At 46.4% G+C, this 144,179-nt stretch overlaps 2 protein-coding genes across 12 annotated transcripts in view; one reads left to right on the top strand and one right to left on the bottom strand.

Moving 5' to 3' along the window:
- Window positions 1-48,841, top strand: part of EFHC1 (EF-hand domain containing 1) — a 76,417-nt gene extending 27,576 nt beyond the window's left edge. For 8 of the 11 annotated variants that reach the window (XM_014834673.3, XM_014834671.3, XM_070514766.1 and 5 more), the window contains 6 exons: window positions 4,037-4,257; window positions 9,279-9,419; window positions 23,559-23,772; window positions 24,164-24,311; window positions 46,413-46,623; window positions 48,066-48,841. In XM_014834673.3, the coding sequence (XP_014690159.2) occupies window positions 4,037-4,257; window positions 9,279-9,419; window positions 23,559-23,772; window positions 24,164-24,311; window positions 46,413-46,623; window positions 48,066-48,137 (1,007 nt within the window). In that variant the 3' untranslated portion in view covers window positions 48,138-48,841. Of the gene's footprint in view, window positions 1-4,036; window positions 4,258-9,278; window positions 9,420-23,558; window positions 23,773-24,163; window positions 24,312-43,611; window positions 43,746-46,412; window positions 46,624-48,065 lie in introns of those variants that run through there. The other 3 variants (XM_070514772.1, XM_014834672.3, XM_044776849.2) reach the window with 2 other exon arrangements.
- A 3,602-nt stretch (window positions 48,842-52,443) lies between these two features.
- TRAM2 (translocation associated membrane protein 2) lies at window positions 52,444-128,811 on the bottom strand. The gene is made up of 11 exons (XM_014834657.3): window positions 128,514-128,811; window positions 89,193-89,256; window positions 71,661-71,770; window positions 71,066-71,182; window positions 64,927-64,985; window positions 63,739-63,823; window positions 63,090-63,160; window positions 60,388-60,492; window positions 59,976-60,119; window positions 58,935-59,098; window positions 52,444-57,759 (listed from the first exon to the last, which is right to left on the bottom strand). The coding sequence occupies exons 1-11, from the start codon at window positions 128,631-128,633 to the stop codon at window positions 57,686-57,688; spliced, it is 1,113 nt and encodes a 370-aa protein (XP_014690143.1). The 5' UTR covers window positions 128,634-128,811; the 3' UTR covers window positions 52,444-57,685.
- Window positions 128,812-144,179: the final 15,368 nt, after the last annotated feature.

Here is a 144,179-nt window from a genome sequence, read left to right as displayed (position 1 = left end):
TCTTGCCTTTTTCTGGGTAAATATATATGTCAGCATCAAAATTGTACACTCTAAATATGTGCAACTTATTATAGTTAATTATACATCAATAAAGTTGTAAAAATATAAATTCATACCTAGATATATCATAGTCAAACTTAAGAACACCAAATTCAAAAAGATCATAAAAGCAGCCCCAAAGAACAAGTTTACCCATATGGAATGTCCAGTAGAATGACAGCTGACTTCTCAGTTGCAATAGTGGTTACCAGAAGATAGCCTAATAATGTCTTTGAAGTGCTGAGAAAAAGTAAAATTTAATACCTAGAGAAACTGCCTTTCAAGAAGAAGGTAAAATACATTTCCAGGCAAACAAAACAAATTTTACTAACAATAGACCCTTACTAGGAAAATTCTAGAGTATACTTCTAGTAGAAAGAAAAATGATTCCAGAAGTAAGATCTGCAATATAAGAAGTGATAAATAAAGGAAATAGCAAAGTGTGGGAAAGGAACAATGTTGAATTTCTGGGGGTTAAAAAATATCAAGGTAGAGGAGCCAGCCCGGTGGCACAGTGGTTAGGTTCACACGTTCTGCTTCAGTGACCTGGGCTTTGCCGGTTTGGATCCTGGGTGCGAACCTGTGCATCACTTGTCAAGCCATGCTGTGGTGGGCATCCCACATATAAAGTAGAGGAAGATGGGCATGGATGTTAGCTCAGGGCCAGGCTTCCTCAGCAAAAAGAGGAAGATTGGTGGCAGATGTTAGCTCAGGGCTAATCTTCCAAAAATAAAAAAAGAAACCAACAAAAAAACATTAAAAAAAATCAAGGTAGAATTAAAATATATTTACAATAACGGCATAGGGGAGGGGATGATAGGATTAAAAAAACAACAAAGTTTGAATAAATGCTATTTTTAAGAACATACTTAAGATATAGGGACATAGAAAGGTTAAAAAAGATGTACAAGCAATTGAAAGAAACTGAGGAAGCTATATTAGTATAATTAGTCCAGAAAGTATTGCTAGAGATAAAGAAGATCATTACATATTGCAAGAATTGTATTTACTAGGAAAAGGTAATAATTCTAAACTTGAATGCACTTAATTACATGGCTTCAAAACGTAAAAAAAGTTTTTAGCAATATTATGCAAAGAGAATGGACAAATCCATCAAAATAGAGGGAATCATTAAAACATTTCTTTTAATAGTTGTTATATCAAAAAGACAAATCAATAAGCATATGTGTATATATGTAAGATTTGAACAACTTAATTACCAGTATTGATTTAATGAATATGTATTTGCATCAACACCTGAAGAATTCCCTTTTTTTTAAGCACAACTATAGAACACTTATAAAAACTGTTCAGTCTTAAATTTTAAAGACTGGACATCTTATACCATATTTTCTGATGTCAACACAATTAAGTTAGAATGCAGTTTTGGAAATGTTACTCAAAAATCATATATTTGGAAATTGAAAAACACATTTCTAAATAATCCATGAGTAAAAAACTAGTATCAGAAAATACTTAAAACTGAATGATAGTAAAAATTCCCTCAAAACTTTTAGATACGTATAAAGTGGTACTTGGAGGAAGATTTATAGCCTGAAATGCTTATTTAAGAAAGACTGAAAAAATAGACTAGGCATTCTTCTTAAAAAGTTAGAAAAGGAATGACAGAGTACGTCTAAAGAAATTAAAAGGAAGGAAATAATAAAATAAGAGCCTGAAAATAATGAAATTGAAAACAAAAGTAACAGAGAAGTTTTGTCAAATCAGAAGTTATTTCTGGGGCCAGCCCCTTGGCCAAGTGGTTAAGTTCGCGCGCTCCGCTTCAGTGGCCCAGGGTTTTGCCAGTTCAGATCCTGGGTGTGGACCTAGCACTGCTCATCAAGCCACGCTGAGGTGGCTTCCCACATAACAACAGAACTAGAAGGACCTACCACTAGAATATACAACTATGTACTGGGGGGCTTTGGGGAGAAGAAGGAAAAAGAAAAAAAGATTGGCAATAGATGTTAGCTCAGGTGCCAATTTAAAAAAAAAGTTATTTCTTTGAAAGGACTGATAAATGACAAATCATTGACAGGATTTATCAAGATAGTAAAAAAGAAGGCACATATACACCGTATTAAAAGTGAAAGAGGCATACTTAAAAATACAATAGGGATTAAACAGAAAATGATACCAACAACTTTATGCCAGTAAATTTGAAAACTTTGGTGAAATGAGCAAATTTTTAGAAATAGAAACCAAATGCTTTAATAAAAATAAAATCAGTTTAAAAATTCTCCACAAAGAAAACACCAGGTCCAGATAATTTTCAGTTTTGCCAAACATTTAAGGAATAGATAATTCCAAACTTAATACAAACTCTTTCATGGGAAAGAAAAAGAATATAATTCATTTATTTTAAAAAACCCAATAAAACCAAAGACACCATGAGAAAGAAGTATAGTCTCGCTCATGAGCATACATGCAAAAAACCTAAGTAAAATATCAGTAAATGAAATCCAGCAGTATATAAAAAACACAATTGCTGAGCAAACAAAGTTGAATGGCTGGACAGCATATACACACACAGACGCGCACACACACACACAGATGTCCTGGAACACTTTCCTGAGGGAAACCCGTGGAGTCCCAAGCTGTGTCGCCCGTTGCCCATCACTGCCTGGGGTAACTCAAAGGGATCTAGCAGGTTAGCACTAGACGCTGGGAGAAGGAACCCTTGGTCTGTAGGGCTTTTCAGATGCCTGATTGGGAAGGTTCCAGCCCTTTGGCACGATCAAGGACTGGAGTTCAAGCCTTTCTGTCTGATGTAGCAGAACCTTCACCTCCCTGCCTATTTTTCCATCTGGGCAATTGTCACTTGGGAGAATACCGGCCTACCTCTCCTGCCTCTGTGATCAGAGTTCTGGGGCCGAGTTTTTGGTTACAGCTATACAATGTGGCTCTTCACCGGAATCGACTGACTACCTTATGGTTTCCATGGAGGTCAGGCTGCAGGGAAGCGATCCTAAACCAGTCAACCCTTGGTTCTCATAAAACAGTGTGACACAATTGGATTTATTCCAAAATGCGAGGTTCAGTCTATATTTGGAAATCTGCTGATTCCCCAGATGAACGGATTACTGTAATCATCTCACTGACTGTCCCCACCTCCTGCCACAGAACTAGGTCCAACTGTCCTAAGAGCAGTGATCACAATTGAAAGGAAACCATTATTTGTCTAATTGTTTACTGTCTCTCACCCCAGACGGTATGTTTTCTCCATTGAGGCAGGAGTTTTATCTATGTTGTTAATTGTAATCTAAGTATTTAGCAGTGCACCTAGTACATGATACATGTATGTGGTCATCAATGATTTTTTGTCTGTTTGTTTTGTTTTTGAGGAAGATTAGCCCTGAGCTAACATCTGCCGCCAATCCTCCTCTTTTTGCTGAGGAAGACTGGCCCTGAGCTAACATCTATACCCATCTTCCTCCACTTTTTATATATGGAATGCCTGCCACAGCATAGCTTGCCAAGTGGTGCCGTGTCCGCACCCGGGATCCGAACCGGTGAAGCCCAGGCCGCTGAAATAGAATGTGAGAACTTAACTGCTGCACCACCAGACTGGCCCCTGGTCACCAATGATTTGTTGAATGAATGAATAAATGGGTGGGAGGTTGAACTAAACGATGTGGATCCCTCCTAGATCTAACACGCTTATCTTTGTAGAAGGACATTTATCCTTTCCTCCTGTAATGATTTCTTCTAGGCATTCATTCTGCTGAGAGTAGTGACCTGTAGTGATAGTTTGAGCTGAATATGGGAAGCTTTACAAGCACCGTCTAGGATATTACTTGATAGGACTTCTGTCCTGTCAAGAGATGGAAATACACAGCCTTATGTTCTGCTGGGAATGTGGAGGAGTCCCTGACCCTCGACCGGAGCTAAAGACCGTCCCCTCTCAGGGTCTCAAGAATGCCCGGCTGTTGTGGGTCAGTCTTTCTTCCCATCCTCATTCCTTTTTCTTTCCTCTCTCCTTGCTGTCTTATGTCAGAGAACTTCCCTCAGTGTGTGCTGGAAATCTCTGATCAGGAGGTGTTGGAATGGTACACCGCCAAAGACTTCCTCGTGGGGAAATCACTCACTATCCTCGGGAGAACGTTCTTCATTTACGATTGTGATCCGTTTACTCGGCAGTATTACAAAGAAAAGTTTGGCATCTCCGATTTACCACGTATTGATGTGAGCAAGAAGGAACCAGCTCCTGTAAAACAGGTAATGGAACACCAGTTCTGAGTGTGGTGAGAGAATGAATCTTTTCATGTAGAGGTTTGAGAAAAAGAAAAACAAAAGACTCTTATGCGAATGCCCAATAAAAAATGGACAGTGCAGATGAGCAGTTCACAAAAGAAGAAGTGCAAATGGCTAATGAACATATGAAAAGACCCTCAACTTAACTGATAAAGAAATAGAAATGAAAATAATGAGGTTTTGGATCTGTTTGATTTAAAAGACTCACAATATCCAATGTTTGCCCTGATATGGAGAAACAGGCATTTTCATAGCTATTAATAGGAGAGCCAATGAGAAATACCTTTCTGAAGGACAGTTTGTCATTATTTTAATTTTTTCAAAATAAAATATTACATATCTCTTGACCCAGAAGATCTGGTTGGGAGACTATAAAAAGGTATGTGTAGGGATGTGTATTGTAGCATTATTTATAATAAAGTATACGGAGATTGGCAGAATAAATTATAGTATATCCATCCATACAGTTAGAGGACAGAGGAAGTAAGTCTATGCATTTGACATGGAAAAATGTCCATGACATTTTTAAGTGAATGTGTATACGTGATATGTGGCGTCTTTGTCAGTGACTGTATACAACATCTGCTTATCTGCACTGAGGAAGAGACCTGGAGGAATATCCACCCGATCTGTGAGCAGTGGTTAGTTCAACATGTGGGAGTGGGGAGTAGGGAGGGAGGTGGGAGATGACAAGGGACCTTTCTTTTTATACTCTCTGTGGTTTTAATTTCCCTTTTTATTCCAAGTCTTATATTACTTTTATATTTTTTTTGTTTTTATTAACAAAAAAGACATCTTTTAAAATTTCAGACCCTTAGGGCATTTCATTGTTCCTTGCCTATTTATCAAACAAAACAAAAGCTGATTAATTGAAGATGTTGGAAGATGGCTCCCTTTCATTGCAGCACAGCTTTCCTTACGATCACACTGAACCACAAAATTCACTTCTGTGCACCACAAAAGTCCACTGATCTGAGCGTAAGTTCATGGTGCTTTTAATGCACCGAAATAGTAATCTGATAAACTTGAGCCTTCAGAGTGGCTCAGCCACATATTTTAGAGATTTAAGTGAGAATTGCATGTTTTAAAAAGTTACATATTACACAGCAAATTCAAGTATCTGAAGTATAAAGGCAGCATAGTTTCATGGATGACAGTAATGATGCCTGTTATATGTGTTTGCGTCAGGAGCAATTCATACAACCTCTTTGTTGCCCATGTATAAAATAGGGTGTTAATACCTGCGGCCCATCTTTATGTTGCCACTGTATGGGTAAACTAATGTCACTGGGCTTTTCCTTTTCAAAAGAAAGATGTAGCTAGAGGGATGGAATTATTGAATTCCTCCAGCCCAGGCCCCTGTCTTCCCCACATCTGCTGCTCATACCACTTGCACTGGTCCTCCAATTGTACGGAATCAATGTGGTTCAGCTGGTACAGCATCCTGTTTTACTTCCTGGACCTTTGCTGATGCTCTTCCACCTGTTGAACCACTTTTCCATCATTTCTTTACAGAACTCTTTCTTATCCTTCAAGACTCATTGTAGGCTGCCTCTCTTCCAAGAAGACTTCTCTAATGCTCCAGGCAGACTAACCACCTCTGCTCTCTGTCCTGGTGTACTCTGTGCCTCCCTGCACTGGCGTTTATCTATTATATTAAAATACCTGTTTATAAATTTTTTCAATTAGACTGTAAGCTACTTGAGGGCAGGGACTGTGTCCTGTTTATCTTTGTACTTCTTGCACCTAATACAGTGCCTAGCAAATAGGAAGTATGTGGTATTTTCCGTGAACTAGACTGAAGAGATTGCTTATGAAGTATATATTTATTGCTGAAAAAGGCAAGTGGTGTTTTAGGCAAGGGTCTTAGAACCAGCATTTCATAAAAACAATTACAAAGGATTTGGATTTTGGTATGCTGTGAGTTCCCAGGGGCAATAAAACTTCTGGAAGGAAATGTAGGTGATAATACCTCTCCCTGTCAATTTTTTCTCTGATAGAACTCCTTACCAATGAGTGCACTCATTGATTAAGAATTATAATAAAACTCCCAATTTTCGGGCAGCATTTGATGAGTATACAGGAAAAAATACAATGGGAATGGCTTTAGGTTTTGATCAAGCAAACTATTCCACCACTTTAGTTTATAAATAAGTATAGTGTGAGCTAGCATTCCAAGGGTCCTGCCCAAGATCACATTGCAAACTACAAGGTGATTCTATAAATGTCAAACATTCTTACAAGGAGTCTCAGCTACCCAGGAGGTGGGATGGGGAGGAGTTGCAACACAGTGGTGCACTTTTCTTAGTCAAAGAGCATCCATCCATCTTTGGAGCTGATAAAAGCTTTTGCGTCCTAGAATACCTCTGCTCCCCATCCTCGGGCCTTTCATCTTTTTTCTCCTTACCTCTCTTCTAAAGAAAGAAAAGGGAGGGAAGGCTTGAATAGAGAGCAGAGAGAACTGAAGAACCACTGTAGATTTTGGTTTGTTTGTTTGTTTTGCCCTATTTCGGTCACTCTGGATAATAAAACTAATTCTACATTTACACATAGAGCATATTAATCATGGTGTTTGGTCAGTTTATTTTCAGTGAATTCTCTATCATAAACAATTCTGTTACAAATAAATGCTCTCTGCCTGTCCGTGAAAGTCTTTGTGGGCAGTGAGTAGAAGAGCTCCACTTACTGAATAGCAAATACCGTTTAGCACTCCTTAGTCATTACACTTCAGTCATTTAAACCCTGAACAACGCAGTTGGAAAGCAGGGATGGGAAGCTGTAGCAGGGTCTAAAGGGATAAAGGCTGAGTCATGCTGATGGTCAGGGACAGAAGTGGATATGAAGTAGATGTACTCAGTTGGAGAATCACAACACTTGTAGGGCAGGCTGGTCTGCTAAATCAGGAATAAGTAAACATGGAGCCCATGGCCAGATGTGCTCTGTCTCAGGCTAGCTTCATCTGGAGACATGCTAGGAGGGAGGAGGGAGAATCCAGGACTAGGAGAGCTCATCTGCTATGGAACTGCCCCCTAAAAGCAGTATGTGAGGGGTTATGGGACTCTCAGGCTCCGCAGGTACTTGCTTTGTTAAGAAGGCCTGGGCAGATTGGTGGGTCATATGAGCAAGTGCATCTAGGAGTGATAAATCTATAGTCAGAGGAATGGCTCATCTAGTTTAGAACAGGACCCAGGCAGTAGCTTGGAGCACAAGAAGCATGGTGCCAGCACCCCCAAGCATATGGACTGATATTTAGGGAAAGTCTTCATTCCAAGCAGGAGAAATGACGTGCGGTTAAGGAAAAACAAGTAGAAGCCTACTGAAACACAAAGGGAATTTGAGAGGAAGACTAGAGGCTTACGGTTACCTCCCTAATTCAAAATCCGTCAACCTCCACCCCGATCCCCCAACCAGGCTGCTCTCATTGTGTGTGGATGAGGATGCAAAGCAAGTTTAGCTTCCATCACCGTGCATTTCTGCCTAGCCCCCAGAGTAACTCAGATGCTTCTTAGTGTTTGGTGTCTCACCCAAGGTCCCTCTGTCCATGGCAACTTGTATATTCATTGAGTAGTAGTTTTGCACTGGGAGCCAATTAGTCGTGTTCCATAGTGACTGGATTCACTAGTCATGTTCCAGCCTTGATGATCACGTTAACTGCAGCCCTGGGAGATGGGTAAAGGTTGGTGTTCCAAGCACTACACCTTGGATGAACGAGGCAGAGTCATGAGTGTTTGAGGGAGTACTCTCTTAGAGGTGGACCAGGGATTGTGTAGACTAATTTATTAAAGTACCTGGATACAATACATAAAAAGATTTGAGGGGGGCAGTTCCATGGTTGAGTGGTTAAAGCTCCCTCAACTCTGCTTTGGTGGCCCAGGTTCACGGGTTCGGATCCTGGGTGCAGACCTACTCCACTCATCAGCCATGCTGTGGAGGCATTCCACATACAAAATGGTGGAAATTTGGCACAAATGTTAGCCCAGGGCTCATCTTCCTCAAGCAAAAAAAGAGGAGGATTGGCAACAGATGTTAGCTCAGGTCAAATCTTCCTCACCAAAAAAATAAAATAAAAAAAGTTTTAGGGAAGGTATTTACAAGTGAAAAGCATGGTCTGAGCTGAGTTTGCTGAGAAAGCATAGTGAAAAGAAGTCAGAAAAAGTACTCTGCTTCAGTCTGCTGAACATTGATGAGAATGGGGAAATGGCCTCTGAACTAAAGTTTTTAAACAAACAAACCCTAGTATCCTAGAGTGATGCCTTCAGCTCTTCATGGAACCTGAATGGAAAATATAAGCTCATCCTATACTTACATAACTAACTCACCAAAAACCTTCGCATCTGAAATTTATTTTCTTGAGTTTACTCCTTCACTAGGAAGGGAAAGTCCTGGGTGGACAAGGGGTATGAGTTCTCAGTAAAGTATGGCTCTCATTCCTCTTCTGTGAGACAAAAATCAAGAAATAATAATATTAGAAATATGGAGGTAACTGGGAAAAAAAGTAGCATGAACCGAGTCCTGACTCTCCCCCTGCCCCAACTCCTATACATGTACACACTTGGAGTGAACTCAGAAAATGGTTTCCAGATCTGCCAGGCTGAGGCCCACACCCTTGAACAAAGAAGTCACAGACCCATGGGCTTCACCATGCTAGGATGACCACAAGGGCCAAGATTGGGACTTGGAGTAGGGCCAGGCCCTGCTTTGGCAGTAAGAGGTCAGTGGACATCAGCAAAAGTTTCACTCTAGCCCTGAGGGTTACTTTGTAGAATCATCAGTCACTTCTATGAGCAGTGGTCATGGGGTAAAATATATAAATAAAGAGGAATGGAACATGCAGTATGTTATTTTTCCTGACTATATTTGTATATGTAGAAATTACTTTTGAATAAATGTTGTCTAGATTTTTTTAAAAGGAAACTAGTTACCCTTAATGTAATGTTTAACACAAAGAGCATCTGCTTTATTTCTTGTTTCCCGTATTTCTTCAGGAATTACCTCCCTATAATGGTTATGGACTAGTGGAAGACTCTGCTCAGAATTGCTTTGCTCTCATTCCAAAAGCTCCAAGAAAAGATGTTATTAAAATGCTGCTGAATGATAATAAGGTGCTTCGTTATTTGGCTGCACTGGTGAGGTTAATTTTTATATACCAAGACTCTATCCTGTCTCAGTACTGTGCACAGTGGTCCATTTTGTCTGTAAGCTGTAGAGTGATAGCTGTCAGAGTTATATGTTTACTTAACCATTGGGTCTAGTACCCAGCCTTTGGGCAGGTTGGATAGTATTAAGTGCCCTCAAACCAAGACCTAGCTCAAATCCTATCTATTCCCCAAATCTTTCTTAGATCATTAATCTCTCTACTCTACCTGTCAAGTTTGACAGATCTTTTTGCCCTTTTTGTTAATCAATTGTAAAAGCCTGACTTACATTCAAATTATTTGTGTATCTGTATGCCTTCCCAGTGTCCTGTGATTTCCTTGAGGGTAGAGACCATGTCCTATTAATTTCTAGCATTACCTGTGATATTTGCTTGACGCATTTTATATTCATTAAATGTATTAAATGGAATCATACCAGTTTAATAGATGTTGCCTTTGAGAGGTCATATGGATAGTGGTTAAGAGCATGGATGTAGAAGCAGACATAATTGCAAATCCTGAATATTCTACTCACTGGCTGAATTACCTGAGCAAATTACTGATAGGAGTTCAAAGGATAACGTCTTTATAAATGGGAAAAATATAGAAATAGGAACATAAACATTTTATTTAGAAATATGGACTTAAATACCAGAAATTGAAATAAGTTACTTCTGAGAATAGGAATTGGGAGTGGGTAGGGGTGGGTCAGATGATTTTTCAAACTATATACTTGTATTTAAAAAAGTAAAACTTAAATGAAAGCACAATCAACTTGTGTATTTTAGGAAAATGTTGAAAAAAGCTTAAAATAAAAAGGGAGTTCTAGCAAGCTCTAGGGCAACCAGAACACTCCATACCATAAGAACTCTGATGAATGAAGGTTTGCATTATTACTAAGTTCTTGAGTTATGGTTCAAATTGCAGGGGCTTGCTGAATTACGAGGTAGTAACTGTAAACTCCTTGAGGGCAGGGATCATGTCTTTCTAGATTTTGTGCGTACTCAGTAACTGTTGGTTGAATGGGTAAATGAATTTATTTGCACATTTAACATCTATGAGTTAGGCAATAGAATATTATACTCATTTTATGTTTCAAAACATAAGAATCAGAGAGGCTAATTGGCTTGTCCCAGTCTCAGTGCTTCTTAGGCAGAGGCAGGAGTAAAACTGAACCTTCTGACTTTCAACCCAGCATTCTTTTTAAATTAAAGAGTATAAAACATCAGCATCATGGTGGAGTGAACTGTTCCCTTAGGTTCTCCCCACCAAGTTAGAATAAAACAAACATTCATTAACCAACAGAAGATTCCCTTCAAAGCACAATAGGACATCTGAGAGATCCATGCAGCCATATATCTGAAGGTAGGGGTCCTGGATGGCCAAGAAACAGTGGAGGGAGATGAGCGGATCCCCTCTCCTCCCCAGCAGCAGTGATCTAGGTCACAGGTCCTCATGCAGCAACTGGCGTGCAACTGTAAAAGGAGGTGGGGGAGCAGTCAGGCTTGTGCACAAATGCTTTTGCTTTCAGAGTGGCAGCCAGACCCGCAGTAATGCTCCACACTGAGTGGCACAGCTCAGCCACTGTGTGGGCGCCCTGACCAAGCGCAGCAGCCCAGGTGAACTGCCCATGAGTGCAGAGTGGGCTCACATGCACGCATAAGTGCCCCTCCCCTCCCCCAGCCTACCGCACCAGCATGGCCTAGTCCCCAGCCAAGGCAGCAGATCCACACCAGAGTGCCTGTGCATGCGTGTGTGACCCTCCAAGCTGCTGTAGCCAGCAGGCAAATACAGATGAGCCCTATTGGGACGAATTCCAGCAGATGCAGTGGGTTCAGAAAATACAGCTCCTGCCCTCCCAGTGGTGGCAGGTGGAATCTGTGACCTGATATTACCACTATGCACCAGCAAAGGATCAAGTCATCAAACACCATTAAGAACCTCATTAACACCCAGATCAGAAGGAAAAATACAAGTCTCTGGAAACCAATCCTGAAGTCACAGAAATTTACAGTCTAAATGAGAGAGAATTCAAAATAATTGTCATAAAGAAACTAAATGAGTTACAAGAAAACTCAGAAAGACAGTTCAATGAACTCAGGAATAAAATTAATGAGCAGAAGGAATTCTTCACAAAAGAGATTGAAACTCTAAAAAAATCCACAAATGCTGGAGATGAAAACACAATGAATGGGATAAAAAAGAATCTAGAAACCTTAAAAAACAGAGCTGATGTTATGGAGGACAGAATTAGTAATTTAGAGGACAGAAATATAGAAATGGTTCAGGTGGAGGAGAGAGAACTAAGACTTAAAAAAAAATGAAGAAATTATTTGGGATATATCCAACTCAATTAGGAAATGCAACTTAAGGATTATAGATATTCAAGAGGGATAAGAGAGGGAGAAAGGAGCAGAGAGCTTGTTCAAAGAAATGATAGCTGAGAAGTTCCCAAACCTGGGTAAGAAACTGGACTTACAAGTACATGAAGCCAGTAGAACTCCTAATCACATCAATGTAAAAAGACCTTCTCCAAGGCATATAATAGTAAAACTGGCAAAAGTCAATGACAAAGAAAAAATATTAAGGGCAGCAAGGCAGAAGAGAATAATCTACAAAGGAACCCTTATCAGGCCTTCAGCCAGTTTCTCAGCAGAAATGTTACAGTCTAGGAGAGATTGGAATGATAAAGTCAGAATACTGAAAGACAAAAACTTCCAGCCAAGAATACTTCATCCAGCAAAACTGTCCTTCAGATATGATGGAAAAATAAAAACTTTCCCAGATAAACAAAAGCTGAGGGAGTTCATTGCCACTACGAGAAATGATCAAGGATGCCCTCGTACCTGAAGCAAAATGGCAAAGGTTTCCAAAGTCTTGAGCAAGGAGATAACTAGACAAAATCAGAAAATTGCAGCTTTCTATCAGAACACGTTAGCAAACACTTAATTTTAACATAAAAGATAAAGACAAGGAAAACATCAAAAATAAATATAAATGCTTCATTTTAATCACAAACACATTGCAAAACAATAATTTGTGGCAACAATAATGTAGATGGGGAAGAGAAAGGGATGGAACCTGCTTAGATTAATGAAGATAAGAGGCTATCAGAAAATGGACTATCTCATCTACGAGATCTTTTATATAAACCTCATGGTAACCACAAAACAAAAAATCAGAGCAGAGACAAAAATCATACATAAAGAGAAAACTGAGAAAACCATCACAGAAAACCACCAAACTGAAATGGCAGTCAGAAATACAAGAGAAGAGAAACAAGGCAAATAAAGAACAACTGGAAAACAAGATAAAATGGCAGGATGAAGCCATCGTCTATCAATAATCACTCTAAATGTAAATGGACTGAATTCTTCAATTAAAGACACAGAGTGGCTGGATGGATTGAAAAACAAGACCCAATAGTATGCTGCCTCCAGGAAACACATCTCAACTCTAAAGACAAACACAGGCTCAGAGTGAAGTGTTGGAAGACGATACTCCAAGCAAATGGCAAGCAAAAGAAAGCAGGTGTTGCCATACTTATATCAGACAAAGCAGACTTCAAGATAAAAAAGGCAGTGAGAGACAAAGAAGGGCAGTGTATAATGATAAAAGGGACATTCCACCCAGAGGACTTAATACTTATGAATCTAACACAGGAACACCAAAGTATATAAAGCAACTATTAAAAGACCTAAAGGGAGAAATTAACAGCAACACAATTAGTAGTAGGGGACCTCAACACCCCACTTACATCAATGGATGGATCATCCAGACAGAAAGCCAACAAAGAAATAGTGAATTTAAATGAAACACTTGATCAGATGGATTTAATATATATATATATATATATATATATATCTATATATATATATATATATAGAACATTCCATCCAAAAACAACAGAGTACACATTCTTCTCAAGTGCACATGGAACATTCTCAAAGATAGACCATATGTTGGGAAAGAAGGCAAGCCTCAGTAAGTTTAGGAAGATTGAAATCATATCAAGCATCTTTTCTGACCACAATGCTATGAAACTAGAAACCAACTACAAGAAAAAAGCTAGGAAAGGGGCCAGCTCCATGGCTGATTGGTTAAGTTCATGCACTCCACTTCACTGGCCCAGGGTTTCACCAATTTGGATGCTGGGCATGTACATGGTGCTGCTCATCAGCCATGCTGAGGTGGCATCCCACATAGCACAACCAGAGGCACTCACAACTAGAATATACAACTATGTACCAGGGGGCCTTGGAGAGAAGACGAAGAAAAAAAAAATTGGCAACAGATATTAGCTCAGGTGCCAATCTTAGGAAAAAAAAAAGCTGGAAAGTGAAAAATAGATGGAGACTAAACAACATACTACTGAATAACCATTGGATCGGTGAAGACATCAAAGGAGAAATTAAAAAATACCTGGAGACAATGCCACAACTAGAAGAACCCACAACGAAGAATACACAACTATGTACCGGGGGGCTTTGGGGAGAAAAAGGAAAAAATAAAATCTTAAAAAAAAAAATACCTGGAGACAAATGAAAATGAAAATACATCAACTCTTATGAGGTGCAGCAAAAGTTGTTCTAAGAGGGAAATTCATAGCAATACAGGCCTGTTTCAACAAACAAGAAAAATCTCAATAAATAATCTTAAACTACATCTCACAGAACTAGAAAAAGAAGAACAAAGGCCAAAGTCAGCAGAAGGAGAGAAATAATAAAAATTAGAGCAGAAATAAATTAAATAGAGACCAAAAAAATACTAGAAAGGATTAATGAAAGTAAAAGCTGGTTCTTTGAGAAGATAAACAAAATTGACAAGCCCTTAGCCAGACTCACTAAGAAAAAAAAGAGAGAAGGCTCAAATACATAAAATTAGAAGTGAAAAAGGAGAAAACACAGCAGATACCACAGAAATACAAAGGATTATAAGACAATACTATGAAAAACTGTATGCCAACAAATTGGATAACCTAGAAGAAAGGGATAAATTCTTAGACTCATAGAACCTCCCAAAACTGAATCAAGAAGAAATAGAGAATCTGAACAGAACAATCTCAAGTAAAGAAATTGAAACGGTAATCAAAAACCTCCCAAAAAACAAAAGTCCGGGACCAGATGGCTTCTTTGGAGAATTCTACCAAACATTCAAAGAAGATTTAATACCTGTCCTTCTCTAACTGTTCCAAAAAATTGGAGAAGATGGAAGACTTCCTAACTGATTCTGTGAGGCCAATATAACCCTGATCCCAAAACCAGACAAGGACAACACAAATAAGGAAAATTACAGGCCAATATCATGGACACATATAGATGCAAAATCCTCAACAAAATATTGGCAAACTGAATAGAACAATACATTAAAAAGATCATACACCATGATCAAGTGGAATTTATACCAGGGATGCAGGGATGGTGCAACATCTGCAAATCAATCAGTGTGATACACCACATTAACAAAATGAGGAATAAAAATCACACGATTGTCTCAATAGATGTAGAGAAAGCATTTGACAAGATACATCATCCATTTATGATAAAAAAAAAACTCTTAATAAAATTGGTATATAAGGAAGTACCTCAACATAATAAAGGCCAGATATGACAAACTTACAGCCAACATCATACTTAGTGGTGAAAAACTGAAAGCCATTCCTCTGAGAAGAGGAACAAGACAAGGGTGCCCACTCTTGCCACTCCTATTCAACATGGTACTAGAGGTTTTGGGCAGAGCGATTAGGCAAGAAAAAGAAATAAAAGGTATCCAAATTGGAAAGGAAGAAGTGAAACTCTCACTGTTTGTGGATGACATGATCCTGTATATAGAAAACACTGAAGAATCCACCATATATTAGAAATAATCAACAGCTACAGAAAAGTTGCAAGGTACAAAAACAACTTAGAAAAATCAGTTGCATTTCTATACATTAATAACAAACCAGCGGAAAGAGAACTCAAGAATATAATCCTATTCACGATTGCACAAAAAGAATAAAATACTAGGAATAAATTTAACCAAGGAAGTGAAAGGCCTATACACTGAAAACTATAAGACATTATTGCAAGAAATCAAAGATGACATAAAGAAATGGAAAGATATTCCATGCACATGGATTAAAAGAATACACATAGTTAAAATGTCCATATTACCTAAAGCAGTCTACAGATTCAGTGCAATCCCAATCAGAATCCCAATGACATTCTTCATGGAAATAGAACAAAGAATCCTAAAATGTATATAGAACAACCAACGACCCCAAATAGGTAGAGCAATCCTGAGAAAAAAGAACAAAGATGGAGGCATCACAATCCCTGACTTCACAATATACTACAAGGCTATAGTAATCAAAACAGCATGCTACTGGTACAAAAACAGACACTTAGGTCAAAATTGATTGAAATTGAAAACCCAGAAATAAAACCACACATCTACAGTCTGCTAATCTTTCAACAAAGGAGCCAAGAACACACAATGGAGAAAGGCAAGTCTCTTCAATAAATGGTGTCGGGAAGACTGGACAGCCACATGCAAAAGAATGAAAGTAGTTATCTTACATCATACACAAAAATTGACTCAAATGGATTAAAGACTTGAGTGTAAGACCTGAAACCATAAAACTCCTAGAAGAGACTATAGGCAGTACATTGTTTGACATCGGTCTTAGCAGCATCTTTCCAAATACCATGTCTACTCAGGTATGGGAAACAAAAGAAAAAACAAACAAATGGGACTACATCAATAAAGAGCTTCTGCAAGGCAAAAGAAAGCAGGAACAAAATGAAAAGATAACCCACCAACTGGGAGAGAATATTTGGAAATCATATATCTGACAAGGGGTTAATCTCCAAAATATGTGAAGAACTCTTACACCTCAACAACAACAAAACGAACAACTCGATCAAAAAATGGGAGGAGGATGTGAACAGACATTTCTCCAAAGAAGATACAGAAGGCCAACAGGCACATGAAAAGATGTTCAACATCACTGATTATTAGCAAAGCGCAAATCAAAACTACGATGAGATATTACCTTACATCTGTTAGAATGGCTATAATTACCAAGGCAAAAAATAACAAATGTTGGAGAGGGTGTGGAGAAAAGGGAACCCTTGTCCACTGCTGGTGGGAATGCAAACTGGTGCAGCCACTATGGAAAACAGTATGGAGATTTCTTAAAAAATTAAAAATGGAAATACCATACAATCCAGCTATTCCACTATTGGGTATTTATCCAAAGAATTTGAAATCAACAATTCAAAGAGACTCATGCACCCCTATGTTCATTGCAGCATTATTCACAATAGCCAAGACATGGAAGCAACCCACATGTTCATCAATGGATGAATGGATAAAGAAGATGTGGTGTATATATATACACAATGGAATTTTACTCAGCCATAACAAAAGACAAAATCGTCCCATTTGCAACAACATGGATGGACTTTGAGGGTATTATTTTAAGTAAAATAAGCCAGACAGAGAAACACAAACACTACATGATTTCACTCATATGTGGAGATAAACCCATGGTCAAAGAGGACAGATAAGTGGTTACCAGGGAGAAGGGGTAGGGTGGTGGGTGAAAGTGGTACAGGGGCACCAATATATATGACGACAGGTAAAAATTAGCCTATTGGTAATAAGCACAATGCAGTCTATACAGGAACTGATAAATAATAATGTACACCTGAAATTACACAATGTTATAAACCATTATGACTTCAATAAAGTAATTGAAAAAAATAGTGTATTTTTATTTTGCAATGTATATTATTTTGGAAATATGACAGTATGTTCATGTAAGCAGCTTTAATACTGCCGTCTTATATATGAGAGAAGCAGTAGTGAAAAGATGATCACAATTGTTTTTACTAGTGAGAAGTAGTTACCACAGCCCTCAAGAGGGTGACATGAAGAGTCACTATGAGGAAGGAAGTTGGAAAAAAATCCTATTCCTGCAGCTCTGAGAATCCTCAACCAGCATTCTTTTGATGAAGAACCAGTATAGTGCTTAGGCTATGAAAAGGGATAAGGACTCACATGAGTTTGTAAACTACATAGTTCTAAGCTTACTTTTCCTACCTAAAAATCCTGGGAAAATTGTTACATGATTGATTATAAAAATTTCTATGAATAACATTAGATATTGCTATATGAGGAGAAAGAATATGTATATATTGACTGTAGTTTTCTATACTGACAAATCTGGGCAAATGTGATGTGTCACAAAATGTAGAAAAGTAGGTAGAGGACTTCTGTTTCTAGCCATGATAGACTAGGTAATTTGGATCAGCCCTCTTGCTGAGGACAACTAGAAAAACTCGTTTGTGTGTGTGTGTGTGTGTGTGTATTTACTACTGCTTGAGGGTGCTGAACAACTAGAAAGATGTGAAGAATCAGTGAGCAAGAACCAGGAGAATATTGTCAACCAGAGAGGTGAACCTGGAAAAGGGGGCCATTCTCCCCTGGGAATGTTTGCTGATTCTAGAAGGCAAACGTTGGATTTAGGGCATTCTCTGAGGGCAAACATTGGAATCTAGGGCCCATCAAAGGCAGAAGCACTTGGTAAACCCTCTGTGCTTTAGTCCTTAGTGGCTCATCCTTGAAGGGACTATTGCCTGCTTTTGAATTATCTCAGTCCCTGAATTACCTAAATTCCGGAAATCAGATTAAGATAATCCTGGATTACTAATGCCCCCAGGTATCTGGCAGAAGCAAATGTAAATTCTCTGAAGATTGCATTGTCCTAGGTTTCAAATTATTTCTGCAAACAATTTAAGTAATACAATGTATGGCACTCATTCAAAAAAACAATATTAACAATACAATGGCCAGACGAAAGGCAAGATGATATGAAGGAAAATGAGCAGAAACAGACAATAGAAATAGATCCATAGGGGCTTCAAATACTGATGTTATCAAAGTCAAACTTAAAAAAGCTATGTTTACTATGTTTAAGGAGTTAAAGGATAAAATTGAGAATTTCAGCAGAAAGCAAAGTGTTTGTATTTTGGAAAATTATCACAGTAACAATAAAAGAAAAAATTAGATGCAGAAAAGTATTCGATAAAATTCATCTATTATGGTTTTAAAACAAAACTCTTAGTAAATAGGGGATAAAAGGAAAGTTCTGTGGTCTGATAAAGGGTATTTACCAAAAATCTACTGCAAACAGCATGCTTAGTGATGACATGCTGAAAGTGTACCCTCTGAGATTAGGATCAAGGCAAGACTTCTCCCTGTCACGCCTTTTATTCAACACTGTGCCAGAGGTCCTAGCTGGAGCAGTGAGACAGTAAGGAAAATAAAAGGTGTAAGGATTGGAAAGGAAGAAATGACACTGTTATCGTCTAAAATGAATGATTATATATGCAGAGAATCAAAGAGAAGCTATATAATATGTTACTGGAGTCAATGTATAGACAGCAACAGACAAAAAATAAAGTTAGAAAAATGCCATTTACCTTAGCACAAAAATATTAAATTCCTAGGAATAAATCAAACAAAAGGTGTGTAATACCTAAGACATAGAGAGAAAATTAAAGCACACCTAAATAAATGAAGGGACATACCATGTTCACTGGTTAGAAAATTCAGTCTTATAAAGATATTTGCCCCAAATTGATGTGTGGTTTCAAAGCAATTACAGTCAAAATCCCAAAGGGTTTTTATTTTTGCAGAGCTTAACTAACTGATTGTATAATTTGTGTGGGATGTAAAGTATCGAGGATAGCCAGGACATTCTTGAAACAAGATCAGTGGATTTGCTCAACCAAATGTCACAATATGTTAAAAAGTCATATAAAGTAATTAAGACAACCTCATATTGGTGCAAAGATCGATGACTAGGCCAATGGGATAGAAAAGATAGCCCAGAAACAGACCCACACACACTTAAGATATATGGCAAACATGGCAATGCAGAAGGTTGGGAAAGGAAGGTCTTTTCAGGAAATGATGTTGGAACAATTAGATATCCATATGGGAAAAAAGAGGAAAATTTGACCCCCACCTCACACCAAAAATAGAAGTCAATTCCAGGTGGATTGAAGATTTACGTGTGAAAGGCAAAGCAACAAAACTTCTTAATGATAATATAATCTTAACCTTGTAGTAGGGAAGGCTTTCTTTAGAGGACACAAAAAGCAGTAATTCTTTTAAAAATAGATAAATTTGACCGTATTAAAATGGAAAGTTTCTGTTCCTCAAAAAACTCTATTAAGAGAGTAAAAAAGGCAAGGTCAGAGTGGGAGAAGATGTTACTACAGAAACCAACCAAGAACTCATATCAAGCTGTAAAGAACACTCTGAAATCATTTTTAAAAATAAGCAAGAAACTTGAACAGGCATTTGACAGAAGAGGATATCCAAAAGGCTAGTAGACATGTGAACGGGTGCCCGGGCTCTAGTGATCAGGGAACTACAAATTATAACCACAGCAAATTGCCTGTACTCACTGACCAGGATCGCTAATGCATTGGTGAGAATATGGAACAACTGGAAATCTCATACTCTCAGTGACACACTCACTTAGGAAAACAGTTTGGCATAGTCAGGTACACTAAATTGTGCCAAAATGGTACCGTGTGTGTGCACCAAGAGATGAAAATCTTCATAGCAGCATAATTCATGATAGCCAAAAATAGGCCGAAGTGTCCATCAATAGAAGACTGGATAAATAAATTATGGCAAATATAGAATGATTTGAATTCTGTTTAGCAGTGAAAATTAAGGAACTATAGCTACAAATAACAAAGATATATCACGTAAGCATAATTTTGAATGTAAGAATCCAGATACAAAAGAATACTTGGATATTATGTAATTTCATTTATATGAAGATTAAAAAACAGGCAAAACAAAACTGTTTGGGGACCCCCACTTTGTAGTAAAACTAAAGAGAACCATAAAACTCAGGATACTGGCTTTTTGGTGAGGGAGGGATGGAGTGGTGATGGGCAGGCTGCTTTCTGGGTTCCATCAGTGTTCTGTTCCTTGACCTGGGTCCTGGTTCCATGAGTTTTCACTCTGTGAAAATTCTTTGAACTATACATTTTGATTTTTTGCAGTTTTTTCTGTTATGGGACACAGTAAAAAAATATATCTATATATATTTAGAAGAACACCAACAGAACTATTAGTAAGGAAGTAGCGGATATCTTCCTACAGACAAGAAAGAAGATGTGGTATTCTGATAGTGTAATTTTCAAAGGTTTTTCCTGACCTGTTTGGTGAAATAGAGGGTGTATTCATTCAGCTCATCATAAAACCTCTGGGATGAAAGAAAGGGTATCTGACAATAAGGGGAAAGGGCTTAGGAATAAGGTGAGGACTTCAGAAGAAAATGTGGAAATTCAAAAGACGGGAATATGCTAGAGAAATGATCAGAGACAAATATAGATTAAGTTCAGATGGCACTGGACATGTTGTGAGGAAATAAAGTATATAAACCCAGGTAGGCAATTGGTGCCTAAGTAAAAATATCTGGGGCTCAGAGTTGGGTGCTTGCTGAGAAACTTGAGGAAGCTTTGGAAGAGCATAAGAAACTTGACTTGAGCGGTGATCTCTGAAGCAGCGTGCACACCCTTCCAGGGAGTGTGCAAGACAATGTAATCTGATGGAGGTTGTTAAGAAAAGATGACAGCCTCTGTTTTTATTTTATTAGGAATGCATTTATTTTATAGCCCCTGATATTTATATATATATATATATATATGTATATTGTAATGCACAAAACATAGTTATATAGAAGAACGTATGTTTAATTATTCATTTGTTCAACAAATATTAAAGAACTACTTGGAGCTCGGCATAGTTCTAGGCATTGAGGGTACAGTGGAAGACAGACAAATCTCTGCCTTCACGGAGGACTTTTAGTCCATAAGGAAAGATATCATACCAGGATAGGTAATAGCACATTCTGGAGAAAGCAGGAGACAGTGATGGGGAGGGGGCTCGTTTACATTGGAAGATCAGGGAAAGCGTCTTCGAGGAGGGCACAACTGAGCAGAGACCAGAAGGAATAACCAAGCGAGCACGCCAGGGCACTATCTGAGGCAACTGTGTTTCAGGCAGGGGCGGTACACAGGGAATGGAGGGTAGAGGGGCAGAAATGAAGAGGGGCTCGGGGGCCAGCTTGGGGCTTTGCAGCCAGTGGCATAAGGCCTGATGGGTGGGTGGTGGGAGCAGTCACCCAGGGTGCAGGTAACAAGCCTGTGGAGAATTGAAAAGTAAAACCAAGTAAAAGCTGATCTGCTTCTTATTGTCATCATGTGCCTGTTATTCTAAACAGCATCAGTGATAAAACAGTCATCCCCAAAGAGGCAGCTCCTCCATATAGTAGAATTTCAACTCTTAAATGTAGGAGAGAAGAGGACAATAGAAACTACCATTAAGCACACACGGCAGCAGTAATTGTTGCAGATAAGATCCGTCAGTGGATGCTAAGATTAGTGGGAAAACCTGTGAAGAGAAACAAGACTTTCATAGTTTCAGAGCATTTCTCTTAAGATATGAACTGCACAGGGAAAGATGGTAAGTTTATAGGGGAGAAAGCCAGCAGATGTCCTCTTAATCAAGTGGTCAAGCTCAACATGCCAACAACAAGATATACTGATATTGTGAACTCTGATGTGCACTGAGCAGGACACACTGTTTTTTCCTGTGGTATTTTTGCCATAGATGCAGAAATGAGATGCATGAGGGACGTTCAACAAAATAATTGACCAGTGCCTTTCAGAAGTGTCAAGGTCATGAAAGATAAGGGCAAACTGAGGAACTGTCACATGGAGGAGATTACAGAGAAATAACTCAGTGCAGTATGGGATCCCATATAGGCTCCTGAAACAGAAAAAGAACATAAGTGAAAAATGGGTGAAATTTGAACAAGGGCAGTAGTTTACTTAATAGGATTGTACTACTGTTATTTTCCTGGGTTTGATAGTTGTACTGTGGTTATGTAAGATGTTAATGTTAGGGGAAGCTTGGTGAAGGGCATATGAGAATTCTCTGTTATTTATGCAACTTTTCTGTAAGTCTAAACTTAGTTAAAAATAAAAAGGTAAAAAAAAATTTTGTAAGTTTTAAAATCCTCCTTCCTGCCAGGGTGAGCTGTTGCTGCCATCTCCCCAACCCCCTTGGGGCACCACTGCCTGTGGCCCTGCTCAGAACTATTTTATTCTAAGTGTGATGGGGGAATCCTCTGGAAGTTTGAGAGCAGAGGAGTGATGTGGTTTGATTTTTATTAACTATATTGTGGATGTTTGTTAATTTTTTTTTATTATAGGGGTGTCCAATCAAAAAAGTCTTGAAGACTATTAGATTAGGGAATGGTATGAGGAAATTATTTTGCTAAGAGGAAGCCCCATGACTTTCTCTGATAACCAAGAAATGATTACACAAATAATTCCATGGTCTGAATGAAAAGATAACATGCTGAAGTTGTGATATGAGAGGATTTGAGTCAAGAACAAGCATGTCTGTATTTAGGCTTCTTCAATCTGGAATTTGTTTCTTAAGGGTTATGTGATCACTCTTCAGTGATTTGATTTAGGAAGTGTCTTGTCTACAAGTCAGTTTCTCAGAATCACTTTCAACTCTATGATGTTATATTACTCATTCCTCCCTTCATAAATTTTCTTTTTAAAATTATATATACAAATGGACTTGTTTAAAGAACGAAACTTTGCATAATCATCTTAGTGTCCACGAAGTTGAACATAATGTCAGGCAAGAGGTCTCAAACTGGCAGCCTGTGGGCAGAATGTAGCCCACTTAAGTGTTTTATTTGGCCTGCATGGTGCTTTAAAAGAGTTGGAGTCAACATTTTAAAATCAGGGGTTTTATAGTAAACCAGATGTTTATCTCCTCATGAAAAATTGGAAGATCTTGCAACATTGGGCCTAAGTTCCCACAAAGCAACAATCACCTGGAGTTGAGTTGGGGCAGCCTCTTTTAGATGGGCATGTCCTTTCCAAGCCACCAGAGTCCCCCCATACCGTTCATTTATATGGTACTTTATAGATTAGGTTTATATCATATACCTAGTCTCTGTAGGTATGTAAGTTTGGAGCATCTGTATAGATCATGTACCTTCATAATATCCTCTTTTCTTCACCTTTCTAGGAATCCCCCATCCCAGAAGACAAAGACCGCCGATTCGTCTTCTCTTATTTTCTAGCCACCGACATGATCAGTATCTTTGAACCTCCTGTTCGCAATTCTGGTATCATTGGGGGCAAGTACCTTGGCAGAACTAAAGTTATTAAACCATACTCATCGGTGGAAAACCCGGTCTACTACAGCCCTAGTGACTTCTTCATTGGTGCTGTGATTGAGGGTAGGTCTAAACACAGTGTAGGCTTTCCTACTAGCCAAGTGACTGGGTTCTTAGTTGGAATTTAATTCAATTAACCCTTGTAAGAGGCAGCTGGGCTGCATTCCAGCTGAGATAAAGCTAATATACTTGTATATGCGATGCAGTGTCTTAATCTCCTTCCTTATCAATTAAGCTGTAAATTGGTTGCACTGGTTGGCTACAGATGTAGACCCTGAGCTTCCTAAACACTGAGCAAACTGCTGCATATTAGTTTAGAGAGCTTTTGAAAGTTCCTTAGTCTAGGTCACAAATGCTTACCTGTGAATTTGTCATTGGAGGGTCACTATTATTTTACTCCTGATTGCATGATAAAAACATAACCAAGCTAAGTATATTTCTACCTTCTCCTCAGTGTTTGGCCACCGGTTCGTCATCCTTGATACAGATGACTATGTTTTGAAGTACATGGAAAGCAATGCTGCCCAGTATTCACCAGAAGCACTCTTGTCAGTTCAGAACCATGTTCGAAAGCGAGAAGGTCCTGCACCAGAATTGGAAAAGTACGTTTGACTGTCTAGGGTCCATTCTGGCTTTGGCACATATGAAATATTCAGGAAATAGTTCTTGATCAAATGAATGGATAATCACATTTTAGATTTTCAGATTTCCCTCACCAGGTGGGAGTTATTAGTTATACACAGAAGGTTCCCTGGGTCCAATATAATAACTAGTAACTTAAACTTTTTCAACTTCACTTATTTGGCAAATAATAATTGAACGCCTACTCTGTGTCAGATACTATCACTAGGCCCTTGGGCTTTTATCAGTAAACAAAGTAGACAACAAATTGTTGCCTTCGTGGAGTTGACCTTCTAAGCAGTGGAAGATAGCCAATAAACACCACAAGCAAGTTATACAGGATATTAGGTGCTGAGTACTATGGAACAGTGGAGGAAAATAAGGGTGATAAGGGTTTCTGGAGGGTGGTGGTGGGTTGCCGTTGATCAGGGGAGGTGGTCACACCTTGACAAGGTGACATTGAGCTAACACTTGAAGGTAAAGGAGTTAGCCGTGTGGATATCTGAAGGAAGAGCTTTCCACAAAGAAGGAATGGTGATTGTCAAGGCCCTGAATAGTAGCATGCCTAGAATACTCAAGTAACGCTGGCAAGAAGTAGGCCAGGGAGCGTGGCTGGAATGGGGTGAGTGACAGGAAGAGGAGTCGGAGATGGAGTTAGAAAATTAACAAGGAGCCAGGTCGTGTAGGACCTACTAGGTCTTTGGAATGATGTTGGCTTTTCTCTGAAATGGAGAGCCACTGGGGGGGTTCTGAGCAGAGGAGTGGCAAGATCTGACATATGTTTTAAAAGAACTACCCTGGCTATTGTGTTGAGATAGATCAGGAGGGAAACTAGTTAGGAGAACATGCTGTAATCCAGGCAACAGATGATGGTGCATGGACCCAGGTAGTATCAGTGAAGGTGGGGAGAAGTGGTCTGATTTTGGATATATTTTGAAGGTAGAGCCAATGGGACTTCAGCAGCTTATATAGGTGCTATAAAAGAGAGAGTAGTTAAGGATAACTCCAAGCTTTTGGGCCTGAGCAACTGGAAGGAAGAAGTTGCCATCAGCTGAGATGGGGAAGATGTGCATTGTGGGTAGAGGAGGTGTTTTTTCTTTCTTTTTCTTTTTGTAATAATTTTTTTATTGATTTCATAATAGTTTATATCATTGTGAAATTTCAGTTGTACATTATTTCTTGTCTGTTACCACATAAGTTCTCCCCTTCACCCCCTGTGCCCACCCCCCACTCCCCTTCCCCTGGTAACCACTGAACTGTTTTCTTTTTCCATGTGTTTGTTTATATTCTGGATATGAGTGAAATCATATGTTGTTCGTCTTTCTCAGTTTGGCTTATTTCCCTTAGCATAATTCCCTCCAGGTCCATCCATGTTGTTGGAAATGGGATGATTTTGTCTTTTTTTGTGGCTGAGTAGTATTCCATTGTATACATATACCACATCTTCTTTATCCAATCATTGGTTGATGGGTACTTGGGTTGCTCCCATGTCTTGGCTATTGTGAATAGTGTTGCAATGAACATAGGGGTGCGTATGTTACTTTGGATTGTTGATTTCAAGTTGTTTGGGTAGATACCCAGTAGTGGGATAGCTAGGTCATACAGTATTTCTATTTTTAGCTTTTTGAGGAATCTCCGTACTGTTTTCCATAGTGGCTGTACTAGTTTGCATTCCCACCAGCAGTATATGAGTGTTCCCTTTTCTCTACACCCTTTCCAACATTTGTTGGTTTTAGTCTTAGTGATTATAGCCATTTTAACAGGTGTAAAGTGGTATCTTGGTGTGGTTTTGATTTGTGTTTCCCTGATGATTAGTGATGTTGAACATCTTTTCATGTGTTTATTGGCCATCTGTATATCTTCTTTGGAAAAATGTCTGTTACATCCTCTGCCCATTTTTTGATCGGGTTGTTTGTTTTTTTGTTGTTCAGTTGTATGAGTTCCTTATATATTATGGAGATTAACCCCTAGTTGGATATATGATTTGCAAATATTTTCTCCCAGTTGGTGGGTTATCTTTTTGTTTTGATCCTGGTTTCTTTTGCCTTGCAGAAGTCTGATGAAGTCCCACTTGTTTATTTTTTCTTTTGTTTCCCTTGTCTGAGGAGACATGGTAGTCAAAAAGATCCTTTTAAGTTCAGTGTCAAAGAGTGTACTGCCTACATTATCTTCCAGGAGTTTAGTGGTTTCAGGACTTAGCTTCAACTCTTTGATCCTTTGAGTTTATTTTTGTGGATGGCATGAGATAATGGTCTACCTTCATTCTTTTGCAAGTGATTGCCCAGATTTCCCAACACCATTTATTGAAGAGGCTATCTTTTCAAGGAGATTTTTTTGAGGGGGGAGGACTTCAGTTTTGGTTATACTACGTTTAACATATCTATTAGATATCCAAGTGGAGATCTGAAGCAGGCTGTTGGATATATAAATCCAGAGTGCAGATGCGAGATCTGGGCTGGAGATGTCCATGTGGGAGTTGTTGGCGTATAGATGATATTTTAAGCCACAGGATTGGGTGAAATCTCTAAGGGAATCTGTGTAGATAAAGAAGAGAAGAGCTCCAAGGACTGAGCTCCAGGGTCCTCCAACACCAAGAGCTGAGAAGAGGAGACTGAGCAGGACAGCTAGTGAGGCAGGAAGAAGCCAAGTGGGTGTGGTATCCTGGAAGCCAGATGAGGAAAGGGCAGGCAGCCCTCGCTCTGCACAGTAGTGCGGAGCTGTAAAAATGACAGTCTTACTAATCAGTGCGAACATTTACTGTTGTTCTGTGACCTTGAAAAATTTTTGTCAAAACATGAAAAACTGTGATGGTTATAAATGTATAGGGCAATGAAAGATTAGTGAAACTAATTTTTATTTAGTACACTGTAATTTAAAACATGGGCAACATTGAAAATTAAAGTTTTATTTCTTTGTGAACAGCTTTTCAAGAGTGGTTTGAACGGTGCTTGCCTTCTTTTCATTGTGTAACTTATGATACAGAATGAACATCTTTTCTATGCCTTGGTAAATGGTCATATTCCTTTCTAAGTTTGGATCAACTCCCAACACTTTATTATTTTTGCTTTCAATGTTGTGAAAGGTCTCCTAGAGTTCCTTTAATGACACGAAATATCTCAGAGTTCTTTTAATGTGCAGTTTTTTGCTGGCATCTGGGCTGTGTTCAGCCTTTTCTTTACCATCGCTTTCCTCATTTATGTAAGTTGGCCTTCACCGAGTTCTCCTGGCTGCACGTCAAGAGTCTGTTGGATGGTGGCAGTGTCAGCATTCCCACAGTCAGCTCTTTCTTCTATAACACCATTATGTTTGATTCGAATTTCACTTCTAGCTTTATTGCTCTTTGTTTCTCTGCTGCACTTTCATCTTTGTTGGCCAATTCCCTCATTCAGTTATCCATTTTTGTAAAATGTCATGTGGGTTTATCACTGAGAGACAAGAAGGCAACATAGCTACACACTTTGCTTTCTCTGTGTGAACTGAAAAACAGATGCCCAGTGACCAGTCATCAGTAGACTTGAAAGAGCTGATACAGTTGTCACTGATCATCATGCACATCTGTTATTTATATAGAAGTTGGTGGATTGAAAACGTAACAATGAATTTGTACTTTATGCAATTACTCACAGTTAATCAACTGAGGTAGTTGAAATTTGAGCCATGTTGTTGCCGTCGGTGGTAATTGAAATTCATGCATATCGGAACTGTGCAAAGTGAGAAGTGCATGTGTATCAAGGAAGACAGAATGGTTCATTGTGTCACACAGGGATTTAGCAATGTAGGGAGCATTGGGGACCCTAATGAGGAGTTTCAGTGGAATGGGAGGGTAGGAAAATCTGATGGGAGGGATTTAAGAGAGAATGGGAGGAGAGGAACTCGACATCTTAAGTATGTATAGACAGCTCTTTTGAGGAAACTTGGTGCAAAAGGAAGCAGAAAGATGGGGCAGCAGCTGGCAGAGGAAGTGGAGTCAAGAGAAGGATTTTTTGTTTGTTTTTAAGATAGAATAAATAACGACATATTTGTACATAAATGCGAATGATTCTTTAGAGGGAAATGCTGATAAATGTGAGAGTGGGGAGAGTTGTGGAGCGTGTGAGAGAGGATGGAGTCTAGTACACAAGTGGAGGAACGGCTCTAGAGAGAAGCACCAGTCGTTCATCTCGGGCGGTAGTTCTCCAGCTCTTTGGTCTCGGGACACCTTTGTACTCTTAAAAATTATCCAGGACCTCCAAGGGCTTTCATTTATGTAGTGTATATCTATTGATATTTACCGTGTTAGAAATTAATCTGAGACATTTAAAATATTTATTAATGTTCTACAAAGCAATAATAAACTTATTTCATGTTAGTACAAATAACGTAATTTTTATGAAAAATAACTATTTTTTCCAAACAAAAAAATTGAGTGAGAAGAGTGGAATTGTTTTGCATTTTTGCAAATCTCTTTAATGTCTGACTTTGTTAATAGAAGACAGCTGGATTTTCGTCTGCTTCTGTACTGAGCCTTCTGTGATATCATTCATTATGTAACCTTTGGAAAACTCCACTGTGCATGTGTGAGAAAACAGGAGTAGAAAAGCAAATAAGGATTTAGTAGTAGTATGAGAATAGTTTTGACTTTACAGACCCCCAAAGAGTCTGAGGAACCCCCAGGGGTCCTGGGATTACTCTTTGAAACCTTAATCTATGGTAACAGGCAGGAAGGCAGAGTGTGTGGGTACAGATGCTGCTGTGGGTAGAGACGGTTGAGGGGTCGTTCTGATTATGTCATTGTTTCCAGTGTAGTAGTGCAGTAGGAAGAGTGAGGATGGGGAGATGTTGGAAGTTTCAGGAGAGAGGAAAAGTTGTGAAATGCTGTCTATTCTGTTGACTACATAAGAAAAATGAATATAAAAATAAAATGAAAATAAATACATAGCATTATTTTATCTACTACTAAGAAAGAAAATCCAACAAGTATAGTTGATATTCACCATCAATAAAAAGTGCATCCTGACTCCAGAGATGTAAAAAATGTTGTCTCAGGACTGATTAAATATGGCAGCTCTCTCAGAAAGTGGGAGGACAAATGCACTAGCGAAGCATAATTTGGTGGCTGGGCAGCATTAAGTGCTGAGTTGAGATTCATGGTCATACGTTTAATTCATGTACTTCTCAGAAGTTTTTTTCTGTAGTTTTCCCATGTCTATGCAAATACCAGCAACACTGGAAAGCTTCTTGCTTTGGCATACTACCAGTAGAATCTTTTTTTTTTTTTTAATCTGATTTAATAATGAGAAAAAGAGCACCATGGCACTTAGAATAAGATACCGATAAAAATAAAGAGAAATTCAAGTTCTGGGTTAAGAAATCCACTGCTATTCTTATTTTGATCCTCACCTTCCCTTTCTTCCTTTGTCATGGGTCGGAGAGATGACTGAGAGAAGATGCTCAAAGATGGTGTGGATCCAAGGGTCGTGCCTTCCAGTTCTTCTAGCCATTCTGTCTTTGGCTTCTAACTCCTCCCATCTGGTAAAGAATCCCACTCTAAGGAAATACAAATCCTTTATTTGACTAATCATTTCTAAGGTTAATGAAAGGGGATTCCCAAGTACTTGTCAGGCCTGAATATTTTTTATATCAGGTGTCAATTACAGGATGATAAAATTTGGGGTTAGCTATTTTCTTTCTCTGAGCAAGAAAATTAAAATAGTGCACGGGTAATGAGTATTGACTTCATCTGAAGTTCTTTTGGGTTTTGGGTCCTCATTGCAGTTTATTGAACTCAGATTTACTGATAACAAATGGTCATAAATCCAACCCTCTACATGAAATCTACTTATATGAATAGCATACACATACCCATGGGTTCATATATTTTATTCTTGTTCTGTTAGTATGTTCATTTGTGCTCTTCAGCCTCAAGAGGATCCTCCTCCCATGATCGATGATCCTTTTTTTTTTTTTTTTTTTTTTTTTTAAAGATTTTATTTTTTTCCCTCTTCTCCCCAAAGCCTCCCCGGTACATAGTTGTGCATTCTTCGCTGTGGGTTCCTCCAGTTGTGGCATGTGGGACGCTGCCTCAGCGTGGTCCGACGAGCAGTGCCATGTCCGCGCCCAGGATTCGAACTAACGAAACACTGGGCCGCCTACAGCGGAGCGCGCGAACTTAACCACTCGGCCACGGGGCCAGCCCCGATCGATGATCCTTTTAATCCTCTATTTTTCACTTCCAGCCACTTTTCCCATGTAGACGTTTCCAACTATTTTTGTTTCTTCTTCCTTTTTCTTTAAGCCCCAAGCTCTTTCATATTCACTTTGCAATTGGTGTCAAATATGAGACCAAATGGTCCAATGTGAGCTTCTTCACTTTTCCCACTCTTCACCTTAGAATGTTTCTATACTGTCACTCATCTTCTCTTTGCCTTCTTGTTAGAGAAAAGTAGCTCCCATTTCTCCAAATTTAATTCTTCTATTTTGTGTCTAACTGCCTCCTTTCTGACTGCTCCAGTCTCCAAACACTCTTCATAAATTGCTTTCCTGAAGGTCATTGATTGTTTCCAAATCTAATGGTCTCTTTTCATTTATTCATTAATTTAACAGATATTTAAGCTTGCACCATGTACTAGACTTTAATAAATGCTTAGGCAGATAGATGAGAGAATAGGGAGCTCATAGTCAAGGGTGAGAGTTGGCAGGCTTTTCTGTAAAGAGGAAAGTAGTAAACAGTTTAGGCTTTGTGGGCCATGCCATCTTTGTTGTAACTACTCAGCTCACCCTTGTCAGTGAAAGCAGTATAGACACTGTGTAAATGAGTAGGGGGAGCTGTATTACAATTAACTTTTATTTGGAAAAACGGGCAGGAGGCTGGCTTTGGCCTGTGGGCCGAAGTTTGCCAACCCCCTGGTCAAGTGTTTAGCCTTTTCTATCTACATATAATACAATTTACTCTTTACCACCTTCTCTTGGAACCCTTTCTTTTGAGTTCTGATAAGTCAGAGTCTCTGCTCTGCCTCCTCCTTCTCTGGAAGCCTACTCTTTGAAGCTTCTTCCTACTTCTGTCTACTAAGTTGGCGTTTCTCAAGGTCCTGTTTTTGATCCTCTTGTTTGCTTTGTCTATACTCTGGAAATCTCATCTCATCTCATTGCAGAGTGGCTAAGTAAGTTGCTCTCCATCCTGACCCTTCTGATAATATTCCCGGATTCCTGTCTGCCTGTTGGGTGTGTCTTCCTCCAGCTGAGTCACCAGCACCTCACACTTTGCACAACTAAGAATGAAACCATCATCGTTTTCATCTTTCTAGCCCACCTGCTCTTCCTTCTTCCCATTCAACTGTCTCATAAAGTTGTGATAACGAGTTGTGATAACATATGGAAAACACCAGCACAGAGGAGACAAGCAGTAACTCTTAACCCCTCTTTCTCTAAATCACGTCAGAGTTCCATTTACCCTGATTTGAACCTTTGAGATACCTTTGACTTCTTCTATTTTACACCACATTCAATAGCTGCTAATTTCTTCTTTTTTTTTTTCATTGCGGTAACATTGGTTTATAATATTATATAAATTTCGGGTGTACATCATTATGTTTTGATTTCTATGTAGATCACATCATGTTCACCACCCAAAGACTAATTACAATCCATCACCATACATATATGCCTAATCACCCCCTTTTCCCTCCTCCCTCCCCTTGCCCCTCTGGTGACCTCCAATCCAATCTCTGTCTCTATGTGTTTGTTTATTGTTGTTTTTATCTTATATTTATGAATGAGATCATAGGGTATTTGACTTTCTCCCTCTGACTTATTTCCCTTAGCATAATACCCTCAAGGTCCATCCATGTTATCACAAATGGCAAGATTTTACCCTTTTTATGACTGAATTGTATTCCATCTTGTATGTATACCACATCTTCTTTATCCATTCATCCCTTGATGGGGACCTAGGTTGCTTCCAAGTCTTGGCTATTGTGAATAATGCTGCAGTGAACATAAAAGTGCATATTTCTTTATGCATTCGTGTTTTTATGTTCTTTGGATAAATACCCAACAGTGGAATAGCTGGATTGTGTGATATTCCTATTCTTAAGTTTTTGAGGAATCTCCATACCGTTTTCCATAGTGACTGCACCAGTTTGCACTCCCACCAGCAGTGTACGAGGGTTTCCTTCTCTCCACATCCTCTCCAACACTTGTTATTTTTTGTCTTGTTAATTATAGCCATTCTGACAGGTAAGGTGATACCTCATTGTAGTTTTGATTTCCATTTCCCTGATAGGTAGTGATGTTGAACATCTTTCATGTGCCTGTTGACCATCTGTATATCTTCTTTGGAGAAATGTCTGTTCAGATCTTTTGCCCATTTTTTAATTGGGTTGTTAGTTTTTTTGTTGTTGGGATATATGAGTTCTTTATATATTTGGATATTAGCTATTAACCCCTTATCAGATACATGGTTTGCAAATATCATCTCCCAGTTCTTAGGTCATCTTTTTGTTTTGTTGATGGTTTTCTTTGCTGTGCAGAAGCTTGTTAGTTTGATGTAGTCCCATTTGTTTATTTTTTCTAATGTTTCCCTTGCCAAGTTAGACATGATACTTGAAAATATGCCTCTGTGACTGATGTCGAACAGCGTACTGCCTAGTTTTTCTTCTAGAACTTTCATGGTTTCAGGTCTTACATTCAAGTCTTTAATCCATTTTGACTTACTGTTTGTATATGGTGTAAGAAAATGGTCTACATTCATTCTTTTGCATGTGGCTGTCTGTTTTCCCAACACCATTTACTGAAGACACTTTCCTTTCTCCAGTATATGTTTTGTCTCCTTTGTTGAAGATTGGCTGTCCGTACATGTGTGGTTTTATTTCTTTCAATTCTGTTCCATTGATCTGTGTGTTTGTTTTTGTGCCAGTACCATGCTGTTTTGATTACTATAGCCTTATAGTATATTTTGAAATCAGGGATTGTGATGCCTCCAGCTTTGTTCTTTTTTCTCAGGATTGCTTTAGCTATTTGGGGTCTTTTGTTGTTCCATATAAATTTTACGATTCTTTGTTCTATTTCTGTGGAAAATGTCATTGGAACTTTCATAGGGATTGCATTGAATTTGTAGATTGCTTTAGAAAGTATGGACATTTTAACTATGTTAATCCTTCCAATCCAAGAGCATGGAATATCTTTACATTTCTTTGTGTCATCTTCTATTTCTTTCAACAGCATTTTATAGTTTTCAGGGTACGAGTCTTTCACCTCTTTGGTAAAGTTTATTCCTACGTATTTTATTCTTTTTGTTGCAATTATAAATGGGATTGTATTCTTAATTTCTCTTTCTGCTACTTCATTGTTAGTGTATAGTAACGCAACTGATTTTTGTATGTTGATTTTGTATCCTATTTATTACTCCTGAAAGTTTTTGGTGGGTTCTTTAGTCTTTATATAAATCATGTCATCTGCAAATAGTGACAGTTTCACTTCTTCTTTTCCAATCTGGATCCCTTTTATTTCTTTTTCTTGCCTGATTGCTCTGGCTAGGAATTCCAATACTATGTTGAATAAGAACAGCAAAAGTTGGCATCCTTGTCTGATTCCTGTTCTTAGAGGGATAGCTTTCAGTTTTTCTCCATTGAGAATGATATTGGCTGCAGGTTTATCATATATGGGCTTTAATATGTTGAGGTACTTTCCTTTTATACCTATTTTATTTAGTTTTTATCATAAATGGGTGCTGTATCTTGTCAAATGCTTTCTCTGCATCCATTGAGATGATCATGTGATTTTTATTCTTCATTTGGTAATGTGGTGTATCGCGTTGATTGATTTGTGGATGTTGAACCATCCCTGCATCCCTGGAATAAATCCCACTTGATCATGATGTATGATCTTTTTAATGTATTGTTATATTCGATTTGCTAGTATTTTGTTCAGGATTTTTGCATCAATGTTCATCAGTGATATTGGCCTGTAATGTTCTTTTTTTGTGTTGTCCTTGTCTGGTTTTGGTATCAAGGTAATGTTGGCTTCATAGAATGAGTTAGGAAGCTTCCTCACCTCTTCAGTTTTTTGGAAGTTTGAGAAGGATAGGTATTAAGTCTTCTTTGAATGTGTGGTAGAAATCACCAGGGAAACCATCTGGTCCTGAACTTTTATTTTGGTGGAGGTTTTGATTACTGTTTTGATCTCCTTACTGGTGATTAGTCTATTCAAATTCTCTGTTTCTTCTTGATTCAGTTTTGGAAGGTTGTATGATTCTAAGAATTTATTCATTTCTTCCAGATTATCCAGTTTGTTGGTGTACAGCTTTTTGTAGTGTTCTTTTATAATCTTTTGTATTTCTGAGGTATCCGTTCTAATTTCTCCTCTTTCGTTTCTGATTTTATTGATTTGAGCCTTCTCTGTTTTTTTCTTGGTGAGTCTAGCTAAAAGTTTGTGAATTTTGTTTATCTTTTCAAAGAACCAGCTCTTAGTTTCATTGATTTTTTCTATTTTTTTTTAGTCTCTATTTCCTTTATTTCTGCTCTGATTGTTATTATTTCCTTACTTCTACTGATTTTGGGCTTTGTTCTTCTTTTTCCAGTTACTTTAGTGTAGTGTTAGATTGTTTATTTGAGATTTTTCTTGTTTGTTGAGGTAAACCTGTATTTCTCTAAACTTCCCTCTTAGAATTGCTTTTGCTGTATCCCATAAATTTTGGCATGTTGTATTTTCATTTCATTTGTCTCCAAGTATTTCTTGATTTCTCCTTTGACCCAATCATTGTTCAGTAGCATTTTGTTTAATCTCCACATATTTGTGGCTTTTCCAATTTTCTTCTTGTAGATGATTTCTAATTTCATACCATTGTGGTCAGAAAAGATGCTTGGTATTATTTCGATCTTCTTAAATTTATTGAGACTTGTTTTGTGGCCTATTATGTGATCTATCTTGGAGAATGTTCCATTTGCATTTGAAAAGAATGTGTATTCTGCAATTTTTGGATGGAATGTTCTATATATATCTACTAACTCCATCTTGTCTAAAGTGTCATTTAAGGCCAATGTTTCCTTATTGGTCTTCTGTTTGGGTGATCTGTCCATTGGTCTAAGTGGAGTGTTAAAGTCCCCTACTATTATTGTGTTGCTGTCTATTTCTCCTTTTATGTCTGTTAATAATTGCTTTATATATTTAGATGCTCCTATGATGGGTGCATAAATATTTGCATATGTTATATCCTTTTATTGGGTTATTCCCTTTATCATTCTGTAGTGCCTTTCTTTGTCTCTTGTTACAGTTTTTGTTTTAAAGTCTCTTTTGTCTGATATAAGTATTGCTACCCCAGCTCTCTTTTCATTTCCATTTGCATGGGGTATCTTTTTCCATCCCTCTACTTTCAGTTTGTGAGTCTATTTAGGTCTGAAGTGTGACTCTTGTTTGCAGCGTATATATAGTTCTTGTTTTTTAATTCAGTTGGCTACCCTATGCCTTTTGATTGGAGCATTTAGTCCATTGACATTTAAAGTTGCTATTAATAAGAATGTACTTATTGCCATTTTGTTACTTTTTTTCTAGGTGTTTTAGTAGTCCTCTATTCTCGTCTTCTTCTCTTGCGGTTTGATGGCTTTCTTTAGTATTATGTTTGGGTTCCTTTCTCTAAATTTTTTGTTTGTTTATTATAGGTTTCTGGCTTATGATTACCATAAGGTTCATATATAATAACTTACGTATATAGCAATCTATATTAAGTTGACAGTGTCTTAAGTTTGACCTCCTGCTAAAAGCTCTACTCTTTTACTTTCTTCCTCCCACATTTTATGTTTTTGATATCATATATACCCTCTTTTTTGTGCATATCCACTATCCTCTTATCATGGAAATAGATAATTTTAGTACTTTTGTCTTTTGACCTTCATAGGTGATTGATCTGCTACCTTTGCTGCATACTTGCTTTTACCAGTGACTTTATTGCTTTTTTTCGTTTTTGATAATTTTCTTATTCCTGTTTGTGGTCTTCCCTGTTCCACTTAAATAAGTCCCTTTAGCATTTCTTGTTAGGCTGATTTCTTCATGACAAACTCCTTTCATTTTTGCTTGTCTGGGAAACTCTCTCTCCTATTCTGAATGATAACCTGGCTGGGCAGAGTATTCTTGGCTGTAGGTTTTTTCCTTTCAGCACTTTAAATATGTCATGCCACTCACTTCCAGCTTGTAAGGTTTCTGCTGAGAAGTCAGCTGATAGCCTTATGGGGTTTCCTTTGTATGTAACTTGTTGTCTTTCTCTTGTGGCTTTTAGGATTCTGTCTGTATCCTTAATACTTGACATTTTAATTATAATGTGTCTTGGTGTGGACCTCTTTGGGCTTATCTTGTTTGGTGCTCTCTGTACTTCCTGTACTTGGATGTCTGTTTCCTTCCTTAGGTTAGGAAAATTTTCAGCTATTTTTTCAAATAGATTCTCTGCCCCTTTATCTCTCTCTTCCCCTTCTTGGGACACCTATAACATGGATGTTAGTGTGCTTGATGTTGTCCCAGAGGTCCCTTGGACTATCCTTGTTCTTTTTAATTCTTTCTTCTTTTATCTGTTCAGCTTGGGTGATTTCTTCTAGTCTTTTGTCAAGCTTGCTGATCCATTCTTCTGTGTCATCTACTCTGCTATTGAGTCCTTCCAGTGAATTTTTCATTTCCAGTTTGTATTCTTCATTTCTGATTGGTTCTTTTTTATATTTTCCAATTTTTTGTTGAAATTCTCACTGAGTTCATCCATTCTTCTCCCAATATCAGTGAGCATCCTTATGACTTTTAGTTTGTACTCTTTGTCAGGTAGATTATCTCTGTTTCATTTAGTTCTTTTTCTGGGGTTTTGTCCTGTTCCCTTACTTGGGACATATTCCTTTGTCTCCTTATTTTGCCTTTTTCTCTGTGCTTATATCTATGTATTATGTAGGTCAGCTATGTCTCCTGATTTTGGAGAGGTGGCCTTATGTAAGAGATACCTTATGAGGCCCAGCAGTGTGCTTCCCTCTCATCACCAGTCCCCAGTGTTCCAGGAGTGACCCCTGCATGGGTTCTGTGTGTCCTTCTGTTGGGGCAGGATTGCTCTTGCTGCAGGTGTCTGGGGAGGCTAGGCTGTCCCCCTAGCTGCTGGTTGTAATGCTCAGCTGCGTGTGGCTGCTATGGACCCTTCAGTCACTTTATCAGGCATGGGGAACCCCAGCACAGTTGGCTGCAAGGTCTAATAGCACATTCCTGTTGCAGTTTTTCTGTTAAGGGAGTAGGCCCCCAGGGTGGCTGGTTGCTAGGCTCAGGGGCTTACAATTGCTATAGGCCTCCTGCTTGCAAGGCTCTTGTCAGCTCTCTCAGGATTGCAGCTGAGTGAGGCTGGCCCCAGGCATAGGAGCACCCAATTCTTTCAGGCTTTGGAAGGTGGGGGCTGATCCCCTATATGGCTGTTTGAAAAGCACGAGTCAGCTGCAGCTGACAAGCCCCACTGTCTGCAGGGCCATACACCACATCACCACAGTCCTGCTCTATGCACATGCCCTGACCCACTGAAGCAGACTCAGTTGCCCCACTGCAAAGTGGGGCAACAGTCCACCAACACAGGCCCACCCCTTGTGCATGCCCTGCCCCACAGAGGTGGACCCCCTCGCCCAGCTGCTGAGGTTCCAGGCACCCCACCTATGTGGACCCACAAGTTGCCTGAGGGCTTGCTGTTGGGTTGGGCCAATCCCTAGGATGGGCTGTCTGCCCTGGCTGAGCTGGATTTACTTGGTGCTCCAGTGGGTGAGGCAGGCTTTGGGCTAACAGGCCTGGGGAAGAACGCCAAGGGCATCTGCTAGCGTCTGTGTCAGCATGACTGTACTAGGTCACACTAATGGCTGCTGCCAATGTCTCAGTCCCTGGGGAGGTCTCACCAATCCTGAGATGCACCTAGTGCCTATCAAGTGAGTCTCTTTTCATCAAAGGACTGTGCACCTTTCTTTCTGGTGATTTTAGGTTGCTTTCCAAAAATGTGTGAATTTGTGCATGGGCCCTTTAAGAGCAGCCTTTTTTCCCCTTATGTCTGATAGCTTTTCTGGGGGTATTCCCCGTTGTAGTTAATAGCCAGCAAACCCAGATATCATGACACTCGTCTCAGTTGTACTGAGTCCAAAAGCTGCTTATTGTGGTAATGCTCCCCTGCTCAGATCCCCCACTCCTCTAGGGAAGGCTTCATACCTGAAGGTTGCTCCCAGTTGACCGTGAAACACCAAGGCTTGGAGGTGGCTTTTTTCTCTCCAGAAAGGGACTTCAGCTTTTTCCACCTCAGTCAGCACTGTTCCTTTTTGTGGGGGTTCTTTTTATCCAGTTTTCAGTTCTCTCTCAGGGGTAATTGTTCCAAGAGTAGTTGTAAATTTATTGTGTCCATGTGAAGAGGTGAGTTCAGAGTCCTCCTATGCCGCCATCTTGACACCATCCTCCCAATTTCTTTTCTTTTATTCTACAATATCTCTTCCCTCTCTGACTTCTCCTTTTTGTTCCCACCATGATTTCCTAATTTAAAGCACTCAATCAGTTAGGAGTTGCATTTGTCTGCACATAATAACAACAGAAACAAATTTACTGTAGCTTAACCCAGTGAAGTTTTAGGTTTCTCAGGGAACACAGTGTCTGGAGGGAAGCAGTCCAGGGCTGCTGTGATGTCTTTACGATGCCCACAGAGACCTGACTTTTTCTCTCTCTTCTCTCAGACATCCTTAGCAAGTAGCTTTTGTCCTCATGCTTTTTCCTCTGTGGCCACAAAGTGAATGTTCCATCTCCAGCATTCCATCTGTATTCCAGGCAGGAAGAAGGGGAAGGTCAAAGGCTAGAAGACTGAAATCTTTCCTGTTTTTGAAGGGCTTGTCCAGAAGCCCCACCTAGCAACGTCTGCTTACATCCCGTTGTCTGGGCTGTGTCACATGGCCACTCCTAATTGCTGCTCCAAACAAAATAAGGGCTCTATTAGGAAGACGGAGAGGGAGAATATTGGACAGGTAATCACCAGTGTCTGCCATACTCCCATGCCTGCTTGCCTAGGCTTCCACAATGCCTCCTGACTCATCTTCCCACCTCCACCCTCTTTCTCCCTTAATCCATTTCACACACTGTTACCAGACCAGTCTGCCTGAAACCTGGCTCCAAATTCATCATACTCTTCACCTCCAGCTTTATTGAGGTATAATTGACAAATAAAAGTGTATGTATTTAAAGTGTACGATGTGATGATTTGATATACATTGTGAAATGATTCCCACAGTCAAGTTAATTAACACATCCTTCATCTCACAGTTACCATTTAATTTTGTGTGTGCTTGGTGGGAACACTTAAGATCTACTCTCTCAGCAAATTTCAAGTATACAGTACAGTATATTAACTGTAGTCACCCTGCTGTATATTACATCCAGAGAACTTATTTGTCTTATAGGTGGCAGTTTATACACTTTGACCAACATCTCCCTTTTCCCCCAACCCCCTAGTCCCCAGCAGCAACCCTCTACTCTGTTTCTATGAGTTTTGACTTTTTTTAGATTCCGCATATAAGTGAGATCATAAAGTATTTGTCTTTCTCTATCTAGGTTATTTTACTAAGCATAATGTCCTTCAGGTTCATCCATGTGCAAATGGCAGGATTTGCTTCTTTTTTATGGCTGAATAATATTCCTCTCTGTGTGTGTATCACATTTTTTTTAAATCCATTCATCTGTCAGTTCACAGTTAGGTTGTTTCCATATCTTGGCTATTGTGAGTAATGCTGCAATGAATGGGAGAGTGCAGATGTCTCTCTGAGATACCAATTTTGTTTCCTCCAGATAATCTCCAGAAGTGTGATTGCTAGATCACACTAGTGTAGTTCTATTTTTAATTTTTTGAAGAACCTCCATACTGTTTCCATAATGACTGCACCAATTTACATTCCCATCAACATCAGGAATGTATAGGGTCCTTTTCTCTACATTTTTGCCAACTTGTTATCTCCTGTCTTTTGATAATAGCCATCCTAACAGATGTGAGGTGATATCTCATTGTGGTTTGATTTGCATTTTCTTGATAATTAGTGATGTCAAGCATCTTTCCATATACCTGGTGGCCATTTGTGTGTTGTCTTTGGAAAAATGTCTATTCAGGTATTTGGCCCTTTTTTGCGGGGGGAAGGGGTTGACGGGGAAGATTGGCCCTGAGCTAACATCTGTTGCCAATCTTCCTCTTTTTGCTTGAGGAAGATTGTTGCTGAACTAACATCTGTGGCAATCTTCATCTATTTTGTATGTGGGATGCTGCCAAAGCATGGCTTGATGAGCAGTGTGTAGGTCTGCCCCCAGGATCTGAACCTGTGAACCCCAGGGCACCAAAGCAGAGTGGGCAAACTTAACCACTATACCACTGGGCTGGCCCCAATCTTTGGCCCATTTTTTAATCAGATTGTTTGGTTTTTTGCTATTGAATTGTATAAATTCCTTGTATTAGATGGTTTGTGCTATGGTGTGAGTGTTTGTGTGCATCTAAAATTCACATGTTGAAATCCTGGTGGCATTAAGAAGTGGGACCTTTGGGAGGTGATTAGCTCATGAGGGCAGAACCCTCATGAGTGGAATTAGTGCCTTTATAAAAGAGGCCCCAGAGAGCCTGCCAGCCCCCTTCTGTCACATGAGGACACCGTGAGAAGGTGCTGGCTATGAACCAGAAAGAGAGCTCTCTCCAGCCTCCAGAACTGTGAGAAATAATTTTCTATTGTTTGTAAGTTACCTAGTCTCTGGTATTTTGTTATAGCAGACTGAATGGATTAAAACAGTTTGCAGATATTTCCTCCTATTCCATAGATTGCCTTTTCATTCTGTTGATTGTTTACTTTGCCATGCAGAAGCTTTTTGTTTTGATGTAGTCCCACTTGTTTATTTTTGCTTGTTTTGCCTCTGCTTAGAGTGTCATATCCAAAAAAAAAGTCATTGCCAAGACCATTTTCAAGGAGCTTTTTTCCTATGTTTTCTTCAAGGAGTTTTACAGTTTCAAGTCTTACGGTTAAGTCTTCAATCTATTCTGAGTTACCTTTTGTGAGTTGTATAAAACAGGGATCCAGTTTCATTCTTTTGCCTGTGAATATCCAGTTTTCCCAGCACCATTTATTGAAGAGACTATCCTGTCCCCATTGTGTATTCTGGGCTCCCTTGTCAAAGATTAGTTAACCATATATACATAGGTTTATTTCTGGGCTCTCTATTCTGATCCGTTGGTTTATGTGTCTGTTTTTATGCCAATACCATATTGTTTTGATTACTATAGCTTTGTAATATAGTTTGAAATCAGGAAATGTGATGCCTCCAGCTTTGTTCTTCTTTCTCAAGATTGCTTTTGCTCTTTGGGGTCTTTTGTAATTCTATATGAATTTTAGGATTTTTTTCTATTTCTGTGAAAAATGCCGTTGGAATTTTGATAGAGATTGCATTAAATCTGTAGATCACTTCGCATAGTATGGACATTTTAACAATATTAATTCTTCTAATCCAAGAACATGTCATTTATTCATATCTTCTTCAATTTCTTTCATCAATGTCTTACAGTTTTCAGTGTATATATAGGTCTTTCACTTCCTGGGTTAAATTTATTCCTAAGTATTTTATTGTTTTTGATGCTATTGCAAATTGTTTTCTTAGTTTATCTTTCAGGTAGTTTCATAATTTCTCTTTCAACCGATTTCTGTATGTTGATTTTGTATCCTGGAACTTTACTGAATTCAGTGTCTAGTTCTAACAGTTTTTTGGTGGAGTCTTTAGGATTTTCTATACATAAGATCATGTCATCTGCAAACAGAGACAGTTCCTTTCCTATTTGGATGCCTTTTATTTCTTTTTCTTACCTAATTGCTCTGGCTAGCCTGTGTTGAACAGGTGAGAGTGGCCATCCTTGTCTTATTCCTGATCTTAGAGAGTGGGCATCCTTGTGTTGTCCACTGTTGGCTATGATGTTAGCTGTGTTGTCATATGTGGCCTTTATAATATTGAAATACATTCCTTCTATACCTAATTTGTTGAGAGTTTTATCGTCAAAGGATGTTGAATTTTGTCAAATGTTTTATCTGTATCTGTTGAGATGATCATATGATTTTTTCCTTCATTCTGTTAATGTGGTGTATCACATTTATTGATATGTGTATGTTGACCTGTCCTTGCATACCGAGGATAAATTCCACTTGATCATGGTGTATGATCCTTTTAATATGCTGTTGAATTCAGTTTGCTAGTATTTTGCTGATGATTTTTGCATGTATGTTAATCAGGGATATTAACCTGTAATTTTCTTTTCTTGTATGATCTTTGGCTTTAGGATCAGGGTAATTCTGGCCTTGTAATATGAATTTGGGAGTGTTCCCTTCTCGTCAGTTTTTTGGAAGAGTTTGAGAAGGAGTGGTATGAATTCTTCTTCAGATCTTTTGTAGAATTCGCCAGTGAAGCCATCTGGTTCTGGGTTTTTTGTTGTTGTTGAGAGATTTTTGATTACTGATATTCAATCTCCGTACTTATTATTGGTTTATTCAGATTTTCTATTTCTTTATGATTCAGTCTTGGTAAGTTATTATGTTTCTCGGAATTTTTTGTTTGTTTGTATCTAGGAATTTATTGATTTCTTCCAGGTTATCCAATCTGTTGACATATAATTGTTCATAGTAGTCTCTTATGATCCTTTGTATTTCTGTGGTATCAGTTGTAATTTCTACTCTTTCATTTCAGATTTTGAGTCTTCTCTCTTTTTTTCTTAATTAGTGTAGCTAAAAGTTTGTCAATTTTGTCTTTTCAAAAAACCACCTCTTACTTTTGTTGATCTTTTCTATCATTTTTCTAGTCTCTATTTCATTTATTTCTGCTCTGATTTTTATTATTTCCTTCCTTCTGCTAACTTTGGGCTTAGTTTTTTTCTTCTTTCTCTAGTTCCTTGCAGTATAAAGTTAGGTTGTTTATTTGAGATCTTTTTGTTTTTCTTAATGTAAGCATTTATCACTATAAACTTCCCTCTTGCAACTGCTCTTTGCTGCATCCTATAAATTTTGGTATATTGTATTTCCATTTTTGTTTCAAGATATTCTTTGATTTCTCTTTTGATCTTATTTGGTTTTTTAATTATACTACTTTTAAGAGGTTGCCATCACTTAAAAGCAAAATTCTAAAGTTCTTAGTCTGGCATCCAAGAACTTGCATGTTGTGGCTCCAGTGACCCTCTCAGCGAGTTCTGGCTTCCCTTTCTGCATGCTGTGCACCCCAGACAAACAGGTTTATTGTATTAACCTCAGTTCCTCTCTTCATGCTTTTTCTCAGGCTGTTCCCATTGTCTGCAGTTCCTTTATTTCATCCTACGGGTCCAAGCCCTCACATCCTCCAAGGCCTAGGTCAGATGCCACCTCCCAGTTCAGCCCTTCCTGATCCTGTCATCTTTTGTACCTCTTAAAATGGTAATGGTCATTTCCTCTCTTCTTTTAGTGATTTTAAAGTCTGTGTCTTAACTCCCCTTCTGGAGAGCAGGGATCCTTACTAGAAACAGGTTCCTTGTTACACTTAACAGTTTATTGTAAAGCTAGCATTGAGCCATACGTGTTTAATAAATAGTTTTAGATGAGTGAATGACTATTCCTACTAGGACTGTCAAAAGAACTTTGTTAAAAACTAACATTTGTGTGTGTCTGCCATGTCAGGTATTAAGTGCTTTATATTTAATAATGCATTTAATTCTCACAACAATCTTTATGAGGTGGCTTCCCTTAGAAACTAACACATTGCAGATAAGGAAACTGAGGCACAGAACAGTTAATTAATCTACTCAAGCTCATGCAACCTTTAAGTGGCAAAGCCTAGATTTTGAACGAGGCAGGTTCTAGAGGCCATGCTCTTAACTACAGTTTGTTCTGCCTCACTGGAGAAAAGCACCAAGAAATTGGGATGATTTTTTTTCGTTCCCCAAAGCCCCAGCACATGGTTGTATATCGTAGTGGTAAGTCCTTCTAGTTCTTCTGTGTGAGCTGCCACCACAGCATGGCAACTGATAGGGGTGGTGTGGTTCCATGGCCTGGAAATGAACTCATGCTGCTGAAGTGGTGAGAGCACTGAACTTTAATCATGAGGCCATCAGGGCTGGCCTGGGGATGTTCTTATTCAGCTTCCTGCCTACCTGAAGCCCTCTAGGCAAGTGACTGCCTGTCCTAGGAGTGGGTTTACCATCACTTGGGCAAAGGGGAGGCCCTGGATCACGAATCAAGAAGTAAGGTTAGGCCAAGGGGTCAACGTGGAACCCTTGCAATTGAAATGGCCACACTTTAAAGTTTTAGCACATTGTTGGTATAAAAGAGTTGCCTACCGCCAAAAACAAAAGAAAAAAACCATCATAAATATATTTGTATTCCCCCCACAACTTTTACACAGAAGGTACACACTTCTGCATCATGATTTGCTCACTAAGTTTATCTTTTGCAACATTGTCAGTGCTGCCTTATTATTATATTGCCTGACGGTAGTGTATATTATTTAACCAATTCCTGATCTTTAGACCTTTTTTTTTTGACATTTAGGCTGTCTCAAAACAGCTTTATAGATGTATCTTTGTATACAACTCATGATCTTTTTCTTAAGATAAATTATTTGAAATTCTTTGCTGGGCTTTTGCTTCATGTTTCCAAATTGTTCCTGAAAGGTTATACCACTTTATACCTCCTCCAGCAAGGATCGCCAGCAGGCAAAAAGGGAAATGAGTGAAAAGGCTGTTGGTTTACACAGCCTAAATGTCAAAAAAAAAAGGTCTAAAGATCAGGAATTGGTTAAATAATATACACTACCGTCAGGCAATATAATAATAAGGCAGCACTGACAATGTTGCAAAAGATAAACTTAGTGAGCAAATCATGATGCAGAAGTGTGTACCTTCTGTGTGAACTTTTTGAGTATCATGTACAAGAAAAAGCAGGAAGGGAGAAGCAGTGGTGGGTTAGTAGAGTGAGGACTAGAAGGAAGGGGTCAGTGAGAGGTGGCTGGGCAGACTGGAGAGAACAGGTTAGAACTGGAGTGAGATGTCTGGTGTCGCCTTGCCTCTGACATGGGATCAGGAATAAGTCACTCAGGTCTTCAAGTCTGTTTTCTCACCATTGAACAAGGGAGGGGTGGGGCTGGCCCTGTGGCATAGTGGTTAAGTTTGCATGTTCCACTTCGGCGGTCTGGGTTTGCACGTTCGGATCCCAGGTGCAGACCTAACCATTCGTCAGTCATGCTGTGGTGGCAACCCACGTATAAAGTGAAGGAAGATTGGCACAGATGTTAGCTCAGGGCTAAGCTTCCTCAGTAAAAAAAAAAAAGAAAACAAAACAAAAAGGGAGGAGTGTTTACTAAGTTTATATGGGTCCCATTTTGTTGCAAAATGGATTTCTGAAGATGAAACATGAGAGAATCCTTTCCAGCTCTAAAATTCTTTAATTGTGTAACTGTACCTTCATGTTCAGAGGAAATAAGAATCAGGCTCCTGCTTCTCCTGGTTGTGGTTTGGAAGGATAGACTTCTCTCTTCCTGATGCTCTGGGTCACTAATCTCTCTTTGTTTCAGTAAATGCTAGGCCTAAGATCCTCAACCCCCCACACAGGGCAGTCTCTTAACGTCCATGGACAGCCTGTGACAAAATTCAGAGTGAATTGGAAAGGGGATGTTAAAAGTACAAGAGATTCGTGACTGCAGAGTTATGGTTAAAGATTTTTGAAACTGAGACATTTGTTTTTAGATGATGTAACGTACAGGATGCAGGTCTGCAACGGCATTAAGGGACAGTCATGTGACCCCCACAAACGGGGAACTTGGGATGGTGGTGGAGGTAGATTTGGCTCCTTGTGGGGCAGTGATTTAACAGATGGCAGCAAGGGAGGCGGAGCTTCAGTTCAAAAGCTGCCCCTCCTTAGGCCTTCCGGATGTGGGCGTCAGCCGTCAGCCAGCCCCTGCAGGCAAGTGGTCAGTTATTGGTCTGCTCTGTGTCAAAGCTGTTTGTCATGAGAAGCTTCCCCCACTTCACCAAGTGAGAACTTTGGTCACTGAGAAAGACTGGTCGAGAATAAATACTACGTCCAGTAATTTTCTTCCTTTCTCTACAGCAAGCAAACTGAGGTGGATCCAGGCGTGCAAGAACTGGAGGTACTAATAGACACAATCCAGAAGCAACTGAAAGATCCTCCATGCAAAGACAACATTCGTGAGGCATTTCAAATTTATGACAAGGAAGCTTCAGGATATGTGGACAAAGAGATGTTCTTTAAAGTCTGTGACTCTCTTAACCTCCCAGTTGATGATTCCTTGATCAAGGAGGTCAGTACAAGTTACTCCCCTGGGTGGATCGTAGAGGCTGAGCACGATTCATTCTCTCCTAAAGGCAGTTGCCTGTGTATTTCGTTTTAACTGGGGATGATCGAGGATGTTCAAATCAGATCTCCTGGTCGGCCCCGATTATGGTATTTCCCCTTGATGCTAGCACTGATGCTCCACTCTAATGGCTGTTGCAGGCATCTCTTTAAGTGGGGGTGGGGGTAGACAGCACAGAGTGGCTGGTGAGACGTGTCAGGGCAGAAGGAGGGCAGCAGAGGGCATCATGGAGGGGCAGCCGCCAAGGGGGACTCAAAGGCAACTGGACTGAGCAGGTGGGTGGGCAGCCTTTGACACCCCTCACGGCCCATCAGTAGCACCAGCATGGAAGAGGGTATGACCACTGCACAGGGACAGTGGCATCTGTCAGTAGGGGTCACATGGCCAGCTGCACATGGAAGAATGACATGGACATTCTCCTACTAGGATTTTTATGAATGAGTTGAAAAGGGCGTTTCCTGCACTTTATTTTCATAATAAACCCTGTTAGCCAGGGTTCCCCTAGAAGTCAGAACAAAAAAATTTCTCCCACAATTGCCAACGACTGCAGCTCCCTGAGACATTCTCACTGATTAAGAACACAGAGGTGCTGCAGACCTTCTTAAGGATCTTTGAGCAAAACGGGATGTTCAGAAGTTAAGACTCGTTTAGGGAAGGCTTCTCTTTGGGCCTAGAGTGACCAGGGTGGAGACGAGGATTTGTTGTAGACAGAACATTAGCAAGGAGCGGGGAGGCAGATAGAAAGGTACCGGTTCATGTGGCTGAACACCCACTTAGCGTCCCAAATTTCTAAAGACAGCCTGCCCACATTTTGATTTTTAAGTCATTGGTGCTCTCTGTGACCTGACACGGGAGAGAGGAATTGCCGTCAGTGGGAAGTGGGCCAGGGAAGGTGTGGGTGGGATGGATTTGCACATGTCATAAAGGTAGCACAGTGGATCAGTATACTACCACTCACAGCTGAGTTTCAAGGTACATGGTTTGAGCAGTGACATCACTAGATTCTTCTATTAGGTATTAGGCTGTGATAACAGAAACCTGCTATTTTAAAGAGTATTACTCTGCACAGAATGGGTGGAAAAGTCTTGTATTTGAACATAAAAACAATTAAAGTGCTTTGGAAATGATAATGCCCTTATAAATACAAATGTTAGTCCTGACATCCTGGGCAGGCCATTTACTCCATCTGAGCTTTGATTTCAGAGAGTGTAAGATGGGGATAATATCTGACATACCTACCAGGTTCACAGGATCATTTCAGAATCTAGTGAGGATATTAACACTCGGAACTGGTTGAGCAAGGCTGGGGAGTATTATGAGTGAGTGCTCTGCCGTGACGCCGAGGGCAACCCTGCATGTCTGTCACTGCTCCTCTGCTCTCTCTGCAGTTGATCAGGATGTGCTCTCACGGAGAAGACAAGATCGACTACTACAACTTTGTTCGAGCTTTCTCAAACTGACCTGCTGATGAGGGAGTGCAAGACACTTTTTGGAGGTTGGACCTACACTTTGAAATATACCTTGTATTCTTTGTAGAAGCATTTACAGAGCTCTTGAGATTATATTTCTTTATGGTCCTTCTCTTTCGCTACTACTAAAGTCTAAATTAAATTGGACCTTGTAGGAGCTCAGATTGGTGCCTTATTGAGGGAGGGAGGGGTAGGGGTGTCATTGATGGTTAATTTTATGTGTCAACTTGATTGGACCATGGGTGCCTAGATATTTGGTCAAACTCTATTCTGGTGTGCCTGTGGGGACATTTCTGGGTGAGATTAACATTTGAATCGGTAGGCTGAGTAAAGCAGATGGCCCCTCACTGTAGCTGGACTTCATCAGGTCCATTACAGGCCTGAATTGACCAAAAAGGCTGAGCCTTTCTCAAGTAAGGGACAATTCCTCCTGCCTGCCTTCAAACTGAGACATCAGCTTTCTCCTGCCTTCGGACTCAAACTGAAACATCGGCTCTTCCTGGGTCTCAAGCTGGCTGGCCTTCAGACTGGACTGCACCGCCAGCTGTCCTGGTTCTCAGGCCTTCGGACAGGACTGGAACTATACCATCACTCTCATGGGTCTCCAGCCTGCTGACTGCAAATCTTGGGACTTGTCAGCCTCCATAATCACGTGAGCCAATTCCTTATAATAAATCTCTTTCTTTCTCTGTATACATCCTCTTGGTTCTGTTTCTCTGGAGAACCCTGACTAATACAGGTTTACAGGGATTGCGAGCAGCAGGAAAGATAGAATTTGCTAGAGGAAGCATCATTTGGGGTGTTGGAAAATAAGCACACAGTACCAGTATTGCTACCAATACCCGCCACACCTGCCTGCTTGCCCTAGTAGGAGAGGGAAATACACCACATTCTTCAAACTCTGGTTCTATGCCACGAGTAGGACCCGCATTTTTAAAAAGTGGAACAGAAGAGGAAATAGTGTGTACACACAGTAGGGTATGTACTGTTTCATGAAACTTCTGTTTCAGCTGAATGTGTATTTACTAGATCATGATATAAAATCTATTTCTTGATGTGGGTTATAGTAAAAAAAATTTTTTTTAGAAAAATCTCTGCTTTTAGAGACCTGGCCTTGAGATGGGAGGGAAAGACTAGTAGCAGTTACTGGTCCTCTAGTGAGCTGTGACGGGCTGTGTGAAAGGAGGGCTGCTCCTCAGTTGCAGCCACCGCCTCATCTGTGTAAACGCTCTCTCAGACCCCTGGCTGCTGCCTCGCGGGTGCTGGACGTGAGGGTGGGTCACCAGGACCAGGACGCCCGGCCCTCGCTGAACTCGCAGGCAGCTTCCCTCGGTTCTCCCTCTCCTTGAGCTGAGCCACCTCTACCCAGCTTCTGAAAAGGGCTGTGTGGGGATTCTGCTGACCCCTCCTTTTCTGCTCCAGGTTGATATCTCAAGAAGAACCATGTTTTCTTTGGTTTTTCCCAGTCACTCATAACTATTAAAAAACTAATTTTCAAGTATTTAAATGTCCATTCAGTCTAAAAGAAAATCTAAGCTCTCCAGCCTGCCCCACCCCAGCTCTGCGCTGCGCCAGCTAATACTGCACTGGCTCAGAAGCTGCCCCGGCTCACGCTGCCCCGGCCCGGCAGCTGCCTACCCAGCTAGTGCTGCCCCAACCCAGAAGCCTGCAGCACGTGTGCCGGGGCCGTGGCAGGGCAGGTCGAGTGGGTTTGTTCCTTCTGCCTTCCTTGTGGTCTCCGCTCCCTTTGCCCCCATTCAGCCATACTGCTGTTTGTGGCCTTTGTAGTGTCGGGAAGGGTTTGGGGTGGAGACAGAGGAACAGGGCCAAGTCTTATTTCTGTGGCTGGTAAAGTCGTAATCTGGGCCAGGGCCCTCTGAGGGGCATGTGCCTGAAGCCTGGCTCACTCTCTCCCTGGGCACCTTTTCTGTGAGCTCTTCAGACACTTTCCCCCAGGAAGCCCCCGTGCCCCGTTCTCGGAGACCAACTGCCTGCCCCAACAGTGCTCCTGCCAGGCTCTTTCTCACCCGCTCAGAGCTCCTCTGGGTTGGTGGGCCCATAAGACCAACTCGCTCTCCAGGGCGTCCGCTCCTGCTTGTTTCCTTCTAGACTGCTCTCTTGGCTGGGCAGGTAGGCAGCTCAGCCAGCCCCTCTCCTTGAGACTTGTGTTTGGTGAGGCTCGGGCACCCAAAATCTTGTGCTCTCCCAGCTCCAGGGGAAACACGTCAAGCCCTGAGTCTGATAGAGCACCTCCCTCCCTTAGCTTGTGGACAAGAGCACTCTGACAGCTCCCTGCAGGAAATCCACACTCGCCAGTAATCTCTGCATCACCCTGCCTCCTGGGGAGGAGGGAGGTTTGCAGCAGCTCTGGGCCCCTTCCAGCAAGTCTGTCGTGATCTGCACCGGTCTGCAGCACATGGAGACACTTGCCAATTTCTGTCCTTAACCGAAATTGGAAACGTGGGAAAAAGTCTCATTTAACACCCTCTTACCCAGCCTTTGAGGTCCAAGTGTTCATAGCCCTTCTAACCTCAGTTCTGACATTTTTCCCTTTTTATCCTCCTATACCTTTTCCACTGTAATGGGGACCAGAATTAAAATGTCAGCCCCACTGTGATGGTTAGAAGGGTCTTTGGACCTGCCTTGAATAAGGTTGGCGCTGTCCATGCCTCACCTTGCACATTTACCCAGGATGGAGAAGTTGAGATCTGCCAGCACCATCACAAGGTGTAAAAGCTACTTCACAGAAGACCAGAGCCGGACGGTCATTTCTGCGGTGTCGGCAGGCACTAGTTTACACAAGGCAGCCACATGTAAGAGCCACAAAAGTCAGAGCCAGTTACTTTTCCTACCAAGATCCTGAATGGCAGTGCAACTCTTAGATGTCAGCTTTGCCACTTTATGCTACAGTCACACCTGGCATGCACCTGGAGTCCTGGCTCAGGTGATGGAAGGGAACCGAGGATTAGCCTGCAGCAAGCACTACTGGGGGAAGAAGAAATGACCTTCTTTTGAATGGGCCCCCAGGGAGCTGAGACACAATTAACATTGCCTGTTAGCGTGTGCAGCAGAGGCAGATGAGTAGCTGCGGCTTGAGGCTCTAACTGAAGGCTGTGTGACGATGCTTTAGGGTAGCTTATGGGGTCAGGGCCAGTAAAATCTTCCCGTGGGTGAAGACTGGCTGTGAGTTAGCCACTCCTCAGGCCCTGGGCCTCTACTGTGTCTGTACCACCAGCAGGCCTTGAAAATACCATCTAATTAGGGTGTATCAAACCCACAGCTACAGGCTTTGAGGGCATTTGGGACCAAGAGGTAGAGAAGACGTCTCCAAATGTTGTTTCCAGAGAATCAAGGGTTACTTGGGTGAGTGACTCCCGAATAGCCTGCTAGCACGTGAATATGAGTATGTTCATTAAGAAAAAGTTACTGAGTGCTTTATATGTACCATGAACTTGGCATTCACTATCCCTAAATCTCCCACCACCGCTCCCTGCAGAAACAAGCAAGCAGGCAAACCAACCAACCACAAAACGGAGGACACAGAGGAGCAAGCAGGCCCAGAAAGATGAGCTGCTGGAGGTGACCCCGTGCTCGGGGCGCCTGCAGCCCAGCTCTGCCCCAAAGCTCGCCCTCGATAGTACCCCTCCCCTGCAGCTCAGTCAGCGTTTCCTGGTTAATCCTCAGACCCCAGGTTGGCGGGGGGGGGGGGGGGGGGGGGGGGGCTGGGGTCCTTGCTCACCACCACCTGTAACTGCTCATCTCCTAAGCTTTCTGAAGATGGTTCTGGAAAACAGAGCACACAGCTGTGGGCAATAGCAGGCATTGACACCAGACATCCCCACTGCCCACTATTATTACTAATACTAGGATGTCTTCTGTTTAGCACCAACACTAACATGTGGTGGCTTTTACAAACTTCATCCCATCTTCTAGCCAGATGACTCATTATAGCGTAGCGTAGGCACCGACATGGTGTGTGTCCTCGTGCAGCTTCCTACCCACAGACCCTCGTCAAGGGAACTTCCCGCCCTCATACTTCACTGTCGGAGACCAAAGAAAATGATGCTTATTACTCCCTAGCACTCAGTATAACCAACCCTTTCTCCATCCTTAGTGCCAATGCCCTAATTCACATGACCACAATGAACAAATATATCACAGAAGATTTCCAAGAAATAACTAATATGGTGAAAAACATTAGAAACGAGACTAAAATTGATGCAAACTCACTTTTCAAGTAAAAGCAAACGAAGCATCCAGATTTAAAAAGGAACATAAGGAATTATACCAGAGACAATTAGACTGATAATTCTATACCTTTTATTCAGTTATTTCAAAAATATTTGCTGATCATTTGTTTCAAAATGTACATTAAAAAATTCATACAAAACCGTAATTTGTTTTAAAACCAGACAGAAACAGTGGAAAAAGGATTTTGGAAAAAGTTCACTGAAAGTAAAAAGTCCCCCCAAAAACCCTTTGACATGAAAGCATAAATATGCATGTACAAGTTTTCCTTGAGTTCCTTGTTGAAATTTGGTCCATGACATGAACAGGCTAAAGTGGAAAAACAAAGACGGTCTGTCCACGTTTGCATTGAGTTGCTCAGGACACCAGCAGCCTCAGCTCATCCTTCAGATGTTTATTAAACACGAGGAACTGAAAAGTGAGGTTTATCGTCTCATCACAAACACTCGAATCTGTACCCAAGGACATGGCAGCACTTAGTCACAGCCCGGTCCTATCAGGTGAACAGGGCTGTCCACACGGGGCTGGCTCTCAGGAAAATCCCCTTCCTCTCCACATGAACTAGAAACTCTGGAATGCTCTTAGGCAGAGTGATGGTGATGTCTCGGGTGTCATCTTATTCCCAGATGCTGACTTACTAATGCCCCGTCATGAGGATGGTTTTTTTTCCTTTTCAACAGATTTTTAAAAAAATATATGGACTTCTAAGATGATGCTACAATGTTCTACTAGAGTGCCACAGAAACCCAGCCAGGGTCACGAGAATGACAGTAACAGAAGGAAAGTGGCTGATGTGTCTTCTGTAGGGGATGACCACCACCCCTCCCATGGGTCCCTTCCCTCCTCAGTTGCAGGGTGTTGTAAGGGATAGCAAAGCCTGTGGAAAGGACCACTGGCTGGGAGAGTTATTGCACAACCCGGAAGAGCAAGGAAAGGCAGGCCAGCAGGGGACAGGGGCACTGCTGCCAACACAAGGTGACACTGAATGAGGAGCTCCAGGAAGTTCTGCAACAGCCGAACCAAACCCACCGTCACACGGGCATCCAGGAGTCAACACTTGTGACTGGGAAGTAAAAGTAAACACCTTTATCATATAGACTTTGGGTTGAATGGGAAGCCAGAGATGGGAAGAGGTTATCACAAGGATGCCTTTTCTTTTAATGTGGGGGAACTGGAAGAGCAGGGCTCACCGTGTGAGGCCAGAGGCGCAGGGGACCCCTGAGCTTCCCTTAATAGGTAGCAGGCACAGGAGCCTGCGGTTGGGCCTCACAGAAAACTGACACGGGGGAGAAACCAGAAAGAACAGAGGACATGGCACAGACCCATCACAATGTGGGAGAGATGGATGAGGCAAAACTGTCACAATCCGTGTCCCTTTTACATGTAACTATAGCAGGTCCAGTGGCCCTGGCTGCACATGACGGACAGCCCTAAGCCCTGGCAACTGGGGGCAGGCCACACAGCACAAGGGAAGACTGAAAACCACCCGGCAAGTAAGGCACTTCTTACAGCAAGAGAATAAGGATCTGAGGCGCAGAGCCCGGAAGTCCCAATGTTGCGGGGCTCTTCTGAGACCTCCATGAAAAGGGGGGGTGGGGCAGCGGAGGAGCAGGCTTTCTCAGCCTTTTCGGAGGAGATGATATGCATGCGAGAACCAAGAACGGGGTAAAGAGTGGGAGAGGTCAGTAAAGCCTTCCTCACTGGGCCAGCCCTGGGCAGGAGAGGGAGTTTCTTTAGGTTTTCAAGTGATCTGACAATGACCCAATTCCCCAGTTGTGCCCAGAGTCCCTCCTGAGGACCAGGGCTGAGCACGGGAAGGCAGCTGGACCACTCAGCAACCTGACTCACTCAGCACACTCGCCGTTAGAGGAGGACAGGGCAGAGGCCTGGAAGGCGGAGAACGAAGGCCACTCCCTGCGACACTCAGGCCTCGGGAGGGCAGTTCTGTCCAGACCACCCTCCTTCATCTCCCCCCAGGCCTAGGAAACACCACCGGGGAAGGCTGAAGCCACAAAGGAAACCCACACCAAGCCTCCCCCGGCCACATGGGGTCAGCAAGCCGCCTCAAATTCAAAAGGCATCCAGGGAACAGAATGTTCTGCTCCGGAATTTTGGGAGGGGGTGCACTCTCTGCCCCTACCTCTTATTCACCACTTACAATAACATCAAAGGGTGCTGACGAAGAAGGTCCCAAGAGAGAAACCAGAAGCGCACACCCCTGGAACATCCAGCCCAGCATCGGGGGCTTCTAGGGCCCGAGGGATGCCCGTCTCGAGAGGCACCCGCAGAGAGGGCCAGGGCACAGACGTCTATTTTGGTTTCTGAAATGCTGGCGACTTCTGCCTTGGGGCAGAGATGGAAAAGGTTCTCAGCAACAATTTAGGGCCGGTGGCCCAGACACACGCAGGGTGAGGAGCGACTGGAATGGGAGCAGCAGCTCTCCTCAGTTCCCCCAGAACCTTCCTCTACTTTCAAAACGAACGCATGTAACTTATTAATAGTACAGCTATCAGAGCCTGGATGGTAAAAATAACCTCCAAGGAGGGGAATCGGAGCACGGGATCCTCGCTCTCCTGCCACTGCCACCTGCCCGCTTCCCCCAGGCCCGTGCCGGTCAGCGATGCTGAGCTGGGCAGCGGTTGCTGAGGTAGATTAGCATCTGTTCGCCAGCTCTTGGCGAACGGCGCTGAGCGGCCTCTCGAGCTGGGGGCGTCTGGCAGGGCCGTCACAGGTGGCTCAGCACTTTGGCAGCAGGAGAGTGTTTGAGACTGAAGAAAACAGCCACAGGGGCCAAATTGGGGCAGACTGGGCCAGACCAGCCCACCAGGCTCACAGGATGAAGTGGAACCAAGTCGTTCTGGCCCCTGGCAACATGGTTAGAGCCAAACTGCCAAAGCCATGGCTCTGCTCGGAATAAATGTGCCAGGAACGCCGGTGGGGTGACAAAGACCCTACAACTACCCCCTCAGCCACCTCTTCCCTAAGTCACTCCTGAAGACCAGCTGGTGAGATGCTAGCCTTACTCAGAGTCTCAGGGTTTTCACAGCAGAAAAGCTTTTGTTGACTCTCACTGCTGAATGAATGCTGTCCTGGAGGAACAGAGCTGGAGTCGCCCGGCCCCTGGGTTGATGGTGCCACCACCAAGGCGCACTACACTGCTGCACCCAGAGCCCGCGGGAGACCTTGGGAATGTGGGGCCAACACCCTGTCCATGGGAAGGGAGGCTGCTTGATGGCACGACCTGGACTGTCACTCAGCACCCGCCACCTGCAGCACCCCGCACACACCATGGATCTGCTGCAGGCACAGCTCAGCGGCTTCCCCAGGGCGCACCTGGGGGGAGCAGAAGCGCCTGCCAAGGATGCAGCCCGGATAGAGCTGGACAGGCAGCCAGGCTGACGGGGCGGCTGAGGCGGCCACTGGCTGAACACCCCCTCCATTAGCAGTCACCAGACAAGGCGGGGGCGTGACAACACCAGCCGCATCAGTGCTGTTAGATGGAAATGGCTAAGGGGTCTGGACCGCGTCTGTTGGGGTGATACCAGTGCACCCTTTTACCAACATTCTGCCTGGCTGCCCAGAGAAGCGTCAGGGACGAGAGGGAAGGACGGGAGAAGTGCGTGTTTTCCTAAGGGTGATCAGAAGCCAAGGATAGTTCTTCCCATTTCTGCCACCTGAACCTGGACGAGGTAAGGGTCGACAGCGGTGTCAGGTAACAAATCCCTCAGCCACTGGAGAAGTGATGTCTGATGGAAAGACCCATCTCCCCCTTTGGGTAATAATCCAAGGTTTGCTTTCTCCTGTGACATCAGAAAGAGAACCAGCACGTCGAATGACACTGACAGTCCTGTGCCATCAAGAACCGCCGCCCCTCGCCTCAGCAGAGTTCACTTCTTAATCGGGACTCTGAAAGCCTAACGCCCCTTCTGGAAGCCCTCACCAGGCATCATAAGGACCTGGAGACCTCAGCTTTGGTGGAGGGAGGGGAGAGCATGAGTGAGGGCCAGGGCAGAAGCCGCCTGTCGGTACTGCTGTGTCTGCTCCCGAGCCAGCAGAGTGACTCTGACTCAGCCCTGGGTCCTGCGGTCTGGAAGCTGTCGGTGTGCCCAGCAAACATCAGGTGACAACAACAATTCTGAAGAACACTCAATGAGCGAGGCCAGAGGGTGAGTGGCCCAGGTGACGCTCCCTGGGGCACCAAGGGGCCGACGTGGCGGTTAGTGTTCCTGCAGCTAGAGATGGCATCGGGGAACAAGGCCGGCCGGGTCTGGGGTTCAGGACCAGCAAATCCCAGGCTGGTCTGTTAATGGCGGTTTCATTTGGTTTTTTGAATGCTGGTGAATGGCTGAAAAGCAACTGAGGCTGCGGACCAGAGGCCTAGGAGGACTCGGCCACCACTTCTGCTGCCAGCACCTTTCCGGAAGAGCCTGCTGCATGGTGCGCTTGCCCCTGCTCCAGAGCGGGAGACCTGTCCTCCTGTAGCACCTCCCAGACTGAGTGGGAGCAGGCTGGTTTCCAGGCTGGGAGTGGCCACCAGTAAGCTGTCTCGAGTCACAGGACCCAACGCAGCTCATACCATCCTTCTGGACCAAGACATCCTGTCCCGAAGCCAAAGGCCTTGGCATTTACAACCAGCAGTGGCGCTGCGGGGCCTCACGACGGCGCGTGCCGAACTGGAATCACACATCTCGTCAGTTAGTCAGCACCTAGGAGACGGTCATCTGAAAGGGTAGTCTCCTCCTCTTGCCCATCCACATGGGGGCCACCGGGGGGCCTGCGACCTGCCCCAGGCCGAGGCTCCTTGGCACGAGGCTTCCAGACCTTGACAGGTCCTGGGGACTGACGCTGGGTGCTGGATGGCCAGGACTGCGATCTCAGCTCCCTCTCATTGTAAAAATCAGACACAGAAAAATTGCACAATATGGTGAACTGAAGAAGTACAAAGAGAAGGCAGCAGCCGTGAAGGAAGAGAAAGAGGAGGCAAGCAGAAAGATAACCATGAGAAATTGGGCTTCTAGAAAACCCAACACAGGACAGAGGTGAGGACATGAGGTGGCTTGAGGGAGAGAAAGAGGAAGATTTTTGGTTTTATTGAGAATGGTTTATGGAAGAAGAGACAGCCAAGAAGTATGACAGAGGAGAAGCCCTGTTTGAAGACAGGTGCCTGCTGTTTGAGAAGGAGCATCCGGGGCAGGAAGGGGGAGGCAGGGACAGAGGCCGCAGGGGTGGAGGCAGGCTCCCCGCCTCCCTGCTGGGCCCTGCGAGAAGATTCCTGTTGGCAGCCTTTGGCCTTAGGGAGACTTGAGTTTCTTAGTCCGTGGGGAGGTTCCATTCTCTGCTTTCACCACTCCATTTTCATGGTAACCTAGGAAATGAAGGGAGACAGACAGATGTGGTGTTTCTGCTGGGACTGACACAGGAGAGGGGCCCGTGGGGGCTGGGCTGCCCTGCGGCTGCACACAGGATGAGCCCTGGGGACACAGAGAGAGGAAACCAGCAGACAGCCCCCCGGGGCTCCTGTTTTCCCCATGTCTGGCTGCCAGCAGCTATGTTTGAGGTGGTGGGTCTCTTGACTGTCCTTTAGAGGGAGGGGCTGGGATGACACACAGTAACCCAGGAGCAGGCCGGGGCCAGACCCTTGTAAAATCACTCAGTTTCTCCCAGGCCCCTGCTGGGCGCCAGTCCACTTCAGCACAACTCCTGGGATGGTGGGAACAGAAGAAGGAGGCAGAGAGGCTGTAGGGACAAGGCCCTCCTCAGACGCCTGACAAAAAGTTGTGCCATCTTTTCACTGTTGCCAAACGCCTCCGCGTGCTTGCTCAGTCAGAGGCTGAAGCCTCCTGCGCATACCCCCAGCCAGGCCTGACACCTCGTCACACCCAACTACGCACGCGTCTGGTGCGAACACACGTGCACCCTCGCCAGGCAGGCCACACCTGGAGAAGGGCAGATGAGTCAGAAAACAGACCCTGGTGCAGACAGGCCCCCAGGCTGGATGGAAATTGCAGGGCTGGCAGTGCCCCGGGACCCAGGGGGTGCAGTGGTTACTAGAGTGCGTGGCAGGGGTCAAAGGAGAAGTGGGTGTCCCACCCCTGCCACCCACTGAGCACTGTGCCACCCTGAGTCACTCCTGAAGACAGACGAGGAGCCAGCAACCTGGGAGCAGAGGCAGGCTGAGATGTAGAGCAAGAGGGCAGGTGGGGACAGGGAACGGGTGGCAGAGCTTGGCTGCAGTCCAGAAGCCACCCTGAGGACATGCTTCTTGCCAGAGTTCCTAGCCCAGCTGCCGCCCTGCCCACCGTGGCGAAGAGGGCTCCCCGCCTAGGCAGGGCCAGCCCCACCCACAGTGTGTCCTTGGCCCACGCCCAGCCACGGGCCAGTCAGGCCCTGGCAGGAGCCAAGGAGCCCAGGCCCGGGGGCAGCTCAGGACAAGGAGGGGCAGCACTGGCCTGGTCGAGCCTGCAGACTCAGGGCCTGGTTCTTCCCCTCAGCCCAGACAGACTCACCTGCTACCCGCCCGCGGCCCTGCCTGGCACTCACCAGATTCCCTCTTGATGAGCCTGGCTGGTAGTCTGGGCACAGCTGGGACTCTGCGCTTGGCACTCTGCTCGTTCCAGTACTCCCGCCAGTGCCGCAGCTGGGAGTGGATGAAGCGCCACATGAGCCAGGCCTGGGCCGCACACACCAGCAGCAGCACACACAGCCTGTGGAGGGCACAGCGGTGGGCTCAGGATGCACTCAGGCCCAGGACCCCAGGCAGTGGGGAGATGGGGTCAGGAACCTGAGCTCCCATGGCCATCACCCCCAGCACCAGCACACCCCATCCCTCCACCACCACCGGAACAGCGGGAATCTCAGGGCCAGTCTCTGCTCTAGCGCGCTCTGGGGTGATGACGGATGGACGGAGACTAGGGAGACAGGAAGGAGGACAGACGCGCGTCCAGCTCCACAGCCACCCTGCCCACAGGCCTGATGGGATCCACGGCCTTTGTACCCAAAGTACAGAACACAAGGCATGTCAGCTCCATGTATATTGGAAGAATTAAAATGCATTATTATATAGTAGAAATAATTCTAGAAGAGAGGCTTCTCATCTAGCATGCCACTTACACGCTGAGCAACCCGAGACAAAGCACACACCCTCCCAGGCCAAGGGGTCCCATGGAAACACAAGGGCTTCCTTGCTGCTACGGGAGGCCATTGGCCAAACTGCCGAGGACACGGCTGTAGAGTCCAAGTGTGCTTGTGACAATCAGTTGAGGGGCTGGATGTGAAAGCTGCTGTGCACCGTGAAGCGCTGGACAAGGGGAGGGGACTGCCATTCGACTGGGGCCCCGACTGCAGGCTGAGCAGGCCGGGGCCGGGAAGCGAAGGTGGTTCTGATGGCAGCAGAAGGCCGGTCTCTCTTCTGTCCTCAGACCTGACGTCCAGACAATTCCAGCTAAATATCAACCAGCAGGAGACTCGGGTCTGCTGCCCTCAGACCCTCAGACCTTCCGTGGAAGCTGTGTCAAGTTCAGGGAGCTCCAGGATGCGCTCAGGGAGCCCTGCTTTCTCGCCTCGGGCTTCTGCCCAACTCACCTGCAAAGTAAAGTGTTGAAGTTCCCTCTCTCGGGGTCAAAGGCCTGGTTCTCCATGCGAGCCAGCCCAAAGCCGATGGCCAGCACAGCGAGGGTGAGAATGAAGAGGCGGGTGACCCCAAATACAGCAGCCCAGGCGTTAAACCTGCTTGCGGGGGTGGAAAAGGGACGTCATCATTTAGGGCCCGTGAGGGAACCTTACCCACTTCTCCAGAAGCGACCCCAAGTGGGAAGGGGGCTCAAGGGTGGCCGAGTAGGGTGCTTGAGGGATGAGGTATCTAGAATAAGATGCTCCAGGAAAACAGTGACCTCGGGGTGCCACCTGCAGGTAAGGGGGCAGTGTGCCCCCAGGGCAGGACCTTCCCCACCAGCCAGGCCTCACGGGGGGCCGGCCTCCCCCTAGCACCACGTACAGCTTCTCGTTGTTCTCGTCTGCGAAGTAGAAGAGTCGAGCCGTGTGGAAGAGGAACTCGGTGGAGTACTGCAACAGCAGCAGGATCAGGCCCAGGCGGCTCAGGCTGCGGACAAACGCACGGCCTCAGTGCCCCGAAACGCCCCGGGGAGCAGAGGCGGCAGCCGCGCCCTGGGCTGCCTTCACTCCCACCTGCACGGCCGGCCCTGCCTCATCTCGGAGGGTTCAGTTCTGCTGTCACACTTTTCATTGTTCCTGACAGTGACCCCACTGGCTTCCACCTGGGCTGGCTGGGGAGGCGCCCCTGCCTGCTCCCACAGGGAGCCTGTCCTAGACTCTCCACAGCACTTGTCACCTTGTCTTTGTCACCTAGCCCGCAACCAAGCACATAACAAGCTGCTGAGCTTTCATGGAGAAATACGAGCGACTCCCACCGTCTGATGTGTCCTTATCCAAGTCTTCACAGCTAAGAGGAAGCAAACTCCACATATTGCAAAAATCCGTGCTAGTGAGCTGACCTCTTGGAGCATCAGTGCCCGCTGAGACACAGCCCTCGCTTACTTCCAGGTGTGACACTGGACCTAAGTTCCTTAGGCAGCCTCCTGCCGACGGTCAGCTGTAGTTCAAACAAATGGGAAAAGACTGCAAAGTGAAGTCACAGATCCCGCCAAACACATAGGGCTTCAGGAAGTCCCTGAGATCATGTGGGAGCACTCCCACGGGCAGTGATAAATCAGGATCTGGCCGATTCCACCCAAGGAGACCAAAGTGGAAACGATCAGGATGGTCACTGGATCCTGAGAATGGTCAAGAGATGATATGAAAACTACCCAATGTCTTCACATGGCCTAGAGTCCAACACGATCCTGCCCACGACCTTGTCTCAATCATTTTCTGTACTGCAGCCACACTGGGCTTTATGCCCAATCGCACCTCAGGGCCTTTGCACCTGCTCTTCCCTCTGCCTGCCCAGCAACCTCCCCAGATCTTCATGTACTTGGCTCTTGTCATTCACTCCTCAATCTGAGTCACCTCCTCAAAGAGGCCTTCCCTCAGCACACCAAAGGTGCCGGTGGACAAGTTGCTCCATTACATTATCCTGCTTTATTCTCTTCACTACACATACCACCTTAGGAAACTATTTATTTATTTCCTTATTTATGGTCTGCCTCCCACTAGAACAGATGCCACAGGACAGCAGGGCCTTGTCTGCCTTCACCCAGGTATAAGTGCAGCTCTGGGAGCAGCGTCTGGCCCACGGGAGGGGCTCAGGCGTGTGCTGAGTGAGTGGAGGCCTCCCAAAGCCAAGCTCCTCACCAACAGGAGCCCCCGTATCATTCGGCATGTCAAGGTCTGTCTTCCTTGGGAAATCCTGCAGCCAAGGGGCTCTCCTTTCCCCACTCCTCTCTGAAAACTAGAACAAGATGGAGGGGAAAGGAGGCCATGCTCCCTAAAGGAGCAGAGAGAGGAGGCCTCACCTTGAAAATAGTGCCAGCCTCGCTGGGAATGGAATGGAAAGGGTGACTTTGGAGGATCTGCTCCTCCCTGCCTCTCAGGTCTGTTCTGCCAAAACAAGAATTCACAGACTAGGTCCAAACAGGGCCAGACACCTGCCCGTCCTTCCCCGGGACACGTCATGGGGGGAAAACGGATCCCCGAGTACCTCTCATCTTTGGGAGGAAGAAGTGATGATACAGCGGGGACCCGAGAGCAGCAGGAAGCTCTCCTCCTTTGTGGTCCCGCCTGTGCATTCTCACCCCAGTCCCAGCCACACACTGCTCTGGGACAGCGCAGCCTGGCTTTCTTACACCCAGTCTGCAGGAGACACGTGAGCACCCAATACTCCACACACAGCCTTTGCCCCTCCCAGACCCCTCTGGGAAGCGACACTGCACCAGGCCCCCCGAGACAGGAGAGCAGTTTGACAGCTGCCTTCCTCCTGACTCCGTTACCTGGGGTCAGTCCTTCTCACGGGATGCCTGCTCTGAGGACCTAGGAGGTAACGGGCTCCAGGACCTCCAGGCACCTTAGCAGAGTTACACACTGCAAGGTCTCAAAACGCCGGACCAGAGAAAGTACAGGGTATTCTCCCATACTGCAAGGATCGAGCTCAAGAAAATTCCAAATGAGCAATGACCGATCCTATTCATCAATATGATTCTGTTCATAAAGGAGACACTCCAGGCCAAACACAACAGCAACTCTTCCCACTTCTGAACAACCACGCAGCGACTACTACACATTTCATCACACGTCAGAAGGGAAGGGAGCCCAGGGTGCCGAGCTCTGGCCGCATCAGCCACCGGACCTGAGGCAAGAGCCCAGCTCCAGGCTGCCTTCAACCTGCAAAGCCACAGTTCAAGCACCAACATCCCTCAGAAGCCTTCCCTGGCTCTGTCTTGAGTTGAGGTCGTCTGTCACCCTTCTGGGTTCCCATGGCAGGTGACACATAACATAATGCAGTGCTCACCACACTAAAACCATCCTGGTCTATGCCTGTAAACGGTCTCTCCTACAAGGCTGAGAATGAACCACTAAAGAGAAAGGAATCGTCCATTATCCATCTTTGTATTTCCAGGTCTGAGCATGGTGTTCTGCACACAGAGGGTGTCTAATAAATGCCTCCTAATTGAATGAACGTGTGGAGAGATGCACGGCCATAGAAGGGCAAGGAGATGGGGCTGGCTCTGGGGTCTCGCTCACTTTAATAGGTACGCTCCAGCGATGTGGACCAGGTACAGGCAGATGTACTGGAGCTGGCGGGGAATTTCCTCCTGCAGACGAGAGAAGCGACAGTGACCAAGCTCATCCCTGGCTGAGGACACGGGAGGGGAGGGAAGCGTGGTGGGCCGGGGTGGGCCAGGCCACCTCCCCCCATGGCCACAGGGCTGGTCGCTTTAACCCCAGAGGGCTGGGCACCAGGCCGCTGAGCAGTCTGAGGGTGGACGAGGCAGCAGCTCTGGGTTTGTGGGCAGAGGGTGGAGTGGGGCTGAGAAGGAAGAGACAGGGACTGGGGAACAGGGCTTTTGGAAATAATTCAGAAGGAAGCTATTTAAAAATAAAAAAGACTGTGGGAAAGGCAGAAACCTCTCCATCCATGATCCAGAAGAGGAGAGTGAGATGCCCCGAACCACATGTCTACTGTGGGAGGCAGCAAAGAGGTGGACGCTGGTGGCCCCACGCCGGAGGCCTGCCCACAGACTTCCCCAGGGCTGACTCAGCATTCTACCCGACTGCCAGCACATCCCCACCGCACCCAACGCTCTGGGCTTCTAGAGGAAGGGACAGGGCAGTGCTGGGAACAGCAGGAGGGGAGATGAGTGGCCTCCAAGAGGAGGAAGTGAGTACTCACCTTCCGTACCTTCTGGAAGTAGAGCTCAGGAAGCGCATGCAGCCAGTAGGCCAGCTGGCACAGGTAGAAAAACTTCACCTGGAAGCTGGAGACAAGGGAGTGAGTCACACAGGAGGGACGGAGACAGATGTCCATGCAGGTGCCTGCCAAGCCCAGGAGGGAGAGGCGAGGGCTGGGCCGGTGTGAAGAGCTGGTCCAGGCGCCAGGGAGGGAGGGAGGTCCCAGCACTGCACCGGAGCTGGGGACCCTGCTCCACAGACAAGAGCACTTAGGGGACAGAAAGTCCATGGAAAGAAACAAAAATGATGGAAAGAGTGCAGAGGGGGAAGGACGGCTCTCAGTAGCGAGGGCGGGCTCCGCCTCAGCTGTGAGTCCTCTGCTGTTGTTCTGAAGGGGCTCGGGAAGGCCGCGTGGCCTCCTGAGGGAGGGGAGCTCAGGGGCCCGGAGCCAGGGAGGAAGGGGATGCTGCCTCCGAAGGCTCACCAGCCATGGAAGGCCGCAGGGAAGAAGTGCTACAAATGTGACGGGTCACCAGGAAGGTACAGAGCCCAGAGAATTTATGGGATGTTCTGTCTCATGCGGTGTAGGTACCTGCTACGGACTGAATGTCTGTGTCCCCTCAAAATTCACATGTTGAAATCCTGAGCCCCATGTGATGGTATTAGAAGGTGGGGCCTGTGGGAGGTGATGCAGTCATGAGGGTGGAGCCCTGGTAAATGGGATTAGTGCCCCTGCAGAGGAGGCCCCAGAGAGCACCCTCTCTGCTTCTGCCATCTGAGGACACAGCAAGAGGATGGCCATCTGTGAACCAGGAAGCGGGCCTTTGCCAGACACTGAAGCTGTTGGCACCTTGATCTTGGACTTTCCAGCCTCCGGAACTGTGAGAAATCACTTTCTGTGGTCTATAAGCCCCCCAGCCGATGGCGTTCTGTTACAGCAGATGACTATGACATCCTCTGTGATAGGGGCCAGTGTAGACGACATTCCACTTTGGGATTCTGCAGTCAAGATACCGGGGGGAAGCAGCTCCCAGACAAGTCTGCCTCCCACAATACTGTGCCCTGATAGGCTCGGGGTACAATCCAGGCCTCAGGCCAGCTGGCCCTGGAATGTTCTGGCCACACTCTGGAATGAGGAGGCCAGGGACCAGCTCACTCCTCCTGGGGCCCGAGCCATGAGCATACTCACGGGAGGTACACGTGCGGGTAGTCTTCCCAGAGGCTCCGTGGGTTCGTTAAATATCCTTCCTGCAGTGGGCGAGAAGAGACAGCACTCAGACATTGAACGGGAGACCTGCTGGGTAAAGAGCAGCCACTGGGGAAAGGGCAGCCCCAGGGGTCAGGGGTGCACCCAGCCCCCAGCGGCCAGAAAGAGGAAGGACAAGGAAACGTGAAACCGAAGGACCAGTCTGTGTTGGAGCCGCAGGCACTTGGCTGGTTTCTTGACTGTGAAAGAGCCATAACATGGCAGGAGAGCTCTGCTCTGAGGTCAGAAGCCCTGCATCTCAACGTGGGCCGGACACTTACTAGCTACACCCCGCAGCAAGTCTGTCTCCCTAAGCTTCAGCTGGCTCGCCTGTAAAACGAGGATAAAAATACTTACCCTCCCAGAGTTATTGTTAGAAATATGCGTGACAGTTCATGTTGATATGACAGTGTCCACTCTTATGCCTGGCATGTCGGCACGCAGGAAATGCTTGCAGAGTGAATAAGCAAATGGCCTCCAGAACCACCATCCTCTGGGAAAATGAAAAGCTTAGTTTGGCTTTTCACATCACCGTGCATAAAGAGAATGGCAGGACCCCACAGGCCTCGCTCTGAGGCCTCAGTGTGACCCTTACCACACTGCATCACTATGGCCAGTTGTCTCCATCACTCTGCAAGTTCCTTCATGCTGGGGTCTTTTCTTCCCTTCTCTGTATCTCCAGCATCTAGCCCAGGGCTCTGACAAAGTTGGCAGGTAACCCAAAAACCCTCCCATCGTAAAACACCTAGAAATGCTGGATGAAATCTAACAAATACTCTTTTAAAGGCAAAGCTGAGTTCACAATAAGAAAGGGAAAACCCCTGGGACCCAAAAGGGATGAGGAGCTAAAAGCCAGAGCAGTAGGGTGGGACTGTGGGGCCAGCATGTTCACACCCACGTGGGAATAGAAGATGTTGCCCTAGGAGGCAGAACCCGAGACCCTTGTAAAAAATCAGGACCCTCAAAGGGCTACCACCTCAGAGAAAGAGTTGACTAGAAAGAGTGTGACAACCAACACAGGGAGATAAAGAAGATGTCTGTTCACCCTGGGCTCAGGATGAAAACAAAAATATTATCCCAGGAAAATCTGTAACCCCGTGTTCACTTTCACACTGGTTTGGGTTTACAGTTCAAATATATACCACCCGTGGGGTCCAGGAACCATCAAGCTAAGAAATTAGTATGAGTAAGATTGTGGATCAGTGATACCATTGGGACATACTCTCATCCAAGGATGCCCAGGATTGTCACACATAAAACCTTGCTGAAGATGAGTTTATGATCCAAGATTACAAAACACATGGGGACACAACCCACCATGAGCAAGAGTTGGCTGACACCACGGGAGTCCAATAAAAATTTGTTGGGTGAATGAACGAATGCTGAATGCTTTGGACAATCTCTCTCTTCTGAGGAAAAAGAAAAGGCTCTTATTTGTCACTTAGAGAAGGTTAGATTAGTATGGCCTCATTTTAGAAATAGAGAAATGAAGGAACAGACTGGAAGGATCTCCTGAAACAAGATGGTTTTTCAGCAGTGCAGCTGAAATCTGAGCCGGGCCACCCACCTCCTGGTCCAGTAAGCTCAGCCAGGTTGCTTCAGTCAGTCAGGTAACGAACTGAGCTGGTGCTCTGGTGAGGAGGCTGAGAACCCTCACTGCTCACGCGGGACGAAGGGCGGGGGTCAGCAGCGCAGGAGAGGGAGGCCAGCGTGTCTGAGTGAGGAGCACTAGGTGACTCCATTGGATCCTCCATTGTATTTCCGAGGGAGGGCTGATCCGCCCCACTCTGAGTCACTAAATGCCCCTGGACATTTCGGGGACAGTCCACAGCCCCGAGCCCACACCCCATGGCCTCATCAGCCCAATGACCTAACAGGTCCGATCAGGCTCACGCACCAGTGTAGTCACAGTGACTTACATTTGAAGGACGGGGTCTCAGCGAAACCCTCATGGCCTCATTTCTACGGTCTCCTCACTCTCTCGGCCCTTCCTCCCTCGGTCACGCACAGAGGTGGAAGGTCCTGGGGCACATGGGGGTGGGAGCAGCGCCTTCCTGCCCCCACATCGCTGCCATCCCTCTCTCCTGCATCAGAACGTCGGACTTGGGCACACGACGACACGCTGTCTGCCACCCTCTCTGCCTCACGTCAAGGAAATCAGAGAACGTTCCTCCCTAGAGGAAGCAGCGAGGTATTTAAGGAGGAAAACGGTACTTCTGGGACTGAGGTGGGGGAGGAATTTCTGCCAAAAAAAAAAAAAAAGCCTGGCCAAGAGAAGCAGCACACCTAACAGCCAGATGATCCTGTCTCAGCTGGGCCCCTTCACTTAGGAGACAACGAGGTCAGGACCTTGAAGCCAACGAGCCAAGAAAACTCCCCAAAAAAATGCTGCCTGCTGCGATGTCCAGTCCACGGGGACCGTGTAGGGGCAGGGAGGGAGGGGCGGGGCCGGGGGGAGGGTGACTCACCGCCCTGGGCACTGCCTCTTCCAGGGCTTGGGCCAGGCGGCTGCCCGACGGGGGCCTGGGCGGGGGTGCCTCGGAGCCCAGGCCCGCCAGCTCCCTGAGGCCGCAGGGGGCCAAGCGGGGCAGAGGCAGCACCTGGAACCCACCCAACCCCGCCCCCGACAGGCACCAGGAGAGGGTCTGGGGGCCTTGGGAAGTCCTTTGTTCTCTTCTGGTTCTACAAATCGACCTGAGTGAGGCCTGAGCAAGCTGGACCCACCTCTCCCTCTCCCCACGAAGCCTTCCTTCCAGGTGCACGACCCCAAAACCACAGAACCAGCAGAATCCAGGCACGACACTGCGTTGCTCCTAGATTCAGACATACCTTCTATAATGGTCCTTCAGGAAGCACCACGCACGCAAGTCCTGCTCTACGTGACTGGTCCACTGGTGGCAATCAGCCCTGACCAGCACCAGCGTGAACGCTGTTCCCCTACTGGGTTCCCACTGAGGCCTGGACTTTCGGTTTCAAAACACGAAGTCAGGCAGGGAGACCAAACGCCCACCGGCCCTGCTTTCCCCAGTAGAGTGACTTTTTTCTATTTCCCTGAACAAGGAATGATAGTTCAAAGGTTAAGTTAAAAGCAGGAGGCTGACATTCTTATAAAGTTATTGGTTGGTCCAGCCACTCTCCTGTCACTCTGCCTGTATAAATGCAGAGAGAAAGGTCTGGATCAAACAGCAAAATAAAACTGGTTATTTCTAGAGGGAGTGACCTGAGGTAAATTTTTGCTTTCTTTCTTGAGTTTTTATATATTGCTTACTTTTTAAAAAATGATCACCTATGATGTTTACAAAAACAATCACTTCATTACTTTAAAAACTGTTGATGGTTGGAGCAAGAAGACATGTCGCAGTTTATTCATTCGTTCTCACCACCAGTATTCAGTGAGCAGTTCGGCCGTGCCAAGGATACAGCGGTGAGCAGGGCGCCCGCTCGCAAGCAGCCCCGGGGCTAGTGGGAGAGACAGACAGCAAAGAATACACACATGAACAAGCAAAACGCCCGGGTGATGGTCATGGGGCAGAAAATACAAACTGAGGGGGTTCTCTGAGGAGGTGACATTTAGGTAGCGACTTGGATGGCAAGATGGAGCCAGCCAAGTGATGTCAGGGGATGGAGGATTTGATGCGAGGAACCACCGTGCAAAGCCCAGGAGGGAGGAATGCCAGGACAGTTAGAGAAGCAGAGGCAAAATGGCGGGGCTAGGGCCAGTGAGACGAGACAGGCAAGGCTGCAGGGCCCAGAGCACAGGCGTGAGGAAGAACAATGTCACTGCAAGTGGGACGGGGGCTTTTAAGCAGGGGAATGCATGACTTGATTTACGTTCTAAAAACATCTGTCTGGCTGACCAGAAAATGGATTAGGGTGGGAGGGTACAGGACGGAAAGAGCCTCTTCCAGAAGGAAGATATTCAGTGATCCAGGCAAGAGATGATGGTGGCTCAGCCAGCCTTGGCACTACGGACATCTGGGAGCAGACAGATCTTTGCTGTGGGGCTGTCATGTGTACTGTAGGATATTCAGCAGCATCCCTGGCCTCTACCCACTAGACGCCAGTAACATACTGCCAAACGTCCCCTGGGGAACCATCTCTTCCCTGGAGAGAGCCACTGGACTGGGGGCGGCGGTGCAGACAGAAAGCAGCTGACAGAACCTCAATGTGTCTGGAGGTAGGGTTGGCGGGACCTGCTGATGGACTGACTATGGAGGGTGAAAGAAGGAGGAATCAAGGAAAATTCGCATCATGATGTAAAAAATACGATTTTTTAAAAAACTAGCTGTTTTTACTCCTTTTACAAAACTACCCTCTCTTCTTATCAGTTCACCTTCATCCCCTGCCGAATGGCTCAGATGGAGTCGTTGAGGGCCAGGAGCTACGTGCTATTAGGAGCTGGGGCCACTGGGGCTTCCCAGGGTCCCCTGGGCTCCATTTCCTGTTGAAGTTAAGTGAGGAACTGGCTTTCACCATAATAGAAGCCTGTGCTGGGCTTCCCCGAGAGGAGTGCTACACGCTCCCAGGCTAATTAGCATCACCATGTTCAAGCACTTGAAAGCCCGAGCGAAGCAGAGACAGAGCAGCTGAGCATTCCCACTCTGGAAGGGGTGCTGAGTAACTTGGCCGTTGGCCTCCAATCCGCTCTAATGTGTCACAGCTGGGTGGAATGTCCGGGCGTGAGGAAGAAAGGGTAAAAGTGATTCAGAGATGAGGCAACGCTTCTCCTGAAAGACCAGTTAAATGTCTGTAGCACCCTAAGGCCGGTCTGCCTCAAAGCAGTGCAGGGTCTCCAGAGGCCCCAGGAACAAATGCCAAGACCCTGGGAGGGGTCTGGGATCCAGAAGCACCTAGACTTCCGAGGACCAGGCTGTGCGCTGCCCCACGGCAGGGGGCGCTCCCACAGCCCTCACGGTAAGTCCGCCTCCCGGGCCAGAGTAACACGGCAGCCCGGCTGAGAGGACAGAAGCCTTGGGTCCTTCATTTAAAATTCCTAGTGTTCTGTTTAGGAAAACTGTTCTGTGATTAAATGATAACCGAAATAATCAAAAGGACATGTTGACTCCTGTTTTGAGAATAGGAAGTCAGCTCTCAGCTCTGGAGACAGTTCCTTAGGACGGGAAAGCTCATCACTGCCGCTGACGGAAGAGGAAGGGGACCAGGCGACCGGCGAGGCAGGGAAGGACACTTCTAAAAGATGACACAGGGTTGCGGAACTTTCTAAGCCCTGGGCCTGGACTTCTCCAGCCACAGGACAATTCCAGCTCCTGAGAAAGAGACCAGGTTACAGACAGGTGGGGCTCCAAGGGTGTGTGCGAGCGCATGCGCGCTAGTTAAGAACTTCCTAGCATCACAGGCCAGGTCTGGCTACAGCAAACCCCAAAGGACTGTCCACATCCCTTCATACAAAGGAATTCTGCTGTATCCAAGGTTGCTCCAAGTAAGAGCCCTATTGTGTCGAAAGGGGAGTAGACAAGTTGTCTGGTTCTCTAGGCCTCTGTGGGAATGGCATTGGCTCCCACAGGATTTGACGTGCAGACAAGGGGGTGCTGGCTTTGCCTGCAGGAGGCCAAAGTGGTAAAACAGAAAGTGGTGAACTTGGAACCAGACCCTCAAGTCCAAGTCCTGTCCTTGTCACTTCAGAACCAGGTGACCATGAGCACACTGTGAAATTGGAGCCTGCATTTCTTCAATCCCTAACACGGGTACCGGAATGAACATAAAATTTCTCTCATGGGATAGCATTTGTAGGAAGGTCCTGTAAAATGATGCAGTGCTATGCAGATATATGGTATCATGATTGTAACATCACATAATAACCATAACAAGTGTTTATTTTTGGACAGGGTGACCCTGCAGCTACACCATGGCATCTATACAGTTCGGCCTCTCTCTCATGGCAAATACCATGAGGATGCGAAAATAGCTCCCGTTCTAAGACACTGCCCCAAGTTAACGTACTGCCCCCTACTCTTTTTCTTCCCCGCTACGCCCTTCACAGACATTTCCTTAGCAAATCCAAGAAGAGACGCACGGCCTGGGGCCCAGGCCCCACCCTCCAGCAGGCCAGAGGACCACTCACCGTCACCACCACATAGAAGCACCATATCACCGAGCTGAGATGAAAGACGACCAGCTGTCCGGACTCGTTGAACTTGCTGTGTTTGACCTTGGAGAGATGAAGCCGTTTGCTGATTTTCTAAAGAATAAAGAGAATCCTGTGTATTAATATAAAAGTATATTGAGAACAGGCATAAACTCCTGTTTTCTCCCCACGAAAGGGCTGAAGTTTGAAGCCGGCCATGATGTAAGTTATTTAGTGTAAGCTTTCTGTGTGCATACAGTGCTTAGTTTAAAGCAAGCATTTTGAGACAGAGCAAAATGAACGTCTTTAGCTTAGATGTGAAGAACCCCCCCATCATCTATGTCTGACAAACCCACAAGGACACTGTCTTGTCATAGTCCAGGCAGCTGTCTCCCCATGTAATAATAAACACTGCTACCCCACATGCCTAAAGAAGGCTGTGAGAAGGACAGAGACCAAAGTGTGGGGAGGCACATCCAGGCAACAGGACCAACCAGGGCATGCAAATTTAGGAGACGAATGGGTTCGGAGCTGCAGTTTCCTCCAAGGCATCTCCCCAGTCTCTGTCTCAGAATCCAGACGCGTCACTTACGTCTAAAATGTACTCTTGAACCACAGCGTGCAAGATGATGGTGATGAAGATGTAGAACAAGATTGTGACCAGGTCCTTCAGCCCGTAGTGGTAGTGCACGGTCTCGCTGTCTGTGGAGGTAATAAGAGCGCCGTCAGCATCCCTGGGCGAGGAAGTGCTCTGGGACCCAAAACTGAGAAGAGACCTGCAGCAGAACGTGCCATCGAACGCTTCCCTTTGCTGTAACCCTAGACTTAGAAGAGTTTCTTCCCCAGAATCCTACCCAACCTGTGGACTCAGCCCTTGGGCAGCACCAGTGGGGGCGGGCTAAGGAGAACCAAGCCCACCATGTATCGTGACGACTACATCTCCTGAGCCGGGCAGGAGGGCACAGTGTTGAGGAGCCAGGGGTTGGAGACAACCACTCTCCCTTACTCCCTGGCTGTGTGACTATGGATAAGTGACCAACCTCTCTGAGCCTCAATTTCCTCTCCTGTAAAATGGGACTGTAGTCATACTTCACAGAGGATGCACAGCATGGAGGTTAAGAGTGGAGATGCAGAAGCCTGCATGTGCATCACAGCTGCCATTTACTTCCCATGGGACTTTGGGGCACCTCTATGGGTGACCTTTTTATGCCTCAGTTTCCTCATCTGCAAAGTAAGGATAATAGTTCCTGTATCATACGGTTATTGGGGGAATTAGATGGCTCAATAAATGCAAAGTGCTCAGAACGGTATCTGGCATGTAGTAACCGCTATCCATGAATTTGCTATTATTTTTGTTGTTGATGTTGGGCTATTGTGAGGATTAAATGAGATAATTCATATGCAAGATGCTCAACACAGTGCCTATAACCATGGTAACCCCGGCAGAAGTGGAAGTTTATTAAAATACTATCTAACAGTAATAGATTGGCTAGAATCCCAGCTCTCTGTCTCCTAAGGCTCCGTTCCTGCAGCCTCTTGCTCTGTGGACACGGGAGGATTTATACCTTCGTTCCAGTTAGCAGGCGCGGGGTTGCAAGACCTCGTGAACAGGGCCTGGCTCTCGGCTGCTCCCTAATCCCTCCTACCCCTCCCCCAAGTGGACACACGGGCCGCTTTTCCAGCTGTGCTGCATCCTCGCTGAGTCACACATGAGTCACTGCTCTTTGCTGGGATGCATTTACCAGAAGGTAGGCCGGGGTCAGTGAGTTTCAGGGTGGCCAGGGAACGAAGAGCTGACTGGGTCACTCTGGGAGTCAACCTATAACCTCCCTCCCCCTGGCCTGGGAGGATGCAATGGCAGGGGCGGGGGGGGGGGGGGCGGTGGCGGGGGGGGGGGTGGCAGGGACAGCAAGCACATGAACTTTGAAATCAGACAAACTTTCCCTTTTCCTCTCCCTCCTCCTTCCCGCAAAGACCTACTCTGTGAGAGGCACTGGGCCAACTGTTGAAATAGAGAGATAAAAAGACACCGCCCGGCTTCAGAGCGCACAGCCAGCGAGGAGACTGACAAGGAAATGTACAATTACCTACAGACGCGCAGGTGGTACCAAGAGGTAAACACAGAGACACAGCGAGCTGGGGCAGGCGGGGGCCCGACTCCGGCTGGGGTGGAGGTGGTGGGGCAGCAGGTCAGGGTGGACAGGATGACATCAAAACTCGGGAATAAGTTGGGGGAGTCAGGTTGTGGGGGGTGTATTGTAGGCAGAGGCAGCAGCATCTGCAAAGATTGCAGGGAAACAGGCTGAAGGGCTGGCATGGCGGGAGGGCGGGGGGTCAGTCACGGCAGGTGCTGAGGGAGCTGTGAAGGGCCTGGGTGCCACATGAATGGTGTGGACTTTACCCTGAAGGCAATGTGGAAACATCAAAGAATTCAAATTCCACAGGAAAATGAGGAAATTGGAGTTTGGGAAAGTTTACTCTGGCAGCAGTGAACAGCATCGTGCCTAGAGGTCCACAGCAGGTAGGGAGCTGCCACCATGATCCTAGTAAGGAACCCCGAGGGCCTGAATGAAGCAGGAGAAGAGAGAAGAAGGGAGGGAGGGGCTGTCAGTGACAGAGAACTGGGAAGAGCAGGGGCTCACCCACCAAGGGGGCGGAGGTCTGGGAGGGGGAGTCAGGCACAAGGACCAGAGGAGAAGACACTGGAGGTGGGAGAGAAGGGATGCAGGTGACTCCACCTCTCCTTTCTGCTCTTCCATCTGTGAAGCCGGCTTATGCTTTCCCTGCCTTCTTCATGAGGGAGGATCAAAGGAGACTAATTAGATGGCTGCGTATTTTGAAACTATAAAATAACTGAACACATGCAGAGTTTCATCATCAGGACCAGCATTATTAGACGAAATGGGATTTACAGTCAACCAAACAGGCACAGTCCAAAAGCAGTGAAATCACACCTGTCAAGACTGGTTTGTCCATTTACAGCCTATTCAGGGTCACCTGCCATTCTTACCCCAAATGCTGTACTTCCTAAGAGATGTGACCAGAGCCTTAAATCCTTCTCGAAAGAAGCATGAATGCATGAATTAATACATTCTTTTATTCTTTGCTGTTGAGAGCTACATGCATGTCTGTTCATCAACCAATAACCATGTGCAGGCTCCATGACAGCAGGGAACAAGGTGCGCATGGCCCCGCCCTCCTGGAGCTTAGGGTACACACCAAATTCTAGTAGACGTAAAAACCAGAGGCCAAAGAACCACAATGTGACAACAAAACACCAACAACCAGATTAAAAAATGGACAAAGGACTTGAATAGACATTTCTCCAAAGACATACAAATGGTGAATAGATACATGAAAAGATGCTCAGCATCACTATCAGTAGGGAAATGCAAATTAAAACCACAATGAAATACCAACTCAAAGCCATTAGGATGGCTACGGTTAAAAAAAAAAAGGAAGAAGAAAATAAGTGTTGGCAAGGATGTGGATAAACTGGAACCTTTGTGCATTGCTGATGGGAATGTAAAATGGTTCAGTCACTATGGAAAACAGTACAGTGGTTTCTCAAAAAATTAAAATAGAACTACCAGATGATCTAGCAATTCCACTTCTAAAGAATTGGAAGGGGATCTCAAAGAAATATTTGTATACCCATGGTCACTGCAGCATTATTCACAACAGCCAAAGGTGGAAACAGCCCAAGTGTCTGTCAACAGATGAATGGAAAAACAAAATGTGGTATACATATACAACAGAATATTATTCAGCCTTAAAAAGAAAGGAAATCCAGGGGCCGACCCAGTGGTGTAGCGGTTCAGTTTGCATGCTCTGCTTCAGTGGCCTGGGGTTTTCCAGTTTGGGTCCCAGGCGTGGACCTACACCCCGCTTGGCAAGCCATGCTGTGGCAGGCATCCCACATAGAAAGTAGAGGAAGATGGGCACGGATATTAGCTCTGGGCCAGTCTTCCTCAGCAAAAAGAGGAGGATTGGAGGCGGATGTCAGCTCACGGCTAATCTTCCTCAAATAAAAACAAAGAAAGGAAATTCTGTCACATACTACAACATATGTGAACCTAAAGGAGATTATGCTGAAATAAGCCAGTCACAAAAAGACAAACACTGTATGATTCCATCATATGAGGTTTCTAGAGTAGTTAAATTCACAGAAACAAAAAGTAGAATGGTGGTGGCCAGGGACGAGGGGAAGATGAATGGGGAACTGTTATTTAATGAGTACAGAGTTTTAGTTTTGCAAGATGAAAAGAGTTCTGGAGATTGGCCGCACAACAAAGTGAATATACTTAACACTGCTGAACTGCACACCTAGAAATGGTTCAGATGGGAAATTTTACAGTATGTATATTTTACCACAATTAAAAAAAACACCCACACCAGCCAGGTGTGATAAGTCTTCTGACATGGACCGAAGGCTGAGGGAGAAATAACGAGGAGCAGAGGCTTCATGGAGGGTGGTTGAGGAGGGGACCCTGAAGCCAAGCTGTGCAGGAGGAGAGAGCTGGTGAGGGCTGAGCGGTCTGGGCAGAGGCCCCACGGGGAAGATCCAGGGGGACTGAGGGATGGAGTGGAGCTGGAGAGCAGGGGCGGGGCAGGCGGCAGAGGTGGGAGGGTCGTATAACAAAGGGTACAGTTATCATGGCAAGACATAGATACAGATGAGAAAGGCAGTGGAGGATTTTAGTTACACACATTTATAAAGGTCACTCTTCCTGGTGGATGGAGAATGGGCAGAGGGGCAAGGACACCGGGAGAGCAGTCAGGAGGTGCCCGGCACTAGGATGGCAGAGCGATGGACAGACGACAAATTCGGAGAGATGTGGGTGATGGAATCAACAGAACCAGCTGATGGACTGGCTGTGGGGAATGATTCTCAAGTTCCTTCTGGAGTCTCATCTGTACTCTGTAGCGCTCCACAGTTTCAAAACGTGTTATCCTGTGATTCTCGTAAGCATCTCATGAGACAGGCAAGGGAAGTGGATAAAGAAACAGGTGCACAGAGTTAAGGGACATGGGCCATCTCTCAGGTCTCCCAGGGTCCAGGCCCTAGCACAGCCACCAAAAGCCACCTCAGGGCCCACAAGACCCTCAGACCCTCCCCAGGCCGCACCTTTCCTGACAAGAAGCCGCTCCTCTGATCTCTCTCTCCTGCAATAACAAGCACGATCACTGTAGATACTCAAGAGCGGTGCTCCGGCTGGTCCAATTCCCTCCATCGCTTCCCCTCATCTATCGCCCTCCTGCTTTTAGCAGGGCAGGAAAGTAAACTGGTTTGGTCCCTTCTGCTTCCCACTGAGCTCTGGAGGCTGGAGCCATGTGTTCCTCTAGGAGGCTATCAACAAATTGATGTTTTTGAGTTTTCTTACTTTTAAATTTTGGGTTGCCCACTAATTCCTATAAAGATCCTCTCACCACCCAAGTTGGAGCTGCCCTCTTTCAGCACCGCCCGTCTCGCGTGAGCCCTCAACAGGAACGGCCATGGCGTGGCGCTAACCTGTTACAATTGTTTAGAAGAGTAAGTCTCAGCATGTCTCTGAGCTGTTAGACCCGGGAGGTGACTCAGCAAAACGCCTGCAGAGACCAGGTGGGCAACACAAAGGAGAAAAGTGGTCCAGGTGTCTTAAGGCAAGTCCTTTCTGCGCAGGGGGCCACTGCATGAAACAGCTGATCGTCTTCACTGCCACCAAACACTTTCCACCGTTTTTTCCTTCAACATATTGCCCTCTTTGTCTTTCACATTTCTACTATGAGAGAGGAAAAAGTTTAAGAAATAACTTTCTTAAAAGTTTCCCTTTAACCACTTTCCACTTTTAACCTTCCCACTTTTATGTTTTTAACCTTACTAAAAGAAAAACAACAGTTAAAACTGGGATAAATGATGACTGACAGGTAGTCTCAATGTCAGGGACACACTAGAGATGAGTGGTGACTGTGGCAAACTGGAGAGCACATGTCCCAAGGGGCTGAAGGAGGGAGTGGGGAAGGTGCTTCTCAGCTACTGTGGCCACGGTGGGGTGCGGCCCCATGCAGACAGATTTCCAGTATTTCAAAAGCAAAGAGAGAGATCTTTACATGAAATCATCTGATTTAAAAATGTTGGTGACTAATTCAAAAAATTTTAAAAACACTTTATGGGCCAACACCAAACAGGCCTAAGAAAACACATGTGCAAGCCAACTCTGACCACAGGCCACCAATTTGCAATCTCCAGCCTAGATGATTCCTGACACCTTTCCAACACCAAAATTCTGAGTCTTCTTCCTACACACCCCCCATGGAGTATGGCAACATGCCCTACTATGGGAGTTAACCTAGCTTTGGAAGAAACCATCTTCAACAATGGTCTTCCCACTGCAGATGAGTTATCCCACATCCTATCAAAAGTGTCATCTGCTTAGGTCTGATCACAGTTTGAAAAGAAAGCCAAAATAATCAATAAGAGCCTTGGCGGTTTTGACAACCCCTGTGAGCAGAGATCCCTTTTCGGGAGTAACATTCTTATTGACCTCCTGTTTTGCTTCCTATGACTAATAGATATTTTCCTGTTTCCTTGGGTGTCACTTGTAAGCAGCTTCGCCTGCCTGCCCTTGCATGTTCCGACCTTGTCTGGACACTACCGGGAAGTCTCTGACCTCCACCCCATGGCCGGAGCTGGATAGTGGCCACGTGTTGCCATCGTCCCATCTGCTTTCAGATTTCCTTAGCGTGCAGGCATCTGCCCAGGAGGCTTCTGCCTTTGTCTGAAAAACTGGCTGTTTAAGAGCATCACTGCACAGCCAGGATGCGGCTTTCTCTCCCAGTTTCCTTCTTAAGTCCTGTAGATCTGGATTTGTAAAATTTAGTTTCTACTGGTTTCTGTGCTTATGGCCAACTCAGTGTTCACATTATTTCAAATCTTTTACAATATATAAAAATCCAGAACTTAGATGGGAAAAAACCATCATAAGTAAAATCAAGAGCCAAGTGATTACCTGAGGAAAATATTTACAATTCAGATCATAAACAAAGAGCTAATCTTGCTAATATGTAAAGAGCTCCTAGAACTTGAGGATAAAAAGATAAGAAATCCAACAGAAGAACGGGCAAAGGATATGAACACACAATTCACAGAAAAAAGAAACACAGGTGTCCCTTACACATTGAAAAAGATGCTGAACCTTACACAGAAGAGAAATGCAAATTAAAACTAGAATGAGATACCATTTCATACCTATCAGATGGGCAGAAATCCAAAGCTTGACGATACGCTCTTGCTCAGATGGTGACGAAAGGCTCTCCTTCACACACTGCTGGTGGCAATGCAAAGTGTACCACCTCTTTGCAAGGGCAATTTGGCAATTTCTATCAAGACGAAAAATGCATCAGCCCTTTGATGTGGCAAGTCCACTTCTGAGAATTTATCTTATAGCCAATACCTGCCATGTTCAAAATGTGGCACGTGTACAAGGCTATGTTCTACAGCACTGTTTTTAACAATAAACTAATGGAAACAACTCACGTTGTTTTCATCTATAGGGGACCGGTTAAACAAACCATAGTTATAACACACTGGGGCTCTCAGAGTGTGGCTGCGGGCCAACAGCAGCAGCATCACCTGCGAACGTGCTGAGAAAAGCATATTGCTGCGTATCTACCTGGGGCCCATTGAGTCAGAAACCCGGAGCATGGCTCAGGAATTCGTGTTTAACAACGTCCCCGTGTGATTCTGACGCAGGCTAACATTTAAGAAGCACCGGTGTTAACAATGAAGCTGTTTCAAAAACTCAGAGAGAAATAAAGACCAAGCACAGGTAAAGCTCGTCAGGAGACTCAGCAGAATTAGTGGCCGCGTGGGGAGGAGGTGTTGGCGAGAAGGGGCACGAGGAAGGGGGAGTACGCATCTCGATCTAGGGGATGGTCACGTGGGCGTGCACACGTGTGACACTTCATCCCGCTGTGCTCTTCCGAATGGGTGCACTTTATGGCACGTGTTATACCTCAATAAAATTTCTGAAGAAAATGATGAAGCTTGCTAGGGGAAAAAAGATACAGAACAGAACGTACGGTATCCTGGCCGTTATGTGAAAAAGAGGAGAAAAGAACAATATGCATTTGTATGTGCATAAAGAAACACTGGAAGGTGAGATGAGAAATTCTGGAAGGGGACACGGGACAAGGGTGAAGACCCACATGGGGACGGGGCGTCAAAGGCAGGGAGAGCAGGCTGCAAACAAGACTTTCACTCTGACTTTTTGTACAGATTTATATTTAGACTCATGTATTTTCTATTAAAAAATAATTTTTTAAATAAATAACTTTAAATTCTTCCTGCTTTGTGAAAATTTTAAAAGTGATGTCTTCCCTACTTCATTGCTCTATATTTTCCTAGGCAAAAAAAAAAAAAACATGAGCAGCTCATTTCTGGAGCTGCCACGTGCCTATCATGTGATCCAGGGTCTCTCTGCCTCAGTTACCCCTTCCGGACAATGGGAACAATAACATCTACCTTTTCTCACAAAGCTGTAAGGATGAAATCGACAGCTGACTTATAAACTATAAAGTGCTACACAAATAGATGAGATCTATAAACTGTAAAGTGCTACACAAATAGATGAGATCATCCTGACTGCTTCCAACAGGAGGAATCAGAAACTAAAGGAACAGAACAGTCAGTGTACAGCACACACACGCAAATATTCCCATTAGGGTGCTCATTTAGGACAAATGATACAAACGGCAACTATAAGCCATTTACAGGGCACTTGCTCTGTGCCAGGCACTGTAGTGAGCATGTCTCATAAGTGACATCCTGTACCCCTCAGAGGAATACTGTTTTACAGACATGGCAGTCAGATGCCAGGAGCAACTGAGCCTCCAGGACCTACAACTAGTTAGGGGTGGGCCAGGACCCTAACCATACGGCCGATGCCAGAAGCCAAGGCCGATGGTCTCCCCACCAGGCTTCTCTGCTCCCTGCCTTCCTTCAAATCACAGAGAGTGCATTGGTTGAGCCCTGAAGGCCTGCCCGCTCCCTGAGTTACCAGGCAAAAGAGAGGGGCTGAGGACAGGCATGGGGCACACAGCCTCAAAGGGCAGCATTGTGACCTCCACCCCTGCCCCAACTCCCCAGGCTGCGAAGCCACCCCCTCCCTGGCCTCCCCACCTGGAAGATGTGGCCAGTGTCGTGTGAACTCCAAGCACTGCTGTGGTCCTCATGTGCACACACACTGTGATGGTTCCAATTGTGGCTCCCCGGCCCCCAACAAAAAAAAGATACATTGGAGTCCTAACCACCAGAATATGACCTTATTTGGACATAGTCTTTATAGAGGTCATCAAGTGAAAATGAGGTCATTAGGGTGGGCCCAAATCCAATAATGACTGTGTCCCTGTAAAGGGAAATGTGAACACAGAGACAGACACACTGAGAGGGAAGACGATGTGACAAGACACAGGAGAAGACGGCCATCGACAAGCCAAGGAGAGAGGCCTGGAACAAGTCCTTCCCTCGCACCCTACCAATGCCTTGATCTGGGACTTCCAGCCTCCAGAAATTGCGAGACAACAAATGTCTGTTATTTATTTTGCCCAGCATCCAGTCCAGGGTATGTTATCACGGCAGCCCGAGCTGACTAACTAACACACACACACACACACACACACACTCTCTCTCTCTCTCTCTCCTCCCTCTCTCTCTCTCTCTCTCTCTCTCTCTCTCTCTCTCTCTCTCTCTCTCTCTCTCTCCCTGTCCCTCTCTCCCTCTCCCCCTCTCCCTCCCTCCCAGGCTGCCCGAGCAGTAAAGATCTAGCTGGGGAATCTTCAAAGTTACCATCTTAACCCTTTACTGCATGATTTGGAATATATTTTCTCCAGTTTTATAGACAGGTAGGAAGACAAGGAAAGGATAATTTTATGCAAAAATGAGAGATGTAGCAAATAGAAGAAAAGCATTAAAGAGAATTTGGAAATAAGAGTGCCTAGCTCCCGAACAGTTTTCTTGACGTACCATTCCTTTTAATAAGGCTGCAGTCCTCCCTCTGGCCTTCAAGAAAGAAGCATTAATAACTCCTGGGTGCCAGGCACCCTCAGGACCACTGCAGTCTACAACAGAGGCTTCCACACCCACCTGGCCCGGGCCTGGGTAGACAACATGCAGCATGCAAAGAAGGCTGATGGGGCGCAGGGGTGAACTTTCCTTTTTAATTCATTGAGAGCATAAGGGAAAAATAATGCCTCAAGATCACACACCCAAAAAAATCTAAAATCAGTCTTTTTTTTTTAAATTTGGATAAAAATAATATTAACAAGCCCATTGTTAAATTAAGGGCAAAAATTATTTCAGTAAGAACAATTGAGTAAGAAAAAAATTATCCTAGCTAGATAGGAGAAGAAAAGATCAATCAGGAGAAATGGGAACGTGAAGAAGTACAAAGTGGGGTGGGGCCCAGGTCAGAGGGCCTGTAGGAGGGAAGGGAAGGAGGACCATGAGGGAACCAGGACCCAGGAAAAGGCAGCGGAGGCAGCATCTCAAAGCTGCCATTGGCTGGGTTCCAGCCACTGTTCCGCCCACCCTGGGCTTCAGGCTGGTTAACAATCGCCACAGCGGCTCAGTGGGTCAACTGACTTCCATCTCTGGAAGCCACACCGAATGGGATAATTCTCTGGGCTGTAACAGGGAATTGGACCGCATCACATCTAGGCTGGAAGGGGACACTGTTACATGGATGTGTTCATTTTGTGAAAATTCATGGAGCTCACCTGTTATGGTTTGTCCACTTTTTCGCACAACTGTTACACTTAAATAATAACGGAACGGTCTGAATGGTTGTGTGAATGGACTCCCACCCACATCGCCGTACAAACATGTCCATGACTCCTGAGGGAGCGGCGGCCCCAGCCCAAAACTCACGTGTTGTAATCCTAACCCCCAATGTAACGGTGTTAGAAAGTGGGGCCTTTGGAAGGGCTTAGGTCATGAGGGTACGGCCCTCATGAATGGGATTAGTGCCTTGTCAGAGACCCCATGGAGCTCCCGCCACGTGAGGATGCCTCAAAAAGTCTGTGACCGGGAAGAGGGCCCTCGCTTGCCATGCTGCAGCCTGATCTCTGACTTCCCACTGCCAGAACTGTGAGAAATAAATTTCTGTTGTTTATAAGCCACCCAGACCAAACGGACTAAGACAGTAAGTTTAATATGAAGCAATAAGTAGTAAAATTTCTGTTTACTGGGGGGGAAAAAAAAATCAAGTGCAGCGCTGGCTCTAAGTCCTGGGTCAGAGACGCCCACTCTTTTCCAGACGGCCGACCAATAAAGCCAGGGAAACTGAGGACTCTGGTTTATTTTCTCTCATTCATACAGACAGTACCTTAGGGCCAAAGGATTTCTTGGTGGTTATTTGGCCCAAGGGACCAGGACAGGGCCAGGTCTCTGCCTCCCTGGTTGGGTGTCCCCTCTGCCCACCACCCCATTTGCAAACCCAACCTTCTCGCAGCTTCTCTGGGGCCTGGTGCCGCATGAGGTGTGAGCAGACCAGCCCCTCCGCTGCCCTCACTGGTGTATCCTTGGGAACGCCAATCAACTCTCTGCGCCTCGGTTCCCCTGGTGTAAAGGATTAGGCCAGGCTACGTGAGTCTCAGGTCTCCAGCTGGAGCGGCCACAGCTCTGGCTGGTAGCTTTCGTCTGTCATGAAGTAAGACTTCCATCTTCAGAACGGCTGCTGCCCACCAGTCTCTTCACTCTTGTCGACCACAGGCTCATCTCACAGACAGGCGCTTGGTTTGCTAGGCGGTGTCAATCTTTCAAGGTCACGACACAAGCATGAGACAAGACCTTGCACTCCCAACGGCCAGCACAGGAACAAAAACACACTCTGAGTCCTGGACAAAGGCCTTCGGCCCAATGAGGCTTTAAAACCATCTGTCTGAGGTTGCTTTTATGAGACGGTGTGTCTCATCCTCTGGGGCGTGAGAACAATGGCCAAGCTATGGCGTGGGAGGCCCCTGCGGCTTTCATCTCCAGCAGCTGGTGGCCATAAAACCAGGGAGACCAACAGAGCCAGGGGATGGGTCCTTGTCACCTTCGATGACCCCAAACAAACCCTCCTCTCGAAGAGGTGCACACCTCAGCCTTCTTGTGCTAGGTGGGCAATAGCGGGCAGATTTGGGAACATCAAAGCTCCTCGACTCCCACCCACATCGCCGTACAAACATGTCCATGACTCCTGAGGGAGCGGCGGCCCCAGCCTGAAACTAAATCCACCCATTGATACTCGCCCCCACCTCAGACCAAACAGTTATAGACAAACCAAAACTGGCAGAGAAGAGAAAGATGCAAATGACTGAGCAGATGTAGCGGGTTTCCCTATCTTACCAGGGGGGTCATTTGAAAGCCCACCTGGAGCTTTCCACCCAGGGCCCCTAGAGCCACCTGAAAGCTTCTCAGGTTTCACAGGCACAGGAATCGCCTGAGGATCATGTTAAAACGAAGGTTCTGGAGCAGCAGGTGTACGGTGGGGCCTGAGAGTCTCTGTTTCTAACAAGTTCCCAGGTGACGCAGACAGTCTGTGGACCATCTGAGCAGCAGGTGCTCACCAGGCCTCCTAGAGCTTCCTGTCTTCAGGAGACGCTGGGTTGAGACAGTGACCACCGCCTCCATTTGGCAGATGGGGATGAAGACTCAGACATTAAGTGCTTTGCCCAAGACAATTCAGCAGATTAGTGGCACAACCCAAAAGACTTTGTAAATGCTTAGCCTGCTGGGGTCACCTGTTCTGGATCAGAAGAGAAGCCAGGGGGCCGGCCCGGTGGTGCAGCGGTTAAGTTCATACGTTCCGCTTCTCAGCCCAGGGTTCGCCAGTTTGGATCCCAGGTGAGGACATGGCACCGCTTGGCACACCATGCTGTGGTAGGCTTCCCATGTATAAAGTAGAGGAAGATGGGCATGGATGTGAGCTCAGGGCCAGTCTTCCTCAGCAAAAAAGAGGAGGACTGGCAATAGTTAGCTCAGGGCTAATCTTCCTCAAAAAAAAAAAAAGAAGGGAAGCCAGCAGCCCTTGAGTCTGTCTATGGAAAGAATCAAACCTCTATTCTTTGCTGACCTTTTACATTCTATATATTTCTGGCCATAATACCAGATTCTTTGTGACATTTAATTAGAAGGAAGACTCAGAGTGTCTAATGATAAGACCAGTAAGCTGACATTTTATTCCTGGCCAGAGCTGGGCAGGGTGTACAGATGCCAGATAAAATATAGGCCAGCCAGTTGAACTTAAAACTTCAGATAAACAAAGTATATTTCTAGTGTAATTATGTCCCATGCATAATCTGGGATACACTTATACTAAAAAACAGTATTTGCTATTTATCTGAAATTCAAATTTAACTGGTGGGCCTGCATTTTATTTGAGAGACTTAACAAATAACGGGGCGCAAGGGGAATAAGAAGGTGTGGGTTTGGTAACAAGGAACATTTCCTGCTTCATCGCCGGTGATCTTAAAGGAACCCATAAGGACGCAGCGTGGCAGGTGCTCCACCAGGACATACGACTGTGCCCACCTCGTTTCATTCCGCTCTCTCGATCTTCTTAACTAGCTCACTATTATGTGACAAAATCATACCTTTATAGCTGGTGTGATGAGTTCAACTGTGTCCCCACACATTTCATATGCTAAAGTCCTAACCCCAGCACCTCAGAACATGCCCTTATTTGGAACCCACATAACTGCAGATGTAGTTAGCTAAGATAGGTCATGAAGCAGCAGAATGGGCTCCTGATCCAATATGACTGATATCCCTATAAAAAGAGGGAAATCTGGACGGAGAGACTGACAAGCGCCCAGGGCGAATGCCACGTGAAGAGTGGCGTTACGCTGCCACAGCCAAGGAACCAGAAGCGAGGACTGAGGACCGGAACAGACGCCTCCTAGAGCCTTCAGACAGAGGGTGGCCTCGTCGACACCCTGATCTTGGACTTCCTGCCCCCAGAACTGTGAGACGATAAATTTCTCCACCCAGATTAAGCCACCCAATTTACGGTGGATGCTGACGAAGGGAGTAGAGGAGAGGGAGCGAAGCAGAGCCGGGAGGAAAACTCAACATCACCGCGAGCTACTTTCTGTGGAAGGTGACGCCCTCAGCGAGGGAAGACACGGGATTTAGAAACGGTAGGCCACCTTGTCTGGGCACAGTTACTGCTCTACTGAAACTGAAATTTTAAATACTGAGTTGAACAAGTTACACGCTGTTTAAAGACGAAACCTTAGAAATCAGAATTTACCCAGGTTATACACAAAGGATATCTTCCCAGGCACCTCCAGCCGTACGGGGATTTCGGGGGAGGGTTTTAAAACGCGCAGCGTCCACAGATCCGTTATTGTGAACTGTTTTTCCCACGAGAAGTCTGCTTTCCCCAGTAGTCACAAACCAAACATTACCATCCCGGGCCAGTGATTAGGGAGCTCGAAACAAAATTCAGCAGGCTATTCTGATTCTGTTGTCTCTCTTGATTATTTGCTTTTCATATTTCAAATAGCCCCAAATGGCAAGATTTAAACAAAAGGTACGCTATTTAACAATACTTTATCCTCCCTTCCCAAAGTAACTGAACCTCCTCAATTCAGTATGGATTATAATGTGCCTATAACAGACCTGGAGGAGGTCAGGGAGCAGAATTCAATAACCCCGCCCTAGAAAAATCCCACACCTGGCTGGCTCCAGTCACCCTGGCCTTCGTTCAGTTACTAGAATGTGCAAGGTGTCTGTTTCTCACCTGAGGCCTTTGCACGTGCTGATCCCTCTGCCTGGAATGCTCTTTCTCCTGCCCACACCCCCTCCGCACACCCTCAACACAACTTCCCACACATGCTCGGCTCAAACATCAGCTTCTCAGAAACATCTTTGGTCATCTCCCTTTTATTTTTCTTTATGGCACAACCTTGTATATTTTCTTCACCACCCTTATCACAGCTACAATTATTTATTGTTTACTTGTCTATTATCTCTCCCTCCCTAATCACTGGTAAGCTCCATGAGATCAGATGGGTTTTATAAACTACTTTACGCCCAGGGCCAGGCACACAAGTATTTGTCTGGATTGATCAATTAATTAATTAAAACAAATGAATGAAGGCATGAAACGACCAACAGTGGGAAGCTCTTCATGTGCAGAAGCTCCGAGGACAGCCCTGGGGCACAAAGTCTAGCTTTTCATCCTTGTTGTGAGGACTTCATTTGTCTGCTAATTTCCCCGGGAAACAGTCAAAATCAAAAGTCAACCCTCTAGCAGGATTTGGTTTTACAAACAGGCCCTTCCTATAATGAAGGCATGCCCCTGTCACACAAACATCAACTGTTGTGACCCCAAGACACCACTTTCTCACAGTAAATTAATAAAGCAGAGTTGGGTTATGAGGTGCATCCCATACAAATTGACTTTGGGGAGAAATATAATGAAAATATCACCACAAAATTTGATAGCCAGATATCTCTTTATAAATTAATAAATCGGAATTCTGACATTAAAAAAAAGAAAAAGCCAGGGCTAGCCCCGTGGCATAGCGGTTAAGTTCGCACGCACCAATTTGGCAGCCTGGGGCTCATGGGTTCTGATCCCGGGCATGGACCTACACACCACTCATCAAGCCACAATGTGGTAGCATCCCACATATAAAAATAGAGGAAGATTGGCACAGATGTTAGTTCAGCGACAATCTTCCTCAAGCAAAAAGAAAAAGCCTACACATTATATATTTACAAACAAACTTATTTATGGGTCATAAGAATTAGATGACAGAGAGGATTTTGGCAATACAGATAAAAACCTTTAAAATGTACAAACTACTTGACCCAGATATTCCATTAATAGGAATTTATCCTAAGAAAATAATCATGAATGCATGCAAAAACTTAGTCACAAGAACGTTTACTGTAGCACTGTTTACAGTACAAACTGGAAACTTGGGGCCCGCCCCATGGCTGAGTGGTTAAGTTCGCATGCTCCGCTTCGTCGGCCCAGGGTTTCGCCGGTTCAAATCCTGGGCACGGACATGGCACTGCCTGTCAAGCCATGCTGAGGTGGCATCCCACATGCCACAACTAGAAGGACCCACAACTAAAAATGCGCAACTGTGTACCGGGGGGCTTTGGGGAGAAAAAGGAAAAATAAAATCTTTAAAGAAATAAAAAAAACACTGGAAACTTAAATATCCCATAATAGGGATTGAATAGATAACTCGTGGTAATCCCTATTAAGAAATACTCTGCAGCTTTAACTGGTGCAACCACTATGGGAAACAGTATGGAGATTCCTCAAAAAACTAAAAATAGACCTACCATATGACCCAGCTATCCCACTACTGGGTATCTACCCAAACAATTTGAAATCAACAATCCAAAGTAACATATGCACCCCTATGTTCACTGCAGCACTATTTATTTACACTAGCCAAGACATGGAAGCAACCCAAGTGCCCATCGACCGAAGACTGGATAAAGAAGACGTGGTATATACAGACAGTGGAATACTACTCAGCCATAAAAAAGAATAAAATCATCACATTTACAGCAACATGGAAGGACTTAGAGGGAATTACGCTAAGCGAAATAAGCCAGTTTCAGAAAGACAAACACCAGATGATTTCACTCATATGTGGAATATAAACAAGCACTAGGACAAAGAAAATAGTTCAGTGGTTACCAGAGAAAAGGGTGGGGAGGGCCACTAGGGGTGAAGGGGAGCATTTATGTGGTGACAGTCAAGAAATAATGTACAACTCAAATCTCACATTGACGTAAACTAGTATGAACTCAATAAAAAAAAACAAAGAAATACTCTGCAGCTTTTCAAAATGTCTCATTGAATGGAATAATAATGAATGCCATGGAAAAAAGATTCATCATATGCTAACACCAAGAAAAGTGGGTTATGAATCAATATTCCAAAAATGTTAATTGTAGTTTTGCTGAGTGGTGGCATCACGTGTGGTTTTTATCTTCTTATGTCTTACCTGCATTTTATAAATTTTCTCTGAAAGTCATGCATGACTGATGCAAATATATTTTGAAAAATGTTTAGTTAAAAATAAATTTTAATCACTCACAAAAGGATAAATACCATATGAGGTACCTAGGATAGTCAAATTTACAGAGACTGAAAGTAGGAGGGTGGTTGCCAGGGGCTGGAATGGGGGCAGAAAGAGGAGTTACTGTTTAATGGGGACGGAGTTTCAGTTTGGGAAGACGAAGAATTCTGGCGATGGATGGTGGTGATGGCAGCACAACAACGTGAATGTACTTAATGCCACTGTACTGTACACTTAAACATGGCTAAGAGGGTAAATTTTATGCTATGTGTATTTTACCACAATTAAAAAAAAATTTTTTTAATTAAATTAATAAATCCTAAGTACAGCTGGTCTAGAAGTGTCTTAGTTAAGATTTTCAAGGGACAGGAGTGGAGAAGGCTGGATTTGACCTTGCACCACATGGCACTGAGCAAGACAATCCACTGCACCCCCAGGCCTGTGCCTCGGGATGAGCAGCCAATCATTGCCTTGTTCCCTGACACCGGTGCTGGCCATGGCCTAGCCTGTCTCTCTTCCATGAGCATGGAGTTCTCTCCCTCTCTTGCCAGCGTCCCTCAGTTTGATTCTCAGAAGGACTGAGTTGGCTTCTCCGGAGTCTGGCTACAGTGACTGCAGGGGGCAGGCGAGCCCAGAAAAGATCCTGCATCCTCCACAGGCCATGGGTTAAAAGATTTAGCCCCAAAGTCCTTCAGCGAGTCACTGGTGGAGCCAGGCAGAGAAAGGGCTCTCACCCTGAAGTCCAGACAATTCAGCGCTCCACCAGAGAACAAGGGACAGGACAGGACTCGGCCAACACAAACACCTCCGTGATTCATCAAGAGGGTGCCCAGCACTTTGCAACTGAGAAAGCAGCGCAAAACATGGTTCCTGGTGGAGGGACCTGAGGACCCCACCAGGATGTGGCCCATACTGTATCTTAAGGGCGGTAGGATGTTGGATGCTGAATTTAAATATCTGAGAAGATCATACAAAGACACAGGAAGAGGTTTCCAAGTCCTTCCGGGTTGACAGTACCAGGGAAAGAGAGAACCAGAGCTTTTCTTACCTGCTGTAGGCACGCTAACGTTATACTGAGGTAAAATAAATAGGAAGGCAGTCTTGGCGGTGACCTGTGAAACAAAGGGGAAAAGTTCCAATTTAGCTTCTTGATCACATCAAAAGGAACAAGTGGAGCCTATAACCAGCCCGCAGGGTCCCCTTCACATCTCAGACCCACATGCCTCCCAGTGAGGGGTTTTACCTAAAGCAGAGCTAACACTGGGTTTCTTCTGTTTTTCTTTAACGACATCCTCCCAATACCTACACTACAAACAAGGCAATCCCGGGCCCTGGATGGAATCTAGACTTGTGCTCACTGTAGGTGGAAAGCGACAAGCTTGCTCAGGCAGCTGAGAGCTCACAGGCCAAGGGTACAAATCCGTCTGCCAGTCATTCATCCATCCACTCATTCATTCAAGCATTTAGGTTCGTTCTATGTACCCAGCACTGTGGAAGACGGAAACTAACAGAAGCTGAGGTCACAGCCTTCAAGAAGCTTCGGGCCTGGGTTTCCCCAGCACGTTGGTTAACTGCACACTGGACAGCAGCCCCAAAGTCTAAACCAGAGCTTCAGAAACCGAGAACTCCAGCTGCTAGTTTCACATCTACCCTCCTGTGGGACACTGGGCAAGACGTAACACCGCACACTGCTGGTTTGTTTATTTCGAAAACTGCTCTTAAAATCTTAGATTTGCTGTGAAAAACCTGTGGTTGTCCCCTGGCTATTAATGGCCAAATCAGTACTCCAGCAACTCAGCCTGCAGGGGAGATCCCGAAACGCGGGGATCCAAAGCTTGGATTCAGGAACTGCCTGCCTGGCTCATGTGCTGCCTCTGCCACTGGCCGCCGGGTACCCACGAGCCTCCACGTCCCCCTCGAGCCTCCACTCCCTGGTCCATAAAGCAGGGATTCCTGTAGGACCCCGCTAGTCTGGGTGGCACTGGCACAGCTGTTGGCATTCTCTGAAGCTCCCCAGATGTTTCTGATGTGCAGGTGGAGCTGACAACCACCACCCACACTGTTCCGGAGCATGTGCGAGGGCAGGTGAGGAGGCCCAGAGCCGAGCCTTTTCCAGGAGGCCCCTGGAGACACCTTATCAGTAAAGAGTTCCTGCTTCTCCTCTAAACAACAAGTTTTGAAGGATGCACCGTGGGTGTGAGGGGAGACACTCTGGGTGGGGCAAAAGCAGCATGGACACCGGAGAATGAGGCAGTACAGACCCCCTCGTCACTCATGACAGCACAGAGGGAGGTCACTGTCCCTGGCCTAGCCCAGAGACCACCCTCCCCATTAAAGAGAAAAACTCTCCCCGTCAACAAGCCCGTTTCTCTGCAGTGGGGGGGTCATTTGCTCTTTGTACGTGGTGATGCACGAGCCTTCCCACGTCTCTGTGCTGCTGCCTCAGGCATGCTCTGCCAAACTGGCAGGGGCAAAGTCAAATGGGATTAGGTACGAGAAGGTGCTCTGGAAAACTCAACACCCTATCCGAATACACAGGTCTCACAGGTCTTCCTCCCCCGACCCAAAATCTATTACTTTGGTCCTCGAGACCTCTTCCAGTATGTTCCCGACCTCCCTTCCAGTCCAAACGCCTGTACAGTCATGCATCACGTAACGGCAGGGACACATTCTGAGACGTGCATCATTAGGTGATTTCCTCTTTGTAGAAACATCATAGACACACACCTAGATGGTACAGCCTACTGCACACCTAGGCTCTGTGGTACTAATCCTGTGGGACCACTGTCGTATGTGCCGTCTCTCATTGACCAAAATGTCATCACGTGGCACATGGCTTTACTTCTGTAGAATAGATGTACTTTGTTTCAGCCAAAATGTGCCACTCACCACTTCCTTTGGGGGTTTTAGCCCCTCTCATTTGGTACCCTACTTTTATACCCTCCCCCACAAAGAAAGGAAAAGGCTCCATTGATAAGAATCCCACATCCTTCCTAACCCAGCTCAGCTGTAACGCCTCTGGGAACCCTGCCCCTGCCCCCTGCTCACAGGAGCCCTTCCTCCCAAGTGCTCAGGCCCACACCCTGCTGTGTCATCCCTTCCAGATGGTTCTCTCAGTGTCACTCCTTGAGGGCAGGGACTGTGCTGCCTCGTCTACCCTCACACCCTGCCCAAGCCACTAACCCAGGTGCACACAGTAAGCACTCAGTAACTGCTCACTGGAGAAGATGCAAATCAAACGCTGAGTCTGTGCTGGCTTGCCTCACTCAACTGTACTTCTCGTTCAGCCCCAGTGCCGTCACTCCAGCTGTCCTCTCTGTCACCTGTCACCCATAGCCTTCTCCTTGAGACCTATCCAGCTGCTAAACCACCTACACTCCCCCCCCACCCCCACTCCAGCCACGGTGGTCTCCCCAACCCTCCTCCTCCAGTCACGCTGGTCATCCCTGACGAGACCACCTGGCTCTCCATATTGTCTGCCAGGACTCCTTTGAGGGTAAACCTCCTGTTCTCAGGCCGAAATCCCTATGAGAGAAGATCAGAGGAAGCTGGAGGAAATGGGACGGAGGTAGGAGAGAGGAGAAAGGCAAGAGAGCAGGCAAGAAGAAAATATTGACCAAACGCTGTCCCATGCCTTAAGCACAAATCTCTCCTTCAATTCATTCAGGAAACACACGCGTCTTTTAAGGCCGTGGAGCGGAGGGGGCCTCATGGGGTTCTGGCCCACAAGCACCCATTCTCCTCTTCCCGAGAGCACCAGAGTTTCCTGAGGAGCACCTCTCCCCAGCTGTGTGTGTGCACAGGGTGTGGGGGGGGTCACTCTGGTGAAACCTTCCTCCTGGAAGGATGCAGGGGCCAGACCCTCTCTCCAGGACAGAGGCCAGCCAATCGGACACCCTCTCCTGGGCTCTGAATCTTGGGTGGGAATGGAGGAAGTGCTGGTCAGTGCCGTGCGCCTGCCAAGATGCTTCCACTGTGGTCCCCACAGCTCTGCCCCTGAAGTGCCCCAGAGCCCCAGCAACTGTGGGAACCCCCAGAGAGCCTCCCTCAGTTGGCCAGTGTCCATTTGTAAGATACATTATTACTCAGTGCCTAGAGCGCTGGTGTTCAACCCTGGCTGCACATTTGATCCCTGGGATGGGCTTTTAAAATCTCTATGCCTGGGCCACCCCCCGCCAATTAAACCCGACCTGTGGGGCTTCAGCACGTCATCAAGCTCCCCAGAGCATTCCAACCTGCAGCCCAGTCGGACAGCCGCTTGTGCCAAGACTGTCTCATCACGCTCTCGAGGCAGGCCTCTCTGGCCAGTCTGCCTTGGAACCTTCTCTGTGTCCTTCATAGAATTAATTTAATTTATTTTTTAAGTAAATTTTAACTTCAAGAGAAATACATATACTTTAAAAAACTGAACCAATTCAGAAATACGTAAGTAAAAATCTAACATTCACTCTATGTTCTTTGCTTTCTTCTCTCTCCCCAGGCCATATTCATGTCCCTTTCTGCATGTTTGGTGTCAGTTCTCTGAGAGCTTTTCCTATGCGCTTATCCATTTGGAATTTATTTTATGTTCTTGTGGCATTATAACTTGGACTGTGTTTACTGACACAAGGGATTAAAGAGTGAAAAAATTTTAAAATAGCTGTAAGTTATTAAATAATATTTAAATCACTTTTGTAGCTCTGTTAATCAATGGTTGTTGGTAACAAATAGGCCAAGGTACAAATCCATTCGATGTACACGAAAGCATTCAAGTACAGTTACACGTAAAATGTGGAGGTCAACCTATGTTTACTAACGCCCACATATAAATGAGTGGGTATATAATAAAACCTTCCTTATACATACTGGTGCTTTTCATTAACATTTCCCACAGGGTTACCCCTACTGTTTAACACTGAAAAGCTGAGCCAAATAAAACAGGCTGTCGGTGGGAGTGTACACAAAGGGATAGAGTCCGCTATTCCTTCTAACAGAAGAATAACCCCACCTTTTTTTTTTTAAGGAAGACAGACTTTTGATCTATGAGCTCTACATATATTCTTGCCTTATTCCTGAATATTCAGTCAGTTCTCATTATTCACGGTGGTTCTGCGTCTATGAAGTCACTGCGAACACTGAATTAGTGGATACTGAACCATTGCTCCTAGGAGAAATACAGAGTTAGGTTCCCACAGTCTCTGGTCACACATTTCCATCAACTGATCGATACATAACCTTGTTTTACCTGTGTTTTTGTTTCAGGATGCAGTATTTGATATCCTCTGTCACAGCGCAAACACTGAACTCGTGACCAGCAAGCAGCACTCTAACTCATGCTTAAGGAAGCTCATCTAACACATGTATGTTCTCAGGAAGGCACGTCACGGCCTTCTTGTGCTAAGGAACACCTGACAGCACTTTAGCACCACACTTGAGGGCCATTTTAAACAGCAAATTCACCAAGAAAAAGCACAAAAATGCAATAAGTGTGGCACTACACAGACTATAAGGACGCTTGCCTGCAGCAGGAGAGCTGCAACGAGAGGGCAGAGCATCCTCTTATCCGACCTCAGCCAGGAACACGCTCATCAGGGACTCAGATTTTTCACTGCTCTGTGCACGTCCCAAAGCGACCACCACATTGCTATGAGTAGTGACTTTGAGGTTAAAAATAAATTTTAGCAACTTAGGAGCATGGGCACATATGCAATCCGCAAAGAATGAGGATCGACTGTAGCGAGGCACATGTGAACGCCAGCTCCGAGGGCCAAACCTTCTTTTATAACACCTTTGTTGCGGTATAATCTACACACCATAAAATTCACCCATGTTAAGTGGACAGCTTTATGAGGTTTATCTTTGTTTTTAAACTCTCTCTTCGCTGGAACATAAGTTCTAGGAAAGTATGGATCTTACTTGCCTTGATCATCTTCAACCCAATTTCATAAATACCTATTTGATGAACTAATACTGCAAGCAGCTATACTATTTAGTAACCACAGATGAATGCTTAACAAATGTTTCCTGAACGCGATTCTAAGAGGACAATTGGATCTAGGACTCTGATTAAGGCAAAAATACTAGATTCCAGTATTTTTCCATTCCTACCCCTCTGGTAGAAGCAGCAGGTCATTCCAAAACATGAAACTTTCTTTGTCGGCAGCCATGCTTGCTCCCACTTGACCGAGTCTCAGAAAGATGGTGTCAGTTTCCCCGTTTCACGGACGAGGAAGCTGAAGCTGGGGCACAGAGATGGAAAGTGGCCTCCAAAGGCCTCACAACGTTACAAGTAGAAAAGGCAACATTCAACTTGATTTTTAAAAAATTTGTTCCAAAAACAAATTTGGGATACCCACAACATGGCACATAAAATAGAACGCAACATGAAAAGTAAGCAGAAGGGGACCAAAAAAAATATATCAAAGGCAAAGAGACGGAGCAAGGAATGAGGCTGATCCACGAGATCACATACCATGATGTCCTACTCATTGGCTAAAGGTGGCCAGAAGTCTGGCTCTAAGCTTTCTCAGAGCCACTTGAAGGAGGAAGGGGCATCAGCCCCTGGATTCTTCACATCCATTAATTAAAAAACATAGAGATTAGTCAAAAGAAGCCGCTCTACTTCTCCAGCATAAAAACCACCCTCTCTACTTTAAAAGCTCCTTTGGCCCCAAAACTTCCCTCCATAACCCTCTCCCAACCTCAGACCAGGGACAAAACGACTAACAAGCTTCTCTCTGCGGGCGCTGGTTTGGTTTGTGTAGCACAGAGGGGCTGTAACAGGAGCCTATTAAAAATGTCATTCCAATTATGTCCCATCCCTCGGAGGCTGTTTATAGGAAACATTATTGCGTTTAATAGCATTTTAAACGCCAGGCTCAGTGGGTGAAGGGTTAAAAGTGACAACGTGCTAATACACTAAGGCAGAGGGAGAACACTCAATTACATAGGAGGGGCCACATCTCTTTCTCTCTCTCACGCACACACAGAAAGCTTCATTGAACTTTTAACTACAACAGAGCATCAGGCACAAAAGCAGTGACATTGAGCGTGCTTGCGTAGCCATAACAAAACGCAAACCGTTCCACATGCCGTGTTCTATTAGGGGCACGTGAATCCGAGCTCTTGGTTGCAACTACACCAAGGAGGCTGGCGAAACAGTTGCTTCCAGCAAAGCGTAGCATGCTAGGATTCCGGTCCCAGCTCTGCTGTGGGGCAGCTGGGTGACCGCAGGCCAAATATTTTACCTCTCTGGACCGGTTTTTAATCCATTAACACCAACAACTTAATGGCAGTTAAGGTTATCTAGTGCTTCCTCAGAGCCAGGCATGAATCTAAGGGGCTTATATAAATTATCTCACGTAATTCTCACAACAACCCTGGCAAGGTAGCGACTAATAATATCCCCATTTTACAGATGAGCACTGAAAGGATAAGGCCAACTCAGGCGATCAGAAGGGATGTCCTTAAAGGTCCTCTCCAGCCTCAGCTCCAAAAGGCTACCGTTTCCTGATTCCACTTATTGGTCAACACCCAAAACACGGCCTTACACTGACAACCTGCTGAGAGGTCTTCCCAAAGTTTAAAAGATATTACTGCTTCTCTACCTTGTGACCACGAGTCCGGGTATCAGCTACGTCTGACACAGCAAGAAAGGAAGGCCTCTCGAGTTAACCTGTCAGCCTGCCACCCACGGACATTGGGCACATGGGCTTCCGAATGCCCCTATCTGCTCTCTGTTCACTGCAAGTTGATATCTGGGCACTGAAGATCAAAGAGAAGAGCTGTGATGGAGGCAGGCTCATTGCCTTCTTTTAGGTAGCACGTACTCAACCCTTTGGTTTGGTTTATGCTGTGTCTTTCTGGGCAGATACATCCAAACAGAGATACTTGGAAGGGGCTGTGTTCACAGACTAGCCACCAAGGACAGACAGGGGATGAGGCGTCTGCTCCGATCCACTCTGTCCCATGGACACCACCATGTCCACCCATGGGCTGAAGCACCAAGTGGAGCACAAGCCCGAACCGTGACCCCAGGAGGGACAGCAAGGCCATCGCTACCTCCTCCCTCAGAAGGCCAGGAGGAGCCAGGAGGAACGTCCTCTCTCCCAATGCAGCCTCTTCTCGGGAAGCCAAATGGCCCCGACTCAGGCTTTCCCGAAATTGATTTTGCATCTTTCTGCTGAGGCAGTGGACAGGAAAATTTCAGTCACCAGGAAAACATTTGAAAGTCACGCCCCATTGGTGGGACAGAGTCTTTTTTTAATAAGTCTTTAGCCCTTCTTTCCTGGAGTGTTCGTTCCCCGAAGTTCTGGCTTCATGAGTCGGCCTGATAAGCTGCACGCGTTTTCTCGGCTGGGACTCCATGCACGTGGGTTTGCATCCTCTCCATCGCTTGGGAGAAGGCAGAGACAGCTGAAACAAAGATGCTTTTCACTCTTGCTTTCTAAATTCTCCATTTGGGATGATCAGAGTCTGGCTGGGAGGGCCGAGCACCTGAAACCAGGGGGCAGAGTTCTGACAGTGCCTTCCCATGTGGCTTTTAACAATGCCCAGCGATTGTGGTTTTCTCACTTGAAAAACTGCCTTGATCTGAGAATGAGGCAAAGCTAAACACATACACACACAAACTGATTCTCTGTGAGCCGTGTTCACATGCTGAAGAGATCATCATTAACAGTCTTGAATGCAGTTTATATTGAATTAAAAATGACAATGTATATTTATGAGAAAAACTCATAATCGGAACAGCTATGACAAAATTAGATTATTTGCTTTATTATATTCATCAGTCCCAAAGTCTAAACTTTATATTGGGATATGGAGGAATTTAGAAAGGGTCACTTAGAGTTTTAAAAATTTTTTTGAGAAAGATTAGCCCTGAGCTAACATCTGCTGCCAATCCTCCTCTTTTTGCTGAGGAAGACTGGCCCTGAGCTAACATCCACACCCATCTTCCTCTACTTTCTATGTGGGATGCCTGCCACAGCATGGCTTGCCAAGCGGTGCCATGTCCACACCCGGGATCCGAACCGGTGAACCCCAGGCCACCGAAGCAGAACGTGTGCACTTACCCCCTGCGCCACCAGGCCGGCCCCTGAACTTGGGCTTTTTAAAAAGATACATATAAAGATTGAACTTGCCATGCTATCTATCCTCAATGTGAGAAGTCCATCAAGGACTCAAAAACAGGAGGTGGCGTTGGGATAGTGCTTCCCCATGGCCTTTATATGCACCACCTCATTAAAACGTTAAGAAGACTGCACACTGATGCGACATATGCTTCATAGATTGAACTTGAGCGACTACGTGCCTTACAGATGGCCTCAGATAAAATATATACGTTTGCATGAATAAACATCTTTCTTCTCTGAAGGCCTGACTAATACCCTCATCCGTCCCCTCAAGAAAGAGCCCTGGATCAAAATTTCTAACACTCTTACATGATTATATACTTCACTCTCCTTCGCTGACTCCCGATAGCTTTCCCCTCACTCGAAGAGCACAGGCTACTCATAAACCCCTCCTTATGGAAGCTAAAAACCTAATAAAGACAAAGAAGTGCACACCCAAAATAATTGTTTAGAATATCAGTGTTCTTAAAATGCATTTCTCCTGCACCACATGGCAGAGTTCAGATGACTGGCTGCAATGTGGATTTTCCTAAAACACACACATTGGTCAGGACAAAATATTTTTAATTTTGGCCAAAAGCCACCTGTTCAGAAGCAAGATCATCTTAAATGTAAATTAAAAATCAAAACAGAGAAAAAAAAGCAAGGCTTTCGGACTGTAGAATTTTAGGCTGCAAGGGATTTTGAAGAGGTAAGATTAGGTAACATTTCAGACTTGATTGCAGAACAGGAACCACCGCACCAGCACCCCACAGTGTGGTCTTTGCCGCAGTTTTTAAACAGCCTTTATCTCCACGAGGCAGGAAGCACCAAGAGACAGGGCAATCCTTACTGTCACAGATGGGTCTGCAACAGGCAGTCACTAATCATTGGCAATGGTCAAGAGCGGGTGCCAGGGAGAATCATCCCCAAGGAACTTCTGGCATTTCCCGGTATTTGGCGAAATGAAAGGATTATTCAGGGCTCTCAAGCCCCAGGGTAGCTGGACCAGGCGGGGCCCAGGCGCATTTGCCTTCATTTGCTTGTTTACACTTAGGGAAGGAGAATACAGCCGACAGCAGTCTACTGCGACCACTTTTGATTATTCTCTACCATCTGGAAAGTTTCCTACTCAAAATCTGCATGTCGATCCCCACTTTTTGACTGAAGAGTCAGGCATGTGGATTAGAGCTTGCTAGAAAAATGAACTGCGAGTTCACAAGGATGGAGCAAAGGGAAGGCGTCTCCAGGGGTGTAAACCAGGCCTGTCAGCAGGGCAGCCGGCTGATTAGCACAGGGAGCCTTCAGGAACCTGTGTCACGGCATATACAGAGAAGCCCTAACTGGGTATCCTCCTCTGCCCATAGTTAAACTGAGTGAACTAGGGCTGGAAGGCAAATAAATGAGTTTTTAAAATAAGCCATTCATGGGGCTGGCCCAGTGGCACAGCTGTTAAGTTTGCACGTTCCACTTCGGCGGCCTTGGGTTCACTGGTTTGGATCCTGGGTGCGGACATGGCACAGCTTGCCATGCTGTGGCAGGCGTCCCACATATAAAGTAGAGGAAGATGGGCACAGATGTTAGCTCAGGGCCAGTCTTCCTCAGCAAAATGAGGACTGACAGCAGATGTTAGCTCAGGGCTAATCTTCCTCAAAAAAAATTAAATAAGCCATTCTGCAGGAATTTTAGGCGTGTGATCCTGATGTCCCAGTTTCCACACACCCCTACTCCACTGAGGCAGGAAAGAGATTAAGTGCCAGGTCAGGGAATGGGCCACTATGGTACCATTCTGATACCAACAGAAGCCTGCGTCTCGCACACTCAGCGAGAAGTCGAGGTCAGGCCGGGAGCTCTGCTCTTGCATCCTGATTCTGAATCGCCTTTAGTTCCTACCACTCTCTGCACTACAAGAATGCGCCCTGCTCCAGAGGGACGTGTCTTAGAACCCCATTCTGGGCTGGCATCCAGCCCACTGTGCCTGTGGCTAGGGACCTGCCGAGGACCACCTGTATGAGGGCACCTGAGAAGTAGAAGTGGAGGATGGTGATGCGACTCAGATGAATTAAATCACAGCCAAGAAGGTTAATGAAAAACATCCAGCACACAAATATCCCTGTTCCTCAGCAAATAATATTCCCAAGGGGATATGCCAATCGTCTTCAAAGTGGAGAAGAAAAAGAACAACACGAAAGGCAAGAGTTCCCCAGATAAACAGAAAACCCAAATCTAAGCCCAAAGGCACGGCCTGAGGTAAACACTATCCCCGCTTTGCCACAAACCAGCCCCTCCACACCCCTAGACCGCATAAACAAAGTCCAGGCTAATGTGGATATTTAGGGTGAAAGCCATACTCCAAGATATTTTTCTCTCTCTCTCTCCTTCTCTCTCTCTCTCTCTCTCACACACACACTTAGATATAGCTACATACATTACTACAAAATCTTACTTTACTAACGGGAAGTGGTATTTTAAATAACATCTAAAAATCAGTAGTGTTTTTTCTCAGTCTGGCGCAGCCAGTCTCCATCACAGCCCCGAGCACCCCAGGAGGCTGCCTGTGACCCCACATGGGACAGGTAGCCCAGGAAGAAACCAAACCTCAGAGGGAGAGGCTGGACCCCAGTGTGAACTCAGCCCATCCTCGGAGGTGGACCGGAGGCCGCGGCACCCGCATCTGAGGCTCGAGGCGCGATATGCCCCACCTGCTGATGAGTCCCAGCCTCGAAGCAAGTGCCAGAAGGCCAGGTGTCCCTCACCCAGGGCCTGTTGGGCAACTTTATTTCATGGGGATACAAGAAGGAGCAGGAACTGCCTGGGACACCAGTGACCTTAAGCTTTGGCCAAGAAACACAGATAATCTTCATGTGAGACAAAAACACAGTAAGAGCCGAAGGAGGGGAGGACACAGACACACACAAAGAGGGAAGGAAGAGGAAAGCCCCACCCCTGCCAAGGCCTTGTTGGGGGGGGGGGGTGGGGAGGGAGAGAGGTTCTTGTCCCTCTGCAGCCCCTGCTCTGTCCCCCCACTGTACACTCACCCTGAGGCAGGGACCAAGGCCCTGGCCTGCAGAGGGCAGATTAAAGAACCATCCCAGAGTGCTGTCTCTGCCGTCAACCCTGACTGCACTGGGAAAGATGACATCCATCCTCCTAAAATCCCCCAGGCCCTGTTCCACAGTCCTCCATGACTCCCAAGTGCCTTGGAGAGAATCAGGATCCTGGCCTGGTATCCCAGGACTCCACAGGTACCCCACCTCACCCTTCCAAGCTTTGTCCCCTCAACTCCCAGACATGGGAATGCTCCCTACCCCCACCCCTAACACCATCCCAGGCAGGAAAGGCACCACCCACATCTGGAGCCCAGTCAGACAAATTGGTCTACAGAGGCTCATTTACAACACAACAAAATCATCATTATTAGAGGGTACACGGAGGCAGTCCAGGAGGCCAGAGGGGGCCCCCTGACTGAGACAGGGACTGAGCTCCCCTCGCATGAAGAATGTCACTATCCAGATCCTGTCAGCCTGTATCCTGAAGGGATGGACAGGCTAAGAGAAGGCGGGAGGGGGCTATGTGCACTAGGCAGAGAAGCAGGAGAGATGTGACTTCTGGGGAAAGTGACTGGCGTGTGTGTGTGTGTGTGTGTGAATGTAAGGTGACGAGGCTGGAAGGCTGGCAGGAACCGGGTCTACAAAGGGCCCTTTAAGGCAGGTCTCAAAAGTGGACTTTATCCTACACGAGGGAGGTGGCCGCTTACGATTTTGCACAGGGGATGAGAATGAGACGCCCATGGCAGGGAGCGCATTCTGCTCAGCGCACAGAGGATGGCTGGGGACGGGGAGGGAAGCCGGGCAGCACACAGACACGTTAGGAAAGAGGCTGCTGCAAGAAGGGTTAACGCAGGCCGGGACGAAGGTAACGGCAACGGACATGAGACAGCAATCTCAGAAGACTCGGTGGCACAATAAATTAGGGTGAGAGAGTGGTCAAGACTGGGCCTCAAGTCTTGTTCAGGAAACAGATGCACAAACATATATAATTTACTAGAATATGCTAGGTTTTATGATGGTTAGTCAGACAGGCTTGCGGATGGTGGGACCATCAACGGAGACGGAAAACAGCAGCAGTGCGGGGCTGGGAGGGGAGAGAGGAAGCAGTGGTCCGAGGCTGGAGGAAACCCAGGGGGCCCCGCAGCCAGGGAGCAGGGCACCGCAAGAGTCAGTACAAACTCGGCAGACCTCCAGGGAGGGCCAGGCAGCCCGGGACAGAGATGCGAGCTGCATGGGGGCAGTGGTCTTAATTTTTCTCTCTGATGGGTCCCAAGCGGCTGGAACAGCACTCGGCACACAGTGGAGCCTCAATAAACATATGTGGAATGAATGAAAGCATGAAGACTCCCACAGATTTGGGGACCACAAGGTCACTGGGGACCTTGCTGAGTCAATGCGGGAGGAAAGGAGGAGGCAGAAGCTGCTGGACATGGGTGCATGCAAAGCGGGAGAGTGGAGACCAATGTGTGGACTGCTTGTTGGGGCGCCACGATAGATGGGGTGGGAGGTCAGGGAGGCACAGAGAACCTTGAACCAACGTGTGGTGAGACCGACCACGGGGAGAAAAGTGGCTGCATATGCAGAGAAGTCAGGGCGGAAACAGAGGGGAACACATCAACTCAAGGGGTATTTCCTCAGGAAATGAAGTCCAGGAGCACAGGCGAGGGTGCCCGAGGGGGAGCACTGGCCCTGGGCAGCTCCCTATCAGGCCCCACCGCCTCGCCAGGTCCCCAAGATCTCTGCTCGCTCTGAAGTTCTGACACTTGTCTAGATACAAACACTAGACACGGAGAAGATGCTCAGTCAAAACCCCTGCAACTGATGTGAATCAGAGGAGGAAACAGGAAGGGAAAAGGAAGGCGGAGGACTCGGGAGAGAGGCAAAACCGAAATGCACCCTCCCCATCACACTCACAACAGGACCAGGAAATGCTCCTGCTATCGATTTAGTGAATTCTTCTTCATACTGCCCCTCTCAGCGTGGCTGTTCCTTCACTCCTTTCCCAAGAGGGAGAGGCAGGGCCACCTGGATGGATGTACAAGAGGACAGCTGTTCTGCAGGTTCCAAGGTGGGGAACTGTAGGGTGCCGGCCAGAGGGCCATCAGGAGGCCTCCAGGTTCCCATCAGTGTGTCAGCCTTTACTGTCTCTGGCCGAACTGATGGGGTTCAGGATCAGTACCCTTAGCCATGCAGAGAAGCGTCTGTCCATGGGCCAGGGTCCACATCCGAAGGCCTGCAGTGACTGTACTATGGCCAACGGGGTGATTCCAGGGCCTTCTCCTGGACCTTAGGATGGCCACACCGGGTTTTCCAAACTGACATGCCAAGGAATGCATTACAAGTGTGTGTGTGTGTGTGTGTGTGTGTGTGTGTGGGCGCATGCCTGCATGCCACGTGCACAAAGCTGACCGGTGAGACACTTTCACACCCCAGAAACACGTCTTTGTTTAGCACTGTCTCTAGAAAAACAGAATTAAAAAATATACAAGATCAATCCTTCAATCACAAAATATTTATTGAGTACATGCTTTGGGCAAGGCACCATGCCACAGGAGATGCAAAAAATTAGACAACCAACCTCGTTCCCTTGAAGGTTCAGGGACCAACATCAGAACCGGGCTACCAAGCTCGTCCAACTCCCTGACTGCAGAAATGATAACACTGATCACCCTTTCCTGAACATTTACTGCAAGCTGGGCAAGGCTGAGGCCCTCTATCTGACCACCTCCCGTAACCCTCAACAACCCGGTAAGAAACATCGACAACCATGCTATGACATCTTACTAAATGCTAAACGCCAGCAATTACCTCATTTACCCTCGACTCTAGAAGGAAGCACTGCTGCTGCTACCATTTCTGAGCTCCTGCCACATGCCAGGAACCGCTCTAACAACTTACAGAAATTAACTCATCTAATCCTCCCAGAGGCCTCATTATACAGAACAAGTGAGGCTCAGACCTCGCCCAAAGGCACACTGCTAACAAGCCCCAGACGCGGGATTGGAACTCAAGATCCATTGGACTGTGACGTCTGGATTCTTCACCACCACGCTACCTGAGCAATGTGCCTAAAACTGAAGATGCAAGCAAGACTTTGATGCAGGAAGAGTTAGTTTTAAGGCAACAAGATGTGGTGAATTGGGACACAATTAGGCAAAGGACAAGTGGAGGCTCTTGGCCTTTCTGAAGGCAGAGACCACGGCTTTACTCATCTCTGCACCGCCAGGACCCTCGGCACAAAGGAGGAACTCGATAATGCGCTCTGGGTTTGGAGATTTATGGCTCTCCTTCAGGAAGACTTCTGGGAGAGGGGGAGCTGAGCAGAAAGACATACAGAGAGTGGGTACGCAGAGCAGGGGGCGAGGGTTAGAACAGGGCCATGATGCTGCTGAGAAAGAAAAGGAGCCGCAAGATGATGTGGCTCAGATTCATGTAGTCATGGTGGCTTTGGGGGACCATCCAGTGTGTGGGCCAACTTTAGATCTCAGCTGTCCCCACATGTGTCATGCCAGCTAGTTCAAAATGGGAAGAGGAAAGGAAATCGGCCCTCAGCCCCCTTGAAGCTTTCATTCATTCATTCATTCATTCATTCTCAAAGCTACTCTGCCCCAAAGTCAACTGTCTTTGCCTACTGAGTTCATCAGTGGGGATGTCGCCTACTCCAGCAGGGAGTGCATTTCAAAACCTTTCTTCTTAAAATGATTCAAGGCAAGATAAAGAAACAATTGCTTCCCTCAAAGTAAGGGAGGTAACATGGTAATATAAAAATTCGAGCTCTTTAATTATAGCCACAAAACTCTAAAAATTGTCCCATACTTCATAATTTACCAATTAAATTTTATCAGTTACCTAATGGACAAGTGAGTCGGAGCCCCTTCAGGTGAAACTGTCAAGGAAGTAATTTCCTGTTGGATACAGACATCCAAAGACTATTGGTAATTGGACGCGGCGATTAGAACCCCATTTATGCTACACTGGAAAGTCCTATTGGTCCCTGAGGGCCGAGTGTGCAAAGCACTGGGGTAAGAGAAGGAAATGGGTTTAAGTGGTACTTGATTATTACCTGAACTAGCCGCAAAAGATGGAAGCGGAAGCATCTAATGTGCTGCCGCTTTGCAGAAACAAAGGCAATCCTGGTCTCACCAGAGATCAGGGCAGTAAGTAGCGTAAAGCAGACGTGTTACACTATTTGGCTTATTGCACTCAGGAAACATCTGTCCAAAAAGCCTGATGTCAGAGTTTGTAGCATTTCAGGAGCATCGGTCCTGCTGCGCCACCCTTTCTGATTGCCTATGGGCGTAAATGAGGCCGGATTCAAATAGGAGATAGGACAGAATCTGCAAGCGCTGGATAATTCTCCACCCTGCCCTGTGTCCCAGGGCAGAGAGCGGAAGACCTTCCCGGAGCGCATCAATGGGCTTCCTGGACCTCTGGCTGCAGCCAACTCCGCAGGAGACAAGAGGGCACGAGGAGGGTGCTCACTACCGGGCTCCCCACTTGCTGGGCAGATGGGGCAGGGACTTGACCCCCTCCCAAGGTCCGGCCTCTCTCCTTCCGCCACAGCTTGCTGCCCTACCTCTGCCTCATCGCCTCCCTCCCCCTTACATCTTAAGAAGTTCTGTTTCCACGCCATCCCCATCACTCCAGGCTTAGGGGTATCTCCTCACTTTTGCAAGCCCTGGTGCTTTACCATCCCGGGAGTACCTGTTTCCCCAGATCCTGTCCACACCCTTGTTAATAGGGTCTTCCAGAACCTTTCCCTAATTACCCATCTGTTTCCTGTGGGACCCTGACTGATGCAGTTATGCCCTCAATAAAAGGCTTAATACTAACACCACAGGATAATAATTAACCTCGTCAATACCACCACTGACATGAAGACGCTTCAAGCCAGCAAAATTCTCTCCCATCCCTACATGCCAGGGATATTCCTCGGGAAAACGGGGAGGTGGACAAACAGCCAGTCTCTAAGGGCCAGCTAAGTTCTGACAACCAGCAATGCTGACGACCAGCAGAAACAGCCCTCTTTGCGCAGGATGCCCTGGGACTGGCTTCTCACCAACTCCAATCAGGACCAATGTCCACTGTGGATCAGCGACTACCTGCCTGAGTGTCTCGGGGCCTCTACCAAGGACGGAAGAGGGGGACACAGGCCCTTGAGGACACCAGTGACCTCAGACTGCAGTAACAAAGCCCCGGCTGGCTTCAGGAACATCCAACCACATGGGTTTTAGTGTTGATTTTGGAAAACCATGCCCAGTATGAATGGGGACTAACTTTACACTGACAAATAATGCCTTGTGATTACTCTCTGATCTGCTGCCGTCAGGAAGCCTACCGTTCTTTGTCCGCATGTGCTCAGAGCACCACGGAAAGGGTTACTTGATGGAAGGGATGTGCCAGGGAGCCCCCAGCCCGCTCCCTCCTCTGACACAAAGAGATTCTTTTCCCTTGTATTTTTTCAGGATAGAGCTGGAATCGGAGGGAGGGTGGGCATGAGGCTGGGGGGGACTGAGCCAGGAGGGAAAGCCGGCCACTTCCCTGGGGGCTGTCTTTCTACCTTCCCCTACAGCTGAGCAGCCTGGGGCGAGCTGTCTGCCAAGCTTCCCCGGCAGGCCAGCCGTGTAAACACTCTGGCACCAGCTGGGGTTAGGAATCTGCTGAGTCCTTGCCAGCTGGCGACCTGCAGACGGGTCAGATTAAAGGAATGCGTAATTAGTGAGGGGGTGGGAGACAGCGGCTGTATTTACATGGAGGGGGTCTGCAGGGGTCAGCAAGACACTGGCCAAAGGGGGCTCTAGAAGTGGAGAAATATGAAGGGAAGATGGAAGGGGCTTCCCTGTGCCCGAGCGCCATGCCCCACACAAACGGCCCAAGGCTGTTATGTTCATTTATTTTTTTCCTTTTAAAAACTAACTTCTTTGTCCCCCTGCACCGCCCCACAACATCTCCCAAACCAATTACACACAGTCCTTTGAAAGGTTCTCAGCTGGCTGCTCGAGAAGGCTCAGCATGATCAGACAGCACAGACACTCGATCCTCCGTGATCCCAATTTGGGAACATTAACACGGAAACCCAAGCCACGTGCTGACAAGCAGGCCCTGGGCCACGTTCGGCTGGGGGCGGGGGAGGGCACAGACAGCCAGCAGTCCCGCCGGTCCTCCTGGCCTCAAGCCTCACACAGAGACCTCAGCTCCCCATGCAAAGCCCAGAGGCCAAGGATCCCACTGGACAAGACCATCAGGCCACTCAGGCCCTTCTGCTGCCCTGCAGAGGGAGCGGGGACAAGGACAGACGGAAGTCCAAAGTCCTGGGGGGCACACCTGCTGGGAAGGCCACCTGCAGCCCTCTAACCCCAGAGGGCTATGTTTATCCCTAAGAAGAGGAAGTTGGCAGCACTGAGGAGGGGAAGAAAGAGGCGCTGCACGGGGAGGAGGCAGGAGACCTGCTCTCGGGCAGCTCAGCCTCAGACAGATGTGCAGCCTCAGGCTACGCCCACCCCCTGGCTGGCCTCAGGGTTCTCATCTTCTCAAGGCTGTTCTCTGCAGTCCCTTTGCTTCCTCAGATTCTTCCACAGGCTTCCAGGACAGGGTTGGCCAACCGGTGCAGGGTTCAAGCGTCAGCCCTTCCAGGTCGCTTGGCAATCCCTACCACGGGGCCACCTCCACTCCTGTGACACTCACACCTACTGCCCTACTCAGATCTGTCTCCTCCAGGAGGTCCTGCATCTTTACCTGAACGGCATCATCAACTCCCACTGGCATGCCAAACTTTGCATCTTTACTCCCAAAGCGGTGCCCTGGAGACATCTCAGAATTTGCCCGCGTCCCAGGCTGCAGTCAAGGACTCCCTTTAGGGCCACCAGTTGGCTTCTTCCCTTATTATGTTATTAAATCTGTTATTTCCACTCACGGCGCTACGAACGGGCTTCACACCCTCATCTCTCACCAGCCTGCAGAAGAGGATGCTACCTGGATCCTCTGCCTCGGGACTCAACCTCCCTCCCTCTCCTCCCACCATCTAGACAGAACAGCCATGCCGTACGCAACATACACAACACACAGCCCCTTCACGGCTCCCCACAGCCTACAGGATAACGCCTAACTCTTTGACATTCCTGAACCTCCTTCCCTCTCCATCCTTGATGATCACAACTCCCCACACAAACCCAGTACAACAGCCCTGGGTGTCCTTAAGAATATTCTAGAACATTATTGCATGAAATACTCTCCAAAGTCAACAAATTAGTTTGGCGCAGATATACAATACTCATTACCACTATATTAAAGGCTCTGACAAGTCCTGCAGTAAAGAAACTTGTTGAACCTAGCATTTCCCAAGTCTATCTAGCCCAGGAACTTTCTGAAGCATTGAATTTATGAACTGCCTTCTTCAATTCTCTGGACACCTTTTCTTGCCTGGAACGCCCGCCCTCTGTTCTGCCTTCCATTTGTGTCTCTGCCTTGACTTTCCTTCGAAGGCCAGCCCTGGCGTCGCCTCCTCTGGCAGCCTCCCCCATCCTACCATCAGCACCCATGCAGCTTCCTTCCTTCCCTCGCACCTGCTGCCTGTACCTCCTTGTCGAGAGGCGGGAGAGCACAACAGCCAAGAGCCTGATTTTGAATTCAGAAAGATCTGTGTCAAAATCCGGATTCTGCCCTCACCGCCTCTGAGACGGGGTCGTTCTGCTCGTTCGTGTAGAGAAGGAAGGGAATGGATTAAAGAGGACTGTTGAGGGGGTCAGTGGGATCAGAAGGTCAAGTCTCCCACAAGGCCTGACACATCACGGTATTCAGTTACAATGAGCCACTTTTCTTCTTTGTTATCATTGCTAAGTCATTTATCATTTTCTGTGTATCTTCTAGACAGGAAGCCTCTGGAAGCCCCAGGAATAAGCTCTGTCCCTTCTTCCGCCCCTCCCCCTACATAAATCTGACTTAACCATCATGTGTTGATAAGGCAAACCCACCAACAGCTCGGCCTCGCCCCCCCCAGCAGGTAAACACACACCTTGGGCAGGAACAGAGTCACCACCCTCATCTGTCAGCAGAGGCTGTGGGTGCAAAGACTCAGAGCGGACAAATCCTAATACTACACAGAACCCCTGAACGTTGCCATCCTGCCCTGCCCACTCCCAATTGTTTGCTAACCACACCTCAGAAGGCTGCAGAGGCCCTCGGAAACCAAAGCGAATAGGCCTCACTCCAAAGTGGCCCGGGTGGCCCATTTCCACAGCCCCACAACTGGGCGACAGTGGGCTGCCTCACTGGGGCTTAAACTTTAAATTTTCAATTGCTGTTTTTAAAAGCTTAGATTTTCACCACATTTCATTCATGTGACTTGCTCAGTTAATATCTGGAACTGAGAAGTTTCATTTCCGCTTCTAGTCAACCCTGACTTGTGTTCTTCTTGATGCTTTCGTATAGACTTCCCCGAATGGTTTAAAATACCCCCATGTCACCCTCTGGGTGGCTCTTCAAAAGCCTTCTGCAAAGCAAACCTTTTATTTATAGTAGGTGGGAAGACATCTCTAGGATTAAGGTTCCGGGCTTATCTTTACAGCATCCCCCCGCTGCTCTGCTGAGCCCCCTGCCCCTGCTCACTCTCTCCCCCTACACCCCAATTTCCACTCCATGCTCCCACTTCTCTCCCTCCCTTTCTCCATTCACCTTTCCTGCTCCCCAGGCAACAGGTTCTGTCACTAATCCAAACTTTCCATCTTTCCATTTCCAAAATGACAACAGCTGTAACGTGCCTTTTCTGATCACCAAAATGATATACATTTCGTTGAAAAATACATACAGGAATAGATACAAGCATAGAAAAAAAATAAGTTACCTGAAATACTACCACACAGAGAAAACGACTGATTATAATGACAATTATCCTCATAGATATCTTTTTATAAAAATAAAACAAATAAAAATTAGAGAAAAAAGGCCCATATCAATATGGCATGCTGCAGTCTGCTTTTTAAAAGAAACACAACCATATGCTTTGGACATCATTTATGACATTGCATATTGATTTCTGTCACCATTTAAATTGATCTAACCAATCCCTTACCGGTAGGCATTTAGGAACAAACTTATCTTTTAAAAATGCTAACATCTCAAAATATTTGAATACAATACCAAGTGGAAAAAAAAAACCAAGAATTTGGTCTGCGTATTTTTATTACAGTCATGAAAAACCATAGCATCGTGGCATAAGAATAGAGTAGAAATTGAATTAATTGTGCTAAGTGGAGGAGCTCAAGGAAATCTATTTACAAAAGTGGTATCCAAAGAGCAAAGAAAGCCTTTCAACAAAAATAATTTGTAAAAAGCAAAATCCCCATTATTTAAAAAAAAAAAATGGTATGATAGGTCACACCTCCATATAAAATATTTCAAGCAGCTGATCTCCACTTAATTTAACCTCCTAGATTTCTGGCCAACGGGAAAAGGAGACAGCAGTCCGGAAGCCATGAGATCTCTGAGAAAGGGAAAAGATGAGGGGCAATTCTGGAGCTTGAGGCACCTGAGGGAGGGGAATTCGTGCGGAGAACCATGAACCCAGGGCGCAGGCTCAGAGCCCAGCAAGGAGAAGCCTCAGCAGACGGACTCAGCGGGCACATTTCTTGACAGTCTTGGTGGCCCATCATGTCAGGCAGTAATGTTTGAGTGTCAAAGACACGTCCAGAGTGGGATGGATGCACGAGGATGTACAGACTCTACATAACTACAATATGAAAATGAGAGGTGTAGAAAAGTGGCTGCCTAATGATGGTGGCAATAGTCACGGAATTAATTAATATTCATGAATCACTTAAACAACTGAATCCTTACTTGATATCAGGACCTGTAAAGATGCTGTGCCTGCATTATTGGCTCACTTGATCCTTCCAAAAACTCAATGAGGTAGGCACAATTATGTTCACTGCCATTTTACTGACAAAAAAACTGGGGCGCAGTTAAGTAACTTCATCAAGTTATCCAGAGAAGTGAAGGAGCCAGGGAAGAATCAGGCAGTTTGAATTCAAAGCCTGCACTCCCAACCTGTACACACTCCACGGGGTTGACGAGCCCAGCCCTATTCGGTAAGACGAAATGCAGATCCAGGGTACACATCCAGATGGCCGGGGCAACGGCGCCTGGAACCCCTGCGCTCCATCTATCAGGGAAGGAGGGCCTGCGAGCTAAGCATCATCATAAACCTCCTTCTCTGTAAGGAGCTCCAGGCACCACACAGAAATGCCATGAGTGTCTTTTCACTTTCAAGAGGTCTCCGTGGAAATACACAAAACCAAACGCGATGTGGAGCCGGTCCTCTCCAATCTGTTTAGTTTTACACGTGCCCCTAGTCTGGGACTTCGGCCACGTCATCATGGTCATTTTTTAGAAGTAAAATGGAGAAAAGGCACTTAGGAATAATCCCAGAAACCATTCTTGGAGGAAGCTGAGCTTGCAAGCTGAAGGACAGTATATTTAGCTAAAACATGACAGGGGGAAGGTCTGGGATACTATATTTGGGCAAACCATTGATTTGGGGTTTGGTGAAGTTCTGGCTCTGGCAGTGGCACCCTTCTCCCACCCTGCCCCGCCCCCACCCCAGGCCACATGGACTCGGCTCTCACACAGGCAAAATCCAAGGACTTCTCCCCAGGGCTCTGGAGAGCAGAGGTGGCATGACTCCAGGGAGCAACAGGGTGAGAAACAATCAGCAAGCAGCCAGCAGGGAGCCAACAATAAGCCTGGAGAGGAGCCCGAAGCACCGGGTGGTAATGTGTCCCAGCCCGAGGTGCAGAAGCCCCCCAAGGATCCAGTCCCGTAAGGAGCACCTCACAACTCTGGCCACACTGAACTGTAACCAGGGCTTTCTTACCCATCTTCCTCATTAGCCTGAGCAGGGAGTTCATCTCAATCATCCCCATGTCCCAGGCACCCTCAATTAGTCCGTGCTCAACAACTGTTTGTGGAATGAATTTAAAAGAGTTCTGGAGATTGGCTGCACAACAATGTGGATGTACTTATTACCAAACCGTACACTTAAAAAATGGTTAAGATACTAAATTTTATGTTGCATATATTTTACCACAATTTAAAAAAGCAAAACAATAATAGCACATCTTACAGGAAAAAAAGGTGGTGACACTCAGAAACTTCCAGTACTCACTGTATGAAATTTGGTGGAGCGTGGGTTGAATAATTTGAGTGTAAGAAGTATGCGGTGGGTTTAATTAGGTAACTGTTATCAACAGTGAATGAAGATTTACTGCAACGAAGAGTCACAGCCTTTAGAGCTGGCACTCTCATTTATTCAAGGAGAGAGACAGAGGGCTGTTCATGCACCCGCCTTCACCCACGCTTCCTTACAGAATGGGAGGGTGGCGTTTTGCAAAGTGACATCTGTGGCATGTTCCTAAATACTGTGTGAAAGACATGGTCAGAAAGTCTGAGAAATGTTGGTCGCCACTTTAATAAGTGTATATGATACGTGAATCTCCAAGAAAGAGGGCACGGTACCAAGAGTTTCACACACCCCTGTGACCAACCTCCCCACCTCCCATGGCCACCCCCAGGGATTTCAACAGCCTGGAACTCGGATCGGGAAACCTCAGGGTAAGAGATGACGGGTTACCTGGCTGTGTGACAGACGCTGGCTGTGTGATCTTGGGCAAGTTTCTTGAATTCTATAGGCCTCAGTCTCCTTCCCTCTAAAACGGAGTACAGGACCTGGACTCTGCAGCCAGAGGGATGGGCTCTGAATTGTGGGGAAGGACATTTACGGCCCCTGGGAGCCTGGTCAGGTTACTCAGTCTTTCTAAACCTCAGTGCTCTCATCTGTAAAATTGGAGTAACCACAGCATCTGCCCCATGGGGTGACAGTGAGGACTGAATGAGAGAATTTGGGTCAAGTGCTCATGACAGTACTTGGCACAAGGTAAGCACTCCAGACCTTTCTTTGACTCAAGAAACTGTGAAGTGCTGGATAAATGTCACCATCCTTTAAGGACCGAGCCAAGCTTCTTTCATGAAGCTTCACTGATGGCCAGAACCTCAAAGCTCTCTCAGCCCTGGGCTTACACCGTTTGTAAGACCACTATATCAGCACGGATTTATTTGGCATTTATTTAGTCAAATGCTGACATGTAGTGTTATAGCCAACAGTGATATGTACTGTTTCAGATATAAGTCTTATCTCAGGTTCCTTTTTTTCCAAAATAGAATTGGGGGAAGTTAAATGAATTTAAAAGCTATACATACCTACTGTAAGAAAATTGTAAAAGGAGAGCATATTACACTGAAAGCTAAAGTCTTGCATAACCTACCTTCTAGAGACATAATCGATGTTGACAGTCTGCTGTGCTCTTTGCAGATTTTGCGTGTGCGTATATAAACAGAAATTTTTTATTAAAATGGGCTCATTCTGTACGTACTAATCTACAACGTATTTTTTTCCTGAGACATCAGTCCATGTCAATACATAAAGATCGCCCTTATCCTCTTTTAAAGTTCTAGAGTATTCCATTGTATGGCTATACCATAGTTTACTTAATCAGTTCAATATAGATGGATATTTGGGTTGTTTCAAATGAATGATGACCTTAGAACAAGAGCTGTGTCCTGTGTATTCTGTCATTGCCATAGAGTTAGCATAGCACACACAGTAAGAACTCAGTAAATTCTGTTGTGCAAACTCTGACAATATTTGCCTCTGAATCACAGCTGACTATTGGGACAGAGTCTATCAGACACAGCTCTCAAGAGCCAGCACTGCTGTGTGAAGCCTGGATAATAATGAGCAATATTCACAATGCTGGCGCTGAGATATAACTTCCAGATCAAAACAACAAACTGTTCAGTATAGTTTCAGTGCTGGCTCCTGTTCCATATTAAAATTTCCAGCAATTCTACTCCTAGGTATATATCCAAGAGAAATGAAAATATTATGGCCCCACAAAAACTTGTACATGAATGTTCATAGCAGCATTATTCATGTAGTATGGTAAAAAAAACCCAAATGTCCATCAACTGGCGAGTGGATAAACGAAATGTGGTATTTGCATACAGTGGAATATTACTGAGTCATAAAAAGGAACGCGGTACTCATCCATGCTACAAGAGGGATGACCCTTGAAAACATTATGCTAAGTGAAAGAGGGCAATCACAAAAGACCACATATTATATGATTCCACTTACATAAAATGTCCAGAATAGGCAAATCCAAACAGACAGAAAGTAGATTAGTGGTTGGCAGGCATAGGAGTGATGGGAAGTGACTGTTATTTGGTTTCTTTGGGACATGATGAAAATGTTCTGGAATTAGATAATGGTGATAGTTGCAAAACATGGTAAATATACTAAAAGCCACTGAACTGTACACTTTAAATGGTGAATCTTAGGATAGATGAATTATATCTCAATTAAAGACGCAAAAAAATTCTTTGAAAACTGGCTATCAGTTGGTAATTCTACTTTACCACTTATTTACAGAAAGAATATTACAGGAGAACCAACAGAATGCCAAGCCTTGTGCTGGGTACTGGAGACACCATGGTGAGCAGGACCATCTGCTGCCCTGGAGGAGGCAGTGGAGAGTGACGAGGCCACACCCTGTAGAGGCGGGGGCACTAAAAACCGTGATATGCTACAAGACATGCCTGTATAGGTACAAAATGACATGCCCACCAAGATATTCACTGCAGCGTTGTTTATAAGAGCAAAAGATTGGAAACAACTCAAGTGTCCATCAAAAGGGGACTGCTCAAATGGATTACACTGAACCTGCACAACGGCTGCCTACGCAACCTCAGACACGAATGAGGAAATTCTATGTGTGCTGACGTGGAAAGATCTCTGGGATATTTTCTTAACCAAAGAAGGCAAGGTGCGAACAGTGCAGATAATACACTTCGCTTTGCATAAGGAAGGGAGCTGGAATATACACACACACGTAAAATCTATCATACATTTATAGCTGCTTGTATTGGCATAAATAAGCCCAGGAAGGATACATAAAAATAAATAAAACTGGTTACTTGGGGGCAGCGGAGGAGAGCTGCATGAGTAGAGGTGGGGGGGGACACTGCTCAATGGATTCCTTTGTATATGTTTTTGACTTTTGAACAATGTGACTGTATTGCCAAATATCACCTATTCAAAAAACTTTTTTAAGCTTTAAAGGACTAAGATTCTAGGTTCTCTATCAGTGCTCAGGTGCTGAAGTCACCAGCATCCCTAAGGTGCTCATAAGCATCTCTCACGAGTTACTGAGAAGCCAGAAGGAACAGCATGGATGGAAAAGCTGCAGATGACCAGCAGCAGCAGAAGGCAACTCAAGACACACGCGATGCTGCACATGCGCTGGACCATCTGCCATCAGTGCACATCAACCATGCGTCAGGTAGAGGAGCGCAGGGGAAACAGACAACGTGCAGCAACCCTTCCTCTCAGGGGCTCAGAGCAAGTCAAGGTCCTGGCCGCACCCCACCGCCCAGGACCTTCCTAGTACAAATATGATCATGTCCCTCCCGCGCCTGGAAATCTTCAATGGCTCCCTATTACCCAAGCTGAGGAGCAAATTCAAGTTTTGAATAGGGGCCTCCACTGCCTGAACCCTGCCTGCCAGTCCAGACTTATCTTCCATCACTTCCTTCCTTAACTGCTGCCCCCCAACTTTGGCAACACAGAGCCACCCGCCACACACACCGCCCCCACCACTGCCCCCACATCTCTATTCTTTACACAGGTCCTCTTGCTGCCTGGAACACCCTCTCCCCAGCATGTCTGCCTGGCCAATGTCCCTCAGCCCTCAAGGCCCAGACGGAACTTCTCCTTTTTCAGATCAACTGTCCCTCATCCTCCCAGGGGGGTTATGCTCCCTTCCCTGACTCTCACACTGCACCTCATACACACAAGGACAGCAATGACACTGTCACCTCCCTGAGGACTCTTGGCTCCGCGATGGCAGAATCTTCACCTTTTCATCTTTTATCCTGGCCCCGAGAACAGTGCTTGGCAGAAAGCAGATGCTCAGTCTAAGTCTGGCTGAGTGAATAAACAAGAGACACAGAGGCGGGCAGAAAGGAGCAATGCCCTCTATCAGGGAAGAGGGCCAGGGAAGCGTTCTGAGCAGGTGGTCTCTGTGCGACATCAGAGGTAGGCACTGAAGGAGAAGTAGGAGTGAGTAAGACAGGGGCAAAGAGAAGATGGGGGCGGGGGGATGCATGAACAAAAGCAGGGAGGCAGGAAAGAGGAGGGAATATTCAGGAACCACAGGTGTGTGGTTTGCTATGAGGGTCAGGGCAGAGGCGGGGCCTGAGTGAGGAGCAGAGGAGGTGGAGGACAAAGGCTGGTCAGGTTTCGGAGGAGCCTTGAAGGCTGTGGTAAGCAGCTCAGACTCCAGGTGGGCACCATGGCAGGCGTGTAAGTAAGGGAGACCCACAATGGACTCCTTGTTTGAGGCCAAGCAGTGGCAGCTGTGTGGAAGAAGGACCAGAGGGGAGACAAGACAAGAGGCTGAGGACCAAGTTAGGACCCACTGTTACATTTCAGGTGAGAGATGTCAAGGGTCTGAGCTAAGGCCACAGAGCAGTAAGGGCAAGGGGGCCATGGGGACAATTCAGGAGGTAAAACTGACGGGACTTAGGGAGCAGATGTGGGGGACGAGTTAAGGGAAAAGTGACGACTGTGGGTTTTTGTTTTCTTTCCATCTTCTGGAGACGATGTAAACTACAGTCACTCATGGGGGTACAGGGTGTTTAACGAAATCGTGGGGGGGATCACCAACAGGCCTTGGTAGGAAGACCCCCAGGTGTTCAACTAGAGAACTAGAAATGAGACCGTGGGAAAATCTCATTGCATGTTTCCAGGGGTCTGGCGAAGGTTTAGAGATAGAACGCACATGACGGATCAGCTAGGCCTCATTTTGTCAAGCTCACTTCAGAGAATTATTTACTGACACCCGCCAGGTATTCCCTGACAAATACGGGCAGACTCAGTACAGACGGAGGGCTGGAGAACTCGGTGAGGGAAGCTACACACAGGCCACACCCACATTCCCCGGTCTGCCAATCAACGCCCCATGTGCCTCCCGCCACCACCTATCCCTAGAAAAGCCTCCCCAAAAGAAGTGTGTGTCCCACCTCCCTCCACCAACCCCACCTCAAACACTGGAACAAAACCAGCTTCCTTAGGTAAGGCCACAGAACTCGAATGCAAGCCTCTTCACGGCTTCTTTAGCTAAAAAAAATAGGTGGAGGAAAAAGATGTTCCATGCAGCTGAAACCCTACTTTTAAAAAATCAGAAATCACATGAGATGCAAAACTACCTTTTTAATAAGTCTGAAGGACACTTCAGTGATAAAGTCATGCAAAGGCAACACAAGACAGAAAAACAGAATGACAGTCATGTTCAAGGGCAGCCCCGCATCACCGTGCACCTCGAGTTACAACCAGATCTGAGGAGAAGCTGTTTCTCTCTCCCAGCTCTAACTGTCCTCGCCTGCCCCATACAACAGCCCAGCCACTTGAGTGTCACACAGAGCGCATGTGGAAGGAGAGCTGGGAGGGAGGGGCCCTGCCGTTCCGGGAGTCTCTGAATCCACACTAGAGAGTCCAGGTGTGGGGGTCCCGGGGAGGACTTCCTGGCTGGGGGTGGAGACTGAAATTTCGGGGGGCAGGGGCCAGTTCTCATGTGGATCAGAGCCACAGCCTTCTGACCAGACTGCTCATCTCCAATCTCACCCTCCAGGCAGTCTCCAGAGCTAACTCCTCATGTCAGTGTCCTGCCCAGAGCTCCTCAAAGGCTCCCCACTACCTCCAGGATAAAGTCTCAACTCCTTGGCATGACCTACAAGGCACTCCATGATCTGGTCCCTCCTCCCCTCTTTGCTCCACCTCCAGAGTATCCTAGGACACGAGCCAGATGCTCCACACCAGCCCCAGGCCCTCTTCACCTCTGTGCCTTCACAAGGATGAGCTGATCCCTCTGTCTAGTGCCCCCCCCCATTCTGTTCTCTCCCTGGCCTTACCCAGCATCCACTCACCCCTATTGTGGGCTAGGAGCCCCTCCTCCACGTTCCCAAAGCATCCCCTCTAGCAGACCGTTACTTAGTGAACACCACTGTGTGCTGGATACAGAAGACCAAGATGGCAGCTCAACTGGAGACTCATCATCAAGTACTTGTTTCCTTTTACCTGTCTCCCTTACTAGATGGTAAGGTTGTTCCCTGCAATTGGGGAATGTGTCCTTTTCCCGTGTTCCCAGCATCTAGAACAACGCCTCACACAAAAGCACTGTTCACTCAATGTCTGTAGAATGAAGGGGCAAGAGATTAGAACCAGCTTAGGCCAGACTCACATCCCTTGGGCCATGTAAGCAACGACCCCACCAGTGGGACCCAGAGACCAGCAGCGTTGGTCAAGTTACACTTCGCTACAAGCCGCAGGCTAACGGTGTGGTAAGTGTCCAATGACAATCTGACAAGGCCACAACTGTCATGCCTGGAGTATCTGGACCCAAGAAACTCAAGAACAGTAGCTGAGAAGCGTCTCCTTCTCCAAAAATGACCACAGTACAGCAAGTCGTGTCAACAAATACATTAGCCAGCTTCCATTTCAGATTTCAGTGTCTTGCACAGAGAAGGTGTATGTAATGAATGACTGAAAAAGAAAGAAAGAAAATTGAAACGCCAGGTAGTGAATAGTTTTGAATGAAGACGTTTCCCAGGGTGGATGATAAGAATGTCAAAAGTGTTTCTTTCACATTTCTTGATTAATAAAGAGCCCTGTATAGCAGACCAACTTTGCCTTTTATTTCAGTGCTATAAAACTGGCTTGCCAGAAATGTCTGGGGCTGAATCATTTTGCACAGTCAAATTTTCCATATTGCTAAAGATTTACGTATTGAAATTTTAATCACTGTGGATGGAAATCTTTCTAAAATCTTTCTGAGTATATTGCATATCCTCTACTTTTTCATGAAACTACTGGTAATCATTATGATCAAGTACTGCACTAGTCTGTCATAATAACCTCAAAACTTACAGAAGCTGTTTGTTCTAAACGACATTCTAAACCACACTAGGTATTCATGTCCTTTTTTCATTTCTTATGACATTTTAGTATTTAATAATGGATAAGGGCCAGCCCCATGGCCGAGTGGTTAAGTTCACACATTCCACTTCGGCGGCCCAGGGTTTCACTGGTTGGGATCCTGGGTGCGGGCATGGTACGGCTCGTCAGGCCATGCTGAGGCAGCGCCCCACATGCCACAACTAGAAGGACCCACAGCTAAAGTATACAACTATGTACTGGTGTTAGCTCAGGTGCCAATCTTAAAAAAAAAAAGAAAATAATAACAATAATGATGATGGATAGCCCTCCCAGCTGTCAGCCACCCCCCCAACCCCAGCCACTTCTCGCATTTAACTTATTCTTTCTTCTGTCATCTTGGCAACCAGACAACCAAGCTTCACATAACTGTATGTAAAGCAAGTATAGGTAGGCTTTGAGCAATGGCCTGAGGGACCAGCCCAGGCATGGCGTACACAGCATCAGGGTGCCGTCCTGCAAGTGGAGGGCCATCACAGGGCAGCTCTGGGACCTCCCCTGCATCCTCCTTCTCAGCTATGTTCCAAATGGATGGGGCAGCCACAAAGGGGAGTTCCACATAGTCGAGGTATCACCCTAACGCTTTTCAAATGTAACGAAAACAATAGGCAACACGTACTGAGTTCTTAGCCCATACCAGATCTTCTTCTATGTGCCATATTCGTATTAACAGAAATGTTAATCTAACATTTCTAATGCTCCCAATAACCCTATGACATATTACTATCCCATTTTACTGATGTGGAAACTGAGGCACAGAGATGTTAAATAATTTACCAAGATGACACTGCTAGGACACAGAAAACCAGAATACAAACTCAGGCAGTCAGCTCCCAGCCAGGACCTCAGCCGATGCAATCTCTGGCCTCTAACGGTCCCCTAACAGACCACACCACAAGGATCCCTTATTACGTATTACCACAAAAACAAAAAAACAAAAACTCAGAAAGCAAGTGTAGACCAGCACTGCCCAAGAGAATTTTCTGAGATGATCAAAATGTTCTAGATCTGCCCTACCAAGCCCTTGAAACGTGGCTAGTGTGAATGAGGAATCGAATTTTTAATCTCATTTCATTTTAATGAATTTACATTTAAAAAGACAAACGTGGCTAGGAGTGACCTAACGGATGGCACAGGTGTAGACCAGCTTTGGTGAGTCAAATACTGTGCTATTTCAAACAGTACATATGATGGATAACTCCTACTTGAAACCAGACTTCAGAATAATATAATTAGCACTGATGCCTCTCCTCACACCATCTTCTCACCCCAGTACTGCTTTTAACCCATTCTCATAACTTTGAGGAAGACAGCATGCCACGCCGTCAGAGTAACTGAGGAGGGCTTCCAAATGAAGTAGGAGCTTGTAGAAATAACGGTATTAGTCGGCCAGGCAAAACGGCAAGAGCACTGGGAGGGGGGGGGGGGTGGGTGGCAGATCAGAGGTCAGGCTTCAGACACTAGGCTCACCCTATTGATCTGAAAAAAAAATAAGCCACAGATGAGTGAATGTGTGTATGCAATGAACATATCACTGAATATGAAAACACACTCAAGCCCAGGGCCCCAGACCACATTCAGAGGACTGGAATGATAAGACCTGACTCGACACAGCAGAAGGCATGGGCCATTCTGTGCAGGGCAGTGACCTTTCCTTGCTCCTCCCAGGTCCCATGGTGGGCCTTGAAGACATCTTGTCTTGGCCCTGACGTGACAATCTTAAACCAAGCCTTCCCCCTACCCGCACCCCAGAAGATTCCTTTCTAATATATGGATTTTCTCCATCCCCACCACTGGTTCCACTAAGCTGTATTATCTGTCAAACCCAAATTTAGGCTAGAACCTGACTTCAACTCAAATAAGAAATGAAACCAAGATTAGAAATTGCACCACTAACCCAATGGAAGTGCAACTGTATTCTGACTAACCCTAAACCAATACGGCTGGGAGGATGTTGCCTCCTCCCCTCTCGTCCCAATTTCTGACTGGCAGCTTAAGTTTTATACACATTTTCCAGCCCTGTTCTGCATAACATGTTAAGAAGGCAAGACTGAGCCCGAGGACGGTTGACACCTTCAGGAAGCATGGGGGGCCCAGGTCGGTGAGGGGCTCGTGGGGGCCACACAGCTATTTAGTGGCAGAGCCCAGGAAAGAATCCGGGCCCCCAGGTCCTCACCCCTTTCACCACGCACCTCCTTTCCCAGGCCACAACTCACGCCTCCAGAACTGTGGAAGAGGAGCACGTGTTCACACTTCATGCCAAACCAGAGACCAAACTGCAACTAACAACAAAACAAATCAGCTATCGACCATTCCTTTCCACTTCCACATCGCTCTCCCAAACAAGAGTCACAAAATCCATACAAACAGGTTACTCCTTGCCCATCAAGGTCAAAAACTGACCCAGTCCAAAGCCAGGCTACAAATTAAACACCCTCTCAACTCCACAAGTGTTGGGTCTGAAAAGTTCAATTCTGCTCCAAGCTCCGAGGAATTCTCAGCAGGAAACCAGGCATTGTGAAGCGGGCCCTGCGATTTCCTGCAGGTCTCCAGGAGTTGCTGGAGGGAAAGGCCTGTTTATCCTGGGACTGCCCCTCCAGGTCAGGAGCCCCCAGGCTGCTCTGAACCTCCGAGAAAGGAACTGATAATACATCCCCATCCTGGGCACCTCTCCACCTAAAGCCACATTCTCACTGACTCTCAGCGCTGCCTTTTGGCAGATTCCGGCACTGCGGCAGGCACACAGAGCAGACTGCAAACACTTGCAGAGGGACTAGCAGGGTCCTGGGCTCCTCAAAGCCAGGTGGGGTGGTCAACAGGGGAAGCAGGGGCATGTTTGCAAAAATTACATCTTTACGCTTTGTGGCAGGTAGACACACACTTCCCCCTACCCAAAAGCTACAGAAGTCTTCATAATGATGGTGGGTCGCCAAAAAGTCTCTCTTTAAAATTCTCTGTAAAAAGATTCTCCACACCTTTATAATAAAGATGAAGGAACAAATTGATTAAGCTAATAATACTCTGCCCTTGGAAAACTCGGGAGCTTTACTAAGAAACCCTCTCCCTACGGGGCAACTGAGGCTCCAAAGATTATGTCCTTCTCACCCCAGGTATAATCACCACCCCCACCAACCCAAAAGGAACATCACAGACCATGTTGGAGTTTGATGGCAAAAATCTTAAGAAACCATATCAAAGAGTTTTCCTTAACCTCAACCACAGTTTCAAGGAGTAATGGCCTCCTAGTGCTAGAACTCATACCTGCACACAAATACGTACACACACACACACACACCCCCACTGCCTTTGGTCAGCTCACTTATTCGTAAAGCTGTAAAGCACACGAGTACCAGCTGTGCCTCACAAGATGGCTAGGAGCGGCCACCACTCTCGCCCTTTGACTTCTGACAACCCCACCCTCAAGGTGTTAGGTCTCAGTTCAATAAAGCACCCCCTCCACCAATAGTAATGGCTGGAAGTTGAGGCCCCACAGTCTGTGAGCCTGGAAGACGCAGCTGCCACTTACATCAAGTGCAAGTTCTGCCTCCCATCCACAAATAGTCTATCAACTTTAAGCTACTGCACTGTGACCTCTGTGAGGACAGGGACCCAACCTTATTCAGCTGCATTCCCAGAGCTCACACAGGCACACAGCAGGCACTCAATAAACAGCTGCCAAATAAATGAGCACAGCACGCTTAAGAAAGACAGACCCATTTCAAGGCTTCTCCACATACACTGGCATCCAAAGGTAGCATCTAGAACTCCAGGGGGCAGATGTGTAGAAAATGCACTGGATTTGAGTCAGAAGATGTGGACTCAAGCCCCAAGTTTGCCAAAACTTCACTCCACTGTTCTGGAAAAATCTCCCAACCTCTAGGGCTCTTATTTTCCTCTCCTATAAACACAGTAGATGCTTTGAGGTTTCCCTTTAGCCCTTAAACTTGTAAACTGCAAAGAAAAGATGTGCCCTTGAGCTCCAGCCACAGTATTAACCTGATGGCGAGGGCAGTGACAATCTAACAGCCACAGGTAGCTCTTCTCACAGGTTTAACAGCAGGTAAAGCCTCTGTCCATTAGCCTGTGCTCACACGAGTCACACATTTGGGTCCCTTCCTACAAGGGAGATGCAAATTTCTATGATTGTTCCTGGCCGAAAAGCCTCCACGTGGAACAATGACCTGCAGACATTATTTCCAGGTAATAAACAGATGCCACTGAGACAAAGACAAATAAAACAGCCGGTGGCGGCATCCTGTAGACACCCTGTTCGTGGAAGCCCCGGGGCTGAGCCGTAATGTGAGCCAGACGGTGCTGAATTCTTATTTTGGCTCCGTCTCTAGCTCAGAGCGGATGGTCCTTGGCCAAGTCTCTCCTCTGGAAGCCAGGCTCTGGATGGGTATGACAACCCCCATAAACCATCCAGATTACAGGGTGAGGCGAGCGAAGCATTTCACAGATGGGACGTGCTGCCAACCCCTCCAGACGAGTGAGGGAAGCTGTCGAGAGGCAACGTGGCTCAGAGCAGCACCTCACCCGACCGTGGGCTCCCACAAACTTGCTGGAGGGCTCCAGAAGCCTCAGAGCCCCGCAACCCGCAATCTGGCTCCATTTCCTCTGCTGAAAAGCAAGGAAAGCCATGTGAACCGACATTGTCCAGAAGATCTGCTTGCAAAGCTCTTTAAACCACACAGTTAACTTGCAATGTTAACCAGCTGTGACTAAGTTAGGTTTGGTTCTCTTCCACTGCGGGACATTTCAGACAGTGGAGGTAAAGCAGGCAAAGCCATAGACTGTGTACAGACACAGGTCTGCTCCTGAAATGAGAAGGGCTCTGACAGGAGCCACGTCAATAGTTTTACTGTCTTCTTTTGCTTTTTTTCCCCCTTCCTTAACCATTAGGTACCAACAGATACCAGATACACAGAGCTGGATAAAAAGGTTAAGAGATAGTATCAGCCAAGTTTCCCACCAAAGCCTGCTAATGGTGCTCTCGCTGATTAGAAAGCCCTGCTGTAGTTTGGGAACTCTAATCCCGTCTTATCAACCCTCTGGCTTCGTCATTTATCAGGGTGGGAATGAGAGGTACGTCAGCTGGGCCACAGAGTGATTTCTGGGGCCCCTACCACGATGGAGCAGATCAAAAAGGAGCTCATGCCTGCCAGAGGGAAGTCTGCACCATGGCAACACATGTTCCTCCACAAACAGCCAGGACTAAGGCGCTCTGTTGCGACCGGTCTGAACAGTGCCCCCAAGAAACGAGAGCTGGAGGGTTGAGACATCAGAGGGAGCGAGAGAAAAGTGGCCCCTACTTAGCTTGCAGCCGTTCCCTCCTCCACACAGCTGACACAGCAGCACAAGACTCGCCCATGTTCTAATACGATGGATGTCGAGGAGAAAACAGATGCTGTCCATTGAGTGCCTCCCTGGGGAAAGTGGGGCTCAACACAGAGCGATCACCCCCTTTGGAGAGCAGCCAGCCAGCACTGAGGAACCTGGGGAGGGGTCTCATGGCAAAACATGTCACATCTGAAAGGAAATACAGCGGGGGAGCCCAAGGAGCCAGTCTGATGGTGAACAGGTCCTCAGAGACCCTACAAAGAAGCCAGGAACAGTGGTCCTCAGCGTGGTTCTTGAGACCACAGAGTAAGTGTCTGAGCGCCAGGCACAGTGTTGGGCATTTCTACAGGGAATCAGTCTTCACCCTGCAGTTAGGCTTAAAACTCACTAACTGATCAACGCCACCTTTCTGGGTACAACATTTTTGCCAAGGAAAGGAACAGGGATAACCAATGCGCCCTTACACCCTACAGGATAGGGTTATGCGTGAGGCTTGACCAGGAGAAAAACCAGCTCCAAATTTCTGCTCTGTTGTCAGATCACTGAGCAATGCGTGCAGAATCCAACCACAGAACAAGGGAACCCAAGAGACTAAAGGACCCTTCTCGGTTTCCCCTGACTAATTTCTCTAGAACTGATGGACCACGTGAGATGCTGGAGAGGAAGATGCATAAAGTCAGGAACTGTAAAAGCTAGTAAAGGAATGTCTTTAAAACCACATTAGAAGTTAGTGGAAGAGAGACAACCTGCATCCACAGATGCACATTTGTGCCGTTTACACACCTCTTTGTATTAACACAATCTCAGCAGAACTGTTTTGTAACACTAATATTAAGAGTCAGGACCAGCAGCTTCATTTCAGGCTACAGGTATGTCCGGAAGGATGTGAACTGGTGCCACGGAACCCAAGTACTCACAGGTTGTGACGCACTGGGATCCCATTGTATAAGCTGCCAACACATCATCCTGACAAGTCAATCACGGAGCCAGGAACAGGGAAGAAGGTAATTCCTGGAGAAAAGGCAGCTCTACCATATCTGCCTCCGAAACAATTAAAAAGCAAAAACCAGCCACTACCCAAAAACTCCTCTAGGTCCTAAACTCTCAAGTCATCACAGACCAAAGAGAAACCAAACCTACAAATGGGCCCAGAATTGTAGAAGCATTTCCTTGCTGCAAGCCAGCAGAGCCTGCCACGAGCTTTAAAACAAACAAAAAAGTTTCTGTCTCGAAAGGACATTTTAGAGGTAATGTATAATTGCTCCTGTCGGTTCGATGCTCCCCCTTTTTCTCCTTCTCTGTTGGCTAATGAGAGTTTTCCTCTTCCCCTGCCAGTTTCAGTTTGAAACGTGGCACTGAATGGGACACTGGAGAGCAAAGAGAAAGGGGAGGGAGAAGGCTGCTTTCAAATCTGACACACATGCCCCAAACGGGCAACACACACATCGACTGGCCGCCCACACCCTGAAGGAAGGTCTGGCTGGGCTCCACCTAAGACAGGGCTGAAGGATAAACTGTGGAGGAGAAACTCCCCCTTGCACCACCTCTCCGGAAAGCAGAGTTAAGAAAGAGAAAGCTGGAAGGGAAGGAGGGGGAAAATAAAGCTCCACATTCCTGACATTTTTTAGCCAAGTGCTGTGGCCGCACAGAACAGCTCTATTCCAAACAGCCTGCGAGACGGAAAGAAAACCTGGGTCCAGGGAGAAGTATCTGGCCCCTGCCTTGGAAATGGGAGGAGGAACTTTAGGATGGCCCAAAACTAAACCAAAAGGAGGAGGGAGGGGCCCCCTTTCATGTGTGTTCCCAAAAGGAAGTGGTCCCAAGGGAAGGAATTTGGAGTCATCATCTCCCAGGGGACAGAACTGGAGTCCTGGGGTCCCTCAGGGGGAAACGAAAGCCCCTCTGAAGGCTGGCCAGGTGACGAGTGTAGCTTGAGGAAGGGGCACCAGTTAGGATGCAAGGGCTGTAGCTGCTTGGGGTGAGGGGAGAGGGCCCAATGAACAGGGCAGGGGACCCCGGACAGACAGACGGAGGAGTGGCCAGGAGAGTGGCTCTGTGTGGGAAGAATTCTAATGGAGCTTTCCTGACTCCCGCTTCTGAATGAAGGAATCCTAGCCCTGCCCAAGTTAGAAACCCAAGAGCCTGCCGGCCTCTCTCCTTGCCTCCCCCTTCCCTCTCCGCCTCCTTCTGTCCTCACTTCCAGGAAAAAGTGTGTTAAGTGCAGGACTGCCCCCCACATGCCTCCCTACACACACATACATACACACCACACCTCCAGGGAGAACCCAGAAGACCCCAAGTCATATCTAGTGAGTCCTGCGCTGGGTTAAGAAGCCCCTCCACCCCCAGCTTTCCTCCAACTGTGCAGGTGGCCACATGTGTTGCTCTGAGGTCTCCAGAAGTAACTGAGCTGTTTCTACTCTCATTCAGTAGGGAGGGCAGAACTCCAAAGGCCTGAGTTCCCCCAAAATACCTATCTCTGTGGAGGGTCAATTGGTGGGTACAGACCAGGAGGACCTACTATGTGCCTAACACAGCAGAACACGTGTCCTTCATCAGAGAGGTTTGGGCACGGCCCTCTTTCTCCCACACCAGCACACATCACACCGACAATCCCACAACACGCATCTTGGAGAGGAGACAACCTGGTAAGCACGGCCACTGCAGGTCTAAGGCTCTTCAGGAGGAGGGAGCCTGCCGGCCTTCCAGCCAGCTCCCCCACACTCCCAATCCAGTCCCAGGAGGGGGAAGAGGGCAGGCAGTCGTTTTGGTTGTTTTTTCTACCTTGGGTCTTTATCTTCTGTCAGGTCCTGGGAGGAAGGGCTCCTCGCACTTTTCAACTCCCACCAAGCTCCAAGTTTAACGCATCGGCCTTTCCAAAAGACTGGAGGAAGGGAGGGAGGGAGGGACCAAGCCCAAACACTAGGCAGCTCTTTCTGAGCAAAGATGAAGCAGGTACAGCCACAAACCTTAACAGATGCCAGAAGGGCAGCAGAGAGAGCCATAAGGCTGGGCAAGAGACTTCGCTGGCTGCGAGCGAGCGTGTGGCTGTGAGGTCTACAGCTGTCACGTGTGTCTTTCCAACCACACCCTCCAAGACTGGTGACACGGCACTGGGAGGCCTCTTAGAATGGAGGGCAGCAAACAGATACTGAGGGTGTTGGCTGGACAAAACTAACTCCTAGTTCGTTAAGCCTTTATGACGATCAATAATAACAAAGCAGGGGACAGTTTTCACATTTGTGGGATCTGTTGCGGCTTTTGTTGCTGACATGATCTCAGTTAAACCTTACAATAACGCTGTGGGGAAGACAGGTTTTACTAAACTCTTTAATGATGGGGAAACTGAGGCTGCAGTCAGTTTTTGCGTCAGACTAGTGACAGAGCAGGGCCTGGGACACAGGGCCAATCCTACTGACAAAGCCCTTTCAAAGGCACCCTGAGAGCTGTCTGGCTTCCAAGAAGGAAGACGGAGTGAAGAAAAGGGGCGCGCCCAAAAGGTGCAGCGCAGACCCCGCTGCCAGTCCCAGGTCTACCTCCTACAGACCCTGCAGCCCAGCCGAGGACACGTTTGCACATCCAACTGACTGGGCCCCTGCAAGAATGCTGCCAGTTTGAGGGCAGCTGCACCAGCCAAGGAGGACCCTTGTCATCCTTGAGAGGAGACAGAGGGACACAAGGAGGAGCAATTAGCCAGGCTAGGAATCCTCCATCCCCAAGCAGTTCATAAATGGTTACAGCTTCCTAAGCCATCCCTGAGAACGCAGATAAGCAGCCCAACCAGAGGGAGGACAAGGCGTTACCTCCCAGGGGACCAGCTGAGAGTGAGGGGAGTGTCACTCACCTATCTCACTTTTGAAACAAGATATACCACAGCAAGCCCCATACCCAGTTTCCTCCAGTTCTTCCCATTTTGCATATCACGTTTTCTCGCTGGTTCTCCACAGTAGGGACTCCTTTCCATCGGCCCCCTTGGATCATGACCCCCTGTTCTCTGAGGCCCACACCAGCGCTGCTGTCGGGGAGACCCCATCCTCTTCCTCCACCCCGAGGCGACGGGAGAATCACCTTTCCCCCCAAAGCAGAGTGTATCCATGTCCCTCTCCTTGCCGCTGTACCGGGGAGAGCTCTGCGTCCACCACAGACGCCTCTAAAGGGACAGTGCACACAGTGATAAAAGGAATATGAAAACCGGCCTTCTGGGCAAGAGCGGAAAAAAAGGGAGGCAGGAGGACGGCCGAAGAGCACAGCTGGGTCGGGCTGGGGCCACACGTGAACACCCAGCCCAGCCCAGAGTGGAGGATGCAAAAGGCCCAGACAACCGGGCGGGAGGTGGAAAAGGGTCGGGGTCCTTCCCACTGGAAAAGCCCAGAAGACCTGGCAGCCACCGCTTGGGAGGAGAGTTGTGCAATGACTGCGGGTCTGGGAGTCTCCGGGCTTGGCTCCCGGACACCAGAAAGGAAACCCCAGTCGTTGGGCCAGGGTGGCAGCGCTGCGGTTGGTTCGAGGCCAGGCTGAGGATTCAGGGCTGCAGAGAGAGCGAGCTGCAGCGGACGGCGGCTGCCCAAGGGGGCGGCAGAGCGGGACCCGGCTGGCAGGGCGCGGAGCGGGGGCAGTGTCGGGGCTGACGAGGAGGCCAAAGGGGGGAGAGTGCACAAAGCCGGGACTGCACCTAACGTCCGAGGCAGCCAGGCGGCCCGGCTCCGACGAGGCCCCCGGGGACCTGCAGGGGTGAGGCAGGCGGGCGGCGCGCGCGAGGGCGCACTCCCCTCCCCAGCCTCGCTCACCTCGAACATCAGCCCGATGAGGACGCAGAGCACCAGGCAGAAGCCGATGTCCGCATGGTTGTGGATGACGAACTCCTGGCTGAAGAGCGGGTAACTTTTCGTCCTCCTGCGGAAAGCCATGGCAGCGGGCGCGCAGCGGCCGGCCGGGCCCGCACCCTGCGCTCTCCAGCCGCCGCACAAACTTCTCCAGCCCCGGCCCGGTCCGCCCGCGCCGGCCCGCCGCCACTCGCCCGCTCGCCCGCCCGCCGGCCCAGCGCCCAACAACTTCTGGGCCCCGCCCCCTTCCTCCGCCCGCCCCGCCCCGGCCCGCCGCCCGGAACCGCCCCCGGCCGCAGCCCCCTCCCCGCGCCGCCCTCGGCGCGCCGGGCCCGCAAGCCCCGCCCCCGCGCGCTTAACCCTCGCGCCGCCGGGGCCGCGCGGGGGCGGGGCGCAGGGCGGGCGGGGCCGCGCGCGGCCGGGAGGCCCGATCCCCGAGCCCCACGCCCCACCGCGTGCGCGCGCGCTGCGGCCGGGTCGCCTCCCGCGCCGAGGAAGCAGGCCGCGGGGCCGCCGCCCGGCCTGGCCCAGCCCGGACAGGAAGTGGGTCCGCGCTTCCACTCCTCTGCGTCCGCTCCTTCCTCTGCGGGAAGGAAGGGCCCGGGAGGCCGCGGCCGGCCGGGGCGGGGGTGGCCGGGCCGCCGGATCTTCCCGGGGCTTCGGGCGGTGGCCGGGGGGCCGGGAGCGGCGCAGGTTCGGGGGAGGGAGGGCGGCTGCAGGCGGCCTTGTCGCCGGCCACAGCGCCCTGCACGGCTGCGAAATGAATGGACGGCTCGCCGAGCATTGATGAGAGCTCCCACGGTTCGGATTGCTTGGCGTCTGCGGCAAACGAACAAAAAAGACACTGCCCTGGGGGGGCCTGCGTTCCAAAGGGGGACTGGATGCGGGGCGCAGTTTAAATTAGTTTTACACGACTCACCCAATTGATCTAGCGGTGGCGGAATAAGCACTAGAAGAAGAAAGGGACGTTCTCATTAAAAGTTTCTATTTAATATTAAGTTTTAAAAGTACTTCTGGAAAAGGACAAAACGTCTTTCAGTAAATTAATTTATCTTAGCAAATATTGGGTTTAATCCTACCAGTAATGAGGGAGTCGACTAATCATTTCTAGAGGTACAGAAATATGAAATGAACTACTTAATTCCTATTCCCTTTTTTATTAGGTCCACAGTTATTTCTCTTTTAAGTAAATATGATTTCTTAAAAATGGCACAATGTGTGAAATGAGATTGAGACTGGACTTATCTGGAGTTCCTAGATAAATTTACTTCTTAAGTATCTTGACTGTTCAGTATTTAGCATACAGTCTTTGGTCTTTAATTCCTTTATCTGACTCAAGGAAGTGGGAGAGTGATGCCTATGTTGGACTAAACCTCACTTAACTTCAAGACTGACCTTTCTTAAAGTTGGACCTTAGTTTTGTCAGGAATATAAAGATCAAGAACTCTGGAGCATCTCAGTTTTCCGTCTGTGAAAACGTGTTCAGCTTTTCAAACTACAGCCACATCTATGCGTGGGAACCCTATGAAACTGGTTGCCTTATAGGTCAAAACTGGAATACCAGCATTCCAGATGGTTCAACCTAGTAGTTGCCCTGTGTTTCCCTATGACCATTTGTAGATGGTTTTGTGGTGGTGTGTTGCAAAAGGTAGGGTATTGTCAACCTTTTAACATTAAGAGTTTATGCTGAGAATCCTGGGAAATAGTGAGGTATTATACCCTGCACTTTTATAAATGAGAAACCGGGATCAGAGGGAATGGCTTTGACAGTGCTTGTACTGCTGACTGCCAGCTCTGGGCCTTTTCAAATGAATTGAACAATTAGGTATAACATTCTTAGATGTGTAGTTTGGTATTCCAACACCTTGAAACCCCATGGAGGAAGTACTAGATGCCTACTTTAGTCATCAAAGCTATCTCTAAGTTCTGGTTTCAAAACCATCTTCAATCCCGAATGGAGCTCTGCTGGAGCCTTCTCATCAAATCAGTGATGGAGTCCTAGGAAGTCTTACCTCAGAATCTCTCCCACTGACTCCCACCCCCGAGGTTCTTCACCTGGCCCACACTAATTGTCCATGGATCTCCCTGCCTCAAATACCTCCCCCTTGAATGAGTCAATCCCTTAGAGGCGTCTCTTAAGCACGTACCAAGTACCAAACACTGTGCCCTGTTACCGGAGACAGAAAAGATAAGACAACCTGTGTGTGGTGGTTTTAAATTATGTCTTCAAATTCTTTGATACTCCTCTCTTCAGCCATAAAAGGCATTTTGGTTTTCTCCTTTCTCTCTGTCTTGCATCACTCGCTCTGGTGGAAGCCAACTGCCATGTTGTGAGGATACTCAAGTGGCCTGATGGACAGTCCACACGGCAAGGAACCAGGGCCTCCTGCCAACAACCAGCACTAACTTGCCAGGCTTGTGAGTGAGTCACCATGCAAGCACATCCTCCGGCCCCAGTCAAGCCTTCAGATGACACAGCCCAGGATGACCTCTTGACTGCAACCTCATGAGAGACCCTGAGCCGGAACCAGGCAAATTCCTAACCCACAACAGCTGTGAGATAACACACGTTTGCTGTTTTAAGCCACTAAATCTTGCCATTTGTTATGCAGCAAGAGGTAACTAGGAAGCCTGCTGGAGCTTACAATCTTTTAGGAGAGACAGAGGCTTCGTTACAATTTGGTATGATGATGGTGACTCTAAGAACAACTTGAAATATATACGCTATGAGTGCAAAGGACAGGAAACTTAATTCTGTCTGGGGGAGAGGGAAGACAATATTTGGGTTGGGCTTTGTCTAGTAGGATTTTACTGACAGAAAATGCAGAAGAGGAGCAGGAGGTGGATTTTGGAAAGTTAAGATGGAACTGGATTATAATGGGTTTTGAATGTCGTGATGAAGAACTGTGACTTTCAGTGTATACGTGTATCAAATCATCATGTTATACACTCTACATATCTTACAAGTTTGTGTGTCAATTATACCTCAATAAGGCTGAAAAAACATTTTTTAAAAAGAATTGTGACTTTATTCTTCAAACAATGCCAAGGAATGGGAAGTTTTTAAGCATGACCAAATCAGTCTTTAGAGAGAGAACTATCAGGAATAGAAAAGATCATTTTGATTTAAATAGAGTGGTATCAGGAGAACCACCAGAGAAACTATTATGACAGCCCAGTAAAGAAATGAAGCACTTCTCAAAGAATAGTGGCAATAAGAATAAAAGAGAGGTGAATTATTTCAGAGACATTTCAAGGGTTAATTAACTGGATTTGTTGAGTGCTTTCATGTAAGAGGAAAAAGAGTTGGAGGAGTCAAAACTTTAAGCTAGGATGACATAAAGGACGGTGGGGTCATTAAAAAAATGTATGGCACAACAGAGAAAGAGGAGGCATAAGAGAGGAGAAGATGGCCTCTGCGTTGAACAAACTGGATTTGAGGAGTCATGGGACATCCAAATGTACACCTCAACAGGACAGTTGGAAACTGTTGGATTGGATATACGGAGGGAAAACCAGAATTCAGGGTGTTTGTGGTTCGTCTGCACTGGGACTGTTGAAGCCATGAGGTTAAGGAAGTGTTCGCGGAAGAGTGTGCTGAATGAGAAAAAGCCCAAGGTCGGTGGAGTCCTAGGGAGCCCCAACACTGAGAAGGGAGGGGGAAGGGAAAGGAAAGGGGGTGGAGGAGGCCACGACACACGCCTTTCAGGGGGGAGGTTCAACCAGGCAGGATGAGAAGAGATGGAGCCCTGGGTGCTGGCATTGTGCCATTGAGAGCCCACTCTTAACTGAACGTGGAAGTGGGCTTACCAGAGCGTAGAAGATGAGAAGAGGACGGGGGAGATTTGGTAAGAAAAAGGGGAATGGATGGTGTTCTGGGGGATATAAAGAATCTAAGGAAGGATCTTTAAGTTTATTGATCTTTGAAATTGGAACATGTTTGGAGACAGGGAGGAAACACTCAGGAGAGAGACAGAGAAATCCTGAAAATCCTAGAACTGTGGGAGGTCCTTGCTGAAACTAAGGAGGAGACTACAAGGCTGTTCCCACAGCAGGAGGAAGAAGGGAAACTCAGAGGCTGGGGCAAGGACCTAAGAATGGTGATAGCTAGTTACGGCTGGAGGTGGAGGAGATAATAACCTCTCGCGCTCATACTGCACTTCGCAGTTGGCCTGAGAGGGAGGCAAGACCGTTATTACCAGCCCCTTCATGGAGCTGTCCTGAGACACGTGGATGACCCATGTAATTAGCGGGTAGCCGACCCAGGACTCAGACCAGCAGGTCAGCGCAGGGTTCCCTTTGCTGGACTATACTGTAGCCTTTCAGGCTTCCTCAAGCTTGGCTCTGACCAGGTGGTCACCATCTGTCCCCTCCTGTCCAGTCGTGGTGCTGATTATTCTGCTACACCAACTCTTAACGAAATTGGCCTAGCCCCTCTTTCCAGAACAGACTCTAGTTTTGGATCTCTGTGTCTGTGTTCCACTCGCAAGGCCCTTGTTCCATGACCCTTTGCCTAAAAGGTAACCATCCTTCAAGATCAAGAGTGTGTACCTCTTCCTTCACAAAGCTGTCTTCAGGACACTAGGCTGGTAATGTGCACACCTCTCAGGTAGCAGCAGGTGCTCCTGCAATCAGTGTGTTTTGTGTTTTCCTGTGAGTTTTACTCCCCTTTGGATGGTGTATCCCTTCAGGGCAGGAATCTAGCGTTCATCCTCATGTTCTAACAGCACCAAGAGCAAGAGTCCCACATGCTGTGTTCTCATCAAGTGTTGGTTGAATGAATGATTGAATGAAAGATGCGGTTGCCATGGGCAGTATAAATGTGACCACTCTCCCCAACAAGTGGAAAATGTGTTTTCTCACATAACGAGAAGTCCTGAGTTAGTTCATTCCCAGGCGTAAGTGACCCATCGAAGACTGGAGTCTCATTATCCTACCACTTTGCCACTCTGTTTTTATTTTGTCTCAGGCTTATCCCTCATGCTTACAGAGTGGCTGCAACAGCTCCAGGCATTCTGTCCTTCATACAACAAGACCCAAAATTCAGACAAGAAGGGGAAGGACATTTTGAAGAGTGAAGAAAACTTTTTCAGAAATCCTGGCCTTCTCCTATGCCTCCCTGGCCAGAATTGCATCGCATGCCCATTCATAAAGCAGTCATTGGCAAGGTGAGTGGAACTGACATGATTGGATTAACTTCACCACGAAGCCATCCTCAGATGGGCTGAGGAGAGTTCCAGCCTCCTTTGAAGATCCTGGCTACCCCGTACCTCAAGAAAATCAAAATTCCAGTAGCAACAAAAAAGGGGAGAATTGGTGTGGAGCAGGCACCAGCAGTGTCTGCATCGTGACGTTTCCAGGGCTTTTCACTCTTTATATATTTGCCTCTTTGCCTCACAGGACATGTGGCATTTTGGCCCAAAACAAGCCTTGCTTTCTGGTTTCTGTACATGAGGCACACAAAGTTGCAAATATCTCACTCCTAACAGTCACTGTTGGAGCGTCTGGCTGCAGGATCTCCAGCTTGATAAAGTGGAGTGTTCATGCTCTGGAGATCCAGCATGTTACATCAGGCTCCACGGCACCTTCCACCAGAGGATGAGACTTCACAGCCATCGGGTCTTACTCCCAATACCACAGCAGTTTAGTGGAATCGGTGATGTACTGAGGTCAGGGCAGTGGGAGCGGTCAGCCTCCCTCAGGCACTAACCAGTTGCAAGATCTGTAAAGAATTTTAAAACAATGATAAACTCTAAACACAATGTGGTATCCTGGACTGAACCCTGGAACAGAAGAAGGACATTAGTGGAAACACTGCTGAAATCCAAGTAAAGTCTGTAGTTTGGTTAATAGTATTGTACCAATGTTAATTTCTGTGTTTTGGTAAATGCACCATGATTATATAAGCTGGGTGAAAGGTATATGCGGCCTCTCTATACTATTTTTGCAATTCTCCCATAAATCTAAAATTATTTCCAAATAAAAAAATTTTTTAACAATAAAACTAACAATTGGTCTGCTTTTTTATTATCACCATGGCAATTCTAAACAACGTTAGTGATAAAAATACTCCCCTGCCCCAAATATTTTGGTCTAAATTCTAAACTATTCTTGGGTTACTGTTGGGTCTTAATAATATGTATGTAAGTTTCAACTTAGCACATTTTTATTATTTATCTTTTAATAAACATTGCATTCTACATGCACATTAATCCTAGGAACTCATATACACAGCTGACCCCTGATACGTGTGGTCTCAGATGCACACATTTGTTTTGAGTAAGTTCATATTCCAGTGGATTATCTGAGCTTGTTTCTAGCACAGTCATGTCTCAACACTATGGTACTGCGGAGTCTTGCATTTGAACCACAAATTTGAAACAAACCATGACAGCACAGTGATTTTAAAGATGAAGAAACAGAACTTGTTACTTTTAATTCTGTCATTCTGTGTGACCACTTGCAGCTTCTATTTGCATTTAAAATTTAAGACAATGAAACAAGGTACAAAATGGCATTATTGTTTTTGTTTCTTGTCGTGTGTCGTGATTATTTCGATTTTTTTTAAGACTGGCACCTGAGCTAGCATCTGTTGCCAATCTTCTTTTTTTTTTTTTTCTTTCTTTTCTTTTTCCCCAAAGGCCCCCAGTACACAGTTGTGTATTCTAGTTGCAGGTCGTTCTGGTTGTGCTATGTGGGACACCACCTCAGCATGGCTTGGTGAGTGGTGCCATGTCTGCAACCAGGATCCAAACCAGTGAAACCCTGGGCCGTGGAAGCGGAGCGCGTGAACTCAAACACTCAGACATGGGGCCGACCCCCCAAATTTTTTTTTCTGTGTGCAAGAGCAGAGTGTTAAAAACAATCTGCTCCAGGTATTAAATATCCTAAGCATGAGACTAAGTGGAATTAAGATTCCAGGTATTAGAAACTACCTTAAAGACCAGATATCCACACCCCTCGTTTAAGAGACAAAAAGAGGAATGTCTAGAAACTTCCTGTTGTTCATAGGGATTTGGTGAGTTGGGGCCAGGACCAGGGCCTCTCCCTCCTGGCCCAGTGCTCCCAGGACCAGCTCCTCATCGCATGCCCACTCTCCTTTAGCTGACAGACAATAACTCAGAAAAACCAAGTTGCTGTCCAATGTCAGCTAGTGACTCAGTGGCAGAGAAAGACGTGGGAACCAGGACTCCTGACAGCTGAGGGCTCTAACCACTGGACCCTACTTCCTCTTTCCAGCTCTCACTCAGCTAGGACGGATTAATTCCAGACGACTAATGAATCTGCCACCTGATATTCAGATGGGAAGGGGGGGCATTTTAAAAAGAGACACAATTCAAACTGACATTAGAAATGAGTACATTTCAGTCAGAATTCCCAAAACCAGAAAAATACTGGAATACGACATTTTAGGGGAGCACTGATTTCCATTGAGTTCTCCAATTTGGGGGGCATCTTTCAATGGAAAGTATATTTGGAACTTAAACTGCCCACACACATGATTATCCTTCATTTTTCTATGTTCAAGGAGAAAACAATAATTATCAGAGTGGCAGCTCTGTGATGCAGTGGGCCATCACACTGAGGAACAGCTCAATGGAAAGAACTCTGGAAAGAAGGTTTTCAGGAACTGCCATTGCTTGACTGCTGTGCCTGCCTTCTCTGAGCAGCTCTCTCAGACTAGGGAGAAATATGGACACTACCTTGGTTAAATTTAAGCACCTCCCTGTGAACCTTTGTTACCGGTCCTTGAAACTCACCCCTTCTCTGTTTCTCAGATCACAGCCCAGTGTTCAGAAACCATTCACTTGTGAATTGCCAGGTGTGGACACTACATGCAAGTGCTGGGGTTCTGTCTTTGCAGAGATCTCTACCACAATAATTGGTTAGGTGTGCCCTGCTCCATTCTGAACTGATAACTGACCTCCTACTCCATGCTTGGAAGGATGATGGATGAGTGAATGAACAGATGGACGGATGAATGGATGAATGGATGGACGGATGGATGGATAAGTGGATGGATGGGTGGAAGAGCAGATGGGTGGGTGGTTGGATGGGTAAGTAGATAGATAAGCGGTTGGATGGCTAGATGAATGAGTGGGTGGATGGTTGGATGGGTGAATGGATATTTAGACAAGTGGATGGTTGGATGTGTGGAAGAGTGGATGGGTGGATGGATTATTGGATCAACATGCAGGAATCCATACCATTCCATTTTTATATTGGTGCCCAAGGTAATTTCCATAGTGAAGGGGCCCCAAGGAAATTCTGCTCCACACAGGAGATATGTTCAAGACCAAAGTTATATGTAGGTTGGGTAGAACTTTGCCTTGGGGTAGACGTTGAGGCCCTGAAAGGCAAGAATCATAGCTTTCCTTCTATGTGCCTTAACATTGAGGTCATTCCCTGCCACATAGTAGGTGCTAAATGAATTTTTCTTGATAAAAACGAATGAATGAATAAATGATTTGAGAAACAAAAGGAAGGCTCCCCCTGACCCTGAAATTCATCCACAAATTCTGATTTTTTTGTGCTATTCCAACGTAAACATTCCATTTCTTTATAAGTCAATTATGTATCCAAGAAAGCATCCAGTCATGATGCAAAATATTCCTGGATGTTAAATACATTAAACTCTTTCCATCTGTCGTCTCTTTGGCAGGATTAGCCGGTCACATTGCTGTCTCTCCTGATGCTTTGCTGAGGATGCTGGGCATAGGGCAGGTCCAGAGGTTTCTCTGACTGGGCTGAAGGACTCTTGCTGACAAGTGGGAGAGGGCCCTTTACACAGGAAACGCTAGGGCTGCAAGGAGAGACTCAAACCTTCTCTTCTCTCCTGATCTCAGGCAGCTAGCCGCTGGCCACCGTGCCTTCTCAGTAGCCCCTCCTCCCAAGATGGTGGGAATTCCTCGCTTTGTCCCACAGTTTCTACAAGATGGGCAGGACACTGAGGTGGGGAAAGAAATGAAGAGGGAAGAGGAAAAGAGAGCAAGAAAGTAAACATGAGAAGAAAGTGGCACAGGACAGTAAAGAGAGAAGAGAGGAAAAAGAAGTGAGGCTGGATATAGGCAGAGGGTAGGAGAGAGAAAAAATAGATTATATTTGCAGCACAATGCTTCTAGTAATAATCTCATCATTATCTTGCCTGAACAGACGTGCAAGGACTCCTTCTACTCATTATACAACATGAAAATGGAACACGTTTCTATCAGCCTCATCGGAAATCTTGGCAGATGCTGTCAGAAAGTGCACACTGCTTGTGAGATGTGATTTTTCAATAGCGTATACTGTACTGTTTGATTGGGGTTGGGAAAAAAGAGGAAAAGGGAGTTGATTGTGCTTTTTAAAAAAACTTTGAAATTCTTCTCTCCAAGGGGGTTTTGCCTTCAACTGCATTGTGGTCCATTGACTAGCCATGTCAGCACGACCAGTGGTCTGGGGCTGGCCAGCAGTCTTAGAGCCACGCTAAAGCTCTGTACCAAGGGCCCATTCCTTTGAAATAGCCCCCTCTTTCCGAGCATTCAGAGCATTCCGAGTCTTCAGAGCATGCCCTCCAGGGCTCCCACCTCTCCTCACACTAGGCTTATACACAGCTTTCGTTCCCCTCTATTCCACTACTGCCCTGACCTCAGTGTCCCTGACTTGCATTAAGACATCTGAAGTGTGTGGTTCAAGCAAAGAGCATTTTGTTCCCAGCTGAACAAGGCTCAGGCAGACCGGCAGTGCCAGAGACGGGAGTGGGCACTGTTTGTCACTGAACTAAAGCTGGGCAGTGTGCAAGTTCCCCACGACAAACACCACCTTTCCCTGGGAAGGCAGCCAAGGCCTGGAGCCCTGTGTAGGAAATCCCCTGTGAGAGGCCTTTCCTGAGCGCCACAGAAAATGGTGCTTTTCATGGGCTCTGAGCCTCTTCCTTTCTAGCCTCAAAGGCCCACATCACATCCCCTGTCCTGGCCTTCTGCACTCCCTTCCCACGCCAAGTGCCTCCACCCCGGCGCCGCATGGCTCCTGCGCCCCTTCTCCTTGCCCTCCACACTCAGCTGGCTTCCCCAGCCTCAGAAAGCCACCTCCTCTCCCCAGCTGGGCAGCCGACTCTCCCTCCATCCAGCCTTCTGTGCCCTCCCACGAAACTGTTCCATGCCGTGACCGACCATCTCCTGAGGCTCTTCTCGGGTTGAACAGAAATGATTTGTTGACATTGCCAGATTAGCAAGGGGAGCAAATTCCACAGATGCCTCAGTCCCTAGGTCTCAAAGTTCAGCCCTCCAGCTTGATAGCAGGAATAAGGTGATGGAGGCAGCCTCAGGTTGCACGGAGGAATAGCAACCACAGCAATCACTCTTTATGGGGCAATTACTAGCTGGCAGGCCATTGTTTAAGCCCCTCTCATGAGTTATTTATTTAATCCTCTCGACAACCCTCTGCAGGGGGTACTATAACTAGCCCCATTTTACAGGCCAGCAAATGGAAGCCCAGAGATATTAAGTAACTTGCCCAAGACCTCAGGCTAGAAGTGGCAGACCCAGGGTGTGCCTCCAGCATCGCCTCACTGCCTTTCCCGACATGCCCTGGGGTGGCAGGAGACTTGGATTCCAGCCCAGCTCTGCCCCTCCTGTGGTGGGTTACCTCAGGCCAGCCTCACTGATTTTTCAAGTCTTTGTTTCCAAATCAGAAAAAATTATAGCAATGAGGTGATTTCTTGGGGCACTTCCGCATGGTGATGCTATGATTTTTTTCCCCTAATAATAAAGGTACTCAGAAAGATCTCCAGATTTTCTGGACTCAGGCCCACCCTACGTAAAGGGGGGAAGACCATGGCAAAACTGATCTTCAGTGACCCCTGAAGGCTCCATCAGTGCACCGTTTCCCTTTGTCCAGACCAGGCCTTTGGTACAGTCCCTGCTGCCCCTCTGGGCCCCAGGGCAGAGTCCCAGGGTGGGTGCAAAGAACATTTGTCTGTCACCTAATGACTTGGGGGACACACAGACTCCGCATATCAGGATGGGTAAACTCTAGTTCCTTATTAAAAGAGAGCTGTCCGTTGAGCGTGTCCTCATTGGTAACACAGGTGACCACATTGACCAGTGCTAGTCAAGCTCAGCTCAAGCAGTTGCTCCCTTCCAACTCTCTTGGGTAAGAGAGAAGTAATACTTTACACTTTGATATGAGATGGAGTTGTAAATACTATTTCAGATACCAGGAGTCCTATGATCAGAGATGTCCTTCTCCCCTGCCAGGTACCCCTCGGTGACTGCCCATTGCCTGCAGGAGGAAGTCCACATCCTTTAGCTTGGCCTCAGGGAGCTCCATGACACACTCTTGCCTTCCCACCTTGGCCTCTCTCTTCCCTAGAAACTCATGAGTACCGCGCCTGCCCATTTTGACAGAGTTGGCAGCATCTTAAGAGCTAACCCTTTACCTTTTGTGAAAGATTTTTAGTAGCATCTTGGGTGGATTCTAAGTGGCATCCTTTTTCTCATTTTAACATCTTATTCATTTAACGTTGATCTCCCAATTGATGGCACATCATTGTTCATTTGGCCGCACATTTTCTTTCACAGCAGTTTGTGAAATAATAGCGTATCTTACAACTGAGGGCATCTCAGATGGGATGATGTAGAATAAGTAGCACTTTTCAGATTCCGGCTCTGGAGGCTCAGCCAGAGGCTGGCGACCTGTGTGCTTATTCTCTGAGTCTTCTCCTCCCAACCAGGCCTGCATCCTGGTGTAAGGGGGTGATCTCTGGGGGCCTATATGACCTCCTGGTTGTAACCATGGGCGATATTGAAAATGTTTAACGATGAGACCAATCAGAACAGAAGACAGCTGAAAACAACTGGCACGTCTGTCCTGGAACTGACCTGATGCCCACTGGTGTGTACTACTCCTTACCTGTTGGCTCCAAACCCTTCAGCATTTTCCCTCCTTCCTTGCTTTATGGACACTTGCCAGCACACTCAGAGAACTTGGGCTGTCACCCAATCCCCAGGGACAATCCCTGATTGGACTAAGCCAGGCAGGGTTATCCCTGTCTCTTCTACCTTTATTGGCTTTAGGGGTGGGAATGTGTATTAGTTTACTATTGCTGCTGTAACAAATTACTAGAACTTTAGCTTAAGACATCACATTTATTATCTTCCAGTTGTGTAGGTCAGAAGTCAGGTATGGGTCTACTGGGCTAAAATCAAGTTTGCAGAGCTGACTCCCTTTCTGGAGACCCTAGCAGGGAATTGGTTTCCTTCCCTTTGAGGTGTTGGCAGAATTAGTTCCTTGCAGCTGTAGAACTGAGGTCTTTCTCTCCTGATGGCTGTCAGCTGGGGGCCTCTGTTAGCACCTAGCAGTCTCTCTCCAGGTTTTACCCATAGCCCTTTCATCTCAGAACCAGCAACAAATTTTACTCATGCTGCCATCTCTGTCACCCAGCTGGGTTTATGTGATTAGACTGGGCACCCCAGATAATCCAGGATAGCCTCCCCATCTCAAGGTTCTGCCCTTCATCACATCTGCAAAGTCTCTCTTGTTGTGTAAGGTAGCACATCCACAGGTTCAAGGGGACGAGACTGTAACCATCTTTGGAGGCCATTGCTCTGCCTGCTCCAGCATCTGACCCACTCTGGCCGATGGAATGTAAGGGGAAATCTGCTGGGATCTAGGGGAAAGATTTTGCTCCCTGATAAAAAGACAGATATTGAGGAGGCTTGCCCTGCTCCTACCTACTTTGATTGAGGTGCTGTGAGCTGTGGCAACTCTCTTACTACCACTAGACATCAACACCAAGAGTAAGAGCTGACCCTGAGAATAGTGGTGAGAATATCGGAGTGAAGAGAGGGGGAGCTTGGCCTTTTGATGACAATGTTGAGCACTGAATCAACCTTGCCTATTTAACCTAGACCTCCTGCTTAGATCCTGCTGGCCCCTATTTAGGGGCTAGGCAAGGCCTCTATCTCTCCGGTTATGGCTGGAGTTTAGTATCAGATGAACAGATCCCTCATAGTCCATAATTCTGCCTGCCAGATTTTACCTCCTGGTTGAGATGATTGTCTGAATTATGCCTGAACTTGCGGTGCCCTTCAAACTTGACTTGGACTGCTGGCTGCCCTCATGGCAGCTCAGTCTCTCCAGTCCTGTCCCATCTGGCCTCAGCATTTTCCTCCCTGTCAATCCTGCATTTCCAGGGTCCCATCATACCGGCACGCTGCCCATCTTGGTGTTTCTGGTGTATCTTAATATCCAGATATCCTAGATATACTAGACTGGTTAATATCTGGTTAATATCCAGATATCCTAGACATACTAAACTAGATAGACAGATATCCTAGACTGCTGGTCAGCCTCTGACTAGTCCTTCCTCTTTTATGCTTCTGTGCTGGTCCTTCAATCAGAAATGCCCTTTCTATGCTCTTATATCTTTACCATTAAATCCTTATGACAATCTTGTTATTAATCCCATCTGGCAAATGACTCAGAAAACATTAGGTAACTTATTTAAGGTAACATGGCCAGTAAGTGGCAGAACTGGGGTGCTAATGTAGGTCTCTCTGCCTTCAAAGCCCACATCCTGTCACTCCCCGGTTTGGCGTTTTAGAGGAGACACTGCCCAACTCAAGTCTTGAAGGAATTGTCTGCGTCACTGCATTATAAGTACCTTGAGGGCAGGGAGTGAATCATTCTTTTTCTTTTCTTTTTTTTTTGTGGAAGATTAGCCCTGAGCTAACTAATGCCAATCCTCCTCTTTTTGCTGAGGAAGACTGGCCCTGAGCTAACATCCATGCCCATCTTCCTCTACTTTATATGTGGGACACCTACCACAGCATGGCTTTTTGCCAAGCGGTGCCATGTCTGCACCCGGGATCTGAACCAGCGAACCCCGGGCTGCCGAGAAGCGGAACGTGCAAACTTAACCACTGTGCCACTGGGCAGGTCCCTGAATCATTCTTTATTGACCCCTGCAGAATCAGTGGAGTGCTGGTCAAGGTAACAACTGGCTCTGAGCCAGGGAGGGAGAAGCTCTGATTTGCAGTGTTTTCCAAGGGGTAAATACTCCCATCATGGCTGATTTCAGGCTCCCAGCGTGACATTACTGAGCAAGGAGTTGGGAGGAGATGTGCAGAAGAACACCATTAGATATTTCCATCATATAGATACAACAGATGTGAATAACCTTGAGAGCACAGACGACAGTAAAATGTAGTAAAATAATTTGGAAGCGAATGTTTTGACTAGTTATTACCTTTGTTTAAATCTAATTCATTCCATTTAAATTTTATGTAACAATCTGCAATAATTGTTGTGCTTAACAGTCGGCTAGCAAATTTCCTGAGAGTTTGAGCTGGCTCCAGCACACCACTGCTAGAGTCTAGTATAGTGCTTTGCTTTTAATAGCCACTGGGATGGTGAGGAGGATGCTAATAGAAAGAACAATATTACCACTAATGAGCTTTGAATAGAGCTGGTCACCCAGACTTCAATGTTCTTTCCTGTGTCTGAGAATTTCTTAGTTCCATTGCTCATATTTAACAGAAGGCCAAATAAATAAAAACTAGTTGAGGGTGGAGACCAAAGACTAGCCGAGCCTCCAGCTAAGGACTGTGAATACTGAACTCTGCCCAGTGTTAGGGTGGGGCCCTATCTGCTTCCAGTTCAACGGTCCTTGGCGACTGGCCTTGAGCAAGCCTCTGAGTTATAACTGTCTTCTCCCCTGCCTCCCCCGACCATGCCCACAACAAGAGCAGTACTGAAGCAAAAGCCCCAGTTCTATTATTATTCTATTACATTCTAGAAAGGATAGCCTCCCAGGAACTGGGGAGCCTAGAAAGAAAGAAAACGAAATTGCTGCCTCCCCAAGGCACAAAGTTGTGCACTTGGGCTGTCTTAACCTTTTGTTATGGGCGCAGTGCTAATGTCACTGGAAACTAGAGTGGGCTGGCCCAGCTTAGGGAGGGAGAAGGACAGCTGGTGAATCAGCTGTGTTGCATTACACTCAGCACTACCCCTGTCGCTGTTCAGGGATTGTACCATATATGGACTCGGGCTCAGGACGGCAGTCCTGCTGGTTTGCTTCGGGAATCCCTTAAAATTGCATTTGGGGATTAGGTCATTGTTACCAGGAAAAGGGAGACCCCAGGAAGACTGGTCGGCATGAAGAAATCAGGGCTACTTGTGGTCTGGCAAGGAAAGGATGAGAGAAGAGGGTGCAGTCCCTTTCCAGCCGAGCTGCTCTTGGGAATGAAGGCCAGAGCCTGCGAAAGCTGTGGGAGTGAATCTTAGTGGTTGCAAGGAGAGGGATTGGGCAGGCGACCAGATCCCCTCTGCAGATTCCATTCCGCCTCTGGCTGGCCTGGGGCTGCAGGAGCTTTATCCTGAGGCCATTTCAGACAAGGGGAATAACTCCAAAATCTCAGACGTGAGAGGCACCTTCCCTGACTGTGCGTGAAGGTGGCTATGATGCTGCTGAAGGTTCCGGAACCTACTGGCCAAGTCTTAGCTCTGAGATATTCGGAGGTCAAGACGGGTTCAGCCAGGTAGAACACAGCTAGTTAACCTCCAACCGTGTCCCATCCGTCTAGACTGGGTTAGCCCAGTGTGACACAGCTGGCGCTGTGGGAATCCAGGAAAACAGGACGGAAAGGA

Source organism: Equus asinus, chromosome 8 (assembly GCF_041296235.1).
Source record: "Equus asinus isolate D_3611 breed Donkey chromosome 8, EquAss-T2T_v2, whole genome shotgun sequence".
NCBI classification, from domain to species: domain Eukaryota; kingdom Metazoa; phylum Chordata; class Mammalia; order Perissodactyla; family Equidae; genus Equus; species Equus asinus.
This window is presented reverse-complemented; position numbering and strand designations above follow the sequence as displayed.

Coding starts and splice junctions, on each gene's coding strand:
- TRAM2 (XM_014834657.3), bottom strand. CDS start 128,633: ATGGCTTTCCGCAGGAGGACGAAAAGTTACCCGCTCTTCAGCCAGGAG. Junction 71,771..89,192: donor CGTTAGCGTGCCTACAGCAG/GTAAGAAAAGCT, acceptor TTACCTCCACAG/ACAGCGAGACCGTGCACTAC. Junction 57,760..58,934: donor GCTCATCAAGAGGGAATCTG/GTGAGTGCCAGG, acceptor TTCATTTCCTAG/GTTACCATGAAAATGGAGTG.